The 121,896-nt window shown below is 33.0% G+C and overlaps 11 protein-coding genes across 16 annotated transcripts; 4 read left to right on the forward strand and 7 right to left on the reverse strand.

Moving 5' to 3' along the window:
- Nucleotides 1-1,329: 1,329 nt before the first annotated feature.
- Nucleotides 1,330-7,781, reverse strand: LOC114711391 (casein kinase 1-like protein 12). Its single transcript, XM_028895782.1, has 14 exons — nt 7,303-7,781; nt 7,165-7,205; nt 5,691-5,760; nt 5,408-5,556; nt 5,203-5,298; nt 5,046-5,116; nt 3,725-3,786; nt 3,560-3,623; nt 3,393-3,477; nt 3,186-3,312; nt 2,954-3,036; nt 2,804-2,867; nt 2,323-2,402; nt 1,330-2,106 (listed from the first exon to the last, which is right to left on the reverse strand). Exons 1-14 carry the CDS (start codon nt 7,376-7,378, stop codon nt 1,822-1,824), a joined length of 1,353 nt encoding a protein of 450 aa, XP_028751615.1. The 5' UTR covers nt 7,379-7,781; the 3' UTR covers nt 1,330-1,821.
- A 10,054-nt stretch (nt 7,782-17,835) lies between these two features.
- On the reverse strand, nt 17,836-21,984 carry LOC114711390 (IQ domain-containing protein IQM1-like). Its single transcript, XM_028895781.1, has 8 exons — nt 21,670-21,984; nt 20,974-21,471; nt 20,005-20,119; nt 19,815-19,880; nt 19,631-19,719; nt 19,454-19,541; nt 18,994-19,326; nt 17,836-18,881 (listed from the first exon to the last, which is right to left on the reverse strand). The coding sequence occupies exons 2-8, from the start codon at nt 21,426-21,428 to the stop codon at nt 18,429-18,431; spliced, it is 1,599 nt and encodes a 532-aa protein (XP_028751614.1). The 5' UTR covers nt 21,429-21,471; nt 21,670-21,984; the 3' UTR covers nt 17,836-18,428.
- A 13,231-nt stretch (nt 21,985-35,215) lies between these two features.
- LOC114711432 (DNA repair protein recA homolog 3, mitochondrial) lies at nt 35,216-40,824 on the forward strand. The gene is made up of 8 exons (XM_028895834.1): nt 35,216-35,492; nt 35,901-35,955; nt 36,648-36,865; nt 37,311-37,398; nt 38,065-38,237; nt 38,488-38,634; nt 39,307-39,441; nt 40,071-40,824. The coding sequence occupies exons 1-8, from the start codon at nt 35,427-35,429 to the stop codon at nt 40,452-40,454; spliced, it is 1,266 nt and encodes a 421-aa protein (XP_028751667.1). The 5' UTR covers nt 35,216-35,426; the 3' UTR covers nt 40,455-40,824.
- Nucleotides 40,825-52,121: 11,297 nt separating this feature from the next.
- LOC114711347 (putative transcription factor bHLH041) lies at nt 52,122-54,345 on the reverse strand. The gene is made up of 5 exons (XM_028895740.1): nt 54,233-54,345; nt 54,004-54,145; nt 53,444-53,515; nt 52,799-53,350; nt 52,122-52,154 (listed from the first exon to the last, which is right to left on the reverse strand). Exons 1-5 carry the CDS (start codon nt 54,343-54,345, stop codon nt 52,122-52,124), a joined length of 912 nt encoding a protein of 303 aa, XP_028751573.1.
- Nucleotides 54,346-62,499: 8,154 nt separating this feature from the next.
- LOC114711348 (putative transcription factor bHLH041) lies at nt 62,500-66,086 on the reverse strand. Its single transcript, XM_028895741.1, has 8 exons — nt 65,974-66,086; nt 65,735-65,869; nt 65,491-65,599; nt 65,365-65,379; nt 65,198-65,260; nt 64,532-65,116; nt 64,033-64,422; nt 62,500-62,568 (listed from the first exon to the last, which is right to left on the reverse strand). Exons 1-8 carry the CDS (start codon nt 66,084-66,086, stop codon nt 62,500-62,502), a joined length of 1,479 nt encoding a protein of 492 aa, XP_028751574.1.
- Nucleotides 66,087-70,518: 4,432 nt separating this feature from the next.
- Nucleotides 70,519-74,696, forward strand: LOC114711385 (uncharacterized). 3 transcript variants are annotated; one of them, XM_028895774.1, is made up of 8 exons: nt 70,519-70,671; nt 70,789-70,870; nt 71,285-71,403; nt 71,525-71,607; nt 72,191-72,312; nt 73,303-73,464; nt 73,972-74,065; nt 74,251-74,696. In XM_028895774.1, the coding sequence occupies exons 2-8, from the start codon at nt 70,846-70,848 to the stop codon at nt 74,453-74,455; spliced, it is 810 nt and encodes a 269-aa protein (XP_028751607.1). In that variant the 5' UTR covers nt 70,519-70,671; nt 70,789-70,845; the 3' UTR covers nt 74,456-74,696. The 3 variants fall into 3 exon arrangements, with proteins under 3 accessions (XP_028751607.1, XP_028751606.1, XP_028751608.1); XM_028895773.1 differs by having other exon boundaries at nt 70,792-70,870; XM_028895775.1 differs by having other exon boundaries at nt 70,819-70,870.
- A 1,959-nt stretch (nt 74,697-76,655) lies between these two features.
- LOC114711386 (uncharacterized) lies at nt 76,656-80,584 on the forward strand. Of its 3 annotated transcripts, XR_003737141.1 has the most exons (8): nt 76,656-76,910; nt 77,958-78,076; nt 78,205-78,287; nt 78,772-78,893; nt 79,294-79,470; nt 79,705-79,792; nt 80,093-80,163; nt 80,295-80,379. XR_003737141.1 is itself a non-coding variant. In XM_028895776.1 (7 exons), exons 1-7 carry the CDS (start codon nt 76,886-76,888, stop codon nt 80,488-80,490), a joined length of 810 nt encoding a protein of 269 aa, XP_028751609.1. In that variant the 5' UTR covers nt 76,658-76,885; the 3' UTR covers nt 80,491-80,584. The 3 variants fall into 3 exon arrangements, 2 of the variants coding, with proteins under 2 accessions (XP_028751609.1, XP_028751610.1); XM_028895776.1 differs by lacking the exon at nt 80,093-80,163 and having other exon boundaries at nt 76,658-76,910; nt 80,295-80,584; XM_028895777.1 differs by lacking the exon at nt 80,093-80,163 and having other exon boundaries at nt 76,661-76,910; nt 79,294-79,458; nt 80,295-80,584.
- A 7,076-nt stretch (nt 80,585-87,660) lies between these two features.
- Nucleotides 87,661-91,240, reverse strand: LOC114711349 (cytokinin dehydrogenase 3). Its single transcript, XM_028895742.1, has 6 exons — nt 91,232-91,240; nt 90,215-90,797; nt 89,480-89,607; nt 88,703-88,984; nt 88,286-88,554; nt 87,661-88,175 (listed from the first exon to the last, which is right to left on the reverse strand). Exons 1-6 carry the CDS (start codon nt 91,238-91,240, stop codon nt 87,878-87,880), a joined length of 1,569 nt encoding a protein of 522 aa, XP_028751575.1. The 3' UTR covers nt 87,661-87,877.
- Nucleotides 91,241-102,429: 11,189 nt separating this feature from the next.
- On the reverse strand, nt 102,430-106,856 carry LOC114711455 (cytokinin dehydrogenase 2-like). Its single transcript, XM_028895863.1, has 5 exons — nt 106,181-106,856; nt 103,971-104,098; nt 103,609-103,875; nt 103,242-103,510; nt 102,430-102,993 (listed from the first exon to the last, which is right to left on the reverse strand). The coding sequence occupies exons 1-5, from the start codon at nt 106,794-106,796 to the stop codon at nt 102,693-102,695; spliced, it is 1,581 nt and encodes a 526-aa protein (XP_028751696.1). The 5' UTR covers nt 106,797-106,856; the 3' UTR covers nt 102,430-102,692.
- A 5,817-nt stretch (nt 106,857-112,673) lies between these two features.
- LOC114711449 (translation machinery-associated protein 22-like) lies at nt 112,674-116,292 on the forward strand. 2 transcript variants are annotated; one of them, XM_028895855.1, is made up of 7 exons: nt 112,674-112,990; nt 113,097-113,177; nt 114,062-114,114; nt 114,197-114,296; nt 114,390-114,457; nt 114,547-114,630; nt 115,883-116,292. In XM_028895855.1, the coding sequence occupies exons 1-7, from the start codon at nt 112,843-112,845 to the stop codon at nt 115,937-115,939; spliced, it is 591 nt and encodes a 196-aa protein (XP_028751688.1). In that variant the 5' UTR covers nt 112,674-112,842; the 3' UTR covers nt 115,940-116,292. The 2 variants fall into 2 exon arrangements, with proteins under 2 accessions (XP_028751688.1, XP_028751689.1); XM_028895856.1 differs by having other exon boundaries at nt 112,677-112,990; nt 114,215-114,296.
- A 3,348-nt stretch (nt 116,293-119,640) lies between these two features.
- On the reverse strand, nt 119,641-120,929 carry LOC114711448 (pathogen-associated molecular patterns-induced protein A70-like). Its single transcript, XM_028895853.1, has one exon. It carries the CDS (start codon nt 120,816-120,818, stop codon nt 119,967-119,969), a length of 852 nt encoding a protein of 283 aa, XP_028751686.1. The 5' UTR covers nt 120,819-120,929; the 3' UTR covers nt 119,641-119,966.
- Nucleotides 120,930-121,896: the final 967 nt, after the last annotated feature.

A 121,896-nucleotide genomic window follows, 5' to 3' on the forward strand; every position in this document is an offset into this window, starting at 1 on the left:
AGAAAGTAGGATTCATGGTGACAAGAAGAGTCAACGAGGAAAGAAAGATAACAAAGTACTTTCATAACTTGCGGATGAGTACTAATAACCTGATATTATAAATAGATTGAATTATAAAGCGACTTTATGTAGTGCTCAGTAGCCAGTGCCTTGATTAACATCTTTCAAAATTGTCATTGCATTACCGTTTAGAACTTATACTATGAGAGAATTACAATCAGATTTCAGAAAGAAAAAAAATTTAATTACCTTAAAATCTATTGACAAGTAAAAAATAAATAATGACAAGTTTCAAAATAAAAAATAATAACAGATTCATACTAATCACTTGTTATTAAAATTTTTTGGTAATTAAATTTTTCTATTGACACCTCTTGATAATTTTCCCTATAACTATTAGATACAAAGATCTAACGTCAGAAGATAAAATTACAATAAGGATACCAATCTTCAATCTTAAATAAGTTGACTTTATCCCATCAACATACTACCTCTAATTAATTTAAGTAAATTAAAAAATTATTTCAATTAATTATTTATAATAAATAGACATTACTTTTTTTAAAATACTCTTACTAAGTATATTTATTAGCTAAAACCATTGTTTAATGAAAAATTTAACATATGCAACTACTACAATAACTACCGTAAGAAAAAATAGACAAATATAGAAAAACAAAGTAAATTGAAATCTTATATTTAAAATTAAATTAAGTGTCAAACTAACTTGCATATTAAGAACAAAAATAGCATGAATATGTAATGTTTACTATAAAGCCAACGGTCATTTTAGATGGACATAATTACTTTAACTGGTTAACTCCAAGGCAACATGAAGAAAAAAAATTATATGCATGCGTTTTTTAATAGAGACCTTGAAATTCCCTTGTCCATTTTGCAGTGCAATCTTGCAAACATTATGAACACATGGAAAAGGAAAACATGAAACAAGATAAGGATTATCACGCATTGATGATTGCTGCTGTTGGGGAATAATAAATGGGGAATAATAAAAGCTTAACATAGGACACTCAGGAAAAGATAAGAAATGAGAGATTTTACGGAAAAATTCAATCTGTAAATGATATTTATATGACATGGCTCATCAATCAGAAATATATAACAGACACTTCCCAGTCAAAATTTACACATAAAATTACATGGATATTAATGAACAATTACCCTAAATTTCCAAGAAATCAAGCCCAACTTTCAAATAAAATCAAACTAGACTGGCTAAGCAGTTCAAATTTCTTCTGAAAGCAATAAAAGAGGAGTGAGAATAGACCTGTAACAGAAGACAGTCATCGGATTTAAAGATGATTCAGCTCGGGGGTAAAAAAGGTCTTGCAGATCTATTGATTAAAGAAAGGGAAAATTTGAATCAATCATAACAGAACTTCAGGTGTAAAATAACCCACGAACAGATGAAACTCTCCCATAATAATCTCCACAAAACTTGCATCGTGGTGGCAATTTAAGTACTATCAATAACATCAGTAGCATGGCTAATTACATTATCACTGGTTCAGTAATTTTGAACTATGCGTTCCAAGACACACCAGGTAAATCAACAACTCACAGGATAACAGGCCATAACATTCAGGAGTTCCCGCCAGAAGAGCCAATTAGGCTCAGCTTCACAGCAAGCATAAATCTTAGCTCAAATTCGTTCATCAGCTTCTCAGCTTTAGGTGTATTCACAATCCAAACCCAGATTTCCAAGTTTAGACCAAACTTGCCTCAGCTCAGTTAAAGCAGCATCAACAACTAGAGAAGTGCCAGTCAACTCATAAATTTACAAGATGAAAAGGTGACAATTTAATAATGGGCCCTCTCATCATTCTCTAATTGCAAGCTTTCGATGCCTCTGACAGCTGATTCATAATTCTTGACATGAGAAGCATTTCTTCCAGAAGATATTCTCTTTGCATCTGAAGCTATCAATGGTGAACTTCTGTGACCACTAGTAATTCTGTGAGCAGCTCCAGGGCTAGCTTCAGTAGCGCGAGTACGCGGATCTGACTCCCCGCCAACAAATGCATCACGGCCAGCAACTCGCCGAGATGACCCACTTGACTGGCCCAAAATATTGTTACTTGGAGACTGCGGGACACAGATCGTGGCTGTTAAGTTGGAATATAAAAGTTTGTTTCTATAGTGAAATCATCATTCATATTTATCAGTCGATGAGTTACAGAAGAACAGTGACCAGATTTCTCAATGAAACCCATGTTCTCTGAAATCCAAACATCCAACTGCAGGATCATTAAACATAAGAGGATTATTGGCGGATGGATTTTTCTGCTTCGAGAAACTTACAGAATTTAATATGGGACCTGACATTCTTCGCCTCACAGAATCCATTGAAACAAGACCAGGAGTTCGCCCTTCATCCCCTCCTATCAGGAAGACAGACAAGCAAGCACAAATCAGAGCTCAAAAGCAAACTAGCTACCACTTAAATTTTGAGAAATTTAAAAAAGGATAAAATAGGAGAGAAAGACAAGCCAAGCTATCAGCATAAAACCTATACCAGTGTTCAGCTGAAACAAAGAATCGGCAACACCAAAGGTAAATAAGACCATACTCTTCAAATAACAAGAAATGATTGGAGAGCAACACACACACAGAAGGAACAATTTGATAGTGTCAGGGGTAGTGATTAAGCAGTAAAGTATCCAGGAAAACCAAACACATACCAAAAAACACAATTGCGAATAAAGCAAACCAAGTTTGTATATAACAAAGAGATATAGATAAGATATTTGACCTATCTATAAAATAACTTCAGAAATATTACCTGTCTGCCTATCGGCACTAGCCACAACAGGAGGCATTCCAGAACTAGTTCCAGCACTTGGGCCCTGAAAAACAACCATCTCAGGCTTCTAAACATTGACCATGACAAAAAGGATCATGGGAGAAACAAAAAGAAGAGAAAGACAGTTACAAGGCCCCGTGCAGGAGGAGTAGCCAGCTGTGATTGCTGATACTTCAAGATAGTCCAGTCAAAAACATAGTCAAACTGAAAGCCTAACAAGGTTGCCACAAAACACAATCAAGAAAGTATGCTAACAAAGTCCTTCAAAAATGGAAATGAAAAGTTCGTCTGCAAGTAAACACGTGGTCAACATAAAATTGCAGACTAAAGAAGTGAATTCTAAAAGAACATAAGTTCAAACCTTCACGAATAAAGAGGTCACGAAATATTCTTTTCAGGTAAGCATAATCTGGCTTATCATCAAACCTTAATGATCGGCAGTAGTGGAAATAAGATGCAAATTCTGTTGGATAACCTCGGCACAGTGCCTGGAATAAAGAAAATAGTCTCAGCATAACCCAGGAAACCTAACCCATACCATGCAAAGGAGGCTAGCTGTAAAATTTACCTCGATTGAGGTAGAAACCTTCTTTTCACTGATTTTCTCATACTTCTGCTTCTTGGTGCCAGCTTTAAGCCCCTGCCAAGGAAGACTACAGAGAAAATACAAATTTAGCACAAATTTTCAACACAGCACTGGAAAAAAAATAAAGGAGGGCAGACGGCTATAATCACCTTCCTCTCAGAAAGTACATGAGGACATAACCAAGAGACTCTAAATCATCTCTTCGACTTTGCTCTGTGAATTGATCATTGCAAAAGAACAAACATCACATATCTAACAGAGGACACCACAACTTATCACAAAACGGGGGTGATGAAATATAAAATGACACATACCAATGCCAAGATGAGTGTTCATGCTAGCGTATCTAGCAGTTCCTGTCAAATTCTTATTTTCCCTGCAGTTGTAATGATCAAATAGATCATAAATCCTGTGATTCTTTTATGTAATAAATTATCAGGGGAAACGGCTAAATTATTGTTAGAAATTCAGGAGAAGAAGGGGGAATAAGATGGAAGTGGAGGTCTGTAATCATGTGGAAATCTCACGTGACAGCTCCCTTCTATAAATAAAACTCGAAAGAAAAATAATAAGAAGACAATAAAAAGATAATTAAGACTCCTAGACAGTAATTGATTCAAATTGTGCGTTGAAACGCCTAACTTCTGAATCAAAAACCAAATCAAATCTTACAGTTTAGAAATACAATGAACAATGGCTTGAAATAGATATCACATTAAGTGCATATTAATTTAAAAAATTCAAAATAATAAATTAAACGAGGATAAACAGAAATTTAACTATAAATCTCACAAAACTAAACTATAAGTCTCATGACCGACTAACTAATAACTCAATTTATGAATTATTTTTCAATTTTTATTTTTTTTAAAAAAAAAAAATTGATTTCCATATCCTGCAAAGGTTTGGGTTTCCAGTGTGTTACAATGTATTGATCGTGTAGGTAACGTGACATTCCAACATGGTGCATGCTGTGCTACTACTGTGCACATAAAGCTATAAGTGAAAGCGAGTCGACATCATTTCACTTATGAGAAGGAAAAACAGTTTCAATAAATACCATGCATATGAACAAAATACTTCAATTAACTGAAATGTCCCTAGCTAGCATGAATCAAAGAAGAACGATTGGAGCAGTAATCTGTATCAATGGACTAACAAATCAATTAGAACTGTAATGTCAAGTTGGGTCCCTTGTGGCACCATCCTTAGCACCCCCGAGCAAAATTCAGCATGATAAACACAGTACAAGTGAAGTAGCACTTAAAACTTAGCATAGGACCAACAAAAAATTCAAGCTAAAGTATATATTACACAAAGAGGGCATGATTTATTGTTTATTTAGCTTATTACTCCAAGAAAATGTTTGTAGTGATTCAAATGGGCTGATAATGCAGGATTTTTTGCAAATGTAATCTTGGAAGTGGACGATTCAGCCTCTGTAATATTTCCACATGCTGATTTAGCAAACTCATTCGTTATTACATTCTAAAAAAGCATTACTACAATGTCACGAAAGTATAGCATTTCATAAAATTTTCTGGCATTCAAGATTATGACATAAATTTCATTTTCATGCTGAGCCCAAACAACAGCAATGAAGCCACATTTTATACACATAACAAATCTTCATACCTGTAAGGAATGTGTTGATGAGTTGAACTATCTCTATATTTCTTGGCCAAACCAAAGTCAATAATATAAACCTACAAGCAGATAAAAGTCATTAACCACTTTTATAATAAACAATATGCCAAAGGATAACAGACCATGTGAAAGTAAAATTAGCCACCTGGTTTGCACGCCTTCCTAAGCCCATAAGAAAATTATCTGGTTTGATGTCCCGATGTAGAAATGATTTGGAATGAACAAACTCAACTCGATTGATCTGGAAAATGATGTCAAAATCAGAAACACTTATATTAAGTTAATTCAAGTTATATATATATATATATATAAAATATATATCTCTAAATTACAAGGTCAACAGGGCCTACCATTTGATCAGCAAGCATGAGAACTGTCTTCAGTGATAACTTCCTACTGCAGAAGTTAAATAGATCTTCAAGACTGGGTCCAAGCAGATCTATCACCAGCACATTGTAATCCCCCTCCACTCCGAACCATCTAACATTTGGAATTCCAGCTGCAAAGACAAAATCAGATATTAGCTGGCATAAATTTTACAACGATATGTTTGTTGGGGGGGGGGGGGGTTCTCACAGAGAAGTGTATGATAATGGAAATATAAAAGCAAAAAGATAATAAAAGAGACCATACTTCCTCCCTGGAGAATTCTGTACAGCTTGGACTCATACAACAACTGAGGATGCTTTGTCTTGACATTTTCCTAGTCAAAAGGGAACGAAAATAAATAAAAGGAACACATCAACTGTAGTGCGCCAGAAGATACAAGAAACATCATGATGGCTGCTTAAAGTAAAATGCAACCAGAAATTAAGACGTTTCCCTAACCAATAAGCTACAGAGATCAAGAGTCATATGCACAAAGCCAAAATTGCAATCATGAAAGATGACTCTCATTCAAAGACTAACATAGATGCCCGCTCATAATATGTCCCATACAGCAGTCTTTGTTCCTAGAAAAAGAAATTCACTAATAATCATAAGTTTAAACAGCCACTCTATTTAAGGACGATCTCCAACCAAAAGTGAATAATGGATAGACAACAAGAGCATCTAAAAAGTTTGACCTTGCACTTAAATAAGGTTTCCACACTAGAGTGGAAGAGTAATTATTTTCAAATATCTTATTATCTAAAGTAAATTACCTCCAGATAATCATTGCATAAAAAATTACCAGACAATTAGAATCCATCTAACAACCAATGACCAACTTGATTTTGCTCTTAGCTAGAAAATATTGTCACTTAGAGGAAGATTACAATTCTCAAGCATATTGAAGATATCATTGTTTAAATCAGAAATACGGCAGAAAAACCTAATCCCCAAGTAATGAGTTTAGTACATTTTACTATACTTGAGAATACGAGAATAGATTTTATAAGCAACAAAGCTCGCCAATAGTCTGATTCCTATACCACACAGCTTCCCTTCATCCCTCATTTATTAAAATTTGTTTTCACCAAACCATTAGGAGCAATGCTCAACTATGATCAGAAATGGGTCGACATGATTCAAAACACCAGAAGCAACTTTTTGAAACCAAGTTAAAAATTAAAATGTGACAACAAGCATAAATCGTTCAAAATAATGTCCTTAATAAGCGATAAATTTGAAAGAATGAACTAAAGTACAGTCCCCTAAAAAGAAAAATTCTACAGAAGACTTTGAACTTGATTGCAAACAGCCCTGAGTTACAAATCAAGACTCCTTAAAAACAGTCAAGTGTATACTAAAGGTAACGGCCGGTTTCTAAATGCTCCCATGTCTCTTGTAACACCCCTTTTCAACGATCGCTCCCTATCACACTCTCAAGACTTCGCAAGAAGGAACCCGGCTCAGCGAAGACGTTGGGATCAAGAAAGAGTAGCAAAAAGCAATCTTTGAGCACTTCCAAATTAAGACTGTGAGGTATGAATGCAACTCAAAACTGAACTTTCAAACAAATCACAGATAAATGATAAACAGAAATAGACCTCAAACAAAACCATCTGCCGCAAATAACTTCACAGAAAAAGGAAATACAAAACCCTTGTACTGCGATTACCTTCACAGAAAAACAATTTCAGAACGGAAGTATAACATATAAAACCTCGTCAGTAACACTTACAAGCTTAATTGCGACCTCTTCGTTAGTTTGAATATTAGTACCTGCATAAAACCCAGAAAAAACAAATACCCAATCAGCATATCGCCCAAAATAATATAAGCAGCAGGAGAAAATGAAAAGAGATAAAAGGAAACAAACCCAGATAGATCTCGCCAAAGGAACCGCTGCCGATCTTGCGGCCGAGCCGAAACTTATTGCCAACACGGGGTTCCATTCAAAAAGCGAAAAATGGAAACCCTAAGCTAACAAGGGCACCTAATTCTAAATAAGAGAAGTATGCGACATCAAATATTCTCCGAACCCACAACTGGAATCCATGAATCCGATACGAGCGAAGAACAGCTAAGGAGAAGAATATTTAAAAAAATTAAATTTAATAAAAAGGGCAAGGGAAAAAACGAAGAATTTCTTCAGAGATCTGGGGGCAGAAAATCTCCCGTATGATAAAAAGTTAGCCCTTTTTTTTTTTTGATGAATAATAGTTACAAAATCTAGGGTTAGGTCAGGTGAAAAGGAGGAAGGGTTATTGGTTGAAGAAAAGGCAAGGAGGAGGGGTCATGGTGAAGGAGACGGATGATAGGGCATTCTCAGTTCTCTCTCTTTCTCTCCCCTTTCCCACCAATTCGAGTACGGCATTTGTTTGATCCCGTCGAAGCATAGAGCTGCAAGATTGCAACCGTCGGTTAATATGGTTTTTTGTTTTCTGGGATATATGTCTAATGGGAATAGGAATACCACGAAACGAGAAGCATGTCCACGCGCTTGTTGCGTGCAATCTACGTGTGGCCACTACAAAAGAAGCATTGGCGCCGCAGTGCTGGTGTGTCCCACCACCACTTGCTTTATCATCCATCCCGGATTGTTGCGGAGCGTCCTATGGGAAGGTGACTGCGTGAGGTGTCATGTGTCGTATAGACAGGACAGGGATCACTCATGAAGCAAAATCATTTTAGTTAGTCAGTTTAATATTTTAATTTTTAAAAAAAAAATTTCTATGGATATTGGCCTGTTCATCCTCATGGAGATGACACAATCATTATATACTCTATTTTTTATGGTAATTTCTTGTGGTTACTTTTTCCCCTCTCATTTTCTATTATTTTCTCTTGTTTTACTTTTCTATTATTTTTATTGTTTAGTCATTTCTTAATTTGCTCAACTGCGACACAGTGACAGGAAATATATAATGAGAGATTAACTTTCCATTATTGAGTTTTTGAAGGATAAAATCATTTAAGATCTTTAAAGCAAGCCATTCGTTGAATTATCATGAAAAACTTTTGCCTCTTAAAACTTAAAATCCCACTTGAAAGTGAATACGAGGCAGGCTTACGGCTAATAAGCCTGGTCATATTTTGCCCAACGCTCAATGATTCGCATTTCTGTCCAGTTCCGCCGTGTTCAGTCCTAGTTAGCTGTTAATCAGATTTGAAGATCCATAAAGAAGCTTGAATTGAAAGGGAGACACGTTGACCATATTAAGAATCTCAAATTTTCAAACTATCGACTTTGATTGGACTATCAGATTTCAGAGATTGGACAAAGCCAAAATTTAAGGCTCTTGCAAATCTCTATCTATATCTATATGTGATGAGTCTGCAGAGCAAAAGATTTCACTTTTTAGGAAGAGTCTCCCCGCATCATGGTTCTTTGATCCTGACCCTTTTACTTCCCCATGCCAAGACCAGTCAGCGTGCATATAAAGTTGCAAAGATGACTTCGGGACTTGATCACAACATGATCACTTCATGGTCACCGTTTCTGCTTTTTTGGAGCAAGGATGTTGAGGTGCTATAAGAGATATAATTATTTGCCTTGATTATCATGAAGAATGATGGTGCCATCGTTGAGCGGCACATAAAACTCAATACAGCAAGTGATGATGCCTTTTGTCGTCAAAGCACTCAATTAAACTAGGTCATAATTAATTTGTAGTTTAAGATCGACCTAGGTCATTACTTCCAAGGAGCAAGTTGTAGGTTTCTTTAAGTAAAAATTTAGGTGATAAAAAAAAAAATTGGACCTAAACTAAAATGCAAAATTCTAATTCTAAATGCAAGATGCAAATACCCTAAAATATGTATGAAAATTAAATTAAACTAAATGAATGCAATGCAATTTTTGGGGGGTTTTTTGAAGGAAAATAAAAATAATAAATAAAGAAAATTAATCAGAAAGCAAAGAGAATCAGCAAGTAAAAATTCAGAAATTTCTCTTCAGATACGGTAGAGGGGACAACTCAGGATTCGCATGAATTTAACCTTCATAACCTTAATTAGTTAATTAGACCAAAGGGAGGTGATAAGAGAGTGGAATTAATAAACTTAATTACCTACTTGAAATAAAGGAAACCCTCAACTTCAAAAACCCTTAAACCATTAGAGAACTCATAACAGTGTAAAGTTGGTTAATTAAGCCTATTAAAACCAATGAAGATAATTCAATTTAATTTTAGAAATTATGTTTGAAATTATCCAATTAAACAATCAGATAATCAACCAACTTAATTAAACAATTAAGAGGTGAAAAAACCCAAATTTTGCAATTCAAACCACATTGATAATTAAACTCATAATGAAAACTCAATTATAAATTCAATTAACAATGCAAAGGTTCCAAACATATATTCCAACAAGTATCTTGGCACAAATAAGATCCAAATATCAATTTAATCCAAGAATAAGATTGACAATCTAGAACTAAATTGTCTCAACAAAATTACAACTTGAACTCATTTAAAACTAAACAATTTAAAGTCCTTGAATTAAAAAGATAAATGGAATATCACTTCTTGTGGTCTTCAAGTGCTAGCTCAAGATTCTAGTCTCCTTCATGCTCCTCTCAAGTTGCCTCCCACACAAGTTTAAGCTTCCATGGTATTATCTCCTCCCTCCACGCTGTTGGAAATCATGGCCACCATAGTTAATGGAGAATGGAGAATAAAATGCTGAATTTATGTGGCACGTGGAACGAAGGAGTTGGTGATGAAGATTGGATGGCTTTTGTGCGTAGGGAAAAGATGTGAATTTTTGATTGAAGCGTGATGTCCAGCGGCTGAATGGAGAAGGAGAAAAGTCTCCTTAGGCGTTCAATTGTGCGTGAATGAATGGAGATGGAAGTGGTGTCCTCTTAGGCGTGAATCCTCCTCTCAAAATAAAGAAAATAGTTTAATGAGGGAAAAGGAAATTTTTGGATCCAAAGCTCAAGCCCATTAGTAATTAATTGACCCACTAGATATTAGCCGTTGGATTGTGCTTAAATCCCAAGAAACAATCTTGCACCATTAGATCTCCTATATACTCTTTCTTGACCTACAAGAATTTAAGTGCATCTATTAATGCAGATTATACCCAAATATAATAAAAAATTAAATGTCAGATATGCACAAAAATTAGGCAAGAAATTGCAAAACTTTCTAAAAATAATCTTTCTAAAAATATAAGACTTGTTTTCAAAGAAATAGGAAAAATTAATTCCAAGTCAAAATCCGAAATCACAAAACATCTATATTTTTAATCCTAAATCTCAATTTTCATGCAAAATCCAAAAATCAATCAATTAATCTAATTATGCATAAAAATCCAATTAAGCTCAAAATTATCATTTAAATCATAATTTAATGTGAAATAAAATGTATAAAAATTGGGCTTTATCAGCAGGAGAACCCAAAAAACAGATAGCTAACACAAGAATCAAGAACCAAACGCACACTAAAAGGGTGTTTGGATGAAACCAAACCATGGTTTGGAGAATAGCTTTTAGAGAATAGATTTTGTGAAAAAGTGATTCTCAGAAGTAAGAGTGTTTGAATAGTTGTTATCAAAAGCATTTTTTATATATACAAATTACTAAAAAAACATAAATTAATATGATAATTACATAAAAGATAAATTTTATGATATATTTTAATTTGAAGGAATAAAATTATTAATAATATATTTTTTTACCAACATAATTAATAATACATAAGATAAAATAATTAATAAATAATTAATATGGGTATATATTTATAAGATATAAAATTAAATATGTTTATAAAAAAATAATTAAGGAATGTTTAAGTCATATTTTTGTTGATATCTACTCTAACAAGCACAAGCATACTCTCTAATTTGAGTTAGAAGCAAAATGAATTCACTTCTTCTGAAACCATGGTTTTGATCGAAAACCATGGTTTGTCAATTTCTTCCCCTGTGTGGCAAGTTTGGAACCAAGGGGGTGTTTGGGTGATAACCCAGACCATGGTTTGGGGACCCAAATCATGATTTGGGAAAAAATCACCTAAACACCCTTAAAAAACCAAAACCATGGTTTTGGGAAAAGTAAAAATTTTTTGCTTTTGGAAAAAAAAGAGAGAGTGTGAGAGCTTATAGGATATATATCTTGTTTTTTTTTATAAACATATTTTTTTATAAATATATTTAATCTTATATCTCATAAATATATATATACATATTAATTATTTATTAATTATATTATCTTATGTATTATTAATTATGTTAATAAAAAATGTATTATTAACAATTTTATTCCTTCAAATTAAAATATATCATAAAATATATTTTTTTGTAATTATCATATTAACTTATGCCTTTTTTAGTAATTTGTACATGTAAAAAGTACTTTTGGTAACAACTATCCAAACACTCTCACTTCTCAGAATCACTTTTTCACAAAATCTATTCTTCAAAAAATCTATTCTCCCCATAATCTATTTTCCAGAAGTTATTCTCCAAACCGTGGTTTGGTTATATCCAAACACCCCCCAAAACCATGGTTTTAGAGGTTGGCCAAACAGGCCGACTGTGTTTGGATGACAAAGCAAACCATGGTTTGGAAGCTTAAACCATGGTTTGCACATGAAATCATCCAAACAGGCAGGCATAAAATTGAAAACGTGGTCCAGGCTGAAACCATGGTTTCCACCGGTGAAACCATGGTTTCATCAGAAGCAACAAATTGTTGCTTCTGACTCTTTCTAGCTCTAATAATTGAAGGCAACGGCAGACCCAAAAATACCCTCAGCGCTGGCTGACACTTTGGTGTTTCTCTCGCTCTGCTCGCGCCTTCATCAGAGGAAGCTCGCCTCTTTCTTTGCTCGTCGGTTCTCTCTTCTCGTGTAGCTGCTCTGAATTTCGCCGTCGCTCTTCACTTCGCCGTTGCTGCTCGCATCTCTTCACCGAGCTCGCCTGCTCGCCTCTTCGCTCTTGACTTCGCCGTCGATACTCTGCATTTCGTCGATGATCTCCACTCAACTCGTCTCTTAGCTTCATCAGCTCACCTCTTCCCCCGTCTTTCGCCGTTGCTGCTCTGATATTTGTACACCAGTGAGATTGTGGAGGCTCTGAATTTGTCTCATTGGGTTGTCCGATCTCTTAATCCTCGGTTTCCAATCTAAGGTTGTTCAGTTCGCCCAGTCAGGTCACCGTGTAGAGCTTGGTTGGTCAGATTTTCGACTCAGGTAAGCTCTCTCCGGTGACATAAAAAATTTTATGTTGGCTTCAGTATTTTCCCTGTGGTAAACCGAAAGATTCTGGAATGATTTGGCTGTAGTGTTCTACTATGCTCTTCGAATTGTAGCTCGGTTTCCTGGTTGTGGATCTGATTTGTTTTGCAAACTTCCTCCCACTTTCGTTTTTGAATTTGTTCATGACCGGCATGTTGATCGAAGAGCATGAGATATTATTGCTTGCTTTGGTTCCGTCTGATTTTTTTATGAAACGAAATGTGGTTCTGGAGGCAGGGGATATATCTGGTGATATTGTTTTGGAGACGAGAAAGCCTGCAAATTGAATTCCACTGGGTATATAAAATGCAAATTCTTTTTGCTCTGGTTGCTTGGCGTGGGATCCCTTTTTCCTATCCAGATTCCCCCCAGAAGAAGCTTGTGAAGTCGAACAATATATTGGGGCTTTGTATTTTTTTTTTGGATAGTATTTTAGGTTTGTGATTAATTAAATTAATTAATATTATTTGTTAAGAGTTGATCTGATTTGGAATGTGTTGTCCTGTATTGTTGTATTAAGGACTTTGATAAATTTATGATCAACTTTTGAGAGTGAGGACAAATAGAATCACAACTCAAATCCATGTATATATTTAAAGAAGTGATTTGTATTTTAGTTAGAGGTTTATATTGCTAGTGTTTTATATTTTCAGTTGACAAATCCGATAATTGCGTTCATCATGAATATTTGTATTAATTACACACATGAACGAATTTTTTTCAAAATTATTCGTAATACACAGTTGTTTCAAAAGTTGAGTACAATATGATTTATGGTGCATGATGGCTCAAATATGATTTTTCTTATTATTTTGTCTTCCAATCGTCTTTGTACAATAGTTAAGAAAAGGAAAAAAATATATATAATTATTTAGTTAGTTTTGACGTTTTAAAAGTTAGTATTTTCAAGCAAAAACAGATAATGAAGTTTCGAATAGGAGGGGTGTATTTTTTCTAGCCATTTAAAATTAGAATTTTCTTGTGTTTGTTAATTTTTGTCGCGGTTGGTTTGGTAGGAAGGAATTGAGATTTAAAATGTGGTCAACTTTTTCACCTATTGCAATAGACAATATGATTTTTGTTATTTCATATGATTTTGGGTTGATTAACTTGTGATGACTGAAGAGCTGTAATTGTGCTATAGCATAATGGGTAAGGATACGGTGAAAGCTTCCTGGGATCTAAGAACCACTAAAGTGTTTCTTGACCTGTGCATTGAACTTGTGCAACAAGGGGAAAGAAAAGGTACTAGCTTAACAAAGAAAGCTTGGGATATTTTTGGTGATAAGTTTACTGCCAAAATTGGGAGAGTGTATGAAAAATCTCAATTAAGAATAAATATGATTCCCTACAAAAGGAGTGGCAGACATGGGATAGGCTGCTTCGCGAGACAGGATTGGGATGGGATACTGAAAGGAATACTGTCAGTGCAACTGATGATTGGTGGGAGAGGAAAATAAGGGTAATTATTGAACCTTTTGATCTTACATTTTCTCTGCATGTTAATGTTTTGTGCATATTTACTATTTTTTGAATATTTTATGATATTATTGGTGTCTAATGTGCAGGAAGTTCCAAACTACGAAAAATTTAGAGAAAGAGGACTTCAATTTAGGGATCAATTAACTCAACTGTTCGGGAGTGTGGCTGCAACTGGACCACAAGCATGAGCACCTTCTTCCATGACACTTCCAAGTGAAGAAACACCGAATGAAGATTTGGAAGAAAGGTCCGGAGATAGTGATGAAATTTTAGGTGCACCAACTGGTATAAGTGGGGAATTTAACTCAGTGAACTTCAATGATAATAGTGGAGGTAGTGGAGGCAACACTGAATTGAGGCAGGATAACAGTGGTAGGGGTACAAGCAGAGGTAGGAGTCGACCTAGTAGCTCACTGGGGGTTAGAAGAAAGAGTGAAGTCAAGAAGAAACGCACATCTCCCTCTATGAAAATAGCGGATGCACTTAGCAAGATTGCTGAAACAAATATTTCTGAGGCCGAGCGTGGAAATGAGGTCATTTCACGAGTAGAAGCTAGAAGGTTGGAAGAAGAAGCGCGTGCTTATGAGATTTCAATTAGGGGAGTCCTGTCTCACCTGAAAACAGTTCTTGAAGTTGTCAGTGATCCTGATTTCTTTAGACGGTGCACACAACTCCTTATGGAACGGCCGGAGGCACGGGAAATGTATGCAGCTCTGAAGGATCAGAAGGAACAACTTCTGCCTATTTTGGAGTATTACACTAGGGATTTATGACTTGTTTATTATATTAGACAGTTCCATATGTGTATCGTTTTATGTGACTAGTGGGTTGTTATATGAATCAGACAACTCTCTAACTTTTATAAATGTTTCATAATTTCTACGTAAGAATTCTAAACTTTATGTATATGTGCACAGGATAAAGCGAATATGGATGCTAAAATTAAATGTGTGGAAGAGCATGCTAAGGGACGAAAAAAAAGGGTTAACAAAGTTGCAGCATTGGTCGGTGCATACGCTACTTTGAACTTGTGTAAAGAGCCTCGGCATACAAGTGCTTATACAGGCTGCTTATGGGTAAGGGATGTTTTAGATGGCAACTCCAGTCGTTGTTATAACATGTTTAGGATGGAACGGGGTGTGTTCTTAAGTCTGGTGGAACAATTGCAACAACATGGTCTAAAAGAAACTAAAAATATAGGGATACATGAATCAATTGCAATGTTTTTACATACCGTTGGCCATGCACTTAGTAGCAGAATGCAACAAGAAAGATTTCAACATTCAGGGGAGACAATTAGCAGACATTTTCATGATGTCCTAATGGCATGTTGTAGACTTGCCATGTCTAATATCAAACCAAAAGATCCAACATTCCGACATGTTCATACAAAAATTCGGTTTGGTAAATATTGGCCTTTTTTTAAACATGCTATTGGAGCAATTGATGGCACACATGTTTCCTGCATTGTCAGTGCAACAGATCAAACTAAATTTATCTCTAGAAAAGGAACAGTGTCACAAAATGTCATGGCGGTTTATGATTGGGACATGTGTTTTACTTTTGTCTTGGCTGGATGGGAAGGTAGCGCACATGATGCTCGGATATTTGATCATGCCCTCACAACTCCTTCAATGAACTTTCCCCATCCACCTGAAGGTATTTTTTTATTTCCTACATTTTATTTATATTTAGCTTAACAATAGAAACATAATTTACAATAATTTCATTTTTTATATAGGAAAATATTATTTGGTGGATGCTGGATATCCAACACCAAATGGATATCTCGGCCCATACAAACGGGAGCGTTACCATCTGCTTGATTTTCGAAGGACATCTGGGTTTGAAAATGACAATGAGGTCTTTAATTATTTCCATTCAAGTTTAAGGAGTACAATTGAAAGAACTTTCGGAGTTTGGAAAAAAAAGTTCGCAATCTTACGAAACATGTCATCCTATGATTATGAAACACAAGTTAAAATCGTTTGTGCAACGATGGCTATACATAATTTTATTAGAACGACATCTATTACTGATCCTGGATTCGTTCAGTTGGAAGAAGAAGGTACTTATGCAGAAGAACATGATGATGGGGTTGGATTTTCACGTATACATTCATCAATTCAATCTTCATCTTACATGGCTCAGGTTCGTGACAGCATAAGAGACGAACTTGTTAATTCAATACAAGGATAGTAGTCATGTCTTATTTATTTCCTTTTATCATAGATTGTAATATGTAGTTAAAAACAAAACCTATTACAAATGCTTTGTATCGATGCATCATCTTAATTATTATGAAACTTGTTTATTTATATTTCTTTTATTAATATTATACCTTATATTCTCAAGCTAATTATTACTTACTTTAATAATTAATAAATTGTTTTAAGACGTGTTTATTCTATTTTATCAAACAATATCATCCCATTTTATGTTTATAATCTTCATGAAAAATACATGATTTTCTGTTTGCAACAAAATAATTCATCTTCTCTAAAAATATTTTTACTCTTATATTTTATGAATATATATATGTGGTGACAATTAATTAATTAATTGTATTAAACATCAGAGGTTATTATACATGTAGTATGTTATTACAAAAAGTAGTTGTGAAAAAATGTTATGGGATTTCATGTTTAAAATCTTTAAAGAAAATTAATATTTTTCTGTTAGCAAAAAAAAATTCATTTTTCTATAAACATATTTAATATTATGTTTTATAAATATATATACACATATTAATTATGTATTAATTATATTATCTTATATATTATTAATTATGTTAGTAAAAAAATTTTCATTAACAATATTATTTCTTCAAATCAAAATATATCATAAAATCTATCCCTTATATAATTATCATATTAACTTATACCCTTTTTGGTAATTTTCACATGTAAAAAGTGTTTCTGGTAATAACTATCCAAACACTCTCACTTCTCAGAATCACTTTTTCTCAGAATTTATTCTCCACAGAATCACTTTTCCAAACCACGGTTTGGTTTCATCCAAACACACCCTTGTACATGGATCCTGAAGAAGCTATGTCTGCGACTAATGACCAGAGATCGTGCAGTATGCAGGTAAAACTTGCAGACTCTGATGGAAAGAAAGATCAGTGAAGTCAGTTCATTGCTCCAATCTGGCAATTTCTCGTGTATGCAATGAAAAGAGGATTCTGGGAATGATCCAGTTGTGTAGATATATGCCGCTGTGCAGTATCCTGAGAACGTACAGTCCACATGATGACTACTACAGACAGCTGAGAAGAACGTAAAGTCCCTTTTGCTACTGTTTCTGGTAGTGATGAGTGATTGAATGATTTGATAACACACCCTGGTGAATTGTCTTCCCAGTTCAGTTCACACAGCATTTCCAACGGGGTTGGAGTAGGTGGTGTCTCCTTTTTTTCTTTGTTTTGTTTTAGCAAAACTAGTTTTAATATTTGCACTTGAAAGTTGAGGTGAGTTCACTAACTTGCATGCGTCAAACTGGGTTAAAAGAGAATTGACTAGACGTTTCAGGAAATCATTGATTGACTGTCGTTACTTGCTCTTGTGAAAACCATAAAAGGCTGTTGTTTGCTCATGTTTATATGTTTTTATCGAAAAGAATTTTACTTTTCTTTAATGAAACAAAGAAAAGATTTTGATAATTCCTGCCTTCTCATTTTCTTCCTTGAAGGATCCTTTGTCATTTTTCCACCAAACACAGCACCAACATCATACCAAAATTATGGGGAGGGGTGGATACTGTAAAAATGCAACAACATTGTTTTATTGATGGACCTATGCTTTGCTTGCAGCTAATAACTAACTGTAGCCCTTCTCCATAAGGCTTGAAAACTAGATCAAACTGACAATGAGAGCCTCTTCTGTTTACAAGACATCCAAACTCATTAAAAAAATAAAGGAATGAACAAACTCAAGTCCACAAAAAACAAAAGAGACAGGATTTTCTTGACCAGCCTATCTGCCGTTTTTAGCTGGTGTCATGACATGTGGCTTCAGTTAGAATTTAGGCCTTGTCAATTGTTTTGAAACGCTGATTGTATGGATAATCTTAAAAGGACAATCACATTGTAAATGAGACTTATTTGATTAACAGACTCTACTTGAATAGTAGACTCCATAACATGCATAAGTCTCACACACAATTTGCCGGTTTCCTTTTAAAATTAACATGATAAATTCATATACAAAATGGAAAAAAGCAGACCCGTTTTTTGTTAATGTATCAAAGGGTCTGAATTCCTACGAGTCCGGGCTTAACTCATTGCAGGAATAGGCGTCCTTGGACTGGGCAATCCCATGTATGAAAGTCTAGGAGAGACCTTCAATTTTGGGCTGGGCCTTGGCGAAGGAATTGGGCCATAGCTTGGAGGCCGCACTGAAGTGGGCCTGGGTGACAAATTCACTTGCTCCAATGCTCTTGATTGCAGATGTCCAGGATAGTCACGCACACACCCAATCCTGGGCCCAGCACCAGTAGACCATTTGCAGGACAACCTCTTAGAAAAGTCAAACACTGAGGCTTGATCCTTCTTCTCATCACCAACCCCTGCACCCTCTTCATTAACTTCCGTTGTATTTGTCTCTTGGCCATTCTTATCACTATCATTAATTGCATTTGACTGAGAAGTTATAATAGGACCCAAGTTCTGCTGTGATTCATCGGTATCACCTACGTATGGAGGCGTGTCATCATCAATAGCACACCTCTGCAACAAAACAAGCAAGATAACAATCATTTAATTTGTCTTGTGGATTTATGATTCAAATCCAAAAAGATTAATCCAGTCTGGTTTAAGGAAGAAATAAATGATAACGAACCTTGACATTGGCGAGGTCTACCTTGTGGTCCTCAAGGAAGGAAACGAACTCTTGGAAGTTCTCTTCTGTGGGGTGGTAGTGACCACTGTAAGGCCAGATAGCCTCAAGAACACCTTGATGGGCTATTAATCTGCCTGCGGCTGTGGTTGCAGCCCCAGATAGAAAGCTTGAGTGCTGAAATGAACCTTTCTGCTTTCGTCCTACATACAAGCTTCTTGTTGTGCTCAGAACAAATATCCATTTGGACTTGTCGTCTGTATCCACCAGCTTCCCATTCAGCTTGTACATTAGCTTCCCGTTTTCAACAAGCACTTCGTATTCTTCCCTTTCCTTCTGCAATTGTATTAAACACAATTATGTCAGATACATGAGATTCATGTTGACCTCTAATTTTATTAAGATGATTTTCAGATAATTTATTTCAGTAATTGCATAGTATATCACGAGCATAATAACTTACTGGTCCAAGGTATTTAATGCATTGACGTTGAAGGGTGGTCCTTGGGCATTTCTCAAGATTAATTTCTTTGCCATCCCCAACGTCCAGCCTACATTGACAGAAAGGAGAGTTAGTTATCTGACAGATGCTTATGCTGGCCATGGTTAAGAAGATCATAGTGACAGAACAAGAGATTACCAGTAGAAAAATGGCTGAGTGCTATGACTTTCAAACCAGATATCATAATATAAATGCAGATTGTGTCCATAACGATGACGTGGGTCAATCTGTGTAAAGAAATTAAGAGTGTTAATACCAGAATATTATATTTGTATTGAACAAGACTTAAGATGGGTATGAGGAGAATTCCAGGACTACTCACAGCTTCAAGCCAATGTCTGAGAGCTAGTTTTTGCGCCTTGTCATCCTTGGACAAACCTTTTCCAACCTGTGTGAGAAATTAAAAGCTACTATTAGTATTTGGCACTACACTACGAAAATGAGAAAATGACAAAACTCACTTGAGAGAAATATGAATTCATTATTCGTTATTATTATAACAAATTGTCTACCTTAGCTGCTCTTGTCCTTGCCCTCGCCCACCGTGATTGGGCAGTCTCCGGCTTCTGGACATCGAAGAATGAAACTGAACTCCGTTTCAACGCAGCAAAGTCTAGGGCCTTCCACCTGCACACACCATACAATTCATGACATTAAGATAGGAAATTAGTATCCAGGGTTTTTTGGCCCTAAAATATGCATATTTTTAAATATTCTTACAAAATCCAAAAATTTGACATGCAGTACACTGCACAAAATTCAACTGAAAAGAGATTGACTGAGGGTGTGTTTGGATGAAACCAAATCGTGGTTTGAAAAAGTGATTCTGGAGAATAGATTTTGGGAAGAATAGATTCTAGAAAGAATAGATTTTATAAAAAAGTGATTTTGAGAAGTGAGAGTGTTTGGATAGTTGTTATCAGAAGCACTTTTTATATATACAAATTACTAAAAAAAAGACATAAGTTAATATGATAATTACATAAAAAATAGATTTTATGATATATTTTAATTTGAAGGAATAAAATTATTAATAATATATTTTTTATTAACATAATTAATAATACATAAGATAATATAATTAATAAATAATTAATATGTATATATATTTATAAAATATAAGATTAAATATGTTTATAAAAAAATGTTTATAAAAAAAATAACAAGATATATATTCTATAGGTTCTCATACTCTCCCTTTTTTCTCCAAAAGCAAAAATTTTTTGCTTTTTCCAAAACCATGGTTTTGGTTTTTGGGTGGATGTTTGAGGGATTTATTCCTCAAACTATGGTTTGGGTCCCAAAACCATGATTTGGGGTGTCACCCAAACAAAGCCTGAGAGAGGGAGTGGACCCCAATCCTTCTGTCTATCCTTTTTCTTATTGCATTAGTTACCAATAAATGGTTATAAACCATTTTACACGGATTCAAAAAAAAAAAAAATGGAAACCGAGTTAATGACTGAGAAGCAGAGACTAACCAGAGCTCCTCCACCACCACAGCACAATCTGCGAGGTTTCTTCTTGTGCGATAACTCTTGTAGACCTTCTGGAGCTTAGTTGCAGCAGCATCAAGCTCATTAATGGGTCTGGGTGAAGAAAACACCACTGATTCTGGGAGAGTAAGAAGAGGTACTGGTTTTTGAGGCAACTTAATATCACCCATATACTCCTTTTCCGATGGGACATTAACATTAGTTTGCAGAGTCACCATCTCAGGTCCACGATCCCTCAACCTCCTTGAACTACTGATGTTATTGGACCCATTGGACAATGAACTAGTTTCTGATTCTTCTCTTTTCTTGTTCAAGCTGGCTGCTCTCAGGAGTTTAGCCCCATCTTTAGATCCAAACCTGAAGTTGAAAGACAAACCAAATAACCAATTCCTCAAGATTTTTTCACACGCTGATAACGGTATGGAAAGTGACAATCCCATAAGGCTACGCCTCCAGCTCCAAGCTTCAAATTGTTTATCAGTCCTGCACAGTTAAATAAATATAAAGATTCAGGATGCAGAGGTCTCAGTTCAACCAGATGTTATTGTTTGACGTCTCTTGTTGAACAGAGGATGATTGATAATCGCTTCGTAAGGTTACAACACATTTCAATTTCAAGCTTCGAGCTAAAAGAATAGATATGGATTATCAACAAACAGCTTCAGAGCATGGAAAATTTACCTTGCTTTTATGGCTTCTGGGGCTGGGTAACCCTCCTTTGAAGTGTTTCGCTCAAGAGAAATGAAGTCGGTGTGGAAGAAAATAAGACAGGTGTATCATAGTGGGTGCGTTGCTTATATATATATTAAGCTAGACAGCCATACAGGATGTCTGATGAAGACAGATATTCCTAATTCCAGAGTGTCTGTCTCTACAGAGACGTGTCAAAGACTGGAAAAAAGAAAGAGAATGAAAGGAGAAATCTTTGAATTCCACTAGGAACCTGAGTGACACACGTGGAAGTGGGTGAGAGATTAGAATCAAATCAAAAGTTATACTGAATGGTTTTTCCAAGGTCTAAAGCCACGAGTTGTTTGAAGGATTCTAAGTTTAAAAATGGGAGGGAAAGAGGGCGCTATGGAGTTTTGCGCATAATGGTGGGGGGTTTTAAATATAAGGGGATTTATGAGTTTACATGCAGCGAAGGAGACCAGATAGAGAGGGTCAAAAAAGGTAAGCTCTTGCGAGGGAGCGCGAGAAAACGCGAAGTGGTTGGTTTTGAAGAAGACGACGGTAGAATAAAACTGGGAATTTGGTTAAGTTATTTTCAATTCATAACAGTCAACGACTTCGATGGCGTGAGGATAAAGGGCTGATCATCTTCCCGCGTTTCGTGGGGTACGTGGTGAGATTGAGCAGCTGCATACTGTGAATTTTATCGATCATCTTTATTTTATTTTCTGGGCAGAATTTTATACAGTTCTTAATGTAAAACTTTATTTAATTTTTATTTTAATTTTAAATATAAAACTCTAATCCATTTTATCTCTTATATTTATTCACTTTTCTCAAAATAGTCTTTCTAATAATTATAGTTCTAGTCAATATAATTGATTAGCAAGGATATTTTAGGAAAGGTAATACATATTTATTACAAATAACTAACTTAACTTGTTTTCGTAATCTACTCAAATTAGTTAACTAGTTTTTATATTTAAGACCGGTAGTACTATGCCTTATTTTCCCTGTATATCAAAATTGGAATGAGTGTGTGTGAAAATAAAATAAATAAAATGAAATAAAATTGCATGATTTTCATATTTTAATTATTCGCTGAACTTGAAGTGCCTAAATTTCATTTTAAATAGCTAACAAAACTAAGATTCTCACCAAAAAAATTATTACTTACTCTGTCAGTCCTTAATAATGTAAGAATTATTTAATTAATTTAAAAGGATTATTAAAATTAAACAAATTTTTTAATTATAATAAACACAACATGACATTATATTTCTACATAGCACTATATTACACATTTTTTTATAGAAAATAATAAAGATTAAAGATGCTGAAGTAGATTACGAAGAAGAGGGAGTATTATGCCAAACTTAGCAGTAACTTTTTTATGATTACTTCATTTTCTTTTCATGCCTCGTAATAGCTTGGGGGGAAAAAAAAAAGAGATGAATAAAATGAAAAAAAAAAAGTGAGGAGGCCAAAATAATGGGGATATTAAGTACAAAAAAGTGAAAAGTACATGAGAAAAGACAAAGCTAAGTTTTGGTAGAAGCAAACCAAAAAAGCGGTCATGGAATCGCTGCAATCCAGTGTGATTCCTAACACATGCCAAAACATAATTTACGAACTACTAACGTCTTAAAAATCTATTAATTATATATATATAAACCCCTAAAGTTTTATGAAATATACGTACAATAGGTGTTTGAATGGAAATGAAATCATAATTTTAAAATTAATTTTACGATATACAAAGTAAATATAGACTAGTTTGTCCTGATTTACGGAAAAATGCTCTTGAAAAGCATTTTTACAGCTTTCCAAACACCCCTAAATAATTGTTTCGAATGTAAGCAATTTTTAATTATATATTCTTTTTCTTTAGAGATCGCAGTCGAATGTAGAAGTGTCTTGTTTCTTGTATTTTAAAGTCTGTGAGTGTATTATTAATATGAATGCTAATTTTTAGTGTCCATTAATTGGTCCTAAAAATTGAGATATCCTAGGTCTTTGATTGTTTGGAGCAAGCTACAATACCAGGAAGTAAATGCGAGAAGAAAATATTAGAAAGGAAAACTTTTAAAAATAGTTATAAAAAAAATTGAGTTTTTAGTCCTAGTATTTTTTTTTCCTATCTAATCTTCCCTCTATCTAAATATCGGGTAAAAGCAAACTATTTTTCTGACGTACATGTGTTATCACAGATTACATGCAATTTTTACCTGTAAAAGTACAATCAGTGCTGCAATCTTTTTTGTTAGGTGTACTTAATATCATAATCTTTTTAATGGTGCAGTTTTACTTATTGATGTACTCCTCCGATCCTTATTATAAGATCTCATTTGACTTTTTATTTAGTCCTAATTATAAGACCCCAATCCATTTTGTCTCTTATATTTATGCATTTTTTTCTAAGATAATCATTCTAATAATGATAGTTTTAGCCAATATACTTAATTAGCAAGGATATTTTAGGAATGACAACACTTATTTATTATAAATAGCCAACTTAACTTACTTCCTTAATCTCCTCAAATAAGTTAATTGGGTCTTATAATTAGGATCGGAGGAGTATTAAATTTGGTACAATATAATTTGATCCATTTTTTTTAGTTTTCCAACGTGAGCGGAATTTGTTTACATTGCATGAAAGTTGATAATAACTAGATAAAAAAACTAAAATTGTTACCTTTAAATGAAAAAAAAAAGGAGTGATTTTAAATAAACAAAAAGTGTAAAATTACTCAAAATTTCAAAAATCATGAGTAAAATTGTGCCATAAAAAAATTTAAGTGTTAATGCATCTGAAAAATAAGATGGAATGTGCTACTTAACTCACAAATACTCCTCTAGGTTTTAATATAAGACCTATTTAACTAATTTGATTGGATTAAGGAAATTAGGTAAGTTAGTTAACTATAAGAAATGTGACACATTTTTCCTAAAAAACCATAATCATCTTTCTTAATACCCCTTCCTCTTCTACTTGATTATGATTGAGGGAGTATCCATATGAGTAATTTAAAGAAAATTGATAAATATGAGAAATGGATCTTATATTTAGGATCAAAACCAACTCAATAATTAGGTCATATATTAAGTACAAGAAGAATATAATAATGTGATGAGTAAGTGACATTATTCGATCGGCTTTTAAGACATGAAAATGAAATGAAAGATCATGAGTCACTTTTACTTTTAAAATAATAAGCGATGTTCGTACGAATGATATGGAATTAAATTAAAAGACGCGTAAAGACCGAAAATAGAGTGTGAATCGTTGTGATTGGAAAATAAATTACGTTACGTTGATTCAAAGCACGAGACGGAAGATCACAAATTATCTGGTTTCTGGTCGGGGCTATGCTGATGCAAAGAATGGAAACACATTTTAACAAATGGGCCCACCTTGACCCTTGTTCTTCAAGAAATGTTTTTTTTGGGGGGGGGGGGTTAATTTTCCTTACAATAATTTTTATATTTGCGCAAGTTGCCCCTAAGATTGTAATCCGTGAAAATATATCAATTTCTTTTTTTTCCAACCAATAAAATATTTTGGTTAAAAAAACCCAAAAAAAATATCGGAATTACATCAAAGGGAGTGAAAAATGAAAACAAAAACACCATATATGATTATAAAGCGAGCACTTTAAAATCTCTCAAAAATTATTTTGGAAGTTAGCTTTTTGGGTAAAAGCCAAAAGGAGATTGAGACAAGCGAGTCATTCCTGTGTTAAAATTGAATTGCATTGACCAGTCTCTTGCGGAAAAGCCGCGTCCTTGTGGAATGAGGCATGTTGGAAAATAAACAAACAACATATTCCGTACGATTCATGAGAAACCCTACCATTTTCCTTATCCTCTCGTGGGAAACAATTTGGTTTGGACACTGTCTAGCACTTAATGTTGAGCATTTCTCCCAATAACAATTTTGACCTTAATTTGAGATTAATTCATCATATTAGCTCTAATACCAGTTGATAATTTATCATGAATATTAAAAAAGCATGTGTTTAATATCAATTTTAGCATATAGAATTTGACCTCATTCTAATTCATGGAAAGATTTTTGGTCCCTATTATAGTATTTTCACCCCATCGAATAAGGTTTTAAAAACTAAAATCATTTATTTTAAATTTTAAAAATTAAAATTAAAATGAGATTAAATTTCAGATACTACAGAAAATATTTACCTAAAAATATATCACATACGTAGTGCAAGTTGGCATGGTCCACAGGCCATTACATATAATATCTCTAAATTTACAATATACTACCTCCAGTTTTTAATATAAGATCCCGTTTGACTTTTATTTTGATATTAAATATAAGACCCTAATCTACTTTGTCTCTCATATTTACTCAATTTTTTTCAAGATAGTCCTTTTGATAATTATAGTTCTAGTCAATACATTTGATTAGCAATGATATTTTAAAAAAGACAACACCTATTTAGGACAAATAACAAACTTAACTTAGTTCCTTAATCTCCTCAAATTAGTCAACTGGCTCTTATAATTAGAACTATAGAAGAGGGCTACTTCGGGAAAAAAATATATAAATATGAGAGACAAAGTGGATTGGGGTCTTATATTTAAGACTAAAATAAAAGTCAAATAAGGTCTTATATTAAGAACCGGAGGTAGTACTACCTCTGAACCTTAATATCAGAGCATGTTTGACTTATTTTGATCATAAATATAAGACTTTAATACAATTTATCTTTCATATTTATCCATTTTTTCTTGAGGTACTTCTTGTAATAATGGTAATTCTAACCGATACACTTAATTAGTAAAGATATTTTAGAAAAAATAACACTTATTTATTATAAATAACTAATTTAACTAATTTATTTAATCTACTCAAATCAATCAATTAGTTCTTATATTAAGGACATGAGGTAATAGTATATTTTATAATAATTTACAGATATTTTGAGGTCAACGTTCAATATTTTGATCCCAGTAAAAGATAATCATATTCCAGAAACTCATTTCACGTAACACATCATTTGTGCGACAACTTATATGGCAGACCTGGAATATTATATTTAATATATGCGACAATGCCAACCACCCTGCAAGATTCTGACTTTTCATTCTCTGTTGCTGTTCTCCTCTTCTCCTAATATTATTATCAAAATATATAATGTAAGGATTCTTTGAACGTCAAAAGCAGCCATTGTTTTTGTTTTTCTTGATACTCTTCTGATCCTAATTATAAGAACCAACTTACTAATTTAAGGAAATTAAGAAAGTAAATTGAGATAGTTATTTATCCTAAATAGGTGCTGTTTTTCCTAAAATATCTTTACTAATCAAGTGTATTGACTATAACTATCATTGTTAGAAGGACTATTTTGAAGAAAAAAAATTATAAACATGAGAGACAGTGGATTGGGGTCTTATATTTAGGATCAAAATAAAAATCAAATAGAGTCTTATATTAAGGACCGGAAGTAGTATTATACATCGGCATAAACTCTACAAACAAAATATATAAGTCAACCTTATTTTAGGAAGCAAAATTTATATATTCCAAGTTGTTGATCCGCAGAGAGAAAAATCGTTGGAAGCGGAAAAAAATAAAAAATAAAATAAAATCACGCGTAGATCACATGTTTGATATATTATTACTATTTAATTTTCAGCTAAAAATATCTGATTGCTACTCATCAAAAATATGCCATTACTATTTCCTTAAGTCAGGCAAATATAGGAAAAAAATTATTACATGATCTTAAAAAAAATAAAAAAATCCTCATGATAAGTGAGAAATTATTATTCCTGTTTAAAACTTATCATGCTGTTGTACATCTTTCCAATAATTATGTTCGTTCTTTAACTCTTTGCACATAATAATTGTCTCAAATTTATGTTATTATTACTTCTTATGTCTTGATCAATTAGATTTTAGTCCCATCACCCTTTGTTTTATTGAAAATATGATACGATGCGATTGATGTCATTTATAATTCATGGTGAACAAACTGCAGGTCGATAGATATTATTTATATCCATCGAGTTAATTTATTCAAATAAAATGTTAGCAAGTGGATTTATCTTTAAATTATTTTCTCCGTGCTCACCGCTGTAGCCGGCAATACCAGGCTGACCAATCCAATCCATAATTGGAATCTGTCATGACTCGAACATAATAAGTGCCAACATCGTTTTTGCCCTTTTAGGGATAAGCATGATTATGGGACATTATCTTGCCCAACCCAGAAAAACAAAAAAAAGATTATGGAACATTATATTGTCACGGATTAAATTATTAAAAGCGTAAAACCTGATTAGACAATACTACATTGGATCTTAATTATAAGACCTTATTTGTAGACTACAAACGAGATCTTATAATTAAAACCGAAGGTAGTATGTTGAATTTTGAAAAGAATAATAAGTTTAAGTTATGCAGCCTTCATTCTAGAATTATGGCCCATTTAGACTTTTATTTTGTTTTAAAACTTATTATTATTTTCAAAATTCAATATATGATCATTTTTAGTCAAACCCTTCGCATTTAATAATTATATTGTAATTATTTTAGATTTTTTTAATAATATTTAGAATATAATTGTTCTGTCTCAGCTCACCAGTACAATTATACATCTACACAATATACAATTATACATCGTATATAAATATGCTCAAAGGATGCCATTATGGTTGTTAGGTTATCCAATGACTTTAATAGTTTACTTACTTATGCAAAATATATAACTGTTGTTTTTTCCAACATAAAGGGGACGCAATATCTTTTTTGGGTGAGAGACGTAAAATTTATTTTAATAAAAGATGAGAGCTTAGATAAAAGTTCATACTAAAGACCCAAACACGCGTATATTAGACTAAAAATTGCAAAATATATTTTGAAGAAATTTAAAAAACTATTTAAAAATATTGGACTAAAATCTTATAATATTTTTTTTATTAACACACGTACTCTGCCATTAGAAGCCTACAAAATATGAATATTTTTCTAAGCGAAAATTTAAATGTTTTATTTTACGGTATTTAATTAAAATACCATTATATTAAATATAAAAACATATAAAATCGTTATTATTTTGAGATAAGCGTATTTGCAATTATTTGCATAAGAGCAGCCTGGCTTTCTGTACTTACGATAATATCATAATAATTGATGTAAGGGTCAGGTACTTCCATCAATCAATCAAACGTATAAAAATTAAAAAAGAATGAAGATGCCATTGTCACGCGTGTGGCGGCTGCAGTGACAACGTCGCCTAGAATTGAACGTGTTATTTATTTGAACCAGAGATTTCTTCCCGATGTACGAATTAAAATATTTGATTGAATTTTAAAGGGTTAAGGTGCACCCAGCACCCAATGTATTTAGCCAGGTGCATCCAGTGATTTAAAGTAATTTGTGGTGCAATTTTGCCCTCAAAGTAATTAAAATGGTGCATCGGTATCCCATGCTAACAGATCTGTTAATTTGACCGTTAAATTGATGAGTCAGTACAAATTTGACCAGAAAATTTGACGTGGCATGTCTAATAAGCAGGTGATGTGGAATTTTTTCAGGGTTAAGGTGCATCCAGCACCTCCAAGTATTTTTTCAGGTGCACCCAGTGGCCTAAAGTAATTTATGGTGCAATTTTGCCCTCAAAGTAATTAAAATGGTGCACCGATATCCCATGCTAACAGATCTGTTACTTTGACTGTGAAATTGATAAGTCAGCACAAGTTTGACTAAAATAATCTGACCTAACATGTCTAATAAGCAGATGACATGGCTTTTCTTGTTAATTTCATTGTTTTGTCTGAATATTACTCCGCTGGTCTTATTTATAAGATACTTCCAGCATGTTTCACACAGACCAAGGAAAACCCTAAATTTCATTAACTCTCATTTAAATTTTAATAACTTTACAACTTTATCCTTATTTAATATACATTATACCTCATATAAACAAAGTCAATACAATAATAAATGAGGGTTAAATTTATATATCCATACAAAAAATTTCTCTCAGTGCCTTATAAATAGGACCAAAAAATATGTTTTCTCTCTACCTTATAAATAGGACTAGAGGAGTATCTCTAAAAAAATTTCTTACTCTGAAAAAAATTCCAAGAGCTGAATAGAACATTTATTGAACAGAGAAAACAAAGCAGTGGCAGACGAAAAAAATTCCACATCACCTGCTTATTAGACATGCCAGGTCAGATTATTTTGGTCAAACTTGTGCTGACTCATCAATTTCACAGTCAAAGTAAGAGATATGTTAGCATAGGATACTAGTGCACCATTTTAATTACTTTGAGGGCAAAATTGTACCATAAATTACTTTAGGCCACTGGGTGCACCTGGAAAAATACTTGGGGGTGCTAGATGCACCTTAACCCTAAAAAAATTCCACATCACCTGCTTATTAGACATGCCACGTCAGATTTTCTGGTCAAACTTGTGCTGACTCATCAATTTAACGGTCAAACTAACAGATCTGTTAGCATGAGATACCAGTGCACTAATTTAATTACTTTGAGGGTAAATTTGCACCACAAATTACTTCAGGCCAATGGGTGCACCTGGCTAAATACATGGGGGTGCTGGGTGCACCTTAACCCAATTTTAAATGATAATAAATTGTATTGTTTAAGACAGCTTAAAATTATATTCACTTTACCAACGGGGTTGGTCCAAATGGTAAACGGCTTGGTACCGCTTAAGCGAGGTCTCGAATTCGAGCCTCAGCATATGCAGAAATCCCCGTTAGGAGACTCACCCACCGCAGCCAGGTACGCGACCCGGGTCGGATCCAGATGTAGTCGAAGCAAATCTCCGGTGAACTGGGTGGGCAACCTAAAAAAAAAAAAATTATATTCACCTTTCATAGAAGTGCAATTTTTTTTATTAGAAATTCAAAAATTAAGAAAACCATAAAAAAATTTTAAATTATTTATTAATTTTTATATTTAAGATCCCAATTGACGTACTATTTAATTATGATGTTTCCCATTTAATTCAATATATTCAAATCCCAATTAAGATATCATTCAAACTCAAAATTAATTATTAATTCATTCATTTGACTCTCAAATTGAAATCCCATTTAATAATGATACTCCTCATTTAATTCAATACACACATAATTCCCAATCAAAATATTTTTCAAATCTCATCAATTAAATATAGGGATAATTAATCCACAGCTCCTTATAGTTTCAACTAATTCTGAATTAGGTCTTTATAGTTTTTTTTATCAAGTCATTATACTTTCACCTGTTTTTAATTAGGTCATTGTATTTATTTTTCTTTTTATCATGTCCTTATAAGTTCATTTTATTTTTAATTAAGTCCCTGAATTTTTTATTCTTTATTTTATAAATTCTAATAGTACTATTATATAAACATAAAATAGTATATATTATTTAATATTAGTTTATAAACAATAATATTCTAAAGATATTGAATTATTATAATGATTTTAATTTTTTCAGCAAAAAAATTAATTGTTCTAAAAAAATTTCTGAATTAATTAATTCTATTACTTTGTTATTACATAATTATTAATATTTTATATTTCAGTATTAATCTATTTAATTAAGCTTATATTTAATTAATAAATAAAAATTAAAACTACATGGATCTGATTAAAAATTTAGTGAAATTATAAGGACTTAATTAAAAGAAAAATAAATACAAGGACCTAATTAAAAAAAGATAAAAGTATAAGGATCTGATAAAAAGAAAAAAACTATAGGGACCTGATTCAAAATTCGTTGAAATTATAAGGACTTGCGGATTAATTAACCCTTAAATATATTCGGATGTCTTAATGTTATACTCAACCCGTTTTTAAAACGAATCGGGTATTACAAGTTTTCAAAAATATAATTGATTGATGATTGATTGATTAATTGATTGATTGATGATATTATTAATTGATTGATCCCGTGGCCCCTGTGTCTCTGATTATTGGAATGGAAAGTAAAGGGATCATAAAAAATGATTTGATGTTAATATTAGTGTGGATATATATATATATATATATATATTTAAAATTTTTAAGCTTTTTCTTTTGATACCCAACGTTGTGTAGTTGTAACGCAACAACTTAATTTTAAATTTTCGCAGGGCAAAAATTTAAAAAAAGAAAGAAAGAAAGATGATTTCGCATCCTTTACTGTAAAATATAGTGAAATAAAAATTGTTTTGAACAGACAAAATTATATTTTTATTTTATGACGAAGAAAATAACAGTTGGGAAAAATTGTTTAGTCATGCAACCCACATAGATTAGTAGTGGGCAATTTCCAGCTGTATTGTTCATGTGACTGTATAGATTTATTTTTCTGAAGAATGAATTTATGTTTGAAAGTTTCTTATTAATTTTATCTGATAAGTATTCCCTCTCCCACGTTTCCGAAGTTGTTAAGAGGCAATTTGATTTGTAAAATGACGTTTGGTCAAAAAACAAAATTGTAAAATGGCATGGAATAGAAAAATAGAATAAAAACTACTTTTTAGGCATGAAATGTCGCATGTATTTTTATATCAAATAATCAACAATAAACACTAATAATATTAAAAAAATAATGATAACAATAATTTGAAAAAAATATAATTCTAAACATATAATAGATATTTCCCCGTCCCAATAATTTTACAATAAAATATACCCTTTTTCCTTCCTTATAACAAAGTAATATAATTAAATAAACTACAACACGGTAACGTTGAATGTTGAATTCCTGCAAAATAATACTACATCTGGTTCTAATTATAAGATCTCATTTGTAAGCTACAAATGACGTCTTATTTTATAAACAGGGTCTTATAATTAAGATCAGAAGTAATATATAATCAATTTTCTAGTTATCAAACGATTTTTGAGTGTGGCTGTTTGTTTGCGCATGTATATAGCCCAACTAAAGATTATTTCAACACGTCCTAGGTTTTTGTTCTCGTCGTATGGTTTACTTTAATCCTTTCTCATAGTATTATTTTTTCCATGTGCATACGTTTTGTCTTAACATTCCCGTGCACCCCAATTTTTTTTTTTTTTGGACTCAACCGTGCACCCCAAATTTGGGGACATGGAAAATTCAATGGAATGAGGAAGAAGCCAGTTGGCGAGGAAAGGAACAAGATTGAGAAATTTCCCAAATGGTTTTGACTTTTGACCATTAGGTTGAAGTGTGGAATGGGAAATCTGGACTTGAATTCCCCTGCCGACATTTTGTTGGGCAGGTTGCCCGAAAAGACTCCTCCATACCCAGTGCAAATAACACCTCCTTTTGTGCCTATTTACTTGTTGCTGTCGGTCTCAATTTTTAATATAAAAACTAATTTAATATTTAATTGAATCTTAAATATAATATTTAATTCATTTTATCTTTCATATTTATTTATTTTTTTAAAAATAATCCTTATAATAGTTACACATATTAAATACTCCATCAAATGGTACTTTTAAGTTTTAACTAATACACATGATCAACAAGGATATTATAGGAAAGATAGCACATATTTATTATAAGTAACTAACTTAACGAACTTTTTTAATCTATCTAAATTAGTTAATTTCCTCTTATATTAAAAATCAGATGTATTATTACCCTCTCAGTTTTTTTTGAAAAAATAAAATTAAAATGTTTGAATTTCTCCCTTCCTCTTCATAATACTAAGTATGTAAAATGTTGTGACATTCCTACGTAAACAAAGCCTTATTAGTGCTGTTTGGGAATGAACAAATCACGGTGGACGGTGTCAAGCAAACACGTTTCATCAAAGGAATGGGATAGATTCTCATTCCCACATAATTACAGTAAAAATTCCCCACAACTAAACAATACCTAAGGACAGTGGAACCCCTCTCTCCACTTCTAATATTCCGATACTGCCCCTGATTTGACTGAGAAATAGGGGCCCTGTCCCTTGTATTAGAGATGGTCAACAAACTAGGCAAATCAGGGGATATAGATTCTTGTAGCCACAAACGGATATAATCGTGCATATCAGAGCTCATGCTCATCTCATCCACATCTTCCCCAACTAATGAATTACTACCTTCTAACCTAATTATAAGACTTAAAATCAGAGAAAGTAAAGGCTTTTTTGGTTTTTTGTTTTAAAAACAATTTTTTTAAAAAAAAAAAAAACTTGTTTGGCAATTTGTTTTTAGTTGATTGTTTTAAAAAAATACATTTTAAAAACTGAAAAACCAAAACAACTTTTACATATTTTTTTTGTTTTTGTTTTTTTATTTTTTTGTTTTGAAAAATTGGATAAATCTTTTTCTTTTCTTCTCTACTACCTACTACTTATCACTACTGTTGATAACCATCATTCGTCAAAATGTAATTATATATATATTTTTTCAAATGTGATTTTTAAAAATTATTTTCCAAACAAAGTTTTTTGTTTTTTGTTTCTAAAACTTGTTCTTAAAAACAAAAAACAAAAATAAGCAGACTTTAAGTTTTATAATTAGAATCGGAGGTAGTAAATCTTCTAAGATAGTATGGATCAAATTCAGCTACTTGGACATATAAAGTTTGCTAAGTTGAGGGCTAAAATGTGTTTGCATGCATTATTTGCTGGTTTTATCAGTGCACTGTCCAGCACCACAAGCTGTCAATTACTGTATGTACCACTGAATTGGTCATTTTTTATCATCAACTTTGCTACTACCACAATTTGAAATGTCCACGTGTTACGTGTCAAAAGTTTTGTTCTAATCTCACACATCTGTTTTCAATTACACTGTTCAATCGCATGCCCCCTTCTCTAAAACTTTCATTTTCGGTATTGATCATTCATTATTAAACATCAATGTATTATTGAACCCTATCTTAAATATAAAATTCATTTTTAATATAAATTATATTAATAAGTAGGTTTTATATTTAAAATCGAAAAAGTAGTATAGCGCAAAATGAGAAGGAAAATTAAAATTGGGCATACTTATCTCATTATAAACTTAAATGATAAATAGTCATCAGAATGATGGTTTGCACAAGAAAAAATAGGTTGTATATAAGAAAAGTTAAGTTATACAGGTAGTATATAGTTAATATTAGCATTAATCTGCACACAACAAAAGGCAGATTACATTTAAGAAAAGTTAATTTGTATAAAGTTTTTAAAAATTATTTACTAATAAAATTTTTCAACCAGGTATTTATCCCTAATTTCCCCAAATTTAAATCCCAGATTTAACGTATAAATATTAAACACTGTATGCCTTGGACTTTCTGCATTATTGGCGTTGCAGCCTCACCAGAGGATACAAGAACGCCCAGCTGCAGGCAATGAAACGCTGCGTGGTGGAAAATCGAAGTTGCTGGGGTGGCGCTGCATAGGAATGGGGTTGAGAACGAAGCACTGGAGCAGTTAACGAAAAAGTGCAATCGTGCACTTAAAAAAAAAAAAAGGAATAAGGTGCAATATGCAGGCCCGGCCCGGCCCATTAGATTTTTTTTTTGGGGAACATCGGAGGCATGACAGTCGCGCGTGTGCCGCGCAGTCGCTCCTGTCCCTCCCCTCCCCTTGGCCCTTGTCGGAAAAAGGAGGGAAATCAAACTCCCAAAAACCCTAAACCTCGCAAAGCTCTCGCGGGCTTCCTACTTAGTTCTTCTTGCATGCATAAAACAAACCATTCAAGTTTCCTTGAGCCTTTTCATTGTTGTATTTTTTGGGTGATCAGTGTGTTTGTGAAGGATAGTTACTTTTCTCTGTGTGTCGAAGGCGGGAAGTGAAAATCCTGCAGAGCGCTTATATGGCGAGGCTGCTTCGGAACACTCACCTTCTCAAGCGTTCTCTATTCGACCCTACGGTTACTACGGTGATACATTTTTCTTTTTCTCTTCTCATATTTTGTTTTCCCACCTTCCTACAGTCCCTCATTTCTCCTTATCAGTTATCACACATTCTCACTTGACGGAGTCTATGCGGCTATGGATCACCTTTATTTATTTTTGTTAAATGTTTAATCTGTCCGTGGCTCGGTAACAAGATTAAGGGATGAAGCTTAAGCGATTCTCGGAAAGCCTTTATCGCGAAAATCAATCTTTTGTGAAGATTATCTGTTTTTTTTTTTTTTAAAAAAATAGAAGCCCAATGGCGAATGGCTGAGCATGTTTATGCAGACCGAGAACTAGCTCTCTCTCTTTCGGCATATTCTTCTACGTATGTGTGTGAGATTGATTCCTCATCTTTAATATGCTTACCTATTGCTTGCTTTTGTTTCCAGGGCTTTAGACAAGGAATATTCGGCACATCTCAAGTCCTCAGCTTTTCATCCAGAGGTTTATTTTTAGGAGAAAGGCTTTTTCTACTTCCTCTTTTTCTCTCTCTCAAGCTGATTGCCAAACAAGAAAAAATGGGCATTAATTTCTGATGCAAGATTAGAGACATGATTAAGATAATAGGGGACTGCCACGTGTCTTTGAAATTCCTGATTTATCGGTGATTTTGAAAATCAGTATCCCGGTGAAGCACAAGTTGCTATCAGTAAGTCCTAAGTTGTTTTTGCTTCATTGGGGAGATAGCAGCTTCAGCCATTTACATTGACATGGAAAGCTTGCTAGTCGGGCTTAGCTTCTTTAACTACTGTATTTGAACTCAGTAAATTTGAAGGAATCAATTGAATCCTGAATGCACAATATTGCTCAGGCTTCTTTACTAAGATGTTGTATAAATTGGATTAGGAGGTTATTAGTCCGTAATTTGGAAGCTGAGTTTTATGTACTGAAAGAATTTTGAAATTCGCGTCCATCACTCGCTCCTGTTGATTCTGTGAACCAAACAGTAAAAGAAGTTAGATCCATTGCGGCACGTCTGTGTGCTGAAATCATATAGCGCGAGTACTGTGCTAAGGATCCCCCCTGCCCCCCAATTGTCAATTATTACCTTTTTCCTTTTCTGTTTATCATAGTCTTTGCACTAATGCTCCTAGGATTGACCCTTATTATTTTATTTTTTTTAAATCTACCCGAAGGTAGAAGGGGATCTAAATCAGATGGAAGTGACTCAAGTGATGAGAACATATCCAAGAAAGACTTAGCCCTACAACAAGCTCTGGAGCAGATCACTTCTGCCTTTGGAAAGGGATCGATTATGTGGCTTGGTCGCTCTGTTGCATCAAGACAAGTTCCTGTGGTGTCAACGGGGTCTTTTGCTCTGGATTTAGCATTAGGAATTGGTGGACTTCCAAAGGTATTGTTAACTCCATGTATGGAGTTCTTCTCTCTTTTATTCTACATGAGTACGTGGATAGAATTTTAAACGCTATGTTTTAATTTAAAAATGTAATTTGTTGAAAGTAACAAAAATTTTATTTATTTTTAAATTTATTATTTTTATTTCTTCATTGCTTTTGCCTATTTCCTTTCAGCAGTGGTATGACGGGTACTTCTTTATGTTTATGTCTGCATTCACAGAATAAATTTGTTGTCTACTTGATTGTTTAGTGTTGGTATTTCATTTTGAAAAATGATGTTGATTGCAAGATAACACATTGTGCACATATAGGTTGTCGCAAGAATAATTTGGGTTACAAATACATATATGTATCTGGAAGAGAGTGGAGAGAATCAACCTTATGTTTTGCTGTGTAGATAGACATATACTTATGTTGCATGCAAATTCTGAATGTTTCTAGGGACGAGTTATAGAGATATATGGTCCAGAAGCTTCTGGGAAAACAACTCTTGCTTTACATGCGATAGCGGAAGCACAGAAGCAAGGAGGTTATCTTTCTATGCCTTTTCTTCGGACTTGAGCATGTTTATACCTTTCTGGTTGTCTTGGCTTTGTTCTTCACTACAGATGTGACCCTTGTACTGCTGCTATCTATTATGATGCTAGTGCCATTTTCGTAATCTCTGTTTCTCCTGCTCTTTACATGTGCCTTTGTTATTTGCTTTGGATACATGTAGTTTCCTTTTTATGACATTTGAACGCAGTGCCAATTAAATTTCAAGAATTACCCGCATGACTTTTTTTTTTTTTTTTGGTGGGTGACAATGACTATGTTATTTGAATTCAGTAAATTGTTGATCTAATCCTTATAAACCTTCTCATTTAAGTATTGCTGCTCAACGCTGCAGCGACATTTTGTAGGCTCTGGCAATTTTCTAACTCTGTGAATGGGGGTTATGTTTTGCCCGCCGTTTCTTTGGTTACTTCTATAGAGAACGGACTGTTATTGGTTGCTTTTTATAATATGAATTTTACATGATTAGTTCCTTTGTGGTTATGTTAATATATTACTTGTGCTTTGCCATTACAATGACAGTGAAGATGAGGGGGCTTATAATGTTGAATACCATGACTAACTTCTTAGTGCATATCTACTAAGGACTTGTGCTTGGTCCATGCAGCTCTGTAGAGATTAATTTGTTTGTTTCTTGCAGGCTACTGTGTTTTCGTTGATGCTGAGCATGCACTCGATCAAGCACTTGCAGAATCCATTGGTGTTGATACCAAGAATTTGCTTCTTTCACAACCAGATTGTGGTGAACAAGCGCTTAGTCTTGTGGATACCTTAATCCGCAGTGGTTCAGTTGATGTAGTTGTTGTTGACAGTGTAAGTATGGGGCCCCTTTTCTTTTGTTTATGCTATTTTTATTGGTCATTGTTAGGATGGCTTCCTGATTGCTTTTATGAGTAAAATTTTAAGTGTCCCATCTCCCCCTATTTCCTCTCTCACCTTTTCACCGTATCTATTGCAGCTATTACTTGCATGTGATTTAGATTATGTCCTCTGGTTTAATGGATTGGAGCTCTTATATGTGAGGTTTATGTCTACTGACTTTTTGCAGTGTTCCCAATACTAGGTAGCTGCGCTTGTTCCAAAAGGTGAACTTGATGGTGAGATGGGTGATGCTCACATGGCAATGCAGGCAAGGTTGATGAGCCAGGCACTTCGGAAATTGAGCCATGCCTTATCACTATCACAGTGTATATTGATTTTTATTAACCAGGTATAAGCTATGGTCGCTGGTTTTGCTAATTTTCTTCGGCCTACACCATAGGTGTCATTTTACTTGTGAAATTTTACCACATATAGCAAACTTGGTTGGGCTGGTTGCATCGAGCGAAAATTATTTTCTATTTCCAACTATCAGTTGAGCTTGAGCTCTTCTTATGGCACTGCTGGTCAATATGGTTTCGGACTATTGGTTTTAGGTTCATAATGACGTGTACCATTGATGTGTGTTTTGTTTTCCTCCTAATCTCTTCTGGTATCTAAATGTGTGATGGTGTTTCTGTTTTGTTCCTTTTTCTTATTACGAACGTAAAGCTGCATGCTTGCAAAGTTTAGCATTTCTTTACAACATGCTACTAAATAATCAAACTTCCTTGAGTCGGCCGTTCCCTCTGTTCTCTTTCAATTGACATCTTCTTTAAGATTTTATGGAACTTAGGGGTAACATAGTAGCAGTTTCCCTGTTGGGGTTCTTTAGGATGCTAATATTGGGCGAGATAGTTTTTTCTGGTTGTTTATGTGGGAAGCGACTGTTGACTCATTGTCTTTTCCTGCAAGAATATATTGTTTTTAATTTTATTTTAAGTGCATTAATAACCTGATTATATTAAGTCATTCAAGGGATGTGGTGATATAATCTTTTGATGAGTGTTGTGTGTCTCTTCAGGTGAGGTCTAAGCTTTCTACTTTTGCGGGATTTGGTGGGCCTACAGAAGTTACCTGTGGTGGTAATGCATTGAAATTTTATGCTTCTGTGCGGCTCAATATCAGGAGAACAGGGTTTATAAAGAAGGGTGAAGAGGTACAAATAATCTGTTCATTCCACTGCTCCCCTTGTATTCTCTATCTTGTTGAAATTAGTGTTATCCTCTCACAGTAACAAGACTTCTCACGTATTTGGCATGAAAACTTCTTAGGTTGTGCTTGATTCGGCTGATAATGGGCAGATTGAAAATATCAATGCATTTTGTCTCAATTGTATTCAAATATGTTAACTTTTTTTTTTTGGTCTTATTGTCTTAGATGCCAATTTTCTTCCCAACCAAGTACAACTTACTCTGTAATCATGATAGTTTACTGTAGATCTACTTAAATGCATTAGAAAGTGTGGGCAGTGGATAACTCATGCATATTATTCCAGTCTTCCACGATAGTGATAGAATCCATTATATGTAATATTGAAAATAACTGGGAGGAGTTCAAATTTAAAAATCATGCATGTGGAATCAACGTTATGAATAGCTGGGGAAGATGTTTTATCATTTCTTTTGGAGAAATTGATTCAATGCATTGGAGTATGTCTCACATTACGCCTGTCTGTGTAATTTTGGCTTTTGCAGTACTTTTTGGGTATGAGTATTAGCTTGATTGCACTGAAGCGTTTTCATTACTGGTCTGAGTCGTCTTCTTTTATGATGTTTCATTATGCAGACTTTGGGAAGCCAGGTTCTTGTCAAGGTCGTGAAGAACAAGCTTGCCCCTCCATTCAAATCAGCGCAACTTGAGCTTGAGTTCGGCAAGGGTATAAGTAGACAAGCAGAAATTTTGGAGTTGAGCCTGAAACACAAATTAATCTCGAAGTCTGGCGTATTTTACAACTATAACGGCCGGAATTTCCATGGCAAGGAAGCTATCAAGAAGTTCCTTGCAGAGAATCATGATGCACAAGAAGAACTTATTATGAAACTCAGGGAGAAACTGTATGCTGAGACAGAAAACGAACCAGAGGCAGGGACAACAACCGGAGATGTCACAGAAGAGGTTGTGTCATCCGAATCTACTGATGAAGAAGCAGCCACAGCTGCTGAAGCATGAATTTGTGGATGGCCTCAAAGCTTTGGTTCACATTTTTACCCTGGCTGGACTTGGATCCGTGTGGGTGAGATGGCACATCCTAATCAATTGGTTATAAACTCGTCAGTTGAATTGAAGAATGCCACATGAAGAAGCTTCAGGTGGCTCAGGTAAACGTTGAAAGTGCTGCATATTATTTGTAGATATAATTTTGCTGGTCATCATTATATGTACGCCATTGTCATGTGGTTCTCGGATGTTCTTGATCGCGAAGAAAAAGAGAGGTCATTAGTAAAGACCCTTGTCATTTCCAAGGATTTGTGATGATGTTACACCGCTATATATAATGCTAAATCTGCATCTCATTGGAGATCTTCTGTGTTTCATGTTATTCGTCCTTCTAACAAACGAACATGATTTAGAGGTGAGTATTTGATTTTTCGGTTCCTTTTTTTGTGATGATTAAATTAACCGAATAGCTGAATAGAGCGAATTTTAAGTACTGAATCGAAATCGATTAACCAAATTAATTGAAACTGAATTAGTAGAAATATTTTGGTTTGGTTAATTAACTGAAATATATAGATATGAAAAGTGATTTTGAATTAAAAATGATAATAAAATATAATTATAACTATTAATTAATAAATATTTTATCATTCAATATGATTTATTATAATAATATTTGTTATAACATATTTATTAAATATAAATATATTTAAAGGTTTTACATATACCCACATATATATTTATCATAATAATATTTACTAAATATAAATATATAATATATTTATTTTGGTTTTTTGGTTATAATTGATTTTTTTTAACTAACCGAACTGAATACTGAAACTGATTTATTGAAAAATAAAAACTAAATATATAACTAAAAATTGAACTGAAAAACTGAAATTAAATTTAGTTTGGTTTTTAGAAATGATTCGGTTTTACTCACCCTTAACATGATCCATTGACCTAACGAGGATAAGCGGATAACAGAACGTGGCATGGTTCCTTACTGTCAACTTGTGAAATCCTTCACAAAATTACGCATGGATAGAAATGAGTATGTTCTTCTAGGTATATCTGTGGATGCTGAAGTCTTGAGTCATGTCTCCTTGAGGATTATTTCGCCTGCGTAGATATCGCAAGGTAAAACCAAAACCCAAAACTAAGAGAATGGTGGTGTAAGTATTTGTGTAAAATGAAAATAATGATATTGTTTGAAGATTCTCTTTTCTTCTACTGAAGGATGAAAGATAGGAGAATCGTAAGATTTTTTTTTAATAATGAGATTGTTATAGGATTTTATAACGAACTTTTAAGTTTATTAGTCACTACTTTTGATACTTAATATAAAAGTTAGTTTCACATTTAATTTGGTTTTAAATATAATATTTTAATTCATTTTGTTACTTGTATTTGTCTTTTTAAACTAATCCTTATAATAATTATATGTATTAAATATTTCATCAAATAGTATTTTAGCTAATATACAATTATACATGATTAGTAAGAACGTTTTAGAAAAGATAACCTCTATTTATTATAGATAATTAACTTAACAAATTTTTTTAACCTATTCAAATTAGTGAACTAGTTTTCATATTAAAGATCAGAAATAACATATGATTAATCATTTATGTCCGTACCTTAAGCACTCCACGAGGAGAGATTCAGCAATTTAAAAAAGATTTAGATTGAATATTGAAATGTGCTATTTATTGCATTATAAATTATAAACTATAAATAAAAACTAAAATGTGAAAACGTTTTAATCTTTTTTCCTCAGTAGGACAACAAATGAATTTTGAACCTCCAAATTTTTTGTGTATCAACTACAAATCATATCAAGGAAAAAAGGGAAGACCTAATTTGTTACGATTGAAAGAAATAGATAAATGGAATTATAAAATTTTAATAAAAAACAAGCATATCAAGGAAAAAAAAAAGGGAAGACCTAATTTGTTATGATTGAAAGAAATAGATAAATGGAGTCATAAAATTTTAATAAAAACAAGAAAATTAACGAAAAGTTTTTAATCAAACTTATTAAGATCTCTCCGCCTTAGCATATCAATTCAAGGAAAGATGCCTAAGAAAATATGCTCGTTTCTTGTGATGGGAAATTGTGAGTTTAATTTCACCACTAGTTCAAGCAGTTGCTCTGTCATGCAGGACGATCCCTCAGATTGACAGTGAGATGGAAAATTAAATACTCCTCCGGTCTTAATTATAAGATCCAATTGACTTATTTGAAGAGATTAAGGAAGTAAGTTAAGTTGGTTATTTATAATAAATAAGTGTTATCATTCCTAAAATATCCTTGTTAATTAAGTATATTGGCTAAAACTATCATTATTAGAAGGATTATGTTGGAAAAAAATGCATAAATATAAGAGAAAAAATGGATTGGGTCTTATAATTAGGACCAAATAAAAAGTCAAATTGAGTCTTATAATAAGGACCGGAGGAGTATTTTTCTTTTCCCTTTATCTAACAAATATTTATTATTTCAAAACCATCATTTTTTTAAAAAATTTAAAAGAATATAAATATTCATCTTTGAAGTTTCTTCAATTATCAGTTCAATCTCTTAATATAAGTAAATCATAACAACTTAATCTTTATAACTCGTTAATTCAGCATAACTCAATCCTTATCATTTATTGGGTAAATAACTGAGATGTTTTAACTAAAAAACTAGAGACTGAATCATTTTAAATATGAAAATTTGGGGTGGGGGGAATCTTCTATTAAAAATTTTATTTATAAAAATGATATAACAAATTTTAATACATACGGAATAATAACATCTTGATTTAGGTCCTTATCACCAGTAAAATTTTCCCAATTTTTTTAAATAAAAATTTAAGAAATGAATTAACAAATTTAGATGTAGTTCAAACTTTAAAGATAAAAAAAAAAAATTTCCCAAAAACTTCTAATGATAATAGAAGGAAAGCAGAGGATGCTGAAGTAATAGGAAGATGGAGGTGGAGCCTTATTACAAATAACTAACTTAACAAATTTTGTTAATCTACTTAAATTAGTTAATTAGCTCTTATATTAAGGGTTATTTTATACTCCTCCGGTGCTTATTATAAGACCCCATTTGACTTTTTATTTGGTCCTAATTATAAGACCCCAATCCATTTTGTCTCTTATATTTATGCATTTTTTTCCAAGATAATCCTTCTAATAATGATAGTTTTAGCCAATATACTTAATTAGCAAGGATATTTTAGGAATGACAACACTTATTTATTATAAATAACCAACTTAACTTACTTCCTTAATCTCCTCAAATAAGTCAATTGGGTCTTATAATTAGGACCGGAGGAGTACAACTAGTTAAAGGGTTATTCTAGCCCTTCAATTATCTATAAAAGAGATATGAGTAGCTTTCATTTTCTTAACTTAATATAGGATGAAAACAAAGTGGTTGGTTTTAAGAGAAGAAATTTATCATTATCATTAATAGTGAAAAACTGTCAGAGGCTTGCTTGTTAATTCCGTTTCATTAGGGTCAAAAGTTTGTGGAGAATATAATCTATCTCTGCCTGATTTGTGTTTTGGCAGAGAGGTACAAAGCTTGACGAAGTTGGTGTTCAGTGTATAGATATATGGGGAAGCATCATGGCTCTAGTCTCTTAAATGTTAGGGGAAATTGTAAAAAAAGATTTTGGAATTGCAAAACCGCAGATAAGGACTCTTGACAACTTCACTTTGGGTTTTGATAACTTCATAACATGTTATTATTGTCAAAAGTTATAGTAAAGTTATCAAGAGTCTCTATCTGCGTTTTTATAATTCCAAGGTCTTTTTTTGTAATTTTTCCTTAGATTTAACTAGTTTGCTTGAAATAAATTAGATTTAATTATTAATTTTCAGAGGAGTTTTAGGTTGGTTTAAAGTTAACCACGCAATTGAAAAAAAATAGTATATGTGATTCATTAATTTATAAAGTTTGTTAATTGCTGGTATAAATTCAATAATAATAATAAGAACATCGTTGAACCGTAAGAAGTTCCAAATTTTCGTTAAATATTTCATAAACCGAAACATTCATACAGAATAAACTATATATTATTGTATATCTTTTTCCTCCTCCTCCACATGGTACCAGCATTTTGTAACTCAGTACCTGAAGGCTAAGGCTTCCATAAAAAGTATATGAGCAGTACTAAATTATTGAACATAAAGAATTGGATTGGATTAAGATCATAATTTGCTTAATTGGAGCTTAATTTGGACTCGCATGAAGCTAATCATTCCAAAACATGCGAAAACCTGTCAGGTGGTGATTGGTCTTGCCTGGTCATCTTGCCAGGTCAGCAACCCTTCTTCTCACAGCTTCTTCGAAGGCAGCCTCATCCCATCCACTCCCCTGCCGACATTATTTTTGGGACAATGTTTCAATAAATTGAGCACGAAAATTTTCCATAATATGTGTGCATATAAGAGTACTTTTCATGTTTTTTAAAAATATATTTAAATACCTAAATATCACATATATTCAAAACTAAAATAGTAAAGCTAAATGACCTGTAAATGACGAATAGATAGTTCACTTTATTGGATTCCATGCTTATTATCTCAATTCTCAATTTTTGTATGATTTATTTTCCTCATTTTAAATTTCCCTTCCCTTCTATTGTTTTGGGTAGAACGCATGATACACAATTAAACAAAAACACACACACACACACACACAACGCTGTGCAAGCAGATACCATATCCCTCAGGAGAATTAAGACATCAGACATTTTTTTTTATTAAGAAATGTCAGGTCCAAGTTGGTCCTCGATCAACCTTTTAATAATTTTTTAATTAACACACACACACAGAGTCTAATCAATCATTGCTCAATTATTTTTTTTGTGGCCAAAATCAATGTCAATTATGAAACCTATATAAAATCAACATATGCATAAATAAAGAATAGTACAATAATATAAAGTAAAAAAAAAAAAAACATACGTTGTTTCACAGTATATTTCACATTACTTGTCCTTATTAAAGTTTCCTGATTGGCAAATTAATATCTAAAGTTCTATAAGTTGTTCACACGTCAAATTAAAATTTTCATATTTAAATTTCAATTTGAGACCAAATAATCACACTTCATCATCATCATCGTCATATAAACACACAGATATCGAACCATGATTTGTTTTACATTATTATTATTACATAGAATAATTCAAAACCCTAATTCAGCATGTGTTCTATCTAGTGCATTATTAATTGTGTAACCCAGCATGAGGGCGGGGGGATGTGTAACCCCAGAGAGTGACATATCATGGGACACCAAATTAATTGTGTGATTTGACATTAATTAATATAACCCCATTGACTCAATATTTCTGTGCATTTAGCCTTTACATACATTAATTCAGAAACTAAAATATTTCAAAATTTTCTCATGCAAAATATAAAGAAAGTAACTCAAATTTTAAACTATGAGCTATTCTGCTACCCCTAGGCTACAACTTAAAAGTGGACAGGCCAAGTCTGATAATTAAAGCCTTATACTCTAAAGAAACTATCTATCCGTGTGTGTGTATTTATCACTCTATATATGTTCATATATACATACACACATATATATAGTTGGTACTTGGCAGCACTAATGAAATTCAAAATAGTCTTATGTGAACTCAAGGCCTGATTGATCATCCGAAGATATTGCGGTTCCGCTTTGGATTGACAGTGAAAAAAGTAACTTATTTTTAATTTGATTTTTTAAAAAGTAAGATTGGGTAAAAGTTAAATTGGATAAAGTGAATTGTGTTTGGATTGAAGTTTAAAAAAGTTAGTTTGCAAAAGTAAGGTTAGTAAAAGTTATTTGGATTATGATTGAGTAAAAGTATGTTTGTTTGTAAAATTACTAAAATAGGTATTAGTTTTAATAAATAATAAAACATGTAAAAAAATAATTTTACATAATACAATAAATTTAAATTAATTTAATATGAAGAAGTGAAATTTAATGAGTGAATTAAATTTTAAAACTTTAAAAAAATCATATCTCACAAAAAAAAATCATAAAAATATTTTAAATATAAAGTAAAACATGATTAAAAAATGAATTTACATAAATATTTTAGGAAAAATGACAATAAAATACCACCTGAATTCCAAAAAGACAAATAAGGGACCTGAATAAGCAAAATGACAAATAGGGTACTGGGTACCAATTTGGAATATAGATTTTCGGCCAAAAGACCAAATTGCCCTGATTGTCTCTGAACATTGAGCAGTGTATTCGTGCGATAGAGAAAGGGAGAAACTGATTTCCTTCTACGAAACTAAATCCAAGTTCCTGCAGTCAACAAAAAGGATTTTTCGAAATCACATTGCTGTCGTCGTAGGAGTAGATTGCCATCGCTGAAATACATTGCCCTGTCTGAAATAACTTGTACCCCCTGAAATTGTCGTCGTCGAAGAGGTCGCTGAAGTATTTGAATTATTCATGAGTGAGTAGAAGTTGATGGGGGATTTGGATTATTCATTTTTGTGGCTGTTTCATGGTGAAATAGGAACAGGATTATTGCATTTGAGGGTTCATATTCAGTATTTGGTGAATGATGAAGCAGAAATCAGAAAATAGTCGCAAGCAATTACGTAATGTAATTGCTGTCATATGTTTGTTGGTTTTTGGTAAATCCCATTCCGTGAATGGTAAATTTTAATATACATGTAGTTAATTATGAAACTTAATAGTTCAATGTTTATTGTGATGTACTTCAGGTGCACGTTCACTGAATGATTTATTTATGCTTACAAGTTGCTCTTCCGGTGAAAACAGGTTTACAAAACCCATTGAAGAAGTGGTCACTTTCACTATAAAAGTTGTAAATCTCACTGTGTGTTTTGTAAAATTCAGTGTGAAATTTTATTGGTTTTTAGAAACAAGTTGCTCATCCCCTGAAAAGAGGTTGCAAAACCCATTTAAGAAGTGATCATTTTCACTAAGAAAGTTGTAAATCTCACTACATGTTTTGTAAAATTCAGCATATAATTTTATTGGTTTTTATAAACAAGTTGCCAATCCCTTGAAAACATGTTGCAAAACCCATTGAAGAAGTGATCATTTTCACTATGAAAGTTGTAAATCTCACTATGTGTTTTGTCAAATTCAGCGTGAAATTTTATTGATTTTTAGAAACAAGTTGCTCATCCCCTGAAAAGAAGTTGCAAAATTCATTTAAGAAGTGGTAATTTTCATTACAAAAGTTGTAAATATTACTCTATGTTTTGTAAAATTCAGCATAAAATTTTATTGGTTTTTAGAAACAAGTTGCCAATCCCTTGAAAACATGTTATAAAACCCATTGAAGAAGTGATCATTTTCACTACGAAAGTTGTAAATCTCACTATGTGTTTTGTCAAATTTAGTATGAAATTTTATTAGTTTTTAGAAACAAGCTGCCCATCTCCTGAAAACAAGTTGCAAAACCCATTGAATAAGTGGTCATTTTTACTATGGAAGTTGTAAATCCCACTATACGTTTTGTCAAATTTAGCGTGAAATTTTATTAGTTTTTACAAACAAGTTGTTTATCTCTTGAAAACAGGTTGCAAAACCCATTAACAAAGTAGTCACTTTCACTACAAAAGTTGTAAATCACAATATGTATTTTGTAAAATTCATAATTAACTACATGTATAGTGAAATTTACCATTCACATAATGAGATTTACCAAAAACCAGCAGGCATATGACAGCAGTTACGTTACGTAATTGCTTGCCATTGTTTTCTGATTTTCGCTTCATCTTTCCCACAGGTTCATCTTTCCCACAGCTTCACATTCTCTGAAAATGGTTTTATGCGAAGAACAGAGACAGAACCAAATTTTAAGCTGTGGGAACCCATCGAAAATCAGCGTCTTCCTCTCTCCTTCCTCTCTTCTTCCCAATTTCATCAGCGTCTTCCTCCTCTCTCCTTCCCGTATTTCATTAGTGTCTTCCTCTCTCCTTCCTCTCACTTCAGACAGGGCATTTTGGTCTTTTGGCCAAAAATCTGAATTCCAGATTGGTACCCAGTCCCCTATATGTCATTTTGCTTATTCAGGTGCCTTATTTGTCTTTTTGAAATTCAGGTGGTATTTTATTGTCATTTTCCCAATATTTTATAAGGGAATAATATGACAGAAAAAAATTAGAGCTCCTAGGTAAAATGAGAGCTCCTAGTCCAAAAAAACGAAGAAAGGAATATGAGGGAATAATATGGCAAAAGTGAGAGAAAAATTAATGGGGGGAATAAGCTCTGACACATCACAACAGTCCAATAAGCTCTTCAAAAATAAGCTCCTTCTTCCACCAGCTTCAAGAAAATGCACAGTGCAATGAGCTTATGAAAGATAAGCTCAATCAGGCATAAGCCCTCCCCAACTGCACTCTATTTCTCAATCGAGCTTCTGTCTAAAATAAGTAACTTTTAACCCAAACTAAGCCCTCCCAAACAGGCATTGAGTATATTCTACTCGACTCAATCATTATTCATTTATTTGCCATTTTGGACCCAAAAAAATCATTATTTGTCATAGAAAATATAGAGATGATTTTGTACCTCATGGCTCATGTAAGGTAGTTGGAGAACTTAAAAAAATTTTAAATGCTTAATTAACAATATGGTCTTCACTCAGTCGAAAAATTAAACAGGTTTTACATACTTTTACATATATTAGATAGACTAATTGCAATTCTAGACAACTCGTTAAGACATTATTTACAAAAACGAAGAGATATACTAAACTCAAACAACCGAAGTCACAAACTAATAACGATCTGAGGATTATTCATAAAAAAAAATAACGACCTCATTTAAACAAATGCGAGACCATTTGGTCTTCATCGCCATTACACACACACACACGCACAAAAGTTATTATCTAATCCCTGCCTGCATATGATCTAATTCCTATCTGGATTCTACTTGACAACTCTTTTATATTAAATTAAACACACACATATAAATATACGTATAAATTAGACATGACGTACGAACTATATAACCATAAATATCATGATGATGAAAACAAAAACAAAATATCTAATATAAGTGATAAACGCTACCACCTCCTATTTCCTTAATGTAAGAGCTAATTGGGGGTTAAATTTAGTCCAAAATATATGACATCAAACCACTTTGTTTCTCATCTTTTTCTATAATATTCCTATTGATTGTAAATAATTCCCATCAAGTGATGATTCCAATCATCCAATATATATGATTAAATATAATAGTTTAGGAAAACCAACATATATTTGTGATAAATAACTACCTTAACTAATTTTCTTAATATCCCTAAATTAGTTATCTAATTTTCATACTCCTTCAGTCCTTAATGTAGGATATAATTTGAGAGTTAATGTTAGACCTATATGTAAGACCTATTTTACATGCTTATTAATTTTTTTCAAATTAACTCTATTAATTTTTTTTCAACAATAATCAAATAGGAAAGAGATAAAGGGAATTAAGGAATATGATTATGATGTTTTAACAAAAAACATACTATCTCTAGTCCTAATTATAAGAGCTAGTTGACCAATTTGAGGAGATTAAGGAAAAAAATTTAGTTATTTGTAAAAAAATAGGTATTGTCTTTCCTAAAATATCCTTACTAATAAAGTGTATTGGCTAAAACTACCATTGTTAGAAGGATTACTTTGAAAAAAAAATACACAAATAATATGAGAGACAAAATGGATTGTGGTCTTATATTTAGGACTAAAATAAAAGTCAAACAAGATCTTATATTAAGGACCGGAGGTAGTATCATATTAACGAATTTAACATACATTATTAATCTATTCAAATTAGTTAATTAGATCTTATATTAATAATCGGAGGAGTATTAAAGATGGGGGCTAATATATTATATTAATTGCTGTTTCAACGTGTACTAGCTGGCCTTGTGATTAAATTTACCAATGTTGGTAAATTAGGCCCCTGTTGGCCCCTACTCAAAAGGAAATTTTCTAGACGTACGCACTTACATTAGCCAATCACAGGGAACCCTAAGCAGTAGGAGATAAGACACAGTAGAACTGACAACAAAAATCGTACTGCATGTTTTATGAACTGTCAATATATATAGATATCTGTACGTACCTCTATCTTCAATCTAAAAGTTGCTTCATTGATGGAATTCCCTTGTGCTATATGTGTGGTTAGGGCTGAACATGGACCAGACCGGGCCGGGCAGGGCATTAGCCCGTGGTCTGGTCCGTTTTGGTCTTCGGGCTAGTCACCCCAGTCCGAAGACCGGTCCTGCCCGGTGAGGAACCCGTTGTTCCTCGGGTTGGGCAGACTGGACCATATTGGACCGGGTTACTGGTCCAGTCCAGTCCAAATCTATATCCCTTCCTTTTTTTTTAACTCCTAATTAATAATTTTTAATCTATTACATAAAAAATTCCTATCTACTTGTCCTAAACAGAGTAACATCATAAGAATACCAAATTTCAAATAGCAATAACTTTAAAACAATCAATCCATATGATGATTTTTGAATGCTTGATACAGCTGTTGTAACTTTTGAAAAATAGGTTAAAGTATACATTTATTTATGAAATATTTGCCAATGTGCACCTGATACAATAAATTCTACTCGGCTGCAAAAATACGAAAATCTTTTTTCTTTGAAATGAGCAAAAATACTATAACTGTTAATTTAACTTAATGTCCATTGCTTTTTTTTTTTTTTTGACTAGCAATGTCCGTTGCTTTTTGGAGGTGAGGCCCATGTTGTTTTCCATTTGAAAAAGTAATAAACATTAGGTTAAATCAACGGTCGTGACATTTTTGGGAATGAACGCTGACGCTGATGCGGTGTGGGATGCCTGATGGAGTGATTAGTGATGCTATGAAGTGCGATGGTATGATTTTTGATGGATTCAGTGTGGGCAAAGCCACATAATTGGATCTGAGCCAAAAAAAAAGAGACTTTATTATGGGTCTGAATCAGAAATGGACATGGACTTATTAGAAAAAAGAAACTATAATATGGGCTTCCTATGCAGCTTTTTTTTTACATCTCACAAAAAATGACCGGGTAGGACCAGGTTACTAGTCCACCATGTCTACCCGTAACCCGGTCCTACCCGGTCTTCGGGTTAGACCTGGTCTGGCCCGAATTTGACCGGGCTATTTAGACTGTTTCAAAAATTGAACCGGGTGAGGCCGGGTTGGACCGGGTTTACCAGGTTATCGGGTTTCATGTGCAGCCCTATGTGTGGTTGCGTCCACAGAAATTAAGCTCACTTTCTGAACCTTTCTCAAAAATTCCAATAGGGGACTCACTATATTATTGACCTGCAGAAAGTTTGTTTGTCTTCTTACAGTCACGTGTAGGTCGGTGAATCTTTCTTCTGATGAGCTCCAACCTGCCACATCTGAAACCCTTACGCTCAATCTTTCAGCTGATGATGAACAACTGGTTTTGGTTTCTTGTCTTGTTAATAATAGTTATTTCCCTTCCGTTTTTGCCTTCACTTGCTCTTCTAATTTTTTGGCCATCTTTTCATTCTCAGCCATCAATGAGCTTAATGTCTTCGTTGCTGCTATAAGTATTTATGCTTTGTCTTTCTGCACAACGAAAATTCAATTGCTGCTATAGGTCACTTCCAACATTTTCATGAAAACCAAAGAGAGGTTTAAAGCTTGTAATTTTGCCCTCAGTAAACCCATTCTTTGAGAAGCCAAAGAGCCTTTGAAAAACACAAATGAATATATTGAATAAGAGCAACTTGAAGAGTAATATACTTATAACCCTTAATATACGATCTAGATAACTAATTTACAAAGATTAAAAAAATTAACTAAGCTAGTTTTTTGTAATATATGCGCATTTGTTTTTCTAAAATACTCCATTTAATCATTTGTATTGGAAATTACTCTTATAAATGAAAACTCTGATGAAAACTCCTTAGTATGTACAATCAGCAAGATTGTTTAGCAAAAGAATTATAAATAATATGTGAGATAAAATGGATTAAAGCATTACATTTTGAATCAAAACAAATATCTCAATTAACAACTATATTTAGATCAAAGGAAATAATAAATACTATCTCTAGTTCTTAAAATAAGATCTAATTTATAGTTCAAATTCAGTCCTTAATCTAATTTGTAGATCTTATGTTAAGAACTAACGTGGTATCTCGTATGGTAAAGAGGAAAAATTTCTCCTCTAACTGTTTTATAAAAATGAGTCGAGGTTGTATGCATATAAGCAGTAGTCGCTATGAACTTAGAAGCTAAGATAATGGAAAGTTCATAAAGAAATTAAAATCAGAAGATTTTACTGAGAGAATAATATATATAAGCTTGGTACGTATTCATACGAACGTACCTTGGTTTCTGGAGGGAGCAGTGATTTAAGTGCCTCAAAATTCCGATTTAGTTTCTCTCGCCTTCTTCGTTCTGACATCACATGAAGGAACTGGCTGCCAATGTGACAAGATTGTTCATTATTCCCCCTCGTTCTCATAAAATATAAGCCTCTAAGCAGTTCAAAAGATCTCTTGAGCAAGCTTTGCCTTCGCAAACTGGGTTTGTAATGACCCATTCGAGAAGGCCTGTAACTCTTGAAAGCACTAACTCTTTCTGGAATTACAATATTAGGCGGATCTTGCTCAAGTACTAAGCTTGAATTATTATTAGAAGAAGGCGAAGATTTAACATGAAGAATTGCTTTAATAACGCCGTTGTGGTCATTCTCTTGCTGCAGAAGCATTTCAGGCACCAAAGCTGAATAGGAGAAATGTGTATCGGAGCTGCCTGTAGATAGTGATCTCAGACAAGATGAAGATGAAGGTAGAATCTTCTGTTCAACTTGATGGGACTGTACAGAAATTCTTCTGGAAACCAGTAGTACGTGCACATCTGTTTGAATCTCAGCATCCTGCACAAAAAAAACAAAAAGATTAAAAAAAGGGAAAGAGATCAATTCAAACAACGAACGAGATTAAATTCATTTGGCAGAGAATAAACATACGTTACTGACGTGAGAGACACATGAGAATCCGAGCTCAATTTCCCCATTGCCACAACCTATGAAAACAGCTGTCTGTAAAAAAGGAAAATCAACATTATTAGTATGCTTACCAAGTTTAGGTTTCCTCTTATCTTATACTACCTCCGGTTCTTAATATAAGACTTTGTTTGACTTTTATTTTAGTCTTAGATATAAGACCTCAATCCACTTTGTTTCTCGTATTTATGTATTTTTTCTCAAAATAATCTTTCTAATAATGTTAGTTCTAACCAATATATTTGATTAGTAAGGATATTTTAGGAAAGACCACGTATTTATTATAAGTAACTAACTTAATTTATTTTTTTAATCTCCACAAATTAGTGAACTAGTTTTTATATATAAATAGGACCGGAGGTAGTATATGAAAATACTAGCTGGTCTTGTTCAGCAACAAACCTCAATCCTTGCTTCCCGCCAAAAACATGTATATTAAAAGCGAGTTTTGTTAGCCAACATTACCGCAAATATATATTTGTCTGGTAAATTTGCTTCAACCAGGAAAGTCGCCAGTTAATTACCTGAAAGAATTGTCTTTTTATATCTGTCCATGCCAGTTGCAGGAGATCGGATTGTTGCAGCTCTAGGAAAGAATATCGGTTCCAAAAAGCCAGTCCTGGAACGCGGCTGATAAAACAGGAAGCCAAGTAATTGGAGAGGGAACTGGAGGCATGTACATTTTACTGATAACAATCAGCTAGTGAAATATTCTGATGGACACAGGCAGCGAATTTAATTAGCTAGCCTTACTTTTCAGAAGTGACATCAAATTCCAAACCCCTATATTGACCAAAAAGCCTTCGATCAACACACCCCAGAGAAGAGCTTGCTTGATGGCTTCTTACGTCATATAAACCATCCATGAAACGGACAAAATCAACCAAGCAAGTGAAAATTAAGCCCCAGAAATTGAAAAAGAACATGCGTGCGTGCGTGTGAAGATTATCTACGTATTTACACACACACACACACACACACCCCTATCTATCTAGTTACTTGGATGATGAACTATAGGACCAGAGGCGAATATAGGCACAGCCATAAGAGTGAAATGCAGATTGTAAGAAATCAAGTCTTGCAGCTTCTGAGAAGGAGAAGACACTGTCCATGGATTGGACGTACAGTAGTGTATCATATGAGGTTGTTGATGATGGTAATCTCGGGTTTCTTCATCATTATTTATCAGAATCACAGAGTGTAGTAGCAGGATCCAGTCATTTTACTCTTAGCGTATGGAATCTGTGCCGCGCTTTGTTATGTGATTGGCTTGGTTCACCGAATGTTGGCAAACCACAGATATCTTTCTTATAAAGGTTAAGTTGCATATAAAGAAGCATTGTATCCCCAAAATTATAATTTTAAAAACAAATGGAACACGATCGATGAAGTTAACCTCCATGCAATATTTATTTATGGATCGACGAGTTTATATAAAAGGTGCATCAACTGTGTTATATTAACATTATCACTGCTTAAATGTTCATGAAAACATAACATTATATTGTATTTAGAAGTTATAATAAAAAGGAATACTATCACTTAATCTCATAATGGCTGTAGACAGGTTTTGAGTATATAATTTTGGTTTCATGTTAAAATATTTCTCATTTTAAAATCCCAATGAAGTATTAATTATATATTAACACTTTTACCCCTGATTAATAAAATACAGTCATTTAAATACTCCAGCTGGTATCGTTACGGTACAAAATAAAACAAGGACATTTTAACTATAGGGTTAATTAGAGTGCACTTTTGTTCCGTACGTATGGGTACCCTGAAAAAATTGTAGAAATAACACTTTTATATGCTGCATTACTTTACAATTTTCAAAGCTAGGTACTCAAATTTGCAAGAATTTTAATTTTAGTTCTTTTAGTTTCAAAGCATAGATACACAAAATAATTTTTAAGGTAAAACTGCATTCCAAAAAAAGACCATGAGTAAAAGTGCTCTAAAAATAAAATTTGCACCACTAAAAAATTCGGATATTGAGTGTACTTGACAAATAAAAATACTTTTATCTTGAAAATAATTTTTGTACTATTTATGGTTCTTAATATAAAAATTTATTTAATTTTTATTTTGATATTAAATATAAGACTCTAATTTACTTTGCCTTTACATTTATTTATTTATTTTCTAAGGTAGTCCTTATAATAATGATAGTTCTAGTAAATACACTTAATTAGTAAGGATATTTTAGGAAAGACAATATTTATTTATATAAATAACTAACTTAACTAATTTCTAAATATACTCAAATTAGTTAATTAGCTCTTACTACCTCCTATCATAATTATAAGACCTCGTTTGTAGATTGTAAATGAAGTCTTATAATTAGAAGCAAAGGTAGTATATTAAGAATCACAGGTAGTACATCCATGCAAAAAATTTCTTTTAGTATCCTAAAAATAGAACCAAAAAATGTCTTCTTTATTTACCTTATAAATAGAACCAGAAGAGTAACCTATAGAGGTCATCGAGGGTTAATTTTGTCATTTGAAGCATTTTGAACTTCAAATCAAAGGGGTGTTTGGGTATCAAGAAAGTGCTTTTTAAAAGCACTTTTCAGTAAATCAAGATAAATTCTTTATATATTTACTTCATATACTGTAAATCACTTTTAAAATTATAACTTTGATTCCATTTAAACACACAAATGGAGGCGGATTAAAACTTGGGAACGTAGCAAAAACCAGAAATGCACGAAAATTCAGCAACAATTTTCCCGGCCCTTTCTCGATCATCCTTTCTGTCTATTTTATTTTGTGGTTGGTTTTTGCTTTACGTATATAGCTAAATAATGGTGTTTGGCGAAACATTCTAGCTTTGTTGTCACTTAGAAACTCTTTTTAATTGAAAAAATCCCGCCAAAAAAAACCTAAAATTATTAAATTTCAAATCGGAATTATTTTCTACACTTTAACGATTTTAAATACTCTTGACTTACAAATAATAACACATTTTTGTGATAATTTTTTATTTGAGATTTAGTAATTTTTATACTTCTTTCGTGGATTTTTTCCTCCTCAATTATATGTTATGCATAGATATAATCTCCTTAGTTTTGAAATTTTACGGTGAATCCTCGTAAACTATTACATTTACGTAGAGAACCCCTACTAATAATTTTGTTTATTATTTATCCACACACACACGTGTGTGTGTGTGTAAGTTTAGGGGTTAACATGCACATAACTTAGAGCTCAAGGGGATTGTACATGCAAAAATATGATTTAAGGGGATACATAATTGATGGTTAGGGTTTATCCATACAAACTGAAATTAGATGGTTTTGTTGCTGATTTTTAAGGGTTAAGGGGTTTTGAAGCAAAAATAGAAAAATTCTCTTGGGAAGCTCAGTAGGATTAGGTCAAAGAGTGTCTACAGAAGTATTATTTATAAATCATTTATTAACAAAGTTTTCATATTTGCAAAAACGAAATTTAAACTCATAATCTTTATGAGCTATGGGTGAATTCTTTATTAACTGAATCAATTTTTATTAGCAGGAGTCTTTTTGTTTTTGTTTTAACCCATTTTGACCTGATGTAGCTCTGCCAAATTCGGTTGGCCGTCCCGCGTTAGTTGTGCGACCATACCACGCGCAGCCACCGTCAAAATTATATTTAATTAACATGTAGCTTTCATTATTTTATAAAACGATAAAAAAAATAGAAAAAAGGGTTTTTAGTAATCAGTGGTACGATGATTAAGATTTGGATAGGATGAAGGGATTCGCCTGCTGAACCTTTTTTTTTTTTTTTACTGGGGTTTGGTACAATGGTAAAAAGATCACTTTTTGTCTTTAACGCTATTATTGAAGACAAGAAATGGCCGCAGCGGCCAACGAATGCTGAAATTCGCAGAAACCAAAATTAACTTACAAAACTTGTGAGTTTTGATTAATACATAGGTTTAATACTTCTTATATATAAGAAATAAATAAATAAATAAAGATGAAAAAAATTAATCAGAGTATTAACTAAATAACTCTTCATAACATTTATCACAGCATAATTTTTTAACAAAAATGTCTGAAATAATTTTGATTTTTTTTACCAAATATCTAGTGACGCTCCAATTTATATTTAATGAAGGGCATGAGGGAAATTTTTAACAGATACCAGTAAAGTGAACATGGAGATTTTGATTCTGTCTCTCTCTCTCTTGCATGTAAGGAACAAGTTGCATTGAATTAACTTTAGCAATTGAATTACCAATGAGACAAAATATAAGAACCACATAATCAATTTTCTTTAAGTTTTTTTTTTAATCATTTCCTATTAGCTGCACCAGTCTCTATATATGTTTCTTATTGTCGATTCCAATTATTCGAAACACGCATGCCAAGAAATTATAATCTAGTTGATGTGTAAAAATATTTTTAATTCTACCGGCAACCTCAACTAAATGCTACATAAGAAAGTCTCCATCTTTAAATATCTAAGAGTGAGGTATTTTCTATAAGGGGTATTTTTTTAAAATACGCCTTGATTGCATATAGAAATCTAAGACTTATATCTAGTGACAAAACAAATATCACATTGGCAAAACAAATAATGGTGCCACATTTTGATATATTTATATGGGTAGTCCCACATGTTGACTTCATGTTCCGATAATCTTAAACTTAGAAACTGCATATGAGACATCTCCCGGATATTTCCTTTGCCTTCAGTAAACTATTCTGACAGCTGTTTTTCTTGAGAAACAGGTTGGTTTTGCTTTAATTTATGGAATTGGCCGGGTTGCACATATAGGAATGAGGTTTAACTTTATTCAAGGGGCATAGTCCAAATCCTGATCTTGTTTGAATTTTGCAAAATGACAGTTTTGAAAATAATGCGGACGATCTTATTTATGTATGCCAGAAATCGGATCGGATTGGCTAATATGATTGATGGGATGCTAATATAATTGGTAGTTTTTATTTCTAATCGGAAAAGGCTCAAGTTGATTGAGATGTTATCTAGTCAAAGATTAGATCCGACCCTAGATTATTTCATCAAATTTGAGGTGGATAGATTGGAAGATTTTTGGAATCTTTCAGGAAAAACTCCTTCTCAAGCCAGCTACTCTTGTGGTTTCCATTCTACATCAGTGTGTCATCCGGGTAGCCTTGTAAATTCCCTCCGAATTTGGTTTGCTCTCTCGACGCTCCTAATTAATTACGTGTTCCATTACTGAGAAGAGTTTTTTAAAATTTGAAAAAAAAAAGACTAAAAATGAAAGCCATATAGTATTTTGTTATTATATATTTAGTATCTTGAAGTATTTTTTTTTAAGTACACCTAGCACCTTAAAATATTTTTTAGTGTAATTTTACTCACAGCAATTTAGGTTACTGGACGTGGTTGAAAAACTAGTTTAAAGTGTTAGATGCTCCAAAATATAATTTAGAGTACCAGGCGCACATGAAAAAATAATTTAGAATGCTAGATGCCCTAAAATATAATTTAGGATACTTAATATACTTGAAAAAATACTTTAAGATATTGATTACATCACAAAATATTTTAAGATATTAGATGCACATGATTCCTTTTGAGTAATGAATAACGTGGACCAAAATAGGGTCTCATGTTTTTCATAAAAATCTAAGAGAGTCGCACTGTTCATTTCTTTATTATGAATTGGGCAACTTTCGATAGATTTTTATATCATATAAATTATTTTTCTTATAGAATAGTAGTTAGCATCTAGATAATCATCAATAATAATGATAACAAAATAGTCTAGCGTATAAACTATAAAAGAAAGCAGGCTCCTATATAACTAGAGAAGTAACTGAGAAGCGTCAGGGTATACTGTGTATGTTTGGATTCAGGTGATATTAAAGGGTCAAAGCCAGAACGTGGGAATAATTTTAGGGCCTGACTCTGATTTTATAATCATTCTTCAGGGCTCTGTTTCTTTATGGGATCGGACTTTGACGCTATCTATGTTCACCTTCGTTCCCCATCCATGACTAACAATTGCCTATCCTTTGTATCCGTTTCTAGAGTGTTAAATATAAGACACTACAAAAAGGGTTCTATATCTAAACCGAAAGGAATACTATCAGTGTTTACACTAAGACTCTAGTGTCTATAATATTTATTTATAGTGCGATTATGTGAGTGTATATATCACATGGCACAACAAATTGTCAAATTTTTTTTCATTTTGGAATTCCAACAACGAATATTATCTGACCCACCATGCCCTCTATAATTTTCAGATTAAGAAGGTTGCTTTACTTTTGTTTTACTTTCCGTAAATATAGAGTTTTTAAGATAAAACAATAACGTTATAACCAATGGCATGAAAGCTTTGCTGTAAATAGAAGGTTGTACGTTTTATCATATTTATAGCCTCAAATTGTTAGTATCTGTACTTTTCATTAGAGAGAGAGAGATTTTAAGATAGCTAAGAATATTCATAATTCAAATAAGACATAAAAGGAGGTGAGGATATTTTTCTCTAATTTTATTGAGTTTTTGGCTCACCGCCCTTCTTTGTTCTTATTACGAGCGATAGGGCTTGAATTAGGAAAGCGACATTGGTTTTGGAGCCAACAAATTTTCCACAAAGGAAATCCTCAAAGCTCCCCAGTTTGACTAGTCCACGCATGAAGTGCACTCGCATTACATTGGACATTGAAATTTTGTCCCATTACCCAATTCCACAAAACGGGCCCAGCCCATTAAAAACCTGCTCCCTAATCATTCAATCTACAACATTGTCAAACTTAATTGTCCTGAGAAATTTGTTACCAAAAAAAAAAAATTGTCCTGAGAAATAAAATTGTCAAGCCTGGGGGAGCCTTGTCTAATAATGACCCCATTCTGTGAAAATTTCGGCAATAGTTAGGGCATTATTATCCTCTGTGTGTTAATTAGCACAAGTGTATGGGAATCAATATCTCACTATCGTACTTAATCTTGCAATGTGGCTACACTTGCCCGGCTTTAATTTCTCTTCTAATGGTCGTTCTCACTTTCTTTGGAACTGGAAAGAAGGCCAAACTAGCTTTGCATGGAATCCTCCATCTCTCCTATATCAGTAGTACATTTTATGTTCTGGTAATGTGTGTTTATGTTTTTCCATGTTGATCATATTGTTTCCCATTTACTATAGTTGTTGGAAACATGCTTTGTTTTTCTTTATGGTTTTAAAAATTCAATTTGTATTCAAATAAGAATGTAAGAAAGTGTAATGTCTCCCCGGAAAAAAAAAAAAACCTGGCCATTACTTCGAAATTATGGATATTGGTCATTAATTTGTTTGATCCTGCATTCCGCCCAAAATTAGTGAGAAGTTTTAATATATCTAACGCACAGTGACTTGTTCAGATATTGTTCTACCATCAAATCAAGTACTGTGATGTGTTTGGAAAAGCTCTAAACACTTATGGTTATGGACCTTTATAGTAATTTTTTCCAAATTATTCTTAATGATACTTCTTCAACAATAATTAAGTTAGGAGAAAAATGGAGGATATCAAAAAAGATTATTAGAGTATTTATGAAAAATATGTCATATTTATTATAATTAATTAATCTACCTAACGGATTATTTGTAATTGCTATAGTTGGATTTCTCACAATGATATCTTCTATGAGAAAGCTGAGCATATTGAAACTGATTATTATTGTATTGAAGATACTCATCGGCCGTCTGCTAACCATTATATTGGCTCGCAGCAACAAGTAATTTACTTGCCAAGCACATAATCCTGTTAATTTCATGTAATTTGCAGACAAATTCGAAATAAAGTCACATAATCCAGGTCATTCGCATAGTCCTCCATCTTGTGTTTGGGGGAGGATGATAATGTAATGAAAAATAAATATATTTTGATATTTGTTAATTTTTAAATGGGGTGATATCATTGTTAGTTCTTATAGTTTGATCAAATTTTGGTTATAATATTTGTAGTTTCAAATTGTTGGTTTTTATCCCATGGTTTCATAATTTTTTTTGGTCTGAATTTAACAAATGGTCCATATATTTTTAACGAGTTTTAGTTTTTGTTCCTATATTTAAAATTTATATCAACCCATTACGAAACTATAAGAGAAAAAACCAATAATTTAAAACTATAAGGATTAAAAATAAAAATAAATCAAATTATAAGGACCAATAATAATATTAACTACCTTTAAATTTTCTTAGTTTCTTGTTTTGTGTATGATGAAACTCTAACCCATTTATTAGCCTTTTTTATATTTATTTCATTAGTTATGTTTTCTATTTTATGTATGCTCTAGACGAATTTACACACACACACACGATCATTTCACAAATATGGAAAGCACGCTAATTTACAATTCCACTTTTATCTTTTCTTGATCATTTTAAGGTTTTCTCTCCTTCTCAGCTTTTGCTTTTCCTTTTTTTCGCTCTCTCTTTCATTGGACTTCAACTTTTATAAAAAAATTTTATGGGAAAGGTACATAGTTTTGATAGTAAAATTAGGGCTTATATAAGAGGGTTTTCGGATTTTTAAGATGAAGTAGACCAACCAAAAATTGTATTTATAAGTTATACTAGATGATTTATATGCTTTTTAGAATAATCATTTTTAAGTTTAACCTTTTAATGAGTTAAGCTTTTACCACACGTATAAATAACTGAGTATATCCTAGCCATCTTATTCAAAGTTGTATTTTAATTAATTGTTGGCGTAAACATTTTTATGGGCATTATAGTAATTTTACGCCATTAGCCTTGGTTACATATTATCTATTCTTTCCAATAGGAGCACTTGAGTTCAATATCCTCGGATTAAACAGTTTCATAGAGACCAGATTTGCATTACAGGGCACTATATTATTGTAAAAATAAATAAATTTTAGATAAAAGTTTTATTAATGTGTAGCATAGTATATAATTTTACTCTGGTAAAATACTACTTTCGGTTTTAAACTACATTAAGAGCTAGATCTTATATTTAAGATCAGATGTAACATACATTTGAAAACCAAAACTGGTAGGCTGATGTGTCAGGTGGTAATTGGTCTGTCTAGTCACCCTGCCAGGTCAGCAATCACTCTTCTCACTGCTTCTCTGAAAGCAGCCTCATCCCATTCACTCCCCTACGAAAACATTATTTTGATTTTTGAGACAATAAATAATTAAGCACAAAAGATTGTCCCCACACACACACACACACACACACACTACTTTTCTTTTATTTTTTCAATATTACTCATTAAGCTTGAATACGTAAACCTACCTGGTCAAAAAAAAAAAAACTAAACCTATATCGGAAAACTAAATGGCTGAAAATTAAACAGTAATATGAACTAATGATGATGAGGTCCCGTGGCACCATTCTCTTCGTATTCTTCTTCTTGGCGCGAGGGCTCCACGCTAATTATCTCAATTTTTAATTTTCGCGTGACTTTAGTTTTATTTATTTTTAATTTTTCCTCTTTCACGGTTTTTAACCTAGAATAGAAATCCAACCAATTACATATAAGATATACTCAATATATGTCAGAATTTTAATTTGTTCATGCTTATTATTTTAATAAGAACCTCATGTACTAAACCTTAATCAATCATGTTGGTGATTTAATTATTTATTTGCATAGAGCACGTCATATCGATTTTTCATTAAACAAAAGGAAGAATACTGGAAACAAATACAATTCAACGAAAGAAGACTCTTCCTTTAAAATAGTTAGCAGCCGGAATAAAGTGTGGTATCAACTAACAACTCGCGACAGATACCTTAAAAGTATTTATTATTAAAGTAGTCCTTTAATTTCAAGTTAAAAGAATAAACACCTCTTTTGGGAAGAAAAAGAAAAACCGCAAAATCTATATTCGTTGGTTCTAGATCCAAACTTAGTAATCCTTATTCTTATCTAATCCGATCCCCAGCTGAGCTATCTGTTTCCTATACTCAGAAACCTTTTTTTAAAAAAAAAAACTAGTTTACGTGTCGTCCTGCAGCAGTAGACAACTTTTGATTAGAAATCATAACCTAGTTCAAATGCTTGATTGGTGGCTGCTAAAAATAGAACCTGCTTCTTGAATATTATATCGTTGAATATCATATCCTCAGAAAATGCGACGTGCCAGAGCCCACCAAGTTCTATGACTGCAGTTTCTAAGATCCTTCCTATTAAAAAAATATTACCAAAAAAAAAAATCATTAAAAGTTGCTTTTGATTTTGAAATCTCTCAAAACCATTCTGATTCAGTGTATACACCCTCACAACAGGGGCAGAGAATTAATCTACCTATTTGAAGATCAGATAACCAAATTTGGCGCCAGTTAATACCATTTGGTTTTCTGCTTGCATCAATTATTATTAAATACTAACACAACTTGTGTTTTAACGCGTGCTAGATAGTCTTCTTATCCTTAGCAACAACTTAGGGCACTTAGCAGGCCATCTGTAAAGTTTAGCTAATGCACATTGAGTCATACGTACGCAGAAGGAAATTTTCTATACATACGAAAATACCACGTGGTTCGATAATATGCATTGCTAAAAATTTGTACTCTTGTGAACTGTCATTAGATGTCGGGGTTCATAGGCACGTACCTCTATTTTCAGCCTTAAAGTTGCTTCATTAACGGCGGCTCCTTGTGCTATATGGGTGTTAGCTTCTACAGAAACTAAGCTCACTATCTGAACCCCTTTCAAGAATTCCAATAAGCGAATCAACATCTCGACCTGAGAATAGATTTGTCCTCTCACAGTCACTTGCAGGTGGATGAATCTTTCATCTGATGAACTCGACCCTGGCACATCTGAAACTCGCACACTGAATCTTTCGGTCGAGGGACTGATTTTCATTTCTTGATCTGTTAATAACTGCTTGGATTTCATTTGTGCCTCCTCTTTCTGATCTTCGTTGGTTATCTTTTCAATCTCCGCCATCAAAGAGTTCAATGTCTCCTTTGCTGCTGTAAGTATTGAGCCTTTGTCTTTCTGTAACATGCAATGTTCAATTATACTCTCTCAGGAATAATTTTTGTGAAGTAATCTCTATGAATTCAGAAGATATGTAACCAAAAGTTCATTAATGAAAATTAAGTACCTTGGTTCCTGGAGGGAGTAGTGACCGAAGTGCCTGAAAATTCTGATTGAGCCTCTCACGTCTTCTTCGTTCTGATATCATATGAAGGAGCTGGGTGCTAGAGGGACGACCTGTTTGATAACGCTCTCTCATATTTCTCATGTAATGTAAGCCTCTAAACAATTCGAATGATCTCTTGAGCAAGCTTTGCTTCCTGCTCATCAAACCGGGTTTGGAACTCATTTCTGAAGGTATGTACCTTGTAAAAGCACTGGTTCCTTCTGGATGTATATTATTAGGCAGATTTTGCTGATGAAAGGCTGAATTATTAGAAGAAGAAGAAGGCGAAGATATAACATGAATAAAAGCTCTAACTATCGCGTCGTGTTCAGTCTCTTGTTTGATCGGCAGCATTTCAGGCAAGAGAGAAGTGCCCGGAATATTAGCGAATGGGAGGGATGTGGATTCGGGACTTCTGGCAGTGGATAATGACCTCAAAGAAGATGAAGACGATGAAGATGGATACTTCAGTTCAGCTGGATGCGACTGTCTAGAAAATTCTTCTGGAAACAAGTTCCTCATCACATCTGCTTGAATCTCAGCACCCTGCACAGAAAAACCACATCAGAATCCAAATAATGAACAAATTATATATGCCGGTGTATAGAGTAATTATACTTTACTGACTTGAGAGATAACTGAGAAACCAAGCTCAACTTCCCCATTGCCGCAACCTATGAAAACAGCTGTCTGTAAATAAGGAATATGATATTAATGCTTACCATGTTCAGGTTGCAGCCTAAATGTAATAAGAGAAACTAGCTATTCTCTAGGTAGTTGAGCAAAACACTAACCTTAATCCTTGCTTCCTGTTAAAAAATACATCATAAATTCGAGTTTTATCAGACAATATTATTACTGTGTGATGATATATGATCCTAGTAAAGTTTCTTTAATAAGCCAAGTCGCGAGTTAATTACATGAAAGAACCGTCTTTGTAGATCTGTCCGTGCCAGTCTTAACAGATCGGATTGTTGCAGCTCAAGGCAGGCATATTGGTGGTTCCGAAAAGCTAGTCCTGGAACGCCACTGAAAAAACAAACAAGAAGCGAAACACTCTTTTCAGTTAATGCAGATACTGAAATCATCAGCTAGCTTAAAATATTCCGATCTGCATATATAATTAGGGAATTAATGCAGGAGCTATAATTAAGTCAGCCATACTTATCAGAAGTGACATCAAATTCCAAACCCCTATATTGGTCGAAAAGCCTCTGATCAAAGTTCCCCACCAGTCCCAGAGAAGAGATTGCTTGCTGGTTTGGCACGTCGCACAAACCATCCAAGAAGAGCAGCCGACTGCGCAAGAATCAAAATCCAAAAAGCAAGTGGGAATTATACCACACAAATATATGGATAAAAAATTACATGGGTGTGCGTGGATGGCATAAAGTTATAATTACTTGGATGAGGAACTATAGAACCAGAGGCAGACATAAGCGCAGCCATAAGTGTTAAGTACGGATTGGAGGAAATCGAGTCTTTCAGCTTCAGAGAAGAAGAAGACGCTATTCATATTGATCGAGAGAGCTAGGGTTACTTCATTTTAGGGTATGGCCTCTAACTCTAAGCGTGTGATTATCATATATGTGAGTGGCTTGCTTCGTTGTGAATTGACATACAATTCCGAATCTTACCGTGGGAACATGGTTGAAGACAACAAGATGATTCTGTGTGTGAAAAGGGCGCTTGTGATCAGAATTTTTTTTTTTTTTAAGTATAATATATAAGAGGAGGCAATTACGCGGAAGGAGTGAAACCCCAACGAAAGAAGAAAGAAGAAAGAAGAAATAAGAGAAAAATGGAGGGGCCGCCTCCAAATTAAAGGAAGTTAAAGAGGTGGGAGAGAGATACGTGTATTATTGAAATTTGAAAAGTACAAAGAGAGAGAGAGAGAGACAGAGAGACAGAGAGAGAAGGTTAGAATTAGAAAAGTATGGAATCGAAGTCAATGCATGAAATTGTTGGAAATTAGTCAAGTGAACCACCCCACGTGCTTGCTTTTCACAAATCCTACTCCTTTTTTTTTTTACTATTTTCTTCCCCATCAAATCCAAGCCCAAGGTGCTCCCCTCTGACCCCTTCATGCCAAAATCCTTTTTTACTATATATCACAATCAACGTCATTAATCATGCTTAAAAAAGATTTGACAAAAAATTAGTATCAAATATTTAGAAGCAGACAATAATACTTTAAAATTACAATGACATAAAATAAAGAGAATTTTCTTTCTCTCTGTTTTGGGTAATCGTAAGGAGAAATTTCTTAATCAACTGTATATGTTACAATGCGAACGCTCGTAAACGAGGAGAGAGAGGGATGTTTAATGTTTTAAGAGCTCTAATATTTTCTTTTGTTTTATTTATCGAAATATCAATGTCTAATGATAAAGACGGTCTAATATGAACCATGCATCCTAGTGGAAAGACAAGTGAGAATGCGCTTATATCCATCGTTTTATATATTGTTTTTCCTTGCTTATACATAATGTGAAAACATTTATATAAGAAAATGATGTGACAGGTATGGAGATATATGCTCAGATATACCAAAAAAAGGGGGAAGAATAAGGGCAGGAAATGAAAGTGAAAGGGGTATTTCTGAGAAATTGTAATAATCAATGTTAATATAGCAAAACATAAAATGGTCAAAAATAATACATTTGTTATTTTTAATTTCTCACGGTATTTCATTTCATCCCTTATATTAAAGAGTGGAGGTAGTGCATACAAGTTTTCCGTGCGCCCCCAGCACATAGCTAATGGACAGCCTCCTGAAACATGCATTGCATATTTCTCAATCGCTTTCAATTTATAATACGTTTTTTTAGGATAGTTTAATGCTACCTCTATTCTTTAACATAAAAGCTAGTTGATTAATTTAAGTAGATTAAAAAAAACTAGTTAAGTTAGTTATTTGTAATAAATAGGTGTTGTCTTCCCTAAAATACTTTTGCTAATCATATATGTTAGCTAGAACTATATTTGATAAAACCTTTAATATTTACAGCTACTACGTGGACTATCATGTGAAGAGATAGTATATAAATATGAGAGACAAAGTGAATTTGGGTTTTATATTTAGGACTAAATTGAATTTCAAACTAACTTTTATATTAAGAACTGGAGGTAGAATTCATTAAAGTGGGGCAATTTTGTTCAAAACATTATCAAGCATTGATTGTGAACCTCTCTTTTAATGGGGATTCAAACCTTGGTTTATTGCATTATGAGGGACTGTCTTCTATTGAACTCCCATTAATTGTTCTATTATAAGTTTTAGACAAAAATATATTTTTAATCTTTTAGTTCTATATAAGGTTTCATTTTCAACACTTAATTTTAAAAAAATATACTTGTAGTCTTTTAATTCTAAAATCATTAGCAAAAACAAAAATGATATTGAGATCTTAAATATTGACAAAATATTTTCAAATGTTAATATATTACGTTTAATTTTTAAAACAGTTATAACAATCATTATTTAACACTAATTATTTTATAACTAAGGGACTGAAAACATTTTTTTTTAAATTAAAAGACTAAACTGAAATATTATATAAAATTAAAGACCATGTGCTTTTAACCAGGTGCAAATAAGATGCCGCAGTTGCGGAGTCTGAGGCTCAGAGCATTCTCATCTCATTCTCAAGTCCCACCAAAAAAAAAAAAAACAACAACAACAACAAAGAAAAGCATTATGCGCTTCTTCTTTTTTTGTTTGATAAAAGCAGAAGGGCTTCAAGTGGCTGAGAATGGAGATTGAACCGCGTAGCCTAGCCCAATCATCAAAATAGGCCGAGCCCATTAAATCCATCCGGCCCAAAGGTATGACTGGGCAAGATTTTGTCCTCAATCAGATCGGGATTATTCCAAACCAACCAATAGTATGAGAACATACGTTTATTTAAAAAAAGAAAAAAGTACGAGAGCATACCACAACTCTCCTAATAATGATACAACTACCAATTACTCTTATAATTACAACCACTTTACTTATTATAAGAAGACAAAATAGACTACAACACGAACTACTTAAGGGTGTTAGCTGTATCGAACCAAACTAATTTAGGCACCGTTTGGATGCACTTGCAAACCATGGTTTGGAAGCCCAAACCATGGTTTGCACAAAATGCTATCCAAACACCCCTCTCAAAAACCAAAACCATGGTTTTGGAAAAAGCAAAAAAATTTTGCTTTTGGAGAAAAAAGGGAGAGTGTGAGAGTCTATAGGATATGTATCTTGTTATTTTTTTATAAACATATTTAATCTTATATTTTATAAATATATACATATTAATTAATTATTAATTATATTATCTTATGTATTATTAATTATGTTAATAAAAAATATATTATTAACAATTTTATTCCTCTAAATTAAAATATATCATAAAATCTATTTTTTCTGTAATTATCATATTAACTTATTTCTTTTTTTTTAGTAATTTGTATATATAAAAAGTGCTTCTGATAACAACTATCCAAACACTCTCACTTCTCAAAATCACTTTTTCATAAAATCTATTCTTTTCAGAATCTATTCTCCAGAATCACTTTTCCAAACCACAGTTTGGTTTTATCCAAACACACCCTTAGTTTGATATCTAAGACTTCAGTCCAGATAAGGCCACTTATTCTTAACTCATTAACAGGCCATGCTTTTACTTTGTTAAAGTAATTCGTCTTGTAGTCTATTTCGTCTTCTTATGATAAGTAAAGTAGTTATCATTATAAGAGTAATTGATATTGTGTCATTATTAAAGTAGTTGTGATTATTAAATGTCAAGCCATTATAACACCTACCTGTCATAATACTGTTAAGAGATTGCATTTATTTTGATTATATATCCATCAAAAGAAAAATATTTTTTAAAAAAGTAAAAGTATTAAATATTAAATCTCAGCCATCAATATTAAATTTGAATAGTTGAGATTTGATCACGCGAGCATAAAACTTAGATTTTTTTATTTTGCCAACAAAACTTAGATGAACTATAGCCTGTAACTATATAAGTTTGATATTTTTGTTACCTATCATCTTTTTATTTATTTTAATCAAGAAAATTACCTACCAACATATATAATAAAACTTTTTTAAATTCGGCGTAATTCACTGAAAATTATAATAAAAATGATACACGATAAACATTTTATTGATTTCAACAGGACTAAAATATAAGGAGCGTGTTGCTCGCATTAGTATCACGTTAGCGCTGTGCAGACTACAGAACATGAATAATTGATTTATGGGAAAATCCCAAAAAAAAAATTTTAGAATATAGAAAATTTCAGATTGGGTTCTGGAATTGTGTAAGTGACAAAAAGGATCAATAACTCAATCTGTCATTTGTAAAATTAAGAAGAATTGACAATTTTTGCCTTCATTTATATTCATTTGCTATAATGATTTAAGGGACCACTACAAGGGTTGAGGTGTTACCTAGATTCGTGTAGAGAATAACTACTCTCTTTTTTTTTGTAGTGAGGTGCCTTATTATTAACTACAACTAATCATGTGATTACTAGAACAGTGTAAGCATTATCTAGATTCGTGTAGAGAATAATTACTCACTTTTTTGTAGTCAGGTATCTTGTTATTAATTACAACTAATTATATAATTACTAGAACAGTATAGGCGTTACCTAAATTTGTTTAGAGAATAACTACTCACTTTTGCTTAGCCAGGATAAAGTTGTCAATTCTTCTTGATTTTACAAATGACCGATTGGGTCATTGACTTTTTCTGTCATTTACACAATTATATGTCCCAATCAGAAATTTTTTATATTTCAAGAGCTTTTTTTGATATTTTCTATTAAACGAGACGAGACTAATATTTTAGTCTATTAGATGCTATTTCTTTTTTTTAAAAAATAAAAGTGCTTCCATCCCTATTTTACTTCAAAGCTGTGTATTTTTGGGTAGAGGACGGAAGCGGACTATAATTTTGTAGACGAAGGGGGAAAGCCAGGTCCCAATCTAACATCATCAGATTCATCACTTCATGCTTCTCAGTGGTTGGATTTCCGAATTCACATGGCAACAATTTTGTAGACGACAGCATCACTTGGACAACAGTAACGAGTGGAGCCTGTAGGTAAAGTTTTTGTCATTCTTGCCTCTTCCAATGGATTCCCTTTTGCTCAAACCCCACTCCCTTCCCCCAAATCAATTAATTACTAAATGGCCTTCTTCATTTATTAATCATTCTCAGCAGGCTCGCATTTTCTTCCCTCTTCAACAGAAATCCAGAAAAACTTTCAGATTGAAGATGTCCCTGCCTGAACAAAATCCATGTGAGTATGTCAAATGCAATAGATGATTCAAATCCAAGGTAGATGGATACTTTGTTCCTCTGCATCGCACATGATTCAAATCCAAACCAACGAGTATCTCCCAGAACTCATCTAGTTTGTAACTTTCTTTTTGCTTTTCTAGCTATCCTGAATACAGATAGTTCACAAATTTTACTTAGAGTTCATGTCAAGCTTATAATACCATGATTATGCTTCTGTTTCGGCGTTAATGGTAGCACATGGTAATGTGATGTATTCCCTTAATGTTTCAAGGGGTCTTCCTAAAATTCTGTAATTCCTCTAGATTTCAGAGGTAATTTATTTCTCTTCCTCCGAATATGAAAAACAAAGGGCTGTGGGTGTTTCAACAAATATCATGGAAATTGATATCGATTTAGTGAATTGCTTTTTCAGCTACTCACCAGAAGAAGGTCGTTGTAGCTAATAAACATGGTGAAAAGCTAATGGGCATATTGCATGAATCTGGAACTACGGACATTGTAATCTTGTGCCACGGATTTCGATCATCAAAAGTTAGTTCTCCTGATATATGAAGCCTTTTCTATAACTCCTTTGTAAACGCATGTAACATCTGATACCATAAACATAAATATCGTGAATCAATCTCATCTGCTATATTTTTCCCATTTCCAGGAAACTGAGGCCATAGCAAACCTTGCTGCTGCATTGGAAAATGCAGGAATCAGTTCTTTCCGCTTTGACTTTGCTGGAAATGGGTAGGTTTATGGTATTACTATGAGAATCACTGATTTTGAATATATTATCTATCAACATCTTCACCTTTACAGCTTGAAGTATTCAAGTAAATAGCAGCTTTACTTTCTGCTGTAACGTTGTGTGAAGTTAGACTATGAATTATACTGTCAATGGTAAGACAATGAAGGTCCTGACAATAATACTATGGTCCAAAGTTATCAATGGCTTAATAACCAGCAAGCTCCGTAGTCCACCAAGCAGGTGATATGAACATTACGTCAGGTATAGTATAACTAACAAAAATATAGAGGGAAATGCATGCTGCTGACTCAGAATTTAGATCCACGATATCACAAGCTAATTGTAAATGTGAATTGTTATATAATCATTGGCCCACAACATCCAAAATATAAGTTAATACTTGTTCATATTTTCTCTTAGTCCTTTTGTTGCTTGCATCTATGGGACTATATACTGGCTCTAGTTACTCCATTTATGCTGAGTTTTATGCTCTAAAATTTCTGGCATGTGATATTGATAATTTTTTTCTTCTTCTCTTTTTTATTATTATTTCTATATGTACCTATTGTATATTCCTTCAAGGGAAAGTGAAGGTTCATTTCAGTATGGAAACTATTGGGGGGAAGTTGAAGATTTACATGCTGTAGCTCAACACTTCTGTGGGGAAAAGCGAGCTGTCAAGGCAATTGTTGGGCATAGTAAAGGTATGTTGGATTTGTTGCCATAATTCCTTGACTAATCTTACCAGCAAGAAAAAGAGGAAAACGACCTGCTACAGTGCAAGTAATGGTATAATTGGAGTTGGAGTTTTCTTTTGAAACTGATTTCTGCTCAGCATTGTTTGGCTCTGAATAGGATCAGATGAGAATGGTGTGATTTTTGATATAGAATTGGCATTAGCTTTCATAATAATTGTAAACTGGTTAAATCTTATAGCATCATCTAAGGTAATACACCAAACTTTCGCTTGAATTACTGAGATACTTGCTCCAAATGCTACAGTACAGATGTAGACTTCACTTTGCTGCAGAACAGTGCAAGTAATGGTATAATTGGAGTTGGAGTTTTCTTTTCATAGTGATTTCTGATCAGCGTTGTTTGGCTCTGAATAAGATCAGATGAGAATGGTGTGATTTTTGATATAAAATTGGCATTAGCTTTCATATAATAATAATAATTGTAAACTGGTTAAATCTTATAGCATCATCTAAGTTGATATACCAAACTTTCGCTTGAATTACTGAGATTCTTGCTAAAAATGCTACAGTACAGATGTAGACTTCACTTTGCTATGCTTTGAACTATGTCAATAATAAAATTCGTATAAATAGAACGATGATATAATTGGAATTTCATCGCTTTCTATGCTGTTAAAGTCTGGTCTTCAACTATATCCACTGGAAGTAAATTGGTAAGGTGCTTCATATCTGTCTTGGTGACCCTGACCGAGGGTTATCATTTATCATAAAAGGACATGGTCGGGGATGATCTTCCCTTTATTATGCCATTGAGAATTATTATTTTACAGGCATTGGTATGACATGAATCCCTCTTATTCTTAACCTACGCCTTTTATAGGAATAGGTAAGGTTTGTCGCAAGTCATACTCCATTATCTGCCACTGGTTTTATCTATTTGAGTTTTCTTTTTGGCAAAGAGAAAATCTTGCTAATTGTTTCTGCTCCTTGACACAGGAGGTGGTGTGGTGCTTCTGTATGCTTCAAGATATCGTGACATCAAAACAGTTGTCAACCTCTCTGGTCGCTATGATCTGAAGACAGGTGTTGAAGAACGCCTAGGAAAAGATTTTATGGAAAGAGTCAAGAAGGATGGATTCATTGATGTGCACAAGTCAGGTAATCTCCAGTTTTGAATGATGTTTAATGCCTCCATAGTGAAGGAGACCTTTGTAAGGGATGGCGCAACAAATTCTGGTTCCTTGATTACTTGTTTCTCTACATTGAGCCTCAATGTTCAGATGCACTTGCTAAAATCAGCAAGTCCTGAACCCGAATACAAATTTCCAGCTCCCTCCCCTTGCTTGGCCTGTGTAAATCATTGTGAATGTAAAATAGCAGAATATAATGCAAAAGTAAAAAGGAAAAAGATTTTGATGGTTGTGGGGGTGGGGGGGGGGTTTGAAATTTCCAAATTCCAAGTAATAAGGGTTGTGCATGTGCCTTTCTTGAAATTTGTGATGAGTTTAGATAGACGTCAGAAAGGCATTATGACCATCATTGGTAATCTGGCACATGAAATTATAATAGCCGTCTGTTCATTTCTCTCCCTCCTACACAATCACGGGTGCTTGCATGTATTGATTTCATTATTCTTCGATCACTTGAGAACATCTACTTTTGCAGGAAGCTTTCTTTTTCGTGTGACTGAGCAAAGTTTGATGGATCGGCTGAATACAAATATGCATGAAGCATGTCTCCAGATTGACAAGGGATGCAGGTGAGCGGAAAAGGAAATTCTGATGACTTCGTTTTCCTTGAATCATGTGTCGTTTTCTTGTACCATCATCTTGCCACCTGCCTTTTTTTTTTTTACCCCAGTGGTCTTGTCCTTATTTGATGCTGCAGCGTTTTCCTTGATCACGGTTTTCTAAGGTACAGTGTCATATCACTGATTTGTTACAGGGTGCTTACAGTTCATGGTTCTGCTGATGATATTGTGGGTGTTGAGAGTGCACACGAGTTTGCCAAGATTATACCTAACCATAAGTTACATATCATAGAAGGAGCTGATCATCCATTCACACAGCATCAAGATGAACTAGCCTCTGTTGTTGTCAACTTCATTAAGGAATCCTTTGACCAGGACAAGGCTCCTACTAGCACATGAACTTCTTCATTTGTGTTACCATCTCTCTTTTTAATGATAGAATGGTACGATATTGAGCTAGCTTCTCTTGCTTCAGTGTGTGGAATAACAGGGAGTAATGGCCAATAATCTATATTTTATAACAAGTAGATGCTCATACGCATTGTCTTTCCCTCTATTCTTATTGAGGCATGATACTAATTCAATAATATATCCTATCTGTTTGATCTATAAATGAATCAACAAAATCTTTTTATTTGAAGTCTACAATTTTACTTTTATGAATGCATAAATATAGTTTTTTTTTTTGTATACCTATTTGAATTGGGTTGATTAATCAAAATTTATTTGAAAAAGAAAATCAGGAATTCTTCTTGTTTTTTTTTTGACCTGATAAACTTCAAATCAGTGGATATCATTGAATGCCAAACCAATATTTCCCAAGTCACGCCCTATTAATTATTATTAAATATGCAAGCTTCTTGAAAAGTATTTCAAGAGCGTAAATGCATACGTTCATTTCAAATTCGCTTTTTACATTACGAAACAAAGCCAAATGGATAATCTTTGTTATGATCTACTCCTCTGGGCTTTAATATAAGACTCGATTATTGAGTTGGTTTTGGTCTTAAATATAAAACTCATTTTTTATATTTATCAATTTTCTTTAAATTATCCCTACAGATATTTTTTCAACCATAATCAAGTAGAAAAGAGAGATGAGATATTAAGAAAGATGATTATGGTGTTTTAGAAAAAAAGTGTCAATTTTCTTATAGTTAACTAACTTGTCTAACTTTTTTAATTTAATCAAATTAGTTAAATGGGTCTTATATTAAGGATCAGAGGAGTATTATATTTTTACAATACAAATAATTATTATGCCAATTAGACTAACTTAGCCCATGAGAAATAGGGTGGCAAGCCCTTGTCTTGTTTGGAGTTATATTGTTTTGACGTTTATCACACATTTTGACATATATATTACAATTAGCCTAAGACATTTGTAATTAGTTCTTTCAGTACTTAATTAAGAGCTATTTAATTAATCTGAATAGATTAAAAAAGTGAGTTAGGTTAGTTATTTATAACAGATATGAATTGTTTTTTAAAAGTATCTTTTAAATTATGACTACTTTTAGATAGAATTTTTTTTTGGTACATGTACTCGATATTTTAAAAAATAAATTATAAATTTGAAAGACAAAGTAGATTAATATTTTATATTTAGAATTAATTCTAATTCATGACTAGCTCTTATATAAAAAAAGCCAACATAGTACTCCTCCGGTCTTAATTATAAGACCCAATTAACTTATTTGAGGAGATTAAAGAAGTAAGTTAAGTTGGTTATTTATAATAAATAAGTGTTGTCATTCCTAAAATATCCTTGCTAATTAAGTATATTGGCTAAAACTATCATTATTAGGAGGATTATCTTGGAAAAAAATACATAAATATAAGAGACAAAATGGATTGGGGTCTTATAATTAGGACCAAATAAAAAGTCAAATAGGGTCTTATAATAAGGACCGAAGGAGTAATAAATAATATTGCACTTTTACTAATAAATTATTAGTTGAGATGGTAAGTGACGTCACCTCGTAAATAAGAAGGAGAACATAAGCTTAAATCTTAAAAAACATACTTATTAGAAGGGTTTTAACCTAATAGATATTAGTTTCAAGCCTAAAGTCACATGCGAGGGAGGATTTGAGTTATGCGAAAATAAGCCACTGCACTGTTTTCATTGATTTGTTTATAAAAATGTAATAATAATGTTAATTAATAACGATAGGCGGCCAAGGATGAAAGATAATTAGATTTTATTTCCTTTTGGTTTTTCGCCAACGATTTTACTCCTCTGCTATTTAATATAGAGTCATTTTTTTTCCAGAAATGTAGGGTTTAATTATTAAGTTGATTTTGATCTTAAATATAAGATTTATTTTTTATATTTATTAATTTTTTTTAAATTACCTATATACTTCTTTAACTATAATCAAGTAAAAAGAAAGAAAAAAGATATTAAGAAAAATAATTATAATATTTAAAAAAAATATGTCATATTTCTCATAATTAACTAACTTATCTAATTTTTTTTAATTTAATCAAATTAGTTAAATATAGGATTTCTCTTTGTTGAACTATGCTAGTTGTCATCGATGGCCGGAAATTGACGGACAGGAGACTTTCGGTTACACCTACAGCCGACCAAAATTAGTGGGTTGTGACTTGGGCGAGGGACTTGCGTTTTCTGAGTTAAGTGTCGCTTGAAAATTGCAATGCTTTGATTGGTTGGTTACCATCTTGCAAAATTTCTATTGTGTGGTGTCAGATTAATCAGTTTCCAGAAAGCCTTCTGTACCCAAATTTCTTAATCTTTCCCATAAGCGAAGTCACCTATCCTTCCCTGTCCATCGGAAACCCAGAAGAAACCTAAATTTAAGGATGGCCCAAGCTGCACAAGACCTAGGTAAATGCGTGTTTTGCCCCTATTATGCTGAATATGACATGATTTGGAACAAAAACACACAAATTATGGTTTCGTTTCCGGGTTATCTGAATCAAACGGTAATTCTGTTCTTTTATCTGTGGAGTTGAACTGGATGCCTTAGCATTATCTGTCTAGATAACGTTGATTAATGAGCCCGTTGAAAAGCCGGGAATCTATGATAATTTTTGCCCAAAGTTTTCAGATATCTTTCAAGCCGTCACTTTATGTTATTAACTCGAAAATACGGTAGTACTTTAGCTTATTTAACTATTTCAATCCAAATTGATCGGTAGCTGAACATCTAACTGCTGCTTTCTTTGTAAGCTACCCTTATCAATATAGAGTTGTTAATTCCTGCTCAAATTCAATATTTAGACGTAATATTTTAAAATCCGTATAAGTTCATGTTTGCATGATTGCTTGTTTGTTTTGTCACTTGTACTCACCGCAAAATGTCTCTTGGACTTTCTTACCATGGATATGATCTCAACCTAGTCTTGTGGTCATTGTCCAGAGGCTTTTACTTAACTGTGCTGAACTGCAATGTGGTCTCATTACAAAGGTTTCCTGCCCTCCTTGTTGCCATGCACATTTACTTAGCTTCTACTGGGTTTAGTTTAAAACCCTCCCAAAAACTAAGTGTCTCTGTTAGCGGAAATGGAAAAAGAAAGGCTGCTTGAAGATCCCCATTGATCATGTTATCTTTAGAGATAGCTTGTCTCTCTTTGTGATGTCACTTGTGTACTTTTGAAAGCAGATTCTTATATCATTTGAATAATTTCAATGTATATTGTTCTTTTCAATTTTTATGAAAATAACAAATGAGGCAAATATCAGAAGTAGCATTTGAAAAGTATAATATCATAAAAAAGGACCACCGACATCGACTTGGGAAAATGATGCTGATGTTTTGCAATGCTGGCAGCAGTGTTTGAAATAATGAACTCCCTTGGTAACCATGCCAGCAGTTTGAATTTTCAACAAATTCAGTGAAATCAATTTATGGTTGCTCGATTATCTTTTCAGCTTTTCACCAGCAAAAAGTCATAATACCTAACAAGCAGGGAAATAAACTAGTTGGCATCCTCCATGACTCTGGAAACTTGGAACTTGTTATCTTATGCCATGGTCTAGGCGCCTCAAAGGTAACTTCTATTGATACGGAAAGCTCCTGTTCATTATTATGGTGGGAATGTGTTGTCATTAAAATTGAATGTAAACCTGATCAGCCCCAACTCATACTGATTGGGTAAGTAAGTTTTCTTATTTTCAGGAAGACAATATCATGGTGAACCTTGCTTCTGCACTGGGAAAGGCTGGGATTAGCTCTTTTCGCTTTGACTTTACTGGAAATGGGTATATTTCTAATATTGCAGAATCAAACTGTGAATTTTTAATATTATGTATGTGAAGTATTACTTTCATAACAAACAACTGGCTTTACTTGTTGCTGTAGACATCGTTATGATTAATGTGAGGAACTATACTAATACTTAAGGCTGATGCGTTAAACCCTCTGTCATCTCAGTTTTTCTCGTGGAAGGATATATTCTGGAATGTTTAAGCTTGAGAAAGACAAAGTTCTGAAATTGGGAGCTATTAATATTTTGTTAAATATAGGAAATTGAAGTATCAAACATAGATCATGCTACAGAACTTGCAAAGTGCATTTATAGTTGTGCAGACAAAATTAATATGTGAAATAGTTATGGCCTGCAGTTTCTTACCTTTGTCAAATATGTCGATGGTTCTTTTTTGTCTTTTCTGGTTTCGTGTATTTCATTTTCACTGTTAGTCTTCTTTCATACTATTTCATTTTGATTTAGTTTCTTCTTTCTAGGGAAAGTGAAGGTTCATTTGGATTTGGTAACTATTGGAGGGAGGTTGACGATTTACATGCAGTGACCCAACACTTCCATGGAGCAAACCGCGGAGTCATTGCAATCATTGGGCACAGTAAAGGTTTGTTTAATGTTTATATTTGTTCTTCGTAAATTATGAAATAAGAAGCAGATAAGTCAAGCATGCAAAAGAGATGTCCTAAGAGTAACGTGAGGCCTTCGCATACTGAAATAGAAGGACAGATGCCGTAAATTATAGCTGGCCTCTTCTGGGGTAAAAACAAATAAAGTTCATACACTGATGTACATGATACACATGATATATGTAGAGAAGCGTATCCATCCTATCGGAAATAAAAAAGAAGCGTATCCAGGTGAAGGCCAGACAAACGTGGGCTATGAGTTATCTGCGTCTTGTGTGTATTAACTAATTGTCTTTGGCCCAAGCTTTTGTAGCATTGTGAACAAGGTAATGTAGGCTTCTTGGGACCATTACTAATTGTTGCTGTACTTTGATGCAGGAGCTAATGTGGTGCTTCTTTATGCTTCAAAGCATCATGACATTAAAACAGTTTTCAACCTCTCTGGTCGCTATAATCTGCCAGAAGGCATTGAAGAACTTCTTGGCAAGGATTTTATGGAAAGAATAAGGAAGGAAGGCTTCATTGAGGTGAAGAGTAATTCGGGTAATCTGTCACGTGGGTATTTGATTGAATGCCAAAATTGGTTTTGAAGCATCTTGCAAGAGATGTTTCAACAATTTTTTTTTTTTTAATCTATTATTACTTGCCTCTCCATTCTGGTCCTGCTGTTGAGTGAAATTGCTAAATCCAGTGAGTTGGGAAAACAATGTTTCTCTGTATCCTGTACACACATTTTCATGCATTCTCTTACTATTGTTTATGATCACTAAAAGGAATATACTTTTGTAGGAAGGTATAGGGTCACTGAGGAAAGTCTGAAGGATCGCCTAAGTATAAGTATGCATGAAGAATGCCTTAAGATTGACAAAGAATGCAGGTAAGGGGAAAGCGAGTTGTCTGCTGGTTCTTCTCTTCTTTCTCCCTCACTTGACCCCTTTTGCCTTTTGTTGCATTTCTTCACCGACCATGTTTGTCTACATTAAAACTTGAATCATAGAGTTACCTGGCGATAATGTTGGTGATACTTCTATATAATGTACAGCTTCCCAAAAACATCAGGTAAGAGTTAGTGTTTAAGAAGTTAGTGTTTAAGAAAGCTTTATGGATTTAGGAAAACCTAGTGGTTTGAGAAAAGTTTTACGTGCATGGATTCAAAGTTTTATATCATGATAACCAGGGCTAGTTTTCCTACTTGAGCACAGACCTATTTGTAGGCCATCCTAGACAAGATAAGAAATCCTAATGAAGGTCAGGTTCCAATACTAGAACCTAATTGTTTCTCTGTTTTACTTTTACATTACGTCAACTGTTAAAAGATATATCTGTTATATCTTCATTGGAAAGCTATGATGTTATTACAATGTTCCCGTTTTTGACAGGGTCTTCACAGTCCATGGTTCTGCTGACCAAACTATACCTGTTAGTGATGCATATGAGTTCGCCAAGATCCTGCCTAACCACAAGTTACATATCGTAGAAGGAGCTAATCATATATATGCTGACCACCAAGCTGAATTAACCTCGGTGGTTGTAAACTTCATAAAGGAAACCTTGCATCAGGGCACTGATGCATAGGTAGCTGTCCTAGAGAGTTTATTTAACTCGTTGTTTAATGTTCTCTAAAATAATATAGCAGTGCTGGTATATCTGACTGTTTTGAGCCCCTTCATTGTGATTAGGGGTGGAAACAGGCCAGGCGGCCTGTCAGGGGCCTATGGCCTGGCCTGCATTTGGCCTGGCCTGACCTGGCCTGTTTCCCAAAAAAGATAGGCTCAGGCTTGTTTGAAGGCCTGTTTAACTAAACAGGCCAGGCTTAGGCTTTTTAAAAAGCCTGTTAAGCCTGTTAGGCCGGCCTGGGCCTGTTAGAAATTTATAATCATAATATATGAAAAAATTAATTAATGCTATTATTGTTAATGTGCTCTTTTAATTTATTTTTTAATTTTAATATATAGTTAATAGCTTAATCTTTTCTTAGATTTTGAAGTTTAGATGACAAGTGAAGATAAAAATATAATTTAAAATAATAATATCAATAAATAATGTGATTTTTAAATCTTAAAAATATAAAGAAAATAGGAAAGAAAAATTTTGTTCCAAGAATGATAAATTAACTAACTTACGTATTATGTTAATTTAAGTATGATACCCTCTTTATTTATTATAAAATTAGTATTTTTTTCTCTTTATTTATTTGTCTTAATTTTAATTTTTTGTGTGTACTTAAACGTAGTCTTATTCTAAATTTTAACATATAATTACAATTAGTTTTCAATAATATTCTTATAAATTATAATTAAGATTTAAAATAGTACTTATGATACTAAAATTTAAATAAAAGACAAGACTAAAAATTTAATTATTATGTACGTTTTTTAATCTTAGCTTTTTTTAAAAAAAATAATTATTATAATTTGAATTTTTTAAAAATACAGGCTTTTTAACAGGCTTCAGGCCAGGCCAGGCCTTTATACAGGCCAGGCTCAGGCTGAAAAATAAGCCTGTAACAGGCCACAGGCCAGGCTCAGGCTAATAGGCTCCAAAACAGGCCTGGCCTGTTAAGAGCAAAGCCTGGCCTGGCCTGTTTCCATCCTTAATTGTGATTCTGATGACAAACTCCATAGGCTGGTGTGAACGGCCTATGATGCTGTAATGGCAATGCTATTTATTTTAGAGAGATCTTTTTTTTTGGGGGGGGGGGGAGAGAGATGTGTCAGGGAGAACAACAGGATGGGAAATCTGTACCCAAAAAAAAAAAAAACAGGATGGGAAATGTCGGCCCACTTTGTCTCTGTTGTTGTACGGAGTCCATGTCTGATGGTAACAATGAACCTAGGACTATTACCGCGTGATCGCAAACTATTCTCACTTAAGTCAAAACTGAGCTCCCCTTTTTAATACTCGCAACACATAGGATGTTATTCATGACAGATTTTCAAGTGATTGACTTAAAATTTGTAAGTAGTTATTTGGAACTGCTTATTTTAAGTGCTTGCATATTATAACTATTTATAAGCACATTTTCAGAAAACTTCTTTGTTGTTAAAAAATTTGAAAAATACTATCAATCACCTTGGACTTCCAGTTTCGCCTTTAACGACATCGGACGAGATAGTCCGTCGGTAAAAAGATGCTTGTCGTCGTAAAAAGGATAAACAACAGTTTTAAGTATAGTTGTTTTTATTTTCAACATCATATTTATCAAATCTTGATAACATATAATTTTTATTTAAGAGATACATTTATTGTCTTTTAACTGAAAAACAGTGAGACAAATGTAAACAAGTGCACATAAGCTTATATATTATTCATAAAATAATATTTTCCGAAGCTAATGCAGAGTGTTTTTAAAAAAAAGAAAAATCCTAATAATGTATTCTTTCGGTCCTAAATATAAAATCTCTTTTGTAGTGTAATTTATACTATAAAAGGAGTTTTATATTTAGAACTGGAGGAGTACTATAGAAAGGTAAAAGAGAGAATTACCAATAGGTCTGAAGAAAAAAATTTAATTATCAAAAAGTCTTAATAACAAATGACGAGGCCAAACCTCTTATCATTCTGTACTCTAAAACTTACTATTACTTATTTTTCATTTGTCAATAGATTTTAAGATAATTAGATCCTTTTTTTGAGGTCTGATTGTAATTATCTCAAGGCAAAACTCAAACCGATGCTGGTAAGATTGTGGTGCTCTGGTATTGGTAGGTGTGTGAGATAGGATAAGCACACTAAAACGCATATTGACTCTTTTCTTTCAACATCGCCCTTTTAAACAAATTTACCAGCCAGACTAACCTTTTTAATAATCTTATTTCCAACATTGGGTGATCTAAGACCCCCAATGCAATTTGCTAATTCAAATCAAATCTTGATGGTCTGATTTTTTGAAGTAAAACGGACATAAAAAATATTTTAAAAAATTACTTCCTCATGTCCTTTCTATAAAAACATATTAATTACTTTGTTTAGATTCAGAAAAGAAATTAAAATAATTAAGTGTAGAAAACTTATTTTCAGAATTAAAGTTGAATTTTATTATTATTATTATTTTTAAAACAGTGACCTATCTTTTCCTATTATGAGGAGATGACAGAAGTTGGCTGAAATGAGAATACAAAGATGCTAACAAGTTAACCCACTTAGACTGATCATTTTTTATGTTAGTTATCTAGCTATAACTAATGTAAAAAGGAAAAACCAAAAAAAAAAAAAAAGGGTTTTTGACTCACGTGAAAAGTGTTAACACACTGACTCTGGATATAAAGCAAAGATAACTAATTTACAAATATTTTAAAAAAATAATTTACTTTAGTTATTTATATCAAATATGTTATATTAGAACTATTATTTAATTTGGAGCTCCTTAATAGGTATCATCAACAAGAACATTTTAAGCAAAACATTATGAATTTGGGGAACAAAATGGATTGATGTCTTATATTTATGATCAAAATAAATTTCTTATTTAGCTTTTATATTTATGTCTGAAGATAGCATGAAGCAACAATAAAGTTTGATCCCAAAGAATGTGACCGGCATTAACTATTCAAATTCCATGAGATTAGGTAATTCTCCATTTATAGTGGATCAGGAGAGGAAATTAAAAGTAAATATTAATAGATCTCTTAATAAGAGAACAAAAGATCAAGGTAATCATTAAAAGATACAGATGTCCTTTTTTATATATATATATTTTAAATTATTCAAGTAATTGCGGCAAAGTAGAAAAAGTAAGAAAGTCAGGGTTAGGAAAAATCTATGTGATGATTAGATTCTATCCCAGATGGGATACATGTGTTTTTATTAGTATTCTTATTTTTTACCAAATGAATGAAAAATCGTCAACATTAGTATAATTCAGAGTGTGTGAATGTTGAGATCTTGTCTTGGATTTTCCACACCAACAAGACATCAATTCTTAAAGTGTTTGTTAAAAAAAGAAAAATAAAAGGACAAAAAAGTCAACAAAAATGATTGTGGTTCTTCTCATCACTTTCTCTGTCTCCTGATTGCCTGCAAGCAGGAATTAAGTGTTACAAAACCTGGTTTATCTAATATTATCACATTAATTAACTCTTAATTATCACATTAATTAATTATTAATTAGTTGTTGGACTTTGTGAAATGTATGTGACGGTTTAAACATGAGATCTTAAAATTAATTATCCAGAAATATAAAAGGCCTTTTTGTTGGGGGAAAACCTGTTTGAAAGTTAATTTTATTTGAAACTTGACCATATAAGAGTCTAACTTATTAAAAACACTCAATCCAAATAAGGATAATACTTATATCAAGTTTCTTATATTCATTATATCAATTTTTTCAATCACATCTGAAACAAAGAAAAACACGTGATAATGTATAGATATACTCCTTTTGTGCTATTTATAGGGTAGAGAGAGAAGGCTTTTTAATCTTATTTATAAGTCATTTCATTAAATTTTCAATGTGAATGTACTATTTTGTCCTTTATTTATTATAGTATAAATAGTTATCTTTTTTAAAAAGTATATATATTAAATACAGGTAAAATTGAAAAATTGTTATATTTTAATGGAGAGTTAATGCATTTTAAGGTGTTTTTTTTTGTTTGTATGAAATATGTTGAAAGTAACTTATAAATAGGACCAGAGGAATAACATATAAGCAACTTCATGAAAGTTTTTTCCTCCAAACAATAAATATTACAAAATGCGTAATTATCAATATCAATGTAAAAAAAACTAAAAATTTAATATCAAACTGTATTATTTATGAATTACCATAATAATATAATTAATTTTTACATTTTCTGTGTGTGCTAAAAAAATAAATCTACTTAATTTAAATGTGTAAATGAATGAAGTATTATGCAAGGGGCAAGCGTAATAAAATAAGGTGCTTTTGGGTCCTGTTTAGGCCGTAAAGCGCATTACTTTAGTTAATAAATGAACAAATCTTATTTAATAAATAACAAAAAGTGAAAAAAAGTGTCACTTTATGGGGGCAAAAGCCGATAGATCGTACCACCTTTATCATCGAATCTTATTAACAGTGATAACCAGATATTAAATTTGAAAAACAAAAGGCCATTAACAAATAATAAAAACACCCAAATTAAAGAAAAACCAGACAATGTGATATTTTTGGGACAAATAAAATTAATCCCTAAAAATTGTTCTCAATTAGTTCAACAGATCATTTCTTATAATTTTTTTTATCTCAATATATATAATTCAATCCCTATAATTTTTTTAGCACAATAAATTATGCATGCATTGAGTCAAAATTCAAAGGCTAAATTGATAATTAAGGATAAATTTAAGAGTTTAAATTAATTGTTCTTATAACAAAAGAAAGATGGACAGCTAAATGGGCAAACTTTTGAGGAGTAAAAGAGCAAGTTTGCTTTTAAGTTGTGACAACGAAGGCCCTCGTGGGTCTATGCATATTTATGTCTGAAACCCTGAATGTTTCAAACCAACACATTCTTTTTCTTTTTCTTTTTAGGGTTGGCTAAAGTGATTCCAACACTTTTAATATATGTTAGTTTGATAAAAGAAATATATGTGGTTGGTTCTTATAATTGGACAAAGGCAAGCTAGCTAGCTAGCTTCCTCGTCCTTAATTTATTTTAGAATAGAATTCTCTTATCACCAAAAACGTCTTTGAACATAAATAATTTTATTTGTTTATTTATTTGTAATTTAACAAATAGTTATGTTAATGAAAAAGATTATTCAAATGGGTTAGGGTTGTCATAAATGTTTCTTACAATTACTAGCTTAACCATGCCTCTAAATATTAGTATATTATTGCGATCTTAAAAAATCATGTTTCAATTTTATGAAGAATAATTTTAATTTTAAGAAGTAGTAGTAGTAATAATAATTGTTTCTAATAAATTTTTTATAGAAGAATTTTTATTTTTAGGATATTCAATTATTATTAATATATAGATTATTGACTATTGGCTATTATTTTCTCATAAAAGTTAATCTGAAGTCCAGATAAATACTATGGCAAGACAACTTGAACTTTTTTGAAACTATAAAATAATATCTATAATCAACATGAATATTTTTTAAATTCCCTAGCATGAAGAAAAGTTAATAAAGAAATGTGCCTAGTATTTTTTTTTCCTTCTTAAAATAGAGTTTGAAATCTGACCCACCAATATATAAACTATCACTAGCTATAGCTTCTCCCCAATGGTTGCACCGTCGATTGATTAAGGGACTATAAACTGATTTCTTTTATATTGTCCTAAGAAAGCAGCGTGATTTTATATATAATTAAGTAAGAAAAAAGATCTAGGCTTTAAATTAAAAAAATGATTATAGTATTTGAGGTCATTTGGCGTTATCATATCTATCTAGCAACCTACGATGATTGATTCATGGAATACAGCTATGAAGATCCCAAGCTGTAGACACAATTATACATAATTGTTGTTAACCTAGGATATCGTCAATTATTGCTAGGCTTGCCCTCTCAAAAAGGAAGAAACCAAAAGAAAATAAAATAAAAAATCAAGTTAAGACAACATCATTAGTGGACAAATACACACTCATTGCCAATTAAGCATGCAAGGAGAGGCTTGATTAATCAGGGAGATACTGATGAATTTTATGTTCCCTTCAGATATGAAGTATTTCTCCATTTCTAAATATAAGACTGATTTTGTAATATGTACTATGCACGGTTCGTTGGTAACTGCTAGTTTGATCAAGGAAGCCGCAGAAAACGAATATGCTAATGAAGGTTGCAGATTTGGTTTAGAGGAAGAGACCTATAATATTGTAGCTGCTCATGGTTATTTTAACCGATTGATCTTCTAATATTTACACTTTACACTATAAAATTGGTCTTGCATTTTAGGACCAGAGACTACATGAACAAACAATAGAAGTAAGCCTATGATAAAATATTATTTCATAATTTATTTTTTTGTATAATTAATTATTGGATATAATATTATTGGATTCGATTATCGGATTTAATTAAATGAAATAGGTCTCTCGCTTTATTTTTTTCTATCCACAAAAACCAAACCCCCTATCTTATAAGGATATCAGTCGCTTTCTTTTGACTAAATTATTACTAGCTATATTTAATTTTTAATCACATCATAACTATAATTAGCCATCACATTTGTATTATTAACAACATAAAGTGATCACCCCAAATTATTAGATTATTAGAGAGAAGGAGAAAAAATTTATGGATATAACCAAAGTTCTATTGGGATTCTTTCGTATTGTGCTGGAATGCACCATAGCAATCTTAATATATCGTTTTCTGTACATATGCTTCGAAAACTACTGATCAATATGATGACAGACAAAGTGAGAGACACACACAAGACGGAGAAAACAAAGAGAGACAGCTGTTTGATCCTTTTCTTCATTCTAATTTTCTCTCAGATAATTAATTCATTGGAACTATATTTGTCAACAAATAAATAAATGTCAAAGTTCATGCCACTTCACTTGAGAAAATTCAGACATAATTAAGCGACTTTTCTCTCCTTTACAAAAAAACGTGAGGAATACAGTTTTATGTATTATATATATTTATATTGATAATATTATTATATTATTATCAATGATATAGACATATATTGACATTGATTGACATTGCTACTTATTGTATGATTATTTTAAGTGGAAAAGTTATTTAATGATGTAACACTAAATTATATATATATGAGATAGTCTACAAGTTTTTTGTTTTTTTGAGACTTTGAACCCCACCCTCCCCCTAATGTTTCTAATTAACAAAAGCTACAGAACTTAAAAAAGACAGAAGCTGATCTAAGGAAATCTGGGGTCATATACACCTGCGACCAGCTAGCTAGCCAATAAATTAAAAGTGAGGCGGTAGTACCACACCTATATACCACTTTTTTCTTGGGAAAACTAATAAATAAGGTAAAAAAAGAAAAGGAAGAAAAAAAGAATGTGATTTTGTAGCAAATCAATCAATGTTGTTGAAGATTCTCTGTCCTGGCGATAGGATCATTCTCGGATCAAACTGATATTTTCTTTCTTGGAAATTCCTCCATTTGGCGCCAAAATGATTTGCCCATTCTTTCTGTGTTGTGTAGTGAGCAAGATATTGCTTCACTTTAATTCCAGCTTCCTCACAGAACTTTAATATGTCTCTATTTTGAACATCAAATTCTTTCCAATCTTCAAACCCACTTGAATGCAAAAATCCCACTGTGTAGAACACTTCCTCCTCTGGGATGCTCGCTGACATTTTATCGTTCCACCTGTATTAATCAATGAAGATTTTCCCTTTGTTAGGCTTCTTTGTTTTGAGAGGGGAAAATTATATATATATATATTTTAAACTTAGAATTGAGTGTGAATCTGGACTTACTTGCTTCGGTTCATGGGATAAACTAAGACGGGTCCATTGGTGATGTTTCGTTTGAAGATAATATCCTTAAAAACCCCAGAATCAAAATCATGGATTCTAGATTTGGGTATAAACATGTTTAACCATGGATGTGGAACATCCCATAATCCTTGTGATTGAAGTTTTAGCTCTCCACTTCGAACTCTATTCAAGAACCCCACAAACGAGACATTTTTCTCGTAGTAAAATCCAGGAACATAACTTAATCCTTGGAGCAATTCTTGCAGTTCCTACGCACACAAATACAAAGAAAGATAATTAAACTTTGTGTTCATTGCTAGCTATCTATTTCTCTCTCTCAGAAGATTTTAAACTTTGCATGTGAGAACAAAAAGTTAAAATAGGATGAATTGAGTGTGCGTGTGTGTGCAGACCTACCTTGTCAACAGTATGTTCAGAATGTTCGTCATAGTATTTGGCGACTTCGAGGCAGTAGAGGACGCTGTGTTGAACAAGCAGGGAAATAATTTTAGGGTGGTCTGATAATGGAAAGAAAGAGGATCTCCAATTATTGATGGGTCCTTGGTGCATCAGAAGCATCCCTTCCAAATAATCTAACGCATTATCATCTCTCTTCTTTCCTCCACTGATTGAGATTAATCGCTCTTGATCTCTGGTGAAGTGAGAGAAATCATTATAAATCACTCTGACCCACTTAACCTGCGCGCGGAACACAAATCTCCATCATCAGACTCTGCTAAATCTTAATGCAATAATGCATGCATGTTATATATATATATATATATATATATTTATAGACACAAATTGTTTATTCAGTTATTCCCACCGTTTTTTTTTTTAAAAAAAAAAGCAAAGTCGGAATACTGTTGAATTTTCAATGGTGGGTTCAAAACTCGTAATTTGGTAAATACGTGTAGCAAGTACAGACATGCAGAAACGGAGAATAAACTGTGTGAATGAGATATGAGAGTGTGAAAAAAAACCAGGGAACACTGTGATTTTTGGGAAAAGGACAGATTGCAGAGTTTCAATAAATACGAGAGTTGAAAAATGTGAGGAACAGAGTTTTGACGTTATATATGAACGTAATGAATAGTTTGAAGAAATAAGGGTAGCTAGCTAGGAGACAAAGTGGCAGTCAATTCTCCTGCAAATAACATATTATTTATACATATATATGTATATATAACGTACTCGTTTTGGAGCTGGCCGAAGAGCGATTCTTGCCCTTGCTATGATCCCAAATTGTCCCAAACCTCCAAGAACCCCATGAAAAAGTTCTGGGTTCTTCTCTGGCGAGCAGGCTAATAAGTCTCCTTTTCCTGAATCATAAAATTAGACGCTTTAATAATTAATCATCACTCTATATATATATATTGTTAGTTGCATGCATGTATAAAATTTGTCTTGGTTTAGGTATTTCAGTTTTGTATTTTTTTCTTTTTTTTTTTAAAAAAAAAAGTTGACCAAACGCGACTTGAGAGCCTAAATAGTCTGCTTGATCTCAATTATATATTATAGAATAGCTTAATAATTTAATATTAGTGAATAAGATATAACAAAGGTGGGCTATGACCGTGGAAACTGGCGCTTGATATAGAATTGTTCAAAGAGGGGGGGCCCTGATGAAACACAGCAACATCCACCAAATTTCCAGAAAACGAAATCATCACGAAAAGTCTTTTTAACAGAATATGGGAACCCAAGAAGAAAGTGAGCGAGTGAGTACAAATGAAATTTTTAGTTTTAAAAAAGTATGTCTTTTAGTACTTTAACCAGTCATCTCAAATCAGTCTATTTGCATTCATACGACTAAGTTGATTAAAATTTAATATTGTTGGTATTATGGAGAGTAGTAAATTGATTAAATTCTCGGAGAAAGCGACAGCTTCGTTTGTAAATTTTTTTTTTTTAAAGAGTAGTTCATACCAGTGATGACATCCATTTCATGGACATTGCTGATCTGCGGTCCGTAACGGAAGGTCTGGCCGCTGATGCCGGCGTTAGAGAGGGTGCCGCCGACGGTCAAGTACAGATAATCCGTCCACGAGGCCGGTGCAAGTCCGTGTTGAAGCGTGGCGTGGAGCACATCAATCCAGAGCTGTTCACCTCCGACGTCGGCGTAGTAACCGACGGAAGGGTCATGAAAGACGGAGCCAATTCCGGAGCCAAGCCTTTGTCGCCGGAGAGCGGACATGTCAACGACGACGCCGTTGGGAGCCATGGCTTGGCCGCGAGTGGAGTGGCCCTGTCCTCTTGCGGCTATGCGGAAAGGAACAGAGCTGCTGTACGAAGATCGTATCAAGCTGATAATGTCGTATATGGAAGATGGATGAAACACAGCGAGAGGAGACTGACGAAAAAGATTTCCATAGTCGCTCGAAGCTAAATTAATGGCTTCTGGGTCGTCACGTAGCCTGTGGGATATATTTGAAGGCACCAGACTTGGCCCTGTTAGCTCAGTTTTTCCCAATACAACGTTAGATGAAGAGAAATGTGGAAAGTTGGTCAACTATCGTCAATCGTGAAACTAGTGTGCGCCTTATTTTTAATATTGAGAAAAAGGTACAGATTACTATTTTAGGATTTGAGGACGGTCAAAATCAGGTAATTATCAGAAAGATCTAATGATAAGATTTAGGTTTTTTTTTTCTTTTTTCTAGGGGGAGGTATGTATGTTGGTGATGAGGAGGAAGAAGAAGAAGAAGAAGGAGAAGATAAGAATCCAAGTGCTTTAGAATTCAAGGAAGGGCATATAATGTCCGAAAAATGAAATTTAACTGAAGGAGACATGAAATCAGATCTCGTTCTGGCCAGATTGTTTGTGACCATCCATGCCAACATGTAATCAATGAAAAGTCAAGCTTCCCAATTGGTACTATAATTATACCCACCCATTTCTTGTCTCACTATATAGCTAGCAATACCACTTCATTAAAAAATCACCATACTCATTTTTCCTTATTATAATTAAAATTATCTTATCACATATATATATATATTAAAAATATGTCCTTCTTTCAAGTGTAAAATGTAGAGAGGGTTCATTATCATTAGTTGGCTAAATCCTCATTAAACTATCTAACCAAGTTGCACTATGTACTTTTATTTTGCCAACTTTGTGTGTGTGATGAACATAGCTAGCCGCTAAACAAGGCCTACTTCGTATAATTAATAATGTAATAAGGAGGCATTTTTATGTCTAAATAAATAACAACTAACAGATGGCCTGCATTAACATTAATATGGGGGGAAAATATAATACCATGCCATGCAGACGCAAGCTAAGGGAGAATCCAACTGATCATTAACATTAAGAATAGATTATACAATTTTGGAGGTAGCTAAGGGTTAGCTTTTGAGGCATCTGAAGATCTAGTTGGTGCAATTTGAGTAATATATATAATTATATAATAAATACGGCGTACACATATAACGCTAATAAGAAATGTGAAAAAGGAATGTCGAAAACTAACAAAAGAAATCTATCTGTACCAAATAGTTGGTTTAGGGGGGTGGCTAAAATTTTAATGAATTAATTGATGAAACAGAGACGAAGGCAAAGACAAGCACGCGATCTCCTCAGGTCTTGAACGAATATTTTGATTGGAAGAAGTGGGAGAGTGATAAATTAGACTAATTAAGAAGAAAGGGTTTTTGTTCAAAGAACAATCTTTGACCCAAAGATATCGCAGGTAGGGGTAGCTATCTGATGGCCAGACCCTCCACCATATATATATAAATATAATATATATATATATATAAAGTGCATGGCTGATATATCAGTAATATTATTATTAGAACAATATTAATTAATTATCTCTATTTTAATGCTTGCCTATTAAGATTTTAAGATAGATCTTTGATAAAAAAAAAAAAAAATACATGTGCCATGCATGACCAATAAATGACAAAAATTAATGACTTAATAAGTCCAAGCCAACTTCATTATTATGCTGTCCATATTCTAACTCGATCGTGTCCTTAGATTTCAAATGAATGCATGTGGCATTTATAAGTTTCGTGAGAAAATACCTTCCCACATGCCCTAACAGTGAAAGTTAGGTCTTCTTCTACCTAAAGAAACACATATTTTTGGGGAAGAAAATGTGGGAGAAAACATAGCATGTTATAGATTTGTGTTTCGTCCTTTTTAAAAAGAAAATTAAGATATGACCACTTATACTAATTAGAATCCTCTGGACATGTTTTGGTGGAAGCCAAATTCAACTGGGGAAAATACAAGAGAGATGTACCAATTCATATAGGAGGTGGCACCATTAACGACTGATATTGTGAGTTTGACAATTTATAGTGAATTATTATGAAGAGCAATAAACATATACAATGAACTTACACTGGTCCAATATTTCGGAGGAATCCTTATAATGGCTATAGTAAAACCATAAGCATCATCTTCATCATTATTATCCAAAAGGTTAATTTGTGTTCACAAGATAGAAGACATATGTGGATCGATCTCATCGAATGAATCTGGACTTCCTAGCTTAAGTTTTTGTTGTTTTCTGGAGGGTTAAGTATTCAATAATTCTGACAAAACAACAACGACAGCGAGTTTGATTTTTCTTCTCTTTTTCTTTACTAAACATCACTCAAATCTAGCTGTGCCAATACCATGCATATGATCAGACTTTCCTTCTCTAATTTCACAATTACTTATGTCAATCTCGTGACACTATATATATATATATATATATATCTCTCTCTCGAGACAATGACATATATATTATAAAAATAGAACAGAGATGTCAAGTGATCGAGTTTCTTATCTGGTTTTCCTTTTACGGAACAAGTTCAGCAGCACATAAAGTTTGTTGACGATGGCAAATACAAAATGTCTATGAGAGAGAGAGAGGATTTTGTGCAGCAGAAGGGTAAATAGAGAGAGAGAAAGGTGGGGGGCACTGCTAGTAAGATATCGAAGATCTTTATGGGGACCAAGGGAGGGTAGAAAAGCCACAAGATCACGTGGATATAAGAGAAACAACAACAAAAATATACCCTTTAATTTCCAACTCCACAGTGCTAACACAGAGCCATACCTCATGTCACTTTGATTGTTGTACATGGCGTATAGTGCAATAATATAGATCGCCGTACGTGCATGGATTGGGGCTTGAGGCATGTGACCATGAGAGAGAGAGCGATCATTTAATTTCTTGCCCTATTCGGTTCCTCTGATATGCACCTTTCACTTCTCATTTTGAAAGTTGTGAAAATGGCAAATCCATCATTAAAGTATCATCTTGCACCCCAAATCTCCTCCCTCCAACATTTTCATCTCATTTATCTCTTTCATTAATAATGCTTTCTCTTGGCATTTTCTGCCATTCCTGTGACCCTGAGCTTCCACCTTCTTTGTTATGGTTTGCTCAAAATTAAAGCTAGCAAAAACAGGGGAGCATAATACTCCTCAGTTCATTTCTAACGACTCGTGGAAAACATACATACATACATATATATTCAAATCTTAACCAAAAAAAGAAGAAGAAAAACCCCTCGCCATAGATAAATCGTATTCGTATAACTCAATAGTTCTTTTTATGTATATCACATTTAGTGGAACAGATTTGATAGTATGTTTGTTAATTTTAATCGTGTTCGTCAACGTTCAATCGCGTTTTATTTCAATTTATATTTAAATGTATATCAGAAAAAATAGTTCGCTTTTAATATTGTCTAAAATGTCAAGTCTCAACTAGGAATAGTATAATTGGGTAACATGGCCTGAGATTAGTTGATATGACCATGTTAGTAACACTACTGCTGAATTATACATTACATGACTACTTTGAGTAATTAATATGAAATTGTGTTTACTTTTATGGCAGATTTTATTGACAAATGTGCTTTTAATTAATAATCACGCATCAACTTCTCTTCAAGTTCTAATATTCAACATTTGTTAAAAAGATATATACAAGATGGCAATTTTGAATAATTAAATTACGCACCTTGTGTGAAACTTTATTCTAGTAACACTAGCGAATCAGACATGTTCGAAACCTATTATATGAGACATATACCAGGGACTTTTAAGGATTGATATATAATTGTTCATGATAAACTAAAGGAAAATTATAGAATGCAATAGATATCATACGATCGAAGTACTTAATTGCAAAACAACAAAATAATTCGCCAAAAGCTGAGACATGTTCGGAGGTAATCAAAACTCTCTCTACGCCGAGAGGCAAAATCATGCACGAAACAATCAATGATTGTGTTACTGTCGACAAATACTCAGACATCATCAACACCCTAATTAAATATTTTTGATATCAAGTTAAAGTAAATGTAACAGCTAAGCCCCACGTGGGACTTGGATTTACAACATAGAAAATAAGATAAATGATTCGGTGAGAAGTCGGTTCCCACTTGCCTAACATTAGGCAACAAGGAACGGCTCTACGTGCACAATTCTTCACGACTTTGACAAATTGAACCCCTATATATCTATATATAGAGGGTATTGGATAAAGAAAGAAGAAGAAGAAGAAGCAAAGAAAAAGGGAGAGAATTTTCTTTAAACAAAAGAAAGAGAATTTATCTTCACGACTTTTGACATGAGCCGTTACATATAATATATATATATATATATATATATAAATATAGAGAGAGTGACAGAGTTTGAGCTTGGATTATATTATAGAGGGTATTGGAGAAAGAAAAAAGAAATTCAATGAACGTTCTTGTGTTGAGAGGTTGATTGTGTATTTAAATGCATCTGGTTTTGGAAATAACATATTTAAGTAAATTTTAAACATTTGCATGAAAGTTGATTGATAATTGTCTTATTACCAGCAGTAATTTGGAGCTCTTATATGTTTGTCACATTCGAAGAAGGGGTTCTTCGTGGGACTTGGATTTACAACATAGAAAATAAGATAAATGATTCGGTGAGAAGTCGGTTCCCACTTGCCTAACATTAGGCAACAAGGAACGGCTCTACGTGCACAATTCTTCACGACTTTGACAAATTGAACCCCTATATATCTATATATAGAGGGTATTGGATAAAGAAAGAAGAAGAAGAAGCAAAGAAAAAGGGAGAGAATTTTTCTTTAAACAAAAAGAAAGAGAATTTATCTTCACGACTTTTGACATGAGCCGTTACATAAATATATATATATATATATATATATATATCTAGAGAGAGTGACAGAGTTTGAGCTTGGATTATATTATAGAGGGTATTGGAGAAAGAAAAAAGAAATTCAATGAACGTTCTTGTGTTGAGAGGTTGATTGTGTATTTAAATGCATCTGGTTTTGGAAATAACATATTTAAGTAAATTTTAAACATTTGCATGAAAGTTGATTGATAATTGTCTTATTACCAGCAGTAATTTGGAAGCTCTTATATGCTTTGTCCACATTCGAAGAAGGGGTTCTTTAATATATTAATTAGTTATTATCACAAATTCGTGGGTAAGCAAGGTGACAATCAATTCAATGTTATGATTAGCCCTCAATTCGATTGTCTAATCTTTTTGAACACTATGATTGCCATGGGCCAAATTGGATGTCACTTTAACCAAACATCGACATTACCCTGACAATGTGCTCCCAGCTTTACTTTTAATTATATATTCTTATCCATACTAGTAAGAAATTAATTAATTGAAGCCATTTTGTTTAGGACAACGGGGGGAAAAAAATAAACCCAGTAATGCATAGTGAGGTGCCATAAAGTAGCTTGTGAGCAAAGTCAATGGTTAAATGTGAATCTGCCATTAACAAATTACAACTTTTCAAAAAAAAATTAATTAGATTAAAAATCATATAAATGTATCAAGAAATATTTTTCATTGCTATATACACTATCGGAATGGTTGAAAGTGCTGTATAATTTGAGATTTACTGTTTTGACCCTGATCGAACTAATCATAATTGAAGTAATATATACTTAACGTTAACTTCACGTTTTGACTGATTTTTATTAGGTTGGATAAGTTTTGACTAGTTGATAACCAAGTTCGAGCTACTTAAAACAGTTATAAGAATAATTCTGCTTCCGGGTGCATTCATCTTATCTTAAAGTATCTTTCCTTTTAATAGTTTACATTGGTTTTGCATGTTATCAACATAACTCTTATATTAGAATCTAAAGGTAATTTAGATATTACATTTAGAACTAAAATAAATCCGCAAACTAACTCTCATATTTAAAACTAATTGGACCAACCGGTTCAGTTGGATTATAAAAACATTGATGTACATTAACTAAACTAGCTATGAGCATGAATGATCAAAGTGCTGGCCAGCAATATAATGGGGGATATAGTACTTACATATGGGTACTAATAGAAGATGTTCTAATGGACCACCCTCTTAATCTGTGATCTCTCTCTCTCTCTCTCTCTCTCTCTCTCTCTCTCTCTCTCTCTCTCTCTCTCTCTCTCGCGTACCTATGGGACCAAATGCTTCAATTATATTCTTCGATTTAGGAAACTTTATAGGTGACTGAAGTGAACAGGTCAAGATCTACCAAGGCTTGCAATTTGTAATCGAACTTTTGTTCTTTAGTGAATCAAACAGTGGTGCCTCAGTGAATCATGCACAGTCAAAAATAATATTAAAAAAAGCAGTCTATCTCTATTTAGATGTTAATGGTCAGAAACGTATAGTTTGGGATAGAACACATCCATTGGATCTGTACAAAAAAAAGCGAAATCCCCACCACTCAGGGGAACCAGACAAAAATATTATGAATCGAAATCAATTGTGAATGTAAATCCAAAGAAAGGTTGTTGTCATTGAAAAAGCTGTAGTACTTATAATATCCTTTGTTCACCATGACCATATCTTTCTAAAGATTCTGCATAGGTTGAACTGTCAATTTTGAAGGTAAAACCCATCGGCTAAGAGCCAGTGTTCTCACTTCCCAACCCTCTCCTTCATTTATTTCGCTTTTCTTTTCTTTTCCCCATTCTCCTTTTAAGGACAACAGGTGACACAGGGTTGGAACTTCCTCGTAATGTCGAGGAGGAATCCTTTTACATCAGGAATCAAATCTGATCCATATACTTTTTTATTATGGGATAAGAACACACTTGATCCGTGCACAAAAAAAAAAAAAGAGAGAACATATACAACATGATATTGATTCGTAATAAAATCGTTTTCACAGTTTAGTTCTTGCATGTATATGGTTAATTATTGTTAGCATTTAATTAGCAGTGATTGCGCCATGTTTGATTAGAACCAAAACAACTCGTTTAGTGTAACTAGCGAAACAAATCAAAGAGATGGCATGATAATTATAATAATCACGAAGATACAAAAACATATCTTGGATAGTATAACGAGGAAAGGAAAAAAAATGAAAGCTTTATATATGGATATATATAAAGTTACAATCCCTATGAAACTGTTAAACCCTGGGATGCATGTATCCATTAATGAAAGGTGCAAGTCAGATCACTCGCATTAATACATCGAAGGGAAAGTTTCTGGTATTGCTAATTAATTAAGACAAGCAACACTGTTTTTAATTGTCTTTTCTTTAGTGACATGTGTTAATATATATATACATACTGTTTTTAATTGTCTCACTTTTAGTGAAATGTGCTAATACACACAGTACACTCGCTTTTACCAAACTCCACACGACAGTGCAGTATAATGTTTTATAACAGCATCAGGCAAACAACGTTTTCATGTTTATGTGTATCTTGTTTGGAGATTATGGTCAGCCAAAGTAATAAGCAATTGATTATTTTCAGTTGAATTAATATTAGCCAAATATTTCTCTCACAAGAAAACGTTAGTGCTGAGGGAAGATTGGGTGGCTATCAATTTAATATTCTTCATTTTTCTTTTTTCTCTGGTGAATTTGAGAGTATGATTTTAATTGTGTTAACTAATGAATACTTCTTGTTCATTTCAATTTCTTGTCACTTCGATGTACATGTGCATATTTTTATATATTATTCAATTTTTTCAACAATATGTTGTTTGTATGTGTTACACTGTTCGCCAATCCTGGGCAAGTCCTGCTATTTAATAGTGCTTATATATTATCCATTGACAAGGTTCGAACTTAAGAATATACATAAAATTCAAAACCACCTTTATTATTAGATACGAGTTACATGTTTATTAATTAATTAGACCAACTTTCGTTTGGGATACTATGCAGTCTTTAATTCCAAAATGACATTACATTATTGAATAATAAATTAATACGAAAATTTGAGATGATCAAACTTGTTATAGGGGCATTATACTTCAACGAGATCCTAAGAGAATATTCATCTACTTAGTGTGGTAAAGTTGTTTAAAATTTGATCTTTTTCAAATTGATTCAAAATTTAACATAAAATACAAGATCCACATTGATGTTTATGATTTTTTAACTTTAGACTTAGTATTTGATTTGAAAGATTCTCCAACATGAATATCTTCTTGTTATCATTGAGAATGCCTCAGAATTGCTTTTTCCTGCACAAATTTTGGTTTTACAACTACACTTTATCTGTGCAGAACGCAATTAAATTTACTTAATATGACTTCTTAGGTTTAATGAACACCTAGTTGTGGCTATTGGACGAGGTACTCTTGAGCAACTTTTAGCTTCTTGAATTATATCAATTGTATAGATTTGACTTGAACGAGTTATATTATCATTTTTCATATTGTTATTATATTTTTAATCAGAATTAAATTTTTTATTCAGCATTATAAAAATAACTTAAAAAGTAAACAAATTAAACAAGTGACTAATTTATTCAAATTAAATATAAATGCTTTGACCAATTTTTTTAAATTTTCCACTAGAAAAGATTCGGGTTGATTCTTGACAGGCCTCTTGGTTTTAGTGGCGAGAAATTGACTTCTCCAACTGTCCAACATATCTAAGTAAGATCAATGGATGCCGTAGAACAGAAGGAAAATATGAACTCCCACTACTGTCCAAAAAAGCTCATCATACAACCCAACACATGAAAATGGATCATATAAGAAACATTTGAATTTTAAACGCGCTTTTGGTAACATAATAATATATATTCACAACAAATAATAAAATGGAAATTTTTGTAAGTTCTTTTAGACTAAATGTTAAATGTGTTGTATGTGTATTGTGTATGGTATGTGTTTTATATGCAATTTGGTACAATATTTGATAGGGTTGTAAAATTGAACATGAAGTAATATACTGTAATATTCTACGTCACCGAATCCCTCGAAGTCAAGCGTTTATAATTAGTTAGGCATTTCACATTGAAGTAAAATTAAATGTCATAAAATTCGTGGAAGTTGCCTAAGTAGGTAAAGTCATTAAAATGAGTGTGAATTGTGAAACGCCTCCTTTAGAGATAAGTATGTTTGAGATATATATAGCAGCAAAATCTTTTTACGATTTCGTTTTGGAATGTCACAAAGATATGCATATCCATATAGAGGAGATTTGCTGGACTTTATATAATCGAAATTCCAACTCTTTTGCTTCGATTATTATCAAGCTAGTACACTTCCAGAAAGCAGAAGCAGGTCCACCTCCATGACTAGAATCCAAGGTGCATTATGATCAAATAAATTTTCAGGATTTTAATGTACAACACAATAGCTAAGGACTTCAAAAGAATCAGAATTGGAACACTATCGCTTATAATATTAAAAATAAGGCAACTTTTGATCTCAAATTTTATGCAATGCATTTGTAGAATCCAGAAGATATAACTAACTAAACATGTGAGAAAAATAATGCATATTTTTCTGGTACATCTAAAATTAGCTTAATCTTATGCATAGTGCATACAGTACCCTAAACCATAAATAGAATAAGAATGTTAGGTGTAATTAAAAAACAATTTCATGGGATATTATATATATATAAGAGAAATAATAACAAGGTACTAGATATTACTGGGAAATGACATAAAGATACTGGATGCTGCTTTAATATAACACACACACAATTCTTTATATATTATTAATAGAAAACAAAAAAATAATTAAAGAAACAGGGGTGTTCCTATAGTTACCATGATGAAAACAAAGGTGTTTTGTGGAGATGGGCTGCTGATTCCGAATTGCTCACTCCATAATAAGTAAAGTTCTTCTTTTTCCTTTTTCTTTTGAAACTGGGGAAGTTAAAGTTTAAGGAGATGACATCCTATTGAGAGCAATGTTACTAATTTTTCCAATTGCAGTAATTATTTTGTCTCGTGGGCCATATACACTCATGAGATTGTGATGCGTAGTACGTGAAGAAGAAGGGAAAAAAAATGGATATGACAATCCAAATCTCAATCATATATTATAAGATTCAAAGATGTTTATTAATCATCATCATCTGCGCATGCACGAGTGCAAGACACATTTTTATGCCACCATCATTATTGACAAAGCAAACTGAAGAATAATATCCACATGAGACATATATAAATACAATAATTAATGAACAAACATTACATTATTGCATAATATGAATAATGTTTGCTCACATGAACATCGCACATGCAACGTCATGCTTTTTTAAAGTGTCTTTGGAAATCATCATTAGCAACAGAAATGAGAAGGACATGGAGCAAATTATATGGACAATGCCGGCTGGGATCATCACTTGATCAGTAATTTCTTTTGTGTAGATTTTAAATTACTGAGTGTAATTTTTGTTTTAGCATGCATTAATAATGCTTGGCTTTTGTGAAGATGCCCTTTTTTTTTCTGTGTGGACCTGTACTGTCCTTCGCGGCCATCTAGACGCTAGCTAGGAAGTTCTTATCAACCAAACTGATCATTCAAAAACAAAAAACAAAAGAAAATTATTGGAGTGGTTGGATCATTATGCATTCACATTAGATATGGAAGTTATCATTGAGACCAAATGTGAAACAAAAAATTTGCAACGATGGAAAAATCATGAGCACTGTAGTGGGTCTGGACCAGCCTATAAATGGATGCCTTTTCAAGCTATCAGTTTCCGAATTAATTGATTGTTTGAAAACTTCGAAGCATTTGTACAATATCAAGTGATTTATACGTCAAAGTGGTCCATATTCCAATCCAATTGTTAATTATAATCTCCACAATATTTTGTCTATTTTCTCGTTTATTATTGAATGTTACTTACTACCGAGATCTTTAGAAGATAAACTATAATTAATAGAGAAATATATAGGCATATGATAGTGATACAAAATCTAACTGAATCTTGACTTTGCTTCCAGTCATATATGTTGTAGACCAAAGAGTCTTTGCGGACAAATCAATGAGAAGAATTGTAATTTGTAAACTTTTTTACCAGTGAACTGATCAATTCAAACTAGTTGAATCAGCCATAAAAGTAAAAGTTCCAAAATAAAAATTCTGACGTATATTTGGATGCATTATTGGAAGATGTCATTATGAAACAATTGTTAGTCTCGCATCATATCTTAGAAAATTCAATGACATTATTCGTTCAAAAGATTTTATGTCTAAATTTCTAAATAAAATCCCTAATTTTCTGGGGAAAAGTTCAACTATATCTTGTTTAGCTTTTAATATAATCGCATTCATATGTGTGAGAATAGGATTATTGGGATAAATTTCTGCAAAGTTAGTCAAAATAATGACCAGGAAGAATTATCACCAAACACATATATACAAGGGATCTAAATGAGTCAAGGTTTTCTTTTATAAAGTTAATTGGGGTTCCTGTTTAAGGTTGACAGAGTCAAAAAATTTTGAGAAATGAGAAGGGATGGAACGTGCACGCAAAGACTATACATATATACATGTGTGTGTGTGTGTGTAATATTGATGTTCATTTACATAATTAGTCAAGAATTTGGTGAGATTTGTCATATTTTTCAAAAAGGATAAAATATCTTATCATCTTGAGCAAGGGCCCAAAATTGGTACACAAATTTTGAAGCATAATTACCAAATTCTCAACTAAATTTTTAAAAGATGCGCATGTTTCCCAATAAGTTTCTGGGTGTATTTTCTGCTTCTTAACATCTTGGAAAAATTAGGGACAAACGGAATCGAAGACCTCTCGTTTATCTTGCTAGCTGCTTATCCATCATTAAAAATTTAAATAAAAAATTATATATTTCGGTATAAAGATTACTAGCAAAATTTGATGGACATGATTTACCTTGAGTTGTCTGCTTTCTTTCATAAGGCCAAGATATGAATTTATTTCGAATTGCAATTCAAGCGTAACAGTAACACATATACATATATATATAACGTAAAGTAATATGTACGTTTTTCACCAACTAGCTAGCAGAGGCTGTACTAAGCTTTAAATTAAGCCAGTGCAAGTCTCTCACTTGTTTATACATATTCAATCGACCTAATTCTGATGGTCTAAATACTAAAATACCTACTAATAATCAAGCATGATATTGGATTACAGAGAAGGTATAGATCTATATTGGTAGCTTTAATTATTTATTGTTCACATTGAAAATGCCTTGGCCAGGTGACAAAATACGTTTGGGATCATATTGAGCTTTTCTCTGCTCGAAAAGGCTCCATTTGGCTCCAAAGTGATCCACCCATTGTTTCCTTGTCATGTTAAGTGGAAGATATTGCTTAATCTGAATACCAGATTCCGCACAGAACTGCAATACCATCTGGTTTAGCTTCTGATATGCTTCCACTTCATCAAACCTGCTCGTGTGCAGAAGACTCACCACGTAGAAAACATCTTCACTTGGGATCATCGCAGACATCCTATCATCCCACCTGCAAATTAATTAAATATATATATATATATATAACCCATTAGATATTTCTATTCAATCCAAAACTGATAATGATGTATATGTTACGTGTTTACATTGTTTAAAAGACCTGTTTGAAATAATTTATAAACAACTTTTCAATCATAATTTATGAGATATAAGATAGATATGTGACAGGAGTTTTGTCTCAGTTTAAAACATACTTATAAGTGACTCTAGTCATGATTTCAAAGGGGGCCTAAAACTTACTTGTTGCCATTCACGGGATAGACCAGGACGACTCCCGTAGAGATGTTTTGCTTGAGAAGTATGCCCTTGAAGACTCCTTCATTGAAATCCGTGATTCGAGACTTTGGAACGAACATGTTCAGCCATGGATGAGGAAGATCCCACAGTCCCTGTGGCCTAAGAACAAGCTCGTCCGTGTGAACCCGGTCCAGAAACTCCTCGTACGACACATCCTTCTCGAAGTTAAACGAAGCCACAAACTTTAACCCACTTATCAGCTCTTCAACTTCCTGATTAATTAATTACAACCGAATTAACCAACAAAGTCCCAAATATCAACCAAGAAATTCCCTCAAGATAATTAATTACGTGTGATTATTTAAGGTACCTTGTCGATTGTTGTCTGAGAATCGTTGGTGTAATATTCGGCTAGCTCTAAGACGTAGACGATGCCATTCTGGTGGACGAGGGAAGTGATCCTGGGACGATCAGTCTGTGGATAAAAGGAAAGATCCATGGATGATTGATTCAGCAGAAGCGATCCTTCTACGTAATTAGGGATGTTTTTTTCCACACTTTCGTTCATCGAGATTAATCGTTCTTGATCTGCACTTAGCACAGAGAAGTCATTGTAAAGCAATCGCAGCCACTTCACCTGCAACCAATTAAACAAACCATTTCTTTTATTATTATTTGCGTCCATAAAAACACACACACACACACACACACACACATAAATGAGATACTTGCCCTGGTTGGTGCAGGTCCTAAAGCAATTCTGGCTCTGGTGATGATCCCAAATTGGCCTAAACCTCCAAGAACAGCGTAGAAAAGGTCTGAGTTAATCTCACGAGAACATGTTACTTCTTCTCCTTTCCCTGCAAAATCCCCCATGGGTGTCAAATTCTTTTATTTTAAGTCTCATTTTGAAGAGTGACATGGGTTTAGAAGAAGAAGATTAATAATAATATAAGTATATTAAAGTACTAATCAAAACAATATTAAAGAAGGACTACCGATCACGTCGAATAATTGAAAGAAACAAACATATATACAAAAGGACATGTGTCTCAATAATTGTAATATGCCATAAGGTTAAGGAACGGCACTAATATAATAAAAATGAGTTTAAGTAACCTTACAACACAACCAAATGGCAATGCAAGAGCCTTCCTCAACCCATACAAGGGTTGACTTGATGTTTAAAAATTCTTCTACATATATGAATAATTAATTCAACTCCTCTATTAGTGAGCAACATAATACTACTATATTATCTTAAAATATTCTTGACCTCTGTAAAGAGATTATTGGTCAATAGGTGTGTGTGTGTGTGTGTGTATCAAGGGAAAATGCACACTTTGATCGCCCTCTTCGTATATTGAATAATGCCAACTAGACAATTGATGATGTGGCTGTTTTTTAAGGTAGAATCAATTAATACTAATTGCTGTCGCAATCTAGTGATGATGTATCTTCATTCAATCATTTAATTTACATGTAATCTGGATTAATATCCGGTGAAGTCACGTGACAATTACATATATATGTTTTATTTATTTTGGGTTTATGTAATGCTTTCTTTTATAATGTTTTTCCCAAGCCGACCAAGCATATTGGTCGGCTTCTATGGTCTAAAACAATAAAACCCACCGTATAAGTCTACCCTTTTTGTATTATTGGTCGTATGGTCTCAGCCAAATGTAGTCCCCATCATTCCCACACAACCAAAAGAAGTGGGGAAAAAAAAACAAAGTGATTGATTAATCTAATTTTGTTATTAAAAAAAGAATATATAATTTCATTGAAAAACTAAACATAATTCTGACAAGGATATGTTTTGTTAACGTGCGTAATTTTTTAAGAAAAATAATTAAAGTCAAAGGAATTATTTAATATTTTCACAATTTCAAGGGTCGAAGGAACTTATTAAACTTATAATTTTATATGACAATGAAAGAAATTTAAGGGTGATACATATATATACCTTAAGAAAAATATATGAAGAAAACACACACTTTGTTTCTAAAAGAAAATTAACGTTTTAGAAAATTTAGTCATTGATAGTTAATGCTTTATATGAAAATAGAAATAATGATGTATAAATTAGTGAACACCGGAACAGGGGTGAAAAAAGATGCAAAAATATTGAGAATGGTCAAAAAAATTAGAAGAAACATTAATTTTAATGAAATACATAAACTAGCACAGGCTATAATTGATCAAATATATGTGACTGACTGATTTATTGCTTGCCCTATCTAGAAATAACGTCTCTTATTTCTTTTCACATGAATTCCCGACTTTAAAAATCTGTTACGTGCAAACAGAAGGCGTGGCCAATAAAGTTTAATTAATTACGCAAATAGCGAGCGTAATCAAATAAAATTAATAGCTGGTTAATTATCAGAAATCTATATATTGTATGCAACTAAATCAATGACAAAATCTCTGCTGTCGAACAAAATTTGTAAGACTCTTGCTTTAGCTGTCCTTTTCTTTGTTGTTTTTCCTTAAACTAAGACTTGTTAAAAAAAAATTACATATGCAAAATTCTGAATGTTGTCATAAATAATCTTCCTGAATATGAAATTTCAACTAAAATTGACAATCAATTATCGCTTTCTCAATTATATTGAAAAGCCCTCACAAAACTATAGTATAGTATTTAATAATTGAGAATTTAAAGTTTTTATTTAATTTAATCCAAAATATAGCAGAAAGGGTTCTGTCAGGTAGACTCCTCCTGATGATAACTTTTTCATGCTTCTCAATATAATAAATATCCTTTGTCTAAAAAATTAACCTTTAAAACATTCTTTGCTTTGATATTCCCCAACTAAAACATCTAAATTGTAGAGTATAAGTACTCCTAGGTGATTTTGAAACTTTAAAAGTACTAAAACCCTCCAGAAGAAGGGGAGAGAAAAAAAATCACAGTAGTGAATAGTGATTCATACCTGTAACAACATCCAGTTCGTAAACATTTTGAATCTGAGGACCAAATCGAAAGGTTTGGCCGCTAATCCCAGCATTAGAAAGGGTACCGCCGACCGTCAAATACAAGTAATCTGTCCAAGAACGAGGTGACAATCCACGTTTCATGGTCTCATGCAGGACATCGATCCACCTCTGTCCACCACCCACGTCCACGTAATCCCCCGGCGCCGCCGTCTTCTCCGTCACAAATATCCCCCCGGACGACGACGACCCACCATTATTATTTCTGAAACAGCTCATGTTCACCACAACCCCACCAAAAGCCATGGACTGTCCGTTCACCGAGTGAGCCTCCCCTCTGGCGGCAACACTGAACGGAATGTCTAACGAGTTTGAGAACTTTATGAGCACCGATATGTCACTTGTGGACGCCGGGTTCATGATCGCCACCGGATGCTTATGAATTATGTGCCCAAAATCTGTGGAGCCTTCCGACAGAGACTGAGGATCACGAGCAAGCCTTATCGCTACCTCTGTTGGTGCCTGCAACACCGACAATGTCCCAGATTGTCCCTCGGACACTACTAGGATGCTGCTTGTTATTAGCCATAACAACATGAGCAAAGGCTTCGCCATTTGATTCACAGGCAAGTTTTAATCTTTTGGTTGATCGCTATATATATATGTATATATGTATGTATGGTTTTGAGGGAGAGATAGAGAGAGAGTTAGGTTTCAATGGGGCGAAGTGTGCGTGGTGTGGTGTTGTGTATATATAGGAAGAGATGGAGAAGATTGGGGGAGTGCAGCGACGTCGTGTCGTGGGGGAGGTTTTTTTGTTTTCTGTGGGCTTTGATTTGCTATGATTCACGCCTTGAATTGTGAGTGTTCCTTTTGCAGATGCACGCATACACATACATACATACATATTGAACAATAAAACCAAGATTTTCTTTTTGTTTCTTTTTTTTTTGTCCAAGATAAAAGGCCATATCTTTCTGGATGATCATTCTAAGGGGATGTTTAGATGAAAACCAAACCATGATTTCAAAAGTAATTTTACGGTTTGCGAAGTAAATATATGGAGAAGTTTGTCTCGTTTTGCAGAAAAGTGCTTCTAAAAAGCACTTTTAAGCATTCCCAAACACCCCCTAAGTAGTTACTCAGTGGACGGAAATAAAGAATTATGGTCAAACTTTTTGATGATTTCATTTTAAATTAACTGCTGACTCGCTCAATTATATTATTATATTATATGTGATATAATTTGTCAAAGTCAACAATTATTTTATTTTGAATATATATATTGAGATTTTCTGGCCATCGAAGTTTCTTGTTTTTTGTTTTTTCTCCCACAACATTCTCACCCCGGAAAAAACAATTCTTATAAGGGGCCGTATTTCTCTAGAATTCTACCTAAATAATAATAATAATTACCATCTATCAATTTTCAATCAATTCGTATATTTGCTCGGATTAAGTTTCTGCGATTTTTCTTGACCAAGATGATCGATTGTGTCAAGTATTTCAAACGAATCCGCAGACAAAAGACACAAGATTTTTCTTCCTCTGGTGAAGAAGACTCACGAATATTAATTAATATAGAGTCTATTTACGGACCGTGTTAGGGAGTTTGCAATCATCCTGACTGATATTTAATTCCAAATACGGTAATTTCTAATTTATCAAATATTGTAATTGATCATAAGCAGCCTAGTTTATTATAGAGCGGAATAAAAAAGAGAGAGAGAGAGAGAGAGAAAACCAAACAGCAGCCTTCTTAATGTTTACAATAATACCTTACCATTTAAATATCATATGCATCAAACATTAAAGTTGATTATCATATACTATCCAAAACGCATGTTCTATAATAATGATAAAATTATTTCAAAATATGAAACTAACATTTTTCTAAATGATTATTTAAAAAATCAATCATTTAGTCCTTGTCTATAATTTTGATTTTATTACGAATCAGTTAAATTTAACTCGAATAAACTTACTCTATTAATTAAGTTTTAGTTAGTTAATTTTTTAGTCGCCATGCTTTGTAACTGGATTACAATTAGTTATTGAATGACTAAATGATTTTCTCAAAGTATAAAAATCAATAGATTGAATGGCTGGAATTCGAGAGGTTGAGTGTGAGTAGAACTTCAAGATGAAATTATAATTACTAAAATATATATATAATGAAATTATAAGGATCAACAAGCGGTACTTCCTGATACTGTATTTGAAGCAGTTGTTCGAGTTCCTTATGATATGCAAGTGAAACAAGTTCTTGCTAATGGTAAAAAGGGGGCTTTGAATGTCGGGTCTATGTAAATAATTACCATAATTATGCCGAGAACTCCACTATTTATATATATAGAACCATTTGTTCTCAAGAATATAATGTCATTACTGAAAACAAAACCTTCCTTTTCATCCAAGAATTACATAAAATTCCTTATGAGTGAATATTATTTATATGTATATTTATATAGTGAGAAACAAGGAGTATATTCCGTTGATAGTGGACATAAAGTTTGCTGCACCCACGAAAATCACTTAATTTTTTTTTTTTTGGTTGAGTATGGGGTATCTACTGCTGATAGTAGTGAGTAATCCCCTTACACCGTAGACTTTTCGAATGGGTTTTAGTGCTAGCCACAAAATTCTTTCCACACACAAGGCTAAAGATCAAACCCTAGATGCTTAAGAAACCCAGCCAAGTGCTTAGCCCTATGGTTTGCTAATCACTTACTTCAATAATGGAAATTTCTACTACTCACTATCAAATTGAGTTGGTCAAATTTCATATATCTAGCTAGGCAGTGGTTTTCTTGGGGGGCCCCGGTTTTTAATTTGTGTTTATTTTGAGTGAATTCTCCAACCATCGTCACGATAAGTTATTTGTAACAACTGTTCATGGGAGACTAATTAATTGGAGTACATAATGCTCCATTTAGATTTATGATATTGACTTGCAATTCGCATCATGCTACATTTTGAAGTAACTTTGAGGAATGGCTTTCTCTCTTCTCTAACTCTCTAACATGGAGCCGACCTTTCTTCTTTACACTTCATCACGTATACTTAGGTAAACGTGTGTTTACATATTATATTCACTGAACTTGTGTGCACTAATCAATTATCCTTCTCAGCATCCACAATAAAATATGTCAGAACTCCACCATAGTGTCCATGAATTATCAGTTGAGCTGATATTATTATTAATTATTATATATTTTATATCGATTAATATTGTATATTGACGGGACATAACTGAAAATAATAAACGGGTTCAAACAAACTCTGGGCATAATTACAAATTAATTGGATGCAACGGAATCAGAGAGCTAGAGTTTAAGAACAAAAGGATGAGAATTTCAAAAGGAAAAAAAAAAATAGACTCTTACATATATAGCTTTACACTTAATTTATTTTCAAAAACATGTGCATTTTTTTTTTTTTACTTCTGGGGTTTTTTAATAAAAACCTATTGATAAAGTCGCTGACCTAGAACTTGTCATATGTGTGTGTGTGTGTGTGTGTGTGTGTATTTGTGTGTGTAAAATCCGCCCATCACATTAGGATCGTTCTCCTCACCATCTTTTCTTATCAATATTTTCTTTTTAGAATTTGAAGTGCTGTAGATCAGAGATTTGATTAATTTGGTTTATGGTAGATAAATAGCCCTATGCAAGCATTCTTGAGTAGCTGCTCTAGGAATTCATGATTAAGTCCCAAAAATGTTTAAGCTTGAAATTATTATGAGATTTGCGTTCCTTTTTTTTTTTTTTTGGGCTGTCATTATTTCCACCATGTCTCATCGAATACATATCATATACAATCCAATCTGTAATTTACATTTATAATTAAAAGATCCGATTTTACAGCACAATTTGTCTCAAAAATGGGAGCAAATGGAGCATTATGATGAAGAAATTAAATGATTAAAGACGAAGATTTGAGGAGGTGATATTGTTACTTTGTTTAATCACAATTTGAAGCATCCCTTCCGGAGCATACTTGTCTTAAAATCTCTTAAGCAATATTACTGACCGACATTTTGAGATTTATTATTTGTTTATTACAGTATAATTAAGTTGCACTTGTTCCAAGAAAAATACTACTTTGAGGAAGTACGCCAGTGCGTACTATACCATATATAAGGGATTATGTTGAACATATTATCTGGGATTTAATATAAATGTATCCATAAACTTCACATTGGGACAATCTCGATATTGAAAAATTGAACCTTTGACCTACCATTTTTATACATTTTTTTAATTTAGCCCATATCATCATTTAATTTCTTAAGCCCTAAACCTTAATTTATGATCATAATTTTCGGTAAAGTCAATCATCAGTTTTTCTGGGAATAATTAATTTATGTCAACATACAGGATCCCTGAATCCTGATCCTAAGATCATTGCTAATGATATTAATTAAGTAAGGAGCATTTACCTTGATTATTATGTATTTAATTTAATTTAATTATTATGATGGGAGACATGCAGAGCTCGAATTGACAGAGTTTGAGATAAGAGGGATGTGCAATGAATATATAGAAAGGTCAACCTCATCTTTATGCATTATAACCAAACGAATCCATTTAGAATTACGTTTTATGACTAATTCATTCCAAACTAATCGTACTGAAAAAAGGAACCTTAACAAAATGGTTGAAATCATTAAAGGTCAAAATTTTTGATCGAGACGTTCTAACGTCCAACAAAAACACGAATGCAGCACAACCATATAAACATGTTGCTTGTAGATTGAAGATTAATGAGTCATCGTATCATCAATTGAAATATATCATAAACCTTAATTAAATAGTTTATTATCTTTATTAGTATGAGAATTATTTAACTAATTTGAGTAAATTAAGAAAGTCAAATAAATTAATTAATAATAACAGATGTAACATGATCTCTTTAAAATGCTTTTGTATAACACATTAGATTATGTTTTACAAGTTATATAATTTAGCTTGAGGGAAAATGATAAAAATGAAAGATAAAATGAATATAAATCTTATATTTAGGATTAAATTCAACCATCAATTGGTTTTTATGTTAGGGATTAGAACGAGCATTAACAATTGAATACTATTCTTTTTCATTTTAGGAGTGAATTATCGTCATCTTGTTTATAAAGTTAAGTAATTTCACTCTTATAATGTAACTAAATACGTATGGCTTGCTAGTGAAAGACCTACAAGATTTATTAAACTAGTATTTATCAGCAGAGCTTCCAGCAGATAGAGCAAATTTATCAGCATAGCTGTAATGTTTTGTGTATATAGTGGATCCTTAATCAAAAAAAAAAACAAAGAAACAGCTGGATCCCGTATATATTATATAAAAAAAATAGATAGTAAAATAGTAAAATATATCACGCATCATATAATTCTATTTTCCCGAATGAATCTACTATTCATTTTATTCTGGACTTGGAAACTGAAAATTTTGCTTACGGCATCTGAATAAAGAGCACACGATTGATATCTTATGATGAACAAATAATGCTAGAGGTTATGCATTTCACTTTTTTTTTTTTTCTTTTTAGCATAAGTTGGAGTATCTCCTTAAGTCGTTTTGGGCTTAAGTCATTTTCTATCGGATTGAGAGTGTTAAAATTAAAGTCCTCCTAACAAATGTGTTTTTTGATATTTAAACTTTTATTTTTCTTTTATAAAAAATGAAACCGTTTATCATCTCAACCACCAGCTTGGTTTTCACTTGTTATACTTGACATTGATATGTTTTTCTAAATTCTAACGATCTAAATTTCTTTTGGGTCTCAAGATCAAAAGGATACATTAGTTGGCCCAAAAAAGATAAATTTGTCTTGGGCCCAATTCTGAACTTGTTTGAATCGTATCCCATATGCTTATAACCCGTGCTTGGATCGTAAAGAAACAGGCTCCTTCTTCTCCTCTGTCCAGATTCTCTTCTCTTTTTTTTTTTATAAAAAGAATGATATTTTAAAAAAATATCATATTAACTAATTTAACTAACATCATTAATCTAATCAAATACAAGAGGAAGACCTATTTCACATGTACATCAAATTTTTTTTAAAATTAACTCGATTGTCATTCCTTCAATAATAATCAAATAAAAGAAAAAGAGAGAGAGTTAAAAAAGATGATTAGGATACTTTAAAAAATTATATTAACTAATTTAACTAACATCATTAATTTACTCAAATTAATTAATTATGTTTTACATTAAGTATGGATGAATATTTTTCTTTGTCCTTGTGTAATCCTATTCCACCTGTCTTAAACATAAGATTCATAGTATAAATACAATATTCACACTACAAAGGGTACAAGGTAGATTTTATATCCAAGACCGAGAAGTACTATTTTTTAATTCTAAAAAATTTAGAATGATTTCTAATTTTCCAAGTTCATGGGCGGGTGAAGCACTCGGCGAAACGACGTCGTTATTATCAATATTAACGGCAGCGCGCAGCCAGCGAGCCAGGTGTCCGATATGATATGCCGACATGAGACTGATGATCGGCGAAGGATTCTGAGAGACTGAAAAGAAGGGAACACAGAGCCAAGAACATTTTGTTGAGGAGTGGCGTTTTCTAAACGCGCCGTTTCCATCTTCGTTCTCTCGATCGCTCAGTGAGACAGAGTGACAAGGAACCGTTTTTTGCTGTGCGATGGCGGAGAAACCTCAACCGGTTCGGGTGTTATACTGCCCCGTCTGCAGTTTGCCCGCCGAGTACTGCGAATTCGGACCCGATTTCGAGAAATGCAAACCCTGGTTGATCCAGAACGCCCCTCAATTATACCCTGATCTCCTCAAAGGTCTCTTTCATTCTTCGATTCTAGTTTCTTCTCGCTACTTCCCTGTTTCGTATGTATTTAAATCGCTTTACTATCATGATTTGAAATTGGATTATGTTGTGCGCAGAGGCGAGCACTGATAAACTTGCCGAGCAATTGCAAAATAGCGGACTATCGTCAGGGGCTAGTGATGGAGGTGCTACCTCAGGTCGGCTTTCTGTGTTTTTGTCTTGCTTTTATCTCTCTCTCTCTCTCTCTCTGTTTTTTTGTTTGGGGCCCCGTTTTCAATATGGTCACTCAAACTACTAGTAAAGTGATGGTTGAAGCTACACTTCTAAATCTTTTCTCCTCCATAACTTTTGGGGGGTGGGGGGTTGTTCAATTGTTACTCCTATTCCGGGTCAGTCGTATGAGCCATTAATGTCGTCCGTTATTAAACTTTTAGGGGGTGTTTGGGAAACCCAAAACCATGGTTTCATAAACACTTGTCCGCAAACGAGGGGGGGGGGTTGTTCAATTGTTACTCCTATTCCGGGTTAGTCGTATGAGCCATTAATGTCGTCCGTTATTAAACTTTTAGGGTGTTTGGCAGAAGTGTTTTTACGGATTACGAAGTAATTTGAGATGTAGTATTTCTCCTTGTTAGTCGTTTTCTCTTAAATAAGCAAAGACAAGTACTTTGCTTTTTCTTGCATTCGGAGTAAAGTTCATTTGATAACTCACCTAGGACAAAATTATAACCTTTGTCCCTTGCAATGAAGCCTGATTACATATCTGAGTGGATATGGTTCGTCTAGTTAAACTTTTGTCCATTAATATTTCTTTTATCTTGTAAGCTGTGATATTTCCATTAGTTTGGTTCAGGCTGCTTCCTGCGTATTAGTATGTTTTTTCCACTAATAATGTAAAAGAATGATGTCCCCATAGTCGTGTTTTTCTACTGCTTCCATCATACATTTATTCAGTTGAGTTAGACATTTATCGGTAAGTTAATTCTGTAATAATGTGAAATGGTGTTTTTCTACTGCTTGCATATTGGTTATGACGATAGCATTTCAAATACTCCCTCACAGTATCTTTTTGATGTTTTAGCTCCTAAGCAGGAAGAAGTCAAGCGTCTTCCTGGTGGTAAGATCAAGAAAAAGGTATTCCATGGTATTCCTTCACGTTATCTAATTAGATATGGCGGCCTTTGACACGAAGTAATGATTCCATTCATTTCATGAGAGTGGCACTCGTTTTCAGGAGAAGCAGGAGGTTGTCATTGAGAAGGTTATTCGCAATAAACGAAAATGCATTACCACTGTGAAAGGCCTTGACCTTTTTGGTGAGATATATGTTGCCCTGATTTTTTTTGGGTCGTAAACTTGTATTATTGATACATTCTTATCATTACCTCTTCGCTTTTATTGCATTTCAGGTGTCAAGCTCAGTGAAGCATCAAAGAAACTTGGGAAAAAGTTTGCTACTGGAGCATCTGTTGTCAAGGTTCGTTAGCGCTGAGTTAGTAGGTGTTTAATTACTTGTTTAGCGTTTGTCTTTGATGTCTCACAATATCTGGCATTGATTGTTTTCAGGGACCGACGGAGAAAGAGCAAATTGATGTTCAAGGAGATATATCTTATGACATTGTGGAGTTCATTACGGAGACATGGGCTGATGTAAGACACTTTGATTCTTAGTTTTATGATTGTATTATAAGTCAACTGAATACGCATTTCCTTCAATCAGTGAAAGAAAAAATGAAACGGAAGATGCTCTCACATCTTAGTAAGATCATATCTGTTGTTAATTTCACATATTTATTTGTATATGAAACACGAGTGGCTGTAATGATTTGAGCACAGAAATTAACAGCAAGGACAATGCTTTGTTGAAAGTGTTAATCTGTGAAAATTCACATTATATTGTGTAGTCGGCCCCAACAAGAGCAACGTTAGTTGACCTATACTCATATAGTGCGTTTAGCATAGTTTTTGTTTTGGTAACCCACGACATGGCTCTTCAATGTGGTGACTAACTCCGTCCTGTGTCAGCTAGAAAACTAGCAGCTATGGTCGGAAGCTAGCAGTATGGACTTGTTATGTTTATACTGGATTCAACCAATCTAAATTGGAAATATAAATTGCACAAGACATTTTTTGCCTGGATTATTAATACTGTTTTTTCTTCGCAGCGTGGGCTCTTTCCTGTTGTTTTGTTATGTTTGATCCACTAATAATGTAAAAGAATGATCCACCCATGGTCGTGTTTAGAGGAAAGCCTACTTTTTGTGCCTTTGTTTTATTTGTGAGTTGACTGGGTACTTTTTTCTTTTGGGGCCATTTTGAACGTTAGCAATGACTCGTTCGTGTTTGACATGTCTGTCATTGGTTAAGGTGGCATGCTTCCTGTTATTAGCCGATTGGATGAGATGCTGATAATGAAAACTCATTTTCGCTTATTTGTAACTCTGAAGCCCCTTCACTGACATTCATTAGTGATTAAGTTCACTCTAACACAAGTTCAAAGACAGGACCCCGTGAAAGCAGAAAACGCAATTATAAAATGAAGGTTGGTCAAAAAAAAATTTGTACAAAGGAGAATGTCCTTGCTAAGAGACTAGGGCACTTACGAAAACCTTCCCTTATCTCACATAAGAGAACATAGTCCAATCAACCAATCCACATAGTTAAATAAATATTGACAACATAGTAGTTGAACCATTATCCGCTGGAAGGTAGTCCATAACCTTACGCCCCATTGTCTGACTGATCCGAGTGAGGAGTTATTTTCTTGTGGGTTGACTGTTGAGCCTAATCTTTGTTCTTTTTTTGTGCTATGCATGCGACTGATTCTGTCCAAGTTCACTGGTTCTTGTCTACCGAAAATTCAAAACATGCTTCTGATAAATAGGCTGTCTCTCTCCTGCAGGTCCCAGAAACTGCAATTTTCTTCATAGAAGATGGGAAAAAGGTCCCAGCTGCTTGACTCTGAAATCCTGGCATAAAGAGAGTTTTAGACTGACAGTTAAACTAGGCCATATTACTTTACTTCTGAAGTAAACGGCTGATAAACTTATACAGCTTTTGTCCATACATCTTGAGCCAGTCAGATCCAGTCCTCTGCCCACAGTTACGGTCACTGATTGGCTTCAGCTTAGTTATTTAGGGTCAAAATTATTTTGGAACCTTGTTATGATGCATGGTCAGTGGTTAAATTTAACTACCTTAACCGGGTGATGTTAAATGTTGAAGAACTATAGAGTTGTTAAATTGAGTTTGGATTTATTGACCGTTACATTCAGCCTTGAAAATTAGTTTTACATGCTGTCGATTGAGAAAAAGAATATGGCCACATTGCCCATGGACTTCGAATTTTTATATGAACGTAGTTGTTTGCAAAGTGGAAAAGATCCTCTACTATATTTCCACTTATAAACTGTAAATTCCAAAAAAAAATATGGTCTATTTTATAAGTTTTAATTTGAGTTTGTCTTATTATTGAATATATTTCTTTAATTCTGCCATTAAGTATTTATTTTCTTTTCATTGTCACATGCTCTCTGTCACATTTTTCTATACATCTTTTCTCTTTTTTCTCATTTACTGTAAGAGTATATTTGAAAATAAAGGTATGTTTTTATACTTACTGTTTTGAAAACAAAAGTATATTATTATACTGACTGTTTTTAAATACTCCTTTGGTCCTAATTATAAGATCCAATTGACTTATTTGAGGAGATTAAGGAAGTAAGTTAAGTTGGTTATTTATAATAAATAAGTGTTGTCATTCTTAAAATATCCTTGCTAATTAAGTATATTGGTTAAAACTATAATTATTAGAAGGATTATCTTGAAAAAAAATGTATAAATATAAGAGACAAAATAGATTGAGGTCTTATAATTAGAACCAAATAAAAAGTCAAATGGGATCTTATAATAAGGACCGGAAGAGTATAAGTTATTACCAATTTCTAAGTGGCGTTTTGTCTCAATTTTAATTCTAACGGCAAATTTATTACCACGTGCATGCGTTCCAGCAGTAATCATTGTATGTTAGGAATTGGATAATTTTCACAGGCAACTCTGCGTGTGTCGTGGGGGTGGATTTTTTTTTTTTTTTTTTAACCATAATGAACATCGAGATTCTTGTTCAATTTAAGCAATCGCCTGAAAAATTATATTTTAGGTCTGGGAAAAAATTAAAGAAAACTACTTGCTTTTTATTCTTTTCATTTTTTTTTTCTAGCCAACAAAGTCCACCATGATTTTGACCTCTTGAAATTGGATACGGAATTGAGGAAATGAGTAATGCACTTGTTCTTGATTTAAAGCATTTAGATCAAACCCACAGACTATACACATAAGTTATATTTTTATTTAAAAAACATATAGAATATTTATTTTTGACCAATTAATTTAAAATAGATAATGATTAAAATAAATATAAAACTGATATTATTTAAACTTAAATTTTTTTTGCTTGAATATTTATATTTAATCTAAACTAAACCCAAAAAAAGATATATAAGCATCAAATTCAAATGTCACTTTCTTAATTAGTACTATATGATTTCTTTATCCCTTCATTCCCACAATTTAGAAGAATTAAATGATAAATGATGACTGCATCGAATATTCACAAATAGAATTAAATGAACATGAGAGATATTTTAAGGGGAAAAAAAATCTAACGTTTCTCCATTCCGCATGTCTGCCCCAAAAACGGAAACGAGAGAGAAAATGGATCTGATCTGAACCCAACTGAAAAGCAACCCTTTCATCTCGTCCGTTTTTGTCCCACGCAGTCAAAATTCACAGTGACTTTCTTTACCGTCTAATTAAATATTTTTCATAATTATCGACAATTAATTTGATCAATAAATTACACTACTTCCAACCCTTAATATAAAATCAAGTTGACTAATTTAAAAAGATTAAAAAATTAGTTAATTTAGTTATTTATAATAAATAAATATTATCTTTTTTAGAATATTCTTACTAATCATTTGTATTAATTAAAACTACTATTTGATAAAACATTTAACATGTACAACTACTACAAGGACTACTTTAAAAATAATAGATGAAGATGAAAGAAAAAGTGAATTGAAGTCTTGTATTTATAACCAAATTAAAAATCAAACTAACTCTTAGATTAATAGCAGGAGGTAGTATTATGCATAACTTATAGACAACTAATCCCTCTCCTTTATGTCCTCACTTCATTATCTTTAACACGTGCCTTACAATAGTTTATTTTTTATCCCAAAACTGAAAAACAAAATACCCACCCGCCTAAGTGTGCGTATCCTTCAATTATAATTTTTTCCTGATGAATTTTTAGAAGTACTCCTCCTGTCCTTATTATAAGACTCAATTTGACTTTTTATTTAGTCCTAATTATAAGACCCAATCCATTTTCTCTTTTATATTTATGCATTTTTTTCCAAGATAATCCTTTTAATAATGATAGTTTTAGTCAATATACTTAATTAGCAAGGATATTTTAGGAATAACAACACTTATTTATTATAAATAACCAACTTAACTTACTTCCTTAATCTCCTCAAATAAGTCAATTGGGTCTTATAATTAGGACCGGAGGAGTATTTTCTATCGACAATATAGAATAAAAGATAAATCCTTCTCATTAAATCATATGCTTAAAGAGACAATAGTTTATATATTCCTCACATGAACCTAAACTTATGGAATCATATTATTATTCATGACTACATGGAGGAAATTCAAATTCATTGAGAGACATTAATATTTTCGGATGTTTAATAATGGGGAAATTCATTTGGATTGGCACATGTTTGACAATCATTTTCTGAATCTGAAGATCCAATCTCTAATCTAAAACACCAAACTACACACACCCACATTCACTAACTCATTAAAGTTGGCAATGGCTCCTGCTTTATACATTTCTATTCACTCCAAAAAGCTCATTTTCCCTTTAAGATTGAGGCAATTAGCGTGAGTTCCAAGTCATCATTTCATTCACCTTCTATGGACGACGTTACTGTAAACTTCGATATTGAGAAACCAACAAACAAGTCATCCGCCAATTCTGTGTTCTTCCCTGTGAAATATCAAAATCTCCTCTCTATTATTTATATAAAAACCCTTGATTAATATCGAAAGTATTAACTTTGTTATAAAATTCAAGTTATTTCTATTATTACTCCTATTAACCATACTAAAATTTCAGTATTATATCAATTTCTACTATTTCACTAGTCACAACCTTTATTAAATACAGACATATCTGAAAAAAAAATATTTAATACTTATTAAAACTATTAAAGGGTCTTGTAAAACAGACTAAAAATTCCTTCTAGAAGAGCTGCTATGATAACAAGCAGAGAAAGAAATAACAACTCCATCATCATTACGAATATCAAACTTACCACAACTCCATTATCACTTAGGACTTAACAATAGCAACCATGATTTTGAAAATCAAACTCATATATGAACAACCTGCTCATTTGAAATGGTGGTAAAAACACAAGATGAACATATGAGAATCTCAAATTATGCGGATAAGTATTTTTTGGATTACAGCCAGTGATCTTTAACAAGTAATCTGTGACGTTTATGTTCTTCCTTAAAAGCAGTGAATTCTAGTACCTTACAATTTTAATTACTCTTCATTAGCCAAACAAGCAACACAACAAATCTCAAATCTAAATCTTTGCAATGTAATATAAATGCAAGGACGTAATCGTTTTCACTAACGCAAGCAACTTTACATTGACACGTACTTCTTAACCTTTTCACTCCCAATATTATGAATGAAACAGACTGCTGACTAAATAAACACTACGGGACGAGCAGGTGCATCCGAAGCCTAAAGTCTTAAAACTACTAATTAAAGGGCCTTTTAGTCATTTCAGGTGCAGCTATCGCTGTGGTGATGAGCGGCGATGAAGCCGTAATAGGTGATGTATTGACCGTTTTACCCCGGGACTTACGGTGGGCTCCACGCACACAGCCCTTCCTCATCAGCTTGCTCTGATCATCTCTCTGTAACGCAGGACCGAGTTCAGCCTCTGTAACCTCAGTTGCTGTTTGAATCTGTTGATGAAATCGTCGGCTTTCGCGTCCACCGTTTCGTCGTCCACAAACGACGCCGTTTCAATGCCTGCTCTGTACCTTGCCGTCTCTGATTCTGGTGTCCGGCGATCCCCCTCCTCCTCCTCCTGCGTTCTCGACGCTGCTTTGTCACTCGCCGATTTCTTCATCTTCTCCGGTAACTTCCCCGACGTCCCGTTACTCGACTCCGATTTGCTCCTCCTCACCAAGTTATCCGCATCATGATCCTCTTTAGACTCCGGAACGTCAGCTTCTCGTTCAAGTCCTTCTCCCGTCGCTTTTATTGAGTCCGATCTGTAGAGAGACGAGAATTTCATAGACTTGAGGCGCTCCAGGAGCGAAGGAGTTCTCGCCAGTTGCGGTTCAGTTGGCTGTTCCTGCGGGTCATCGGGTTGAACAGACACTGCATCTGCACCTGTCGGTTCGAAGCTGTTAGAAACCCCAAATTTGAACGACCAGACTCGCTCGATCAGTGACGGCGTTCTGACGAGCTGAGGAGAGTCATGAACGGGCTGAAGATATTCGGTTTCGGGAAACGCAGCGTCGTGTTTGTAGAAATGGAGGGACCTAAAGCGTTCAAGCAGGGACGATGAACGGACGAGAGCTGGGTGGCCATCGTGGTGGTGGTCGGAAGGCTTTGTGGGGGTACCAAAACGGGAAGAGATGACAATTGTGCCGATGACGAGGTTGAGAAAGAGGAAGAGAGAAGAAGGCGTGAACCAGCTCGCGACGAAAGCGGAGATTGTAACCGGGTCAGCCATGGACGGTGCGCCGGCGTGCTTGCTGACACACTGCGCAAGAAGAGGATGAAAGAGGCTTTGCAAGATGTTATCTGAATATATTACTACTCAAGGGTTATTGTGAAGCGTGAATGAAAGCTTGAAAGGCTTGCCTTATATCTAAATTGTAACAGCGTTGACGTTTACTTCATTGAAATGTGAAACGTGGCACATTTAATATTTTATGAATCTAAAAATAAATCAACAGAAGATCAGATGTTCAGCTAAATAAAATAAAATTAAAAACGACATCACTAGGTGAGAGCAAAATTACTTCTTTTAGCCGGGGGGGGGGGGGGAAAAAGAAGGAGAAAAGAAGAAAGCATTTTTTCCCGGCTTAATATCGTATTCTGGTCCACTTTATGTTCAGCACATCCGCTCTTATTGTTTTATCTTGTTATCAAATAATGCCTTCCCATGTTTTCTTTACATATCAAAAAATAAAAGTGAAAATGATAAAAAAAATTATTTCATAAATAATGATAAAATTATATTTGATGTTACGCTTTCATTATCTCTTATACCTTTCTTATATTTAACAGGATGAAAGTAAAAAAATTATATTAATTATCCTGACAACATATTTTAAATTATAATTTTCTTCTAACCAACGTCTTATAATAGACTAGACAGAATATAATACTAGAAAAATTTTAAGAAAGATTTAAAATTACAAACTGTGTGATTTTTTTTTATTTGCCAAATGATTTTTTTTAAAAAAAATTTCAAAATACAATCCACACAAGTTTATGATGGGAATTCAAGCGTACCATATTTGACATCAATACATAGCGTCTCTTTCAAACTAATAAATAACATAACAACCGATAGTAACTACGCTCAGTTCGACTCTGGGGGAGGTCTTACATTACACTTCAGTATGTTTTTTTAAAGACAATGTAAAACTGATTTAAAGGAATCTATCAAAAATCAAAAATCAAAATAAAATGTATTTACGAATTTGGCATTAGTGAATTCTAGACGCAGTGGGCTACTTCTTACTTTCAAGACCGAGAAAAGCTAAACTTTGTAAATTTTAGATTGAAAGATCTTTTTTGCC

Source organism: Neltuma alba, unplaced genomic scaffold (genome assembly GCF_004799145.2).
Source record: "Neltuma alba isolate B1F8T4 unplaced genomic scaffold, ASM479914v2 tig00011289_pilon, whole genome shotgun sequence".
Lineage (NCBI taxonomy): Eukaryota > Viridiplantae > Streptophyta > Magnoliopsida > Fabales > Fabaceae > Neltuma > Neltuma alba.

Bases quoted from the DNA above. Each gene is read 5' to 3' on its own strand.
- LOC114711391 (XM_028895782.1), bottom strand. From the start codon at position 7,378: ATGGAACCCCGTGTTGGCAATAAGTTTCGGCTCGGCCGCAAGATCGGC. The intron at 3,478-3,559 runs GTGATTATAGCC...TTTTCTCTGTAG, and splicing joins ATGTACTTTCTGAGAGGAAG to TCTTCCTTGGCAGGGGCTTA. The intron at 2,403-2,803 runs GTAATATTTCTG...TCTTCCTGATAG, and splicing joins TAGTGCCGATAGGCAGACAG to GAGGGGATGAAGGGCGAACT.
- LOC114711390 (XM_028895781.1), bottom strand. From the start codon at position 21,428: ATGGGATTGTCACTTTCCATACCGTTATCAGCGTGTGAAAAAATCTTG. The intron at 19,542-19,630 runs GTAATCTCTTGT...CTGTCAATGTAG, and splicing joins ACTCAGCCATTTTTCTACTG to GCTGGACGTTGGGGATGGCA. The intron at 19,327-19,453 runs GTAAGTTATTAT...ATACAATTGCAG, and splicing joins GCATTAAATACCTTGGACCA to AAGGAAAGGGAAGAATACGA.
- LOC114711432 (XM_028895834.1), top strand. From the start codon at position 35,427: ATGGCGAGGCTGCTTCGGAACACTCACCTTCTCAAGCGTTCTCTATTC. The intron at 36,866-37,310 runs GTATTGTTAACT...GAATGTTTCTAG, and splicing joins GAATTGGTGGACTTCCAAAG to GGACGAGTTATAGAGATATA. The intron at 39,442-40,070 runs GTACAAATAATC...TTCATTATGCAG, and splicing joins TTATAAAGAAGGGTGAAGAG to ACTTTGGGAAGCCAGGTTCT.
- LOC114711347 (XM_028895740.1), bottom strand. From the start codon at position 54,345: ATGGATGGTTTATATGACGTAAGAAGCCATCAAGCAAGCTCTTCTCTG. The intron at 54,146-54,232 runs GTAAGGCTAGCT...ACATGCCTCCAG, and splicing joins TTTGATGTCACTTCTGAAAA to TTCCCTCTCCAATTACTTGG. The intron at 53,516-54,003 runs GTAATTAACTGG...CCTTTTTTACAG, and splicing joins TAAAAAGACAATTCTTTCAG to ACAGCTGTTTTCATAGGTTG.
- LOC114711348 (XM_028895741.1), bottom strand. From the start codon at position 66,086: ATGAATAGCGTCTTCTTCTTCTCTGAAGCTGAAAGACTCGATTTCCTC. The intron at 65,600-65,734 runs GTATGGCTGACT...TTGTTTTTTCAG, and splicing joins TTTGATGTCACTTCTGATAA to TGGCGTTCCAGGACTAGCTT. The intron at 65,117-65,197 runs GTCAGTAAAGTA...TTTTCTGTGCAG, and splicing joins GTTTCTCAGTTATCTCTCAA to GGTGCTGAGATTCAAGCAGA.
- LOC114711385 (XM_028895774.1), top strand. From the start codon at position 70,846: ATGTCCCTGCCTGAACAAAATCCAT. The intron at 70,871-71,284 runs GTGAGTATGTCA...TTGCTTTTTCAG, and splicing joins CCTGCCTGAACAAAATCCAT to CTACTCACCAGAAGAAGGTC. The intron at 71,608-72,190 runs GTAGGTTTATGG...TATTCCTTCAAG, and splicing joins TTTGACTTTGCTGGAAATGG to GGAAAGTGAAGGTTCATTTC.
- LOC114711386 (XM_028895776.1), top strand. From the start codon at position 76,886: ATGGCCCAAGCTGCACAAGACCTAG. The intron at 78,894-79,293 runs GTTTGTTTAATG...ACTTTGATGCAG, and splicing joins AATCATTGGGCACAGTAAAG to GAGCTAATGTGGTGCTTCTT. The intron at 79,793-80,294 runs GTAAGGGGAAAG...CGTTTTTGACAG, and splicing joins AAGATTGACAAAGAATGCAG to GGTCTTCACAGTCCATGGTT.
- LOC114711349 (XM_028895742.1), bottom strand. The intron at 88,555-88,702 runs GTAGGTCTGCAC...TTGTGTGCGTAG, and splicing joins CTGAACATACTGTTGACAAG to GAACTGCAAGAATTGCTCCA. The intron at 88,176-88,285 runs GTAAGTCCAGAT...TGATTAATACAG, and splicing joins TATCCCATGAACCGAAGCAA to GTGGAACGATAAAATGTCAG.
- LOC114711455 (XM_028895863.1), bottom strand. From the start codon at position 106,796: ATGGCGAAGCCTTTGCTCATGTTGTTATGGCTAATAACAAGCAGCATC. The intron at 104,099-106,180 runs GTATGAATCACT...GGGATTTTGCAG, and splicing joins CGAACTGGATGTTGTTACAG to GGAAAGGAGAAGAAGTAACA. The intron at 103,876-103,970 runs GCAAGTATCTCA...AATTGGTTGCAG, and splicing joins TAGGACCTGCACCAACCAGG to GTGAAGTGGCTGCGATTGCT.
- LOC114711449 (XM_028895855.1), top strand. From the start codon at position 112,843: ATGGCGGAGAAACCTCAACCGGTTCGGGTGTTATACTGCCCCGTCTGC. The intron at 114,115-114,196 runs GTATTCCATGGT...TCATTTCATGAG, and splicing joins GTGGTAAGATCAAGAAAAAG to AGTGGCACTCGTTTTCAGGA. The intron at 114,631-115,882 runs GTAAGACACTTT...TCTCTCCTGCAG, and splicing joins TTACGGAGACATGGGCTGAT to GTCCCAGAAACTGCAATTTT.
- LOC114711448 (XM_028895853.1), bottom strand. From the start codon at position 120,818: ATGGCTGACCCGGTTACAATCTCCGCTTTCGTCGCGAGCTGGTTCACG.